This window comes from Lonchura striata, chromosome 23 (assembly GCF_050655825.1).
Source record: "Lonchura striata isolate lonStrDom1 chromosome 23, ASM5065582v1, whole genome shotgun sequence".
NCBI classification, from domain to species: domain Eukaryota; kingdom Metazoa; phylum Chordata; class Aves; order Passeriformes; family Estrildidae; genus Lonchura; species Lonchura striata.
This window is the reverse complement of record NC_140725.1, coordinates 6,556,332-6,697,406: the sequence shown is the minus strand read 5'-3', so window position 1 is coordinate 6,697,406 and position 141,075 is coordinate 6,556,332. Positions and strand designations below refer to the sequence as shown.

At 51.4% G+C, this 141,075-nt stretch overlaps 2 protein-coding genes across 7 annotated transcripts; one reads left to right on the top strand and one right to left on the bottom strand.

The window, feature by feature from the left end:
• Positions 1-46,660: 46,660 nt before the first annotated feature.
• Positions 46,661-107,388, top strand: SCMH1 (Scm polycomb group protein homolog 1). Of its 6 annotated transcripts, XM_021554875.4 has the most exons (16): positions 46,661-46,731; positions 61,704-61,810; positions 65,639-65,723; positions 68,341-68,409; positions 72,554-72,624; positions 73,854-74,088; positions 76,499-76,587; positions 77,139-77,382; positions 88,058-88,290; positions 88,848-88,974; positions 89,987-90,187; positions 90,805-90,990; positions 96,750-96,881; positions 102,400-102,603; positions 103,608-103,750; positions 105,727-107,388. In XM_021554875.4, exons 3-16 carry the CDS (start codon positions 65,699-65,701, stop codon positions 105,850-105,852), a joined length of 2,085 nt encoding a protein of 694 aa, XP_021410550.1. In that variant the 5' UTR covers positions 46,661-46,731; positions 61,704-61,810; positions 65,639-65,698; the 3' UTR covers positions 105,853-107,388. The 6 variants fall into 6 exon arrangements, with proteins under 6 accessions (XP_021410550.1, XP_085415995.1, XP_085415996.1 ...); XM_085559869.1 differs by lacking the exon at positions 61,704-61,810; XM_085559870.1 differs by lacking the exon at positions 96,750-96,881.
• A 584-nt stretch (positions 107,389-107,972) lies between these two features.
• CTPS1 (CTP synthase 1) lies at positions 107,973-125,132 on the bottom strand. Its single transcript, XM_021554801.4, has 19 exons — positions 125,002-125,132; positions 124,303-124,479; positions 123,810-123,980; positions 123,083-123,183; positions 121,769-121,885; positions 121,042-121,125; positions 120,719-120,799; positions 118,914-119,065; positions 117,313-117,445; positions 115,799-115,887; positions 115,052-115,146; positions 114,470-114,532; positions 113,649-113,692; positions 112,829-112,925; positions 112,535-112,590; positions 112,354-112,450; positions 111,934-112,078; positions 110,822-110,912; positions 107,973-109,560 (listed from the first exon to the last, which is right to left on the bottom strand). Exons 2-18 carry the CDS (start codon positions 124,466-124,468, stop codon positions 110,828-110,830), a joined length of 1,776 nt encoding a protein of 591 aa, XP_021410476.1. The 5' UTR covers positions 124,469-124,479; positions 125,002-125,132; the 3' UTR covers positions 107,973-109,560; positions 110,822-110,827.
• Positions 125,133-141,075: the final 15,943 nt, after the last annotated feature.

Below are 141,075 nucleotides of genomic sequence, written 5' to 3'. Positions count from 1 at the left end.
GCTGGGCAGGGCAGCAGAACATGTTAGAGATCAACAGAATAAACAACCTGGAAACCAGCACAGACAAATTATGGCTTCTGCTTTGGCAGTGGGGCTGACAGACAGAGACTTTCTACAATCCTGGAATCATCAATACCTCAGATTCTGACACCAGCCTACGGGCAGCAGAGCCCTGAGCCTCTGTGAGGCCCTGTCCTTGCTTTATGGCCATCACTGTGCCCCAGATTGTCCCTGGGGGTCACAGCCTGCCCAGCTCAATGGTGGAACACCATCAAGGAAGGCCAGCACAGGTTTCTCACCCCTGAGGGCTCTCCTGAGGGCACACCTCTATTTTGTGTGATGTCTGGGAGGGAAAAGGCTGGGAAACCTGAATTGCTGGGGTCAGGAGAGCTGCAAGAACATGTGGAGGGAAAGAAAACATCCGTGCCAGTGGAACAGCAGTGCTCCAAGAGGAGCTCCCAGGCTGTGGCTCCCAGGCTCATCCAGAGTCTTCCTTCACAGACTGAGATCAAAGCCCCTCCGAACGGTCACAAAGTGAGGCCGTGAGAGAAAGCTCAGTGCACTGAGGGTCCCAGCACTGTCACAGGGGTGACACCGAGGGGACATTACAGGCACCATGAAGAGTTTGGGCTCAATGTGTTACAGATTGCTGGGAACCTGAGATGGCCAATTTCTGGAGGGTCTGGGGATCGTGGTGTGGGGTGCTGCCACACCAAGGCCACTCCAACCCTTTGGACCCTGTTTGCCAGCAGTGTGCCCTGGTGGCCAAAAGGCCAGAGGTTCCTGGCCTGGACCAGGAATAAAAGCCAGGGTCCTTATTAAATCGGAAGAGCTGGACAGGGCAGAGCGCACATCCAACCAATATCATTAGTGCAACGTTCTCCGTTTATTCCAAAGATGGCAGTTTATATACACTTCTATGTAGTTTACAGTTTACAAAGGCACTCTGATTGGCAGCTAACATTGCTTATCTTTGTCTTAAGGTGGCCTAAACCTCACACTATAAACCTGTACTACTTCACACCCAGGCAGCCCAGTTCTTCCCATCACACCTTAATACAATTTCTAATTTTTTTCTGCGCCACAAACTCTAAATTTCTAACTGCGTCAGAGGCTGGAAAGCCTCGCAAGGCCCAAATCTGAGGCCTAGACTGGAGTAGCTCAAATCTCATTCCAAACATAAATCATGACCTCTGTCTCTCAGAAATGCTGCAACAAGGAGTGGTGTGGCCAGCAGGAGCAGGGAGCTCATTCTGCCCCCGTGCTGGGCACTGGTGAGGGCACACCTCGAGCTCTGTGTTCAGTTCTGACCCCTCAGTTTGGGAAGGACCTTGAGATGCTCGAGCACATCCAGAGGGGACAACGAGGCTGGAGAGGGGCTGGGAACACAAACCCTGTGAGGAACCCCTGAGGGAGCTGGGGGTGCTCAGCCTGGAGAAAAGGAGACTCAGGGCTGACCTCAGCGCTCTCTGCAGCTCCTGAAAGGTGCCTGTGCCCAGCTGGGCTGGGCTCTTTCTCCAGGAGCTGACAGAACCAGAGGACACAGCCTCAGCTGCCCCAGGGAAATCCAGGCTGGGTGTCAGGAGAAAGTTTTTCATGGCAAGAGTGACAAAGTTCTGGAATGGCTGCCCGGGGAGGTGGTGCAGTCACCATCCCTGGGTGTGTTTGAAACAAGCCTGGATGTGGCACTGGGTGCCAAGGTTGAGTTGAGGGGCTGGGGCTGGGCTGGACTCGATGGTCTGGAAGGTCTCTGCCAACCTTGTGATTCTGTGGTTCTGTGATTCTGTGAGTTCTGTGAATTCTGTGATTCTGTGAATTCTGTGATTCTGTGGTTCTGTGATTCTGTGGTTCTGTGAATTCTGTGGTTCTGTGGTTCTGTGATTGTGGCAGCACAGACACGCTGGTCCCAGGTGGTGTCTCAGGATGGTGTCTGTGCCCCAGGTCAGCCTGGCGCTGTGGGAAAAGCCCTCATCCCCCACCCTGCTGCCCCACAAAGGCACGTGTTGGTCCAGGTAAGGGGCTCAACAGCCAGGTGGCTGCTGGGTTGCTGGGAATACCATGGAAAAAATGCTGGGAATGAGGGGATGGGCACAGCAAGCCTCCATCCCACCCACCCCACACCACCCCACCCTCCCTGCGCAGCCCAGGGTGGTGCCCAGGGGCCGGAGAAGTGGAGCAGCAGAAGTGGGGCAGTGTGCTGGTGTGGGGCAGGGACAGGGCTGGGTGCCCAGAAACCCTGACACAGCTGGGCTTCCAGCCAGGGCACGGTGTCCTGCCTCGCCCTGCTCAGCCCCAGGCACACCAGGGCAGGAACTCTCTGGGGTGTCCTGGTCATCTTCAGGTCCAGAGGGATTGTTCCAGCCCCAGGGTTTGAAAAGCCTCCAGGGAACTGAACAGGCACAATTAAAAATGTGTCACTGAGAGCCAGAGAACACCACAAGCAGCTGGGCAGGGTCACAAACCCAGTCCAGTGACCCCGTGGCGTTGCACCTCCCTGCCCGGTGCAGTAGGGTCACTGGGGGTGACACGTGGGTGTCTGTGCATGCATGTCCCCTCTGCCATGTCGAGGTGAGGGACATCTGAGGATATCACTGTGCTGCAGCACGGAGCTCTGTGGGCTAACTGAAAACAGATGTATAAAAATAAACAGAAATACTAGAGATGTGATTACCAAGGAAACGCATTTCCATACAGGAAAACGTCCAAAACGACTGTCATTTACTTCCTTTATTTATTTGCATTTATAGAATGCTCCCACCCAAGGATCTGGGCTCACTCCTGCCCAAATCACAGCAAATGGAGCCTGCTGGGCCCTTGCCCCATCACCCACATGGTGCCCCTCCCACGAAGGAAAGCTGCCCCTCTCCAGTGGGGCTCTGGAAGCTGCTTCCCTTCATTTCCCATCTCTGGGCACAGAGATTCCCCATCAGCTTCCCAGGGACCCCCCCAGGGAAGGATTTTCTGGGCTCAGTATGGGGCAGCTTCCCCTGCAGCCAGCTCTGGGCAGCCACAGGGGCAGCTGGGCACTGAGAGCTGAGGGGATGGAGCCAAGGGATGATGCTGGGGCAGGGATGTGGGGAGTGCTCAGTCCAGATGCCAACAGAGCACATGAAGTGGGGAGATACAGGCTGAGGAAAATCAAAAGAGAAGCATTTTAACTTGCAAGAAATGGAAATGAGAGGAGTGAATTTGGGTCAAGTCAAGGCATTCGTTCTACAGGAAATGAAATGTTTTACAAGCCTTTCCTTTTCTCCCTTTATTTTTCCCTTTCCCCCCACCTCCTTTGGGGAATTTACAACAATTTTTAAAGAAAGTTTTATTTATAAAATGCACAAAGAAAATATTTGAGCTGTCCCTTTCCCCTGCAGCTCTCACACAGCCCTCACAGCCAGGTTCAATCCAATCAAAATGGCATTGGGGGCTCATTTACCAGCCACCAGCAACAGAACAACTGCACTCTTTGCCTGGAATTCTCTCAGATTATCATCTTGCCACCAAAACCTTTCCTGACAGCCTCCAGGCCGGGCACTGAGCAGGGATGTGAGGGTCTGGCATCAGGACCAGACCCACTGAGGGGACGAGCAGTTGTACCATGGCACGAAATAACTCACACATGTGTGTTAAGATTAAAAGAGTGAAAGGAAGTAAAAGGAAGGAACTTTATTTCTGATTTTGCAATATATAGAATTCTAAAAGTGGTAGCGGATTGGAGGATGAAATTGCTACTTTTTTAACTGCACTGGTTAAATTAACAGTTTATTAATTCTCTCTTCTTATAAAGAATGTAAAACAATCATTATTTACATGATTATGTGTGAGAAACTCTAGCAGAAATATGCAAACATTAGAAGGTATAGAAAACTTTTAGAAGAACTTTAAAACTTTTAAAAGAACAGGGCGACAACGAGCCAGCTCCTCCCTGGGCCCAGGCAGATGGAGATGTGGGGTGCAGCAGGCTGGGCAAACCCCGCGGCCCTGGAGTTCTGGGGGTGCTGCAGAGGAGGCTGGCTTGGAGAGAGGATTTGTCTGGGTCTGCTCACGGTGCAGCTTGGCCTCACAGGGCTGGAGGGGCCTAAAGCTCACCCAGCTCCCTCAGCCTGGAGGTGCTCCAGCCCTCAGAGCTGCTCCTGTGGATGCAGGGACATGCACAATGCCCCTCTGGAGCTGCCCTGCTCAGGGTGGGACACACACAGTGCCCCTCTGGAGCTGCCCTGCTCAGGGTGGGACACACACAGTGCCAGCTCTGGAGCTGCCCTGCTCAGGGTGGAATATGCACAGTGCCAGCTCTGGAGCTGCCCTGCTCAGGGTGGGACACACACAGTGCCCCTCTGGAGCTGCCCTGCTCAGGGTGGGACACACACAGTGCCCCTCTGGAGCTGCCCTGCTCAGGGTGGGACACACACAGTGCCAGCTCTGGAGCTGCCCTGCTCAGGGTGTGACACACACAGTGCCCCTCTGGAGCTGCCCTGCTCAGGGTGGGACACACACAGTGCCCCTCTGGAGCTGCCCTGCTCAGGGTGTGACACACACAGTGCCCCTCTGGAGCTGCCCTGCTCAGGGTGGGACACACACAGTGCCCCTCTGGAGCTGCCCTGCTCAGGGTGGGACACACACAATGTCCTGGAGCTGCCCTGCTCAGGGTGGGACACACACAGTGCCCCTCTGGAGCTGCCCTGCTCTTGGGGCAGCAGGAGGGTGCAGCTCTGGCAGGATGAGGAGCCTGTGACCTGCAGAACATGCTCAGTGCCCACAGCAGGAAGGGACACAGGGGCCATTGCTGGAGGGGATATTTGGCACTGTGAACCTTTTGTTCCTGAGCTCCATCAGCTCTCCCATGGCAGTGTGGGCATCCCCCAGGACTGAGGGATGGTGCTGTGCCCCAGCAGCTGCAGGGGCTGGGCCAGCAGTGCCCACGCTCTGCAAAGAGCAGCTGCAGGGCGGGTGACACAGTTTGCTGCTCTGCTCCTGCGCTGCCTCTGCCGGGTAATTAGAGTTGACAGGGTGTGTGCAGAGGCACTGGGTAATTGCCCACACACCTAAGGTGTGGTGGAAGTCGGGAGGTGAACCAAAACCTTCCACCTGACCTACATGCAGAGGTGCTGCCCAGCAGCAGCGGGACGAGGAGGTGGAGAGGAGGAAGCAGATGATGAAACGCTTCTGCAGGCACAGCACAAAGCTGGCCATGCCTTGGCTGCTCTCAGGAACTGAGGTAACCCCAGGTTGGGTTGGAAGGGAGGGCAAGGCGTGGAGCCTGGTGAGAGCATCCCTGCCCCGCCGGCCCCGCAGCACCGCCAGCACTGCTGGGTGAGCAGTGTAGGTGAGGCAGGTCACGCTCTGCTGGCTGTGCCCACATGTCCCACATGTTCAGCTGATCGGGTTAAGTGGCTCATTTGCCTGGGAGCAGGGAGCCAAGCACTAATGGCTTTGGACGTGCAGCCTGTGCTCTCCAGCCCTTCTGGGGCTGCCGCAGGTGCTGCTGAGCTGGCCCGGCTCAGGCAGAGGGGCTGGGGTACAGCTCCTGGGAAACGTGCCAGGAAACATGCCAGGAAACATGCCAGGAAACATGCCAGCTTCTGCAGCCATGGCCTCAGCAGAGTGGCGCAGCCCTGGAGGTGCAGCAGGGCTGGCCTTGTTACACAGCCTGAGGGAGCAGGGGGGCTGCTGAGTCAGAACCACGGAATCATCATTAAGGTTGGAAAAAACCTCTGAGATTGTTGCGTCTAACTGATCACCCAGCACCACTGCATCCACCACTAACCCGTGTCCCCAAGTACCACATCCACATTTTGAATATTTCCAGGGATGATGAGTCCATTACTTACTTAGGCCGCCTGTTCCAATACCTAATCATCTTTTCAGTGAAGAAATTTTTCCTAGTATCTAATCTAAACCTCCCCTGGTGCAACTTGAGGCCATTTCCTCTCATCCTTTCCAGTTCACAACCTTGGCAAGCAGCTGGAGAGCAGAGATGAGAGCCAGGTTATCTCTTTCCTTCATCCCCTCGTCTCCTAGAGCTCACCTCTAATACATACAGAAAGTCTGGGGGCTACAGCAGAGCAGAGGGACCAGGAGGGGGGAAGCAAAGCCCAAGTGTCTGTCACATCTTAACCTTGAACCTGCACTGAGCATGAGTGGCCACTTCCAGGCTTGGCAATCTCCCTGTGCAGCAGGACTAAATATTCCTGGTGCCACCCAGCAGCTCCTGCCTGAGTCTCTCTCTGGCCCACAGAAACCAGAGATCTCCTGCATCTAGGTTTGCCTTTCATCAACCCATCCTGCTTGTGTCCCACCTTTCCTCCCCTCCCAGCCTTGCCCTTTCCTGCCAGCTGTGCCCGTCCATGGAGGAGACCTGCAGCCCTTTCATCCCGCAGGGATGTGGCCCCAGGCAGCGCTCACTACGTGTCTCCACTCACTCTCTCAGCTCCCCTGACATTATCTGCTCTGCCTTGGCTCTCAAAGCCTGCAGGCCAACACCCAAGCCTTGGGTAGAGCCCAATTCGTGTCCACCCCAGCCCATTTCACAGAAACCAAACCAGGTCATGGCCGTTCAGGCTCAGGTTGCCATCAGCACCAAATTCTCTTCTCCAGCTCTTCAGTGAGACAAACTCTGAACTCACCTCCCCTGTCCCTGTCTGGTAGAACAATCTGACTGTGATCACGAATATCTGTAACACTTGTTCTCTCATCTATGCTCTGGAAGATAAGTTCTCCCATATCCACAGTTCCCAGGATTACTCATTCCTCCTGGATGAGGCCTTCTAATTCTTCCATTTAATTGCTCATGTTCCTGGCATCGGTACAGAAATACTTGAACTGTTTCTGCCTGGTCTTATCTGCGCTCTCAGCCGAGGAGGTGCCGTCCCCTTGCTGGCTGGAAGGGCTGCCTGACGTCGGTTTTTGGCAAGGTAGGAGCGCTCCCATTCCTCACTGCTCTCTGCTCTTCCTTTCTTGGTCGCCTGCTCCTGCTGACATGGTCACCCTCCCGCTGGATGTGGATTCCAGGCCGGGTGCAACCAAGGCCAAGAAAGGAAACGCTCGGAGACAGCCCTGAGACCCATCCACAGGGAACATCACTGCTTATCTGCCTTCCTCCTGATAACCTCCTTTTAATATTATCCACTGCAGACTCACCCTTCACAAGTTCTTTATCCACTTTAATTCTGTGATCCCATCTTCTCTGGGTTAGCTAATAATTTCCCATGGGTGCTTTATCCGATCGGTGCTGGAATCCAGACAGACACAACGCCACGCAGAAAACCCATGGATTGCTCAGTCCCTGACAAGCTGCCTTTGGAGAACCCATGCTGCATTTTATTTCTCCATACATCTCGCTGGCTTCAGCTGTTGTCCAATATGATATAAGCTAAAAAAACTCATGTATTACTCAGGCCAGACTATTTATCCTGCATTTATAGGGTGGTGTGCCATGCCCTGGACTGACTTCTTTCTTTAGTTCTGCTCCTTCGCAAGAACTGCCTCCAGCCTTGTGGCTGTCCTACTTCTGTAAGTGCAGAGGAGGCAGCTGCACTGACCCCAGGGCTGGAGCCCCTCTGGAGCCAGGCTGGAGAGCTGGGGGTGCTCCCTGGAGAGGAGAAGCTCCAGGGAGAGCTCAGAGCCCCTGCAGGGCCTGGAGGGGCTCCAGGAGAGCTGCAGAGGGACTGGGGACAAGGATGGAGGGACAGGACACAGGGAATGGTTCCCACTGCCAGAGGGCAGGGCTGGGTGGGAGATTGGGAATTGGGAATTGTTCCCTGGCAGGGTGGGCAGGGGCTGGGCTGGAATTCCCAGAGCAGCTGTGGCTGCCCCTGGATCCCTGGCAGTGCCCAAGGCCAGGCTGGACACTGGGGCTGGAGCTCCTGGGACAGTGGGAGGGGTCCCTGCCATGGCAGGAGTGCAACAAGATGAGTTTTAAGGTCTCTTCTAACCAAAACCATTCCATGATTCTGGGATTCATGAACCAATTCTTGCAGGACTCTGAGGCAGAGGGGAGCTGGTTCCTCCCAGTCTCAGTGCATTGAATCCTTGGGTCTTTCTGCTCACTCAGCCAGGGTCACTTTCATTTCCACACTGTCACTCCCCCATTCCCGAAGTGTCTCCTCACCAATGGCAGCACCAAGGGCTTGGGCAGTGCCCTCCATCCCCCCACATCACCCCAGACTCCTCCTGTCATAAAGACCCTTGCCAGTTGTGCAACCTTCAGCCCCAGAAGACTCATTCCTGAAGTTCACAAGGGGAACCACACATTTAAGAACAACCCTTTGTATACTAATCCTTTCCAGTGACTTCCTCTTCCTACACTCATATCATGTCCCCACCTCCATGGTGCTCACTCCTTGCCCTTCACCAAAAATGACAGAATTCCTCTGAAGGCCACCCAAGTCTCTCTTCTCTCTGCTCATTTCCCCACCCTGTTCTAGACACACTTGGTGTGGACAGCAGGGACCTGCCCAGCACTTGTCGTGTCCCTCCTCGCCTGCTCTGTCCAGCTCTGCCTGTCCCCTTTTACCTCCACCCCTGGTTCCTGGTTAATGTTTTTGTCTCTGTCTTTCTTCCTTCAGAACCAGTGTATCTGCTCTTTTACAGCCAACCCTCTGTTTCTCCTCCCAGGGCTTTGGGACACCAAACCAAGGTCTCTGCTCCATTTCCTGTCCCTCTGCCTTCCTCCTCCTTTGCCCCTGAGTGTCTATGGAGATTTCTGAGGGTGTCAATCCTTGTTCAGATCCTTTTACAGAGCAGTTCTTTGGCTTCTTTATGGTCCCTCCTTTCTCCTTTCCAATACTGTTCCATATTTCCCACCCCACCACACTGCCCAGCTGTTTCTCTATCTTTGAGTCCGTTCTCGTGCTCTCTGGCACAGCCCCACCTCACCTGCAGCACCGGCAGGACGAGGTGGGATCAGAATAGAGAATGCTTTCCTAGCTTCTCTCAGCCTCATCTTTGTTTGTCCTTTCCTGGTGGCTGTGAGGGAGAGGGGAACAAGCCCGTGTGGCAGCGTGGCAGAGGCTGCACCACCCTGACCCTTACCATGAGCATCCCACTTACGAGAAAAAGGAACTGCTGGATGTGCTCAGCCACGCAACAGCTGGGATGTGGAGTGTGAGATATCCATTCCATTAAAAAGCTCAGAGATAAAATCCTCCTCTAGTGGCATTGTTATTTCCAGGAACACCTTAAAGATGCTTTGATTTTCCTTTTCTTATGTGCTTGTTATACAACAGCAGCAAGAGCAGCTCTGCTCACAAGCACCATTAGCTACTTAACACAGCAGTCAGAAGGAACAAAACCTGGGTTTGTGGCTGTTCCTTGGGCCCAGTCCATTCACCAAAATTCCAGTGATATTCCAGCCCTGTAACCAAAAAGGCTTTGGGGTGACCCAGGTGCGACCTTCTAGCACTTGAAGAGGTGGATAAGAAAAATGGGAAGAGAGTTTTTGTGAGGGTATGTAACTGACAGGAGAACGAGGAATGGCTTCCCACTGCTGAGGGCAGGGCTAGATGGGATATTAGGAAAGAATTGTTCCCTGTGAGGGTGGGCAGGCCCTGGCACAGGTGCCCAGAGCAGCTGTGGCTGCCCTGGGATCCCTGGCAGTGCCCAAGGCCAGGCTGGACACTGGGGCTTGGGGGTGGTGGAAGGTGTCCCTGCCATGGCAGGGGTGGCACTGGATGGTCTTTAAGTCTCCTCCAACCTAAACCATTCTGGGATTCTGTGATTCTATCTCCACAGAAGCCACCATCGTGAGATGGTTTTGTCAGTCAGGACAATCACACTCACTTGTGGATTTCATCTGATTTCGTTTGTCTCTGGAGCAAAACAGAACACCTGAAGTGCAGGCTCCAAGCTCATTACAGACAGGGCTCAGCAAAGCTGCCCCCCTGAGCCACCCAGTCACACAGGAGAGTCATTTATTCTGGGAGATAACCACAAAGAACCCCATCCACAAGCCAGATTCCATCAGATGCAGGATTTGTTCCCCTATAGGCAAAGCAATATCTCAAACTCAGCATCAGCGAGACCCAGACATCAATCCCAAAGGTGCAGCACAAACCTTTCAGTGTGTCCCAGCAGTCGCTCACTGCCATTTTCCTGCCTCTTGCCTCCTGGCCCCTGGGCTGCTTCGTAAAGAAGTTCCGCAGTAAAACCCGCCAAAGTTGAGAATTTCCAAGAGATATGAAAATAGCAGAATGCAAATTTTGTGGAGGCTTGAAATTTCAAGTGATTTACCGGTGTCAAACCCGTAAAATCAATTTGGCAGGTGTTCACCGGTTAAAATTAGTTTTAACTGAGAGCTGGAGGCATTATTGTGGGAGTCTTTGAGCATTGTTGTGGATGCACAAGGCACGGGCAGGACTGCACACGGTGCGTGTCTTGTGGGGTGTAATCCTGCTGGAGCATCTTGTAATGCTCAGGAGCTCTGGGGCTGGGGCAGTGGGGCTGGCACCACAAACCAGCACTTGCAGAGGTTCTCTGGTGTTTCCTGGGGCTCTGGGGTGGTCAGTGTGTGGGGGTCCCACCCCAGCCCAGTGTTGGTGCCTTATCCCAGGATAAACCCAGCCAGAGCAGCTGAATTCCAGTGAGGGGCAGTGAGGGGGAGAGACACCTGGTGAGCTCACAGAATCACAGAATTCTTTAGGTTGGAAAAGACTGACATTTCCCCCCCACCTCAGCCCCTAAATTATCAGGATAGTCCAGAAATCCGAGGCTGTGAGGGGAGGAACATCAGGAGAATGGGCAAAGATTGCTTAAGGGGCTCCTACCCAGATATACATTGGTTCAGCTCTCTTTATTCTGTGATGTCCAAGGGAAGAGCGGGGCAAAGAGCACAAACAGGGAATGTCAGGGGTTTATCCAGGCTCTGGACAGGGAGGGCTCCCTGGCTCTCCACCAACCCTGCAGGGCAGGAAGGAGGGGTCCAGGGTTATCTGATCAGAGCCACAGGGGTCCCTGGAATGGGGAAGAGGCACGTCCTGAGTGCAGTGTAACAAAAGACCTTTAAGATCCTCATGTCCAACCACTGTGCTCATCACAAGCAGGGGCTTCCACACGACTCATCCTCCCAGGACACTCCAGACAAACCCAGCAGCAGCCGTGTACAGCCCCCTGTGCATTCCAGCCTCCCAGTCTGCCCCACCAGTGCCATGGTGGGACGCCAGGATGCCCCCACACCCTGCTGCCCTGTGGGGTCCCAGTGCCCTGTGAGCTGTGCAAGATCCTGCTCTAACACCACAGGCACCAGTGCCAGCAGTTCCCTCTGCCACTCCCTCCTGTTCCCATCCCTCCCCCAAAGCTGGCAGTCCTGGGGCTGACATCACGCCCAAAGTCAGGGATTTTGGGAGCTGATGCTGGCAGTCAGGGTGGCCTCCCCTCTGTCACGGCGCTGGGTTGAGGTGACAGCCCTGAGGTGCAGAGGAAGAGCCCTCAGAAAGCAGGTGTTGAGTCCTTCAGCACATTGTGGAAGGAAATATTGTGAGCTCCATTATCCCATCAAACCCTCCTGCTATGTTCATGTCTGACCTCCTCCCTGTCCCCTCAGCTTTGGCTGGAAAGAAAATCCTTCCCACCTCTCCTGCTGCTGCTGTGCAGCAGGGCTGGAGCCGTGGGATGCCCTGGCAGTGCCTCTGTCCCCAGACAGGCCAACACCTGGGACTCCTTTTGGGGGTTTCACTCGAGTAGACCACCCTGGGGCTCCTCTCCAGCACGAGGCATCACCCAGTTCCTCAGCCAGGACCCATTCCCAAAAGCTTTCGGGGATCAGAAGCTGCTCCAGGACCCCAGTCCCAAGGGAGAGGGGTCTGTGGAGCCAGATGTGCCCAGGTCCAGAGCTCTGGGCTGGCTCTTCAACAAGCAGCAGCAGGGCTGGGCCAGCAGCACTCCTGTCCTTCACTCCGGGGTCAGCTTGAGTCCAGAGGGCAGGGCAGGGAGCCCTTCATCTTCCCTTTGGAAATTAAACAAGAAGCAGAAAGGGTTTGGTTTTCATTAATATTTTTCTTCAAAAGTTTTCTGGCTCCCCTTCCCCATCTTCTGCCAATATTTCTTCGAGGGGGCGGGCAGCGAGGAGCAGGGAACGTCTGGCAGCTTTTTGTTTTCAATTTGCACAAACCCATTCTGTGTGTGTGTTTTTTCTCTTTCTGGAAATTCTCTGCAGACAGGCACTTCCTGCAGAAATCATAATTTGCAAGGGAAAAATATCTAACAAACATGTTTTTTCCCTTTTGGTTTGTCCCGGGTCTGCAAAGCCCCGGGTTGGGTTTTGTGCTGCTGACCCTGTCAGGCACCAGTAACACCCAGTACAGTGCTCCCACACCAGCCCTGCCTGTCCCAGTCCCTCTGCCAGCCCAGCACAGCATCTCCCTGGGCTGCCCCATGGCTCCCGTGGATTTGTCAGAGTCCTGAAGGCAGCTCCAAGTCCCGGGGTGTTCATGACTTTGGGGTTCTGCCAAGAGCGGGGTCATGCTGCTTCAGCTCCACCAACGTGTCCTGCCCTGGTGGGGCAGTGACGTCCTGCCTTGGCAGAAGGCCGCTCCAGATGTTTTACCAGCTGTTCACATCTGGTTTTCTCCCTGCTCTCAGAGCTTTGGAGGACAGGCAGGCAGTGATGGCCACAGCTGGGCAGGGGCACATGGGAGGAGAGGGGGCACCTGCAGCTCTCAGAGCCTCTGGGGCTTTGGTCTCTGCCCAGCTGGGTCCCCTGTGATCCCTGAGCACCGCCAGCCTCACACTGGGCTTCCCTAGAGAAGGTTCCCTGTCCTGGAGTCTGGGCAGGCACGGGGGTAGCCAGGAGTGTGAGGTTAAATAATTCATTCCACATAAATCTTTCCTAGAAACAATTTTTTTTCTTCCCATGGAGACACATTACCACCTCACACACACAAACCTGACCAGGAATTATAAGAGTGCGTTTCTGCCGCAGCGAATGGGGCAGGGAGAAGGCAGAGGAGGGAAGGAATAAAATATAGATTCTTGAACTCAGACCTGGGAAGCGGCAAAGCATCAATCTTGTTAAAGGACTAGTGTGGACTCTCCAGCCAGCCCACTTCATCCTGACTCCTGACAGGCCCCGATGATTTGTGCCTGCTCAGCAGAGGAGAAGTCCCATAACTCACCCACCGAGACGGCGTGGGATGGAAGCAGGAATGACTCACCACACCCGCATCCTGCCGTGCCACCGGAGCTCCTCTCGTGCCCACCGCCCCCACGGACCCGCGGCAGCCTCGGGGGCCATCCCCACCCCGCACCCCAGCGTGGCACAGAAGCCTTGGAGAGTGGCGGATTTACTCAAAAATGTATAGGGCTCATGGTGGTTTTAGCCATTGCACAATCTGGATTATAACAGGGGGGTGAAATTCCTGGATTGTCCCAATTTGCTGTGCTGCTTGCCTGGAAAACAGGCGCAGCAGCTGTCCCCTGTCTTGCCAGCCAGAAGGATTTGCTTTTCCACCCGAGGCTCGCGGAGGAATCCTGCCACTGCTCCTGCCGGCGGCAGGTCGAGCCCGCAGGGCTCCGCGGGGATGTGCTGAGCATGGAGATCATCTCCGCGATGGACGGTACCTCTGCTCCCAGCCCTGCCCGCAGGCGCCGGAACTGAATGCTTGATTAGTGCAGAATCCCGAGCAAGGAGAGGAAATTCTCCCTGGAGCCCTGCCAGGCCAAGCCCGCATCCAAAAATACATTCTGCCGTCCTGCTCGGAGCCCAAAGGTTTTTGGAAGGGAGAGCGCAGCTGCTTCGCAGGCAAAAAATAACAGCAGCCCTGAGAGCCCCTCGTCCTCGTGAGTAGGGCTGGAGTCACTTTCAAATCACAGCACTTATTCCAAAAGAGAGATGGGGAGAAGAGAAAGAAAAAGACGCACATGCACCACCACGGATCTGGCAGGCAAACACAGCTCCAGGGCTTCTGTTTGCCCATCACAGGAAGATTTACTAGGGGGGGAAAAAAATATAGGCTGATTAATTATGCAGCCGGTTTGGTCCATTATATCATAAAACCCAGCTGTGTAGGACAACCTTGGAGATGCTCCTCTCCAGCATTATCTCAGCCTGGAACCAGGCGCCTGGAGCCAGGAGAAGCTGTCTCGGCGCTGAGCGCTCGCCGCCGCGCCGAGCGATAGCGTCTTCCCAAAGCCACCTTTTCCATTGGAGATTAGGAGAGCAGTGAACTTTGATATGGTACCAGTGCTAATTTCAATCGGCAGGCCCCTCGCTGGTGTCACCGGAGGCCTTGGGTTCATTCGGAGAGCTGCGGCAGCGCGAGGGGAGGAGGGAAAACAGCCAAAGACTCCCCTTGAATATTAATGAAGCATCAAAGCTTTTAGCTGCATGGCCGTGTCTGAGCGCGACTGCTCTCCAGGGCTCTGCTATGTTTGGCACAATAAAGCCTTGGTAATTATTTCCAATAACTAATTTAGATTATCATTAGCCCCACATTGGAGGCACAGAGAATGCTGCCCTTTCAAACACTTGAACCACTGAGCCTCAAAAATAAAACGTTCGCTCTCTGCAAAGAGATCTTTGCCAGCTCTAATAAATTAGAATATATTTGTGTGTGTTAGCGCCTGTGGTGGCTCCGGATAATGAGAGCAGGTTGTGTCTGGGAATGGAGGAGAAGGCGGCACCTCCCCTGCCCCCCGCCTCCTCCCGCTCCTCCAGCACACATTCCTTCGGGCCCCAATTTGTCCCCATTATCCTCCCGGACCCCCCCAACCCCAAATCACCCAGGCCTGGCAGCTGACCCTGTCACAACCAGTAATAAGCCATACATCATTCCACATCTTCAAAGAAAATTTCTGCATGGCGCTAACAGGCTCCTTGTGCCCCAGCCCTGGCTGCCAGCCCTGTGCCCAGCTGGGCTCTGCATCCCAGGGTGATGCTCTGCCCCAGCCCTGCTGCCATTGCAGCCAGGGGGGCTCCAGCAGCTCTGCCCACAGCTCTGCAGTGCCCAGGAAAAGCTCCCCAGCTCCTCGGCTGTCTGTGCTGTCGTCGTGGCCAGCCCTGGGCACAGCCAGCAGGGTCCCAGCACTGTGACCCCAACACTGTGGGGCTCCTCCGGCCCATGGAGCAGCCCACACTGCCCTGCCTGCACTGCTGCCCTGCCTGCACTGTCTGCACTGCCCTGCCTGCACTGTCTGCACTGCCCTGCCTGCCCTGCCTGCACTGCTGCCCTGCCTGCACTGCTGCCCTGCCTGCACTGCCTGCACTGCTGCCCTGCCTGCACTGCTGCCCTGCCTGCACTGCCTGCACTGCTGCCCTGCCTGCACTGCTGCACTGTCTGCACTGCCCTGCCTGCACTGTCTGCACTGCCCTGCCTGCACTGCTGCCCTGCCTGCACTGCTGCCCTGCCCTGCCTGCACTGCTGCACTGCCTGCACTGCTGCCCTGCCCTGCCTGCACTGCTGCACTGTCTGCACTGCCCTGCCTGCACTGCTGCACTGCCCTGCCTGCACTGTCTGCACTGCCCTGCCTGCACTGCTGCCCTGCCTGCACTGCCCTGCCTGCACTGCTGCACCGCCTGCCCTGCCTGCACTGCTGCACCGCCCTGCCTGCACTGCTGCCCTGCCTGCACTGCTGCACTGTCTGCACTGCCCTGCCTGCACTGCTGCCCTGCCTGCACTGCTGCACCGCCTGCACTGCCCTGCCTGCACTGCTGCACTGTCTGCACTGCCCTGCCTGCACTGCTGCCCTGCCTGCACTGCTGCACCGCCTGCACTGCCTGCACTGCTGCACTGCCCTGCCTGCACTGCTGCACTGCCTGCACTGCTGCCCTGCCTGCACTGCCTGCACTGCTGCCCTGCCTGCACTGCCTGCACTGCTGCACTGCCCTGCCTGCACTGTCTGCACTGCCCTGCCTGCACTGCTGCCCTGCCTGCACTGCCCTGCCTGCACTGCTGCACCGCCTGCCCTGCCTGCACTGCTGCACTGCCCTGCCTGCACTGCTGCACTGCCTGCACTGCTGCCCTGCCTGCACTGCTGCACTGCCCTGCCCTGCACTGCTGCACTGTCTGCACTGCCTGCACTGCTGCACTGCTGCCCTGCCTGCACTGCCCTGCCTGCACTGCTGCACCGCCTGCCCTGCCTGCACTGCTGCACTGCCCTGCCTGCACTGCTGCACTGCCCTGCCTGCACTGCTGCACTGCCTGCACTGCTGCCCTGCCTGCACTGCTGCACTGCCCTGCCCTGCACTGTCTGCACTGTCTGCACTGCCTGCACTGCTGCACTGCCTGCACTGCCCTGCCTGCACTGCTGCACCGCCTGCCCTGCCTGCACTGCTGCACCGCCTGCCCTGCCTGCCTGCACTGCTGCACTGCTGCCCTGCCTGCCCTGCTGCACTGCCTGCACTGCCCTGCCTGCACTGCTGCACTGTCTGCACTGCCCTGCCTGCACTGCTGCCCTGCCTGCACTGCTGCACTGCCTGCACTGCACTGCTGGACTGTTGCACTGCCTGCCCTGCTGCACTGCTGCACTGTCCTGCCTGCACTGCTGCACTGCCTGCACTGCTGCCCTGCTGCACTGCTGCACTGCCCTGCCTGCACTGCCTGCACTGCCTGCACTGCCCTGCCTGCACTGCTGCACTGTCTGCACTGCCCTGCCTGCAATGCTGCACTGTCTGCACTGCCCTGCCTGCACTGCCTGCACTGCCGCACTGCCCTGCCTGCACTGCCTGCACTGCCTGCACTGACTGCACTGCTGCACTGCTTCCCTGCTTCACTGCTGCACCACCTGCCCTGCCTGCACTGCTGCCATGCCTGCCCTGCTGCACTGCCTGCACTGCCTGCAGCCCCTCCTGCACTGCGCTGCAGCAATCCCAGCCAGCAGGGATGTCCCGGGAATGTGGAGCACACACAACATCCAACTGACCTCCATCTGCCCCAAGACGAGGCAAAGCTCCCCATGCCCACCCTGAGCCCAGAGCCTGCCCTGCACCCTTGCCACCTGTAACTCCTGGCTCTGCCACCGCAGGGGCCTGGGGACCTTGGGTGGATCACTCCAGCTTTCATAGTCTCCGTTTCATCAACCATGTCATTAGGCTAATGATAATTAATGCCTGCAAAGGGCTTTATGCTCTTCAGCTGGAAGGTGATAGTGAAGGGTAAATTATTGTTATTACCATAAACACAGGGTACCTGCCACTTACCGGGGTGGGACTTGCTTTCTGACTTGCCTCAGCTCTTCTTGGACTGGGACCAGGGTCAGGGCTTATCTTCCTCTGTAGTTTCCAACTGAACCTGTGTTTGAGCCAGGCAGGACTCAAGACTGAGAATTTTTCATGCAAAGCCTCAAAAATAAGGGTTCAGTCCATTCCATGGAAGTGTGCATGTTGGGCACTGCTGGGGTAGGATGGGAGAGGTTCCTTCACTGTCTCCATGCCTTGATGGGCCAGGTCTGTGATGTTCAACAGGTTGATGTGCCAGGTTCTGAGTCTGGGCCACAAGAGCCCCAGACACTGCTCTGAACTGGGGGCAGAGAGGCTGGAGAGCTGCTCAGGGGGAAAAGACCTGCAGGTGGTGGTTGGGTGGGTGAACACGAGCCCAGGTGGGCCCCGGTGGCAAGAAGGCAAATAGCCCCTGGCCTGTGCTAGCCATGGGGTGACAGCAGGAGCAGGGCAGTGACCATCCCCCTGTGCTGGCACTGCTGGGGCACCCCCAGTGCCAAAGTCAGGTTTGGATCTGTCAGGACAAGAAGGATCTGGAGGGGCTGGAGTGAGTCCAAGGAAGGGAACGGAGCTGGGAAGGGGCTGGAGCCCCAGGAGGGGCTGAGGGAGCTGGGAAGGGGCTGGGGAATCTCTGAGGGAGCTGGGAAGGGGCTCAGCCTGGAGAAAAGGAGGCTCAGGGGGACCTTGTGGCTCTGCACGGCTCCTGACAGGAGGGGACAGCCGGGGGGTCGGGCTCTGCTCCAGGAACAGGGACAGGAGGAGAGGGAACGGCCTCAGGCTGGGCCAGGGCAGGCTCAGGGTGGATTTTGGGAAAATTTCTTCACTGAAAGGGTGACCAGGCTTGGAACAGGATGCCCATGGATATGGTGGAATCAGCTGGGAGTGTTTAAAAGCCCTATGGATGTGGCACTTGGGGACATGGGTTAATGCTGACCTGGGCAGTGCTGGAGGAACTGTTGGACTCAAAGATCTTAGAGATTTCTCCAACCCTAACAATTTCATTACTCTATCCCTGTTATCCAAGGGGATGGTGGCCTCCACTCACTGGCTGTGCCGATGGTGGTGAAACCAGCTGAGCTGCACCTCCTCTCCAGTGCATGTGGACCTGCAGGGCTGTGGCACCAGGAGCGTGTGGCTGATGGGACACTCCCTGTGCATCCCAGCAGGGTGTGCAGGCATCCCCCAGTGCTGCCCTGCAGTCACTGTGACCCAGCACTGCCCTGTCCCTGGAGCTGTGCCCCACAGTGTCCCCCAGTGCCACACGGGGCAGATGGTGATGGGATCTGAGCTTCCCTTCAGCCCCAGGGGGGCATCCCCATCCCACAGTGCAACCACAAACCTGCTGACCACAGCTTATCCATGCCTCTCTCCTGTGGGAACCCAGAGCTTCCCTCTGGCTGCCCTGGCAGGTCTGGGACCCTGGCAGGGCTCAGGAACCCCCCTGGACAGAGCCCCCACAGACACTGGCTGTGATCTCTGTCCATGGAAAAGAGTTTTCAATCTTACAGGATGAATTACAAGCTCTGAGTGTTTGATATCAGTAATAATTAAGTGTGGCATGGGTGCAAAAATAAAATTTTAGGATTCTAGATGAGGGGTCCAAAGGGGACAAGATGGAGGAAATTGGGTGTGCCTTGTCCTTTTTCTCCTCCTTCATGCCCTCCATGTTTCACTGTGGTGTTGGCATTTTTCTGTTGGTTCAGGCTGGGGACACACTGTCCAACGTAGGTGACAGATATTGGCACGTTCTTGTAAATGCAGCCCAGGGAGTTTCTGGTATTTAATGTTTGTAACATCCCACTGAGGGCAGAGCCCCACACGCTGCCCTGCAGGACAGAGCTGGGCAGGGCAGCAGAACATGTTAGAGATCAACAGAATAAACAACCTGGAAACCAGCACAGACCAATTATGGCTTCTGCTTTGGCAGCGGGGCTGAAAGACAGAGACTTTCTACAATCTCGGGATCATTTAAATACCACAGATTCTGACACTCTCCATCATGGCCATGGATCCCAACACCCTTCCCATCACTCTCACACTTCTTCCCTCTGTTTTATTAAACTTGTTTGTGGCTCATATTTGGTTGGACGGTTGATTGACTTCATTGTTTACTTTTTTAAGCTCCTATTCCCTACGGAGGGTTTCAGTTTTCATTAAAAGTCTTTCATCAGAAGGAGCCAAAATTGTTGAAGGCTGTTCCTTGGTTTTGATTAAAAGCTGAAATCTGCAGTGAAAAAAAAAAAGTATTTCCCTCTATCCTTTCCCATCCTTCCTCTCCATTTTTATTGAAATCTTCTGTACAGAAAAATCCTTTGCTATTCTGAGGAGTTGCCTCACATGGGATGGAGCAGGGGCTCATCTACCCCGAGCCAGAGAGAGCAGGAGCATCACTGAGCCGTGCTGAAGGCTCACAGCAGGTTCAGACCAGGGATGTGGTGCTTGCCTGGCTGTTGTGCCCAAGCTGGGATATCAGCACATGGCATTAAAATCACGGCATTTTCCAGAATCTGAACACTCCCCACCACTCACAGGTGGACCAGGAGCGCTCCCCACAGCTGGCTGCTCCAGGGCACCTCCCTGCACCCTCCTGCCAGGGCTCACATTTTGTTCACTCCATTTCCATTGTTATCTATGAAATGTAACTACCTCTCCTCCTTCCCTCTCCTGCCCCAGTTCCTCTTTCTCAACCCCAAAGTGGTTTCTTCCAGCTCTTGTTTCTGCTCCTGGAGGAAATTAGTTATCTTTCCTATCTTTCCATATGTGCAAAATCGCAGCTCCTACCCCCCGGCTTGTCACTGCATATTAATGGGGAGGAGGCTGAGATTTAAATGTATCAAAATGCAAGAACTCAGCTTTCCTTTTACATCCTCCAAAGCCTTATTTTGCTTTTTGGGCCAAACATATTGTGCATTTTCTGTAACAATGAACTTATCACACTTATTACGATAAACTGAGAAGTCACTTCCCACAGTAGACAAAAATCCTGCAGATTGACTTCAACTCTCAATTATTTTTGGATACACTTACATTTTTCCATGGCTTTTCCAATAAGGGGAATATCATGACTGCAGCCAGTCCTCGTGTGAGCACAGCTGAGCTCCAGGCAATGGATCTCCTGCTGCTCTTCCTTAGGAGGGAGCAGCTGGCACCATGTCCTTGTTCCCTGGGAAGTGCCAGGGCATTACTTCCCCTGCCTTGGACTCATCTGGACAAACTAGAACATATTTATTTTGCCACTCCACAGAAGTCCATCCCAACACTGTGGCCACCCAAGGCACAGGGACTTACAGGACGTCCCACCCAACCTGTGCTGCCACCCACTGAAGAGCAGTGCAGAAGTCATCCCCCTCTCGAGCACTGTCCCTGGGATCCCAACAGCAGGAGGCAGGGAGAGCCTCTGGAAAATAAACCAGGCGTGTATCCCTGTGGCTTTGCTCTCTTGCCAAGCAAGATGAGGCGAGAAGTCCTGTTCACCCACTGCTCCAGCACTGCAAAATCCCGAGCTAAGCAAACATCTGGAGTATTACCCTGTGGGACAATCCATGGGGACAGCAAACACTCCCCCCTTTTGACCTCCCCCCTCACCTTTGCAGACACCTGGTTACGCGTTTCTCCTGACACCAGAGATCCACCACCCCTGCACCCATCACACCCCCACCCAGCAGTGTCCAAACACCCATCTCCAGGGGCCACGGACAGAAATAAGCTCACAAACACACCAGACAGGGAATGAAAGTGTTTTCCTCTTCACACAGATTGGCCAAACCTGGGAGGATGCTGCGTGGGGACAAATCCTGAGGACGCAGCAGCCCACTGCCAGCTGGCCAGCCTGTCCCTTGAAGCACATTTGGTGGCACGGGGAAATCACCAGTGTGTCAAAGTCTCTGGAGCTAATTCCTGGGAAAGGACAGTGCTGTGCCACAATGAGCCCAGTGGCACAGAGCTCACCCCATAAGTGGCCCTGGACAGCCCCTGGCCTCCAGGATCTGGGGCAGTGGGCAGCTGTGTTCTGGCACATCACCTCCATCCTTCACCTTCAGAAATGAAGCGTGCAGAAAATGAGAACAGAAATGCCTTCACTGACAGGTTGGAATTAAGAGATTCCAGTTTTTTATAAACAGTCTTTGGATTTCCTGAAAGTTACGGCGCCGGGCATCATTTGTATGCAGGATGTGTTGCAGCTCAAAGGTACCAGAACTAATGCTGTCCTGTTAATGAACTGAGTGAGTAATAGCCATGGGTATAGAAAGCTTATGTCTGAAACTAATCCTAGTTAATGAATCTATTGTTACAGGTATTAAATGGTGACAGGGGGTTTCATCCATCAGCCCTCCATTAATCACAGTGTCCCCGCCTATGCTTATTATTTAGAAGCCAGCAAAGGGATCTTAATGATATTAGTAATAGAGCGGTTGTGGTACGTGACCTGGGACAAGCCGGGGATTGGAGGTGATAAGTGTCTGATGGCATAAGGCATTTTAGAGGTGATCCAAGCAGCTCTGCTCCCCATGGCATGTTATCTTGTCTCTGCCAGCCTGCTCTGCTCAGGCAGCGCTGCTCGGAGAGCACCGAGCCGAGGTGGCCACGCCGGAGCCTCCCCTCGCCTGCTGCTGCCTGCAGGAGATCCCTTGGCTCGGGGGGCTCCAGAAACCCTCCCTGTGGACACCACCAGCTGCCCCAGTGTGCAGGGCACAGCTCAGGGTCTGCCCAGAGGGCTCTCGTGGGCACGGGAGGGATCTGTCTGCACAAGTAGCCAGGTGCAAGCCCACGTGCACGAGCACAAATACCCACCCACCCACACAGCCTCAGAGCAAATGACTCAAAGGTTTCTCTGGAAAGACGTGAGGAGCATCTGATATTCTACGCTAATTCTCCATCTGGACATTCTCAGCGCGTGCCTTGGGATGGGATTCATCTCGTTGTGGTGTCCTAAAACCAGAGATATTTCAGCCCAGTGGAGGGGCACCACTGTCCCCAGGGCAAGGCAGGGTCTCTGAGAGGGCCAGGACAGTGTCTAAGATGAAAGAGGCCCCTGGAACTTCAGGGATGCCTTTTGCCCTCCACGAGGTTGGCTCCCCCTGCATGCCCACGTTGGATGCTGATGGGGAATGAACCCCAGTTTGGCTCTGAGCAGGAGAGGCTGCATTGCACGAGGGCTCTTAGGGGGGCAAGGATGAGGAGGTTTGGAGCAGGTCTTGCTCTGAGGGCTCAGTAGATCCCTCCATTGTTCCCCTGAAGACTGCTGTGCCCTGAAGATGTTTGAAGAGGTGGAGGACACCCAGTGCATCAACGCTCACTGGCTCCCATGGCAGCAGCTGGGCCAGCAGCTCATCCTGGTGGGTGGGCAGGGATGCTGTGTGAGCCAGGGCCATCCCTCAGGATGTGAGTGCAAAATCCCAGATATAAAAACCTACAGCATGTGAACAACCCCGAGGTCCCTGCACAGCTTTCACGTTCAGCCCCCTCTGCAGTTCGTGGTCTGCTGAGTTTCCAGCTGACAGAGCAAGCTCCCCAGTTGGTGCCACAACTGCAGTGATCCTGGTGATGTGTGAGAGCTGATGGGAGCACAGGGTGCCACACCACAGCCGTGGTGCTGGAGGAGCAGCGGTCCCTGAGCTCAGTGCCCAGGTACCCTCTGCCCCCACAGAGCTCACAGCACCTGGGCAGCTTCTCCCCACCAGGCCAAGGCTGCCAGGGACAAGGTGTGCTGGTTTAATCACCAAATGCAATGCAGAGTCACTGAGGCCAGCACTTACTCCTCTTCAAGTCTCGTTGTCCTCCATAAAACTCCTCCCTAGATAAGGGAGGCCAGTGGCATCTGTCCTGCAGCAGCCACGATGTGACAGCAGGAGCAGGGCAGGGACTGTCCCCTGTGCTGGCACTGCTGGGGCACTGATGATCCTGGATCCGTTCTGGGCCCCTCATGACAAGAGGGACCTGGAGGGGCTGGAGTGTGTCCAGGGCAGGGAAGGGAGCTGGGAAGGGGCTGGAGCCCCAGGAGAGGCTGAGGGAGCTGGGAAGGGGCTGGAGAATCCCTGAGGGAGCTGGGAAGGGGCTGGAGAATCCCTGAGGGAGCTGGGAAGGGGCTCAGCCTGGAGAAAAGGAGGCTCAGGGGGACCTTGTGGCTCTGCACAGCTCCTGACAGGAGGGGACAGCCGGGGGGTCGGGCTCTGCTCCAGGAACAGGGACAGGAGGAGAGGGAACGGCCTCGAGTTACACCAGGAGAGGTTTAGGTTGAATGTGAGGGAAAATCCCTGTCCACGGCAGGGGAAGCTGCTCTGGCAGCTGTTGTGGGAGCCCCATGACACCCACCCTGCATGTCCTGCTCTGGGGGCAGAGCTGAGCTGTGCTCGGTGCTGTGTCCACACAAGGACTGGGCACCCTCAGGTGTGGCAGCACATCTCTCTCCCTCTCAGGATTTTCATAGAGGTGCACAGAGAGAAATGAAAGAGAAAACAATTTCTATTTCTGCTCCTTGTTTTTCCTATGTGGAATGTGTTTGGAGAACTGTACCTGGAGTGAGTGCTTGGTTGGATTCTGGTGAGGATTGTTTGAGCCTGATGGCCAATCCAACCCACCTGGGGCTGGGCTCTCAGAGAGGGTCATGAGTTATGTGAGAGTGAGACATAGAGTCAGAGAAAGTAGTATGTAGTTTTAGTATCCTCCTTTTATATAGTATATTAATGTATTTTAGCATAGTTATAATAAAGAAATCATTCAGCCTTCTGAATTGAGTCAGACATCCTCATTTCTTCCCACTGGGTTCACCTGCATTTACAATACTCAGGGTGTCTCTCCTCACTGCCCATCCCATGGGGTCATTCCATGGTGCACTGGCACCAATGAGCTGCGCATGAGGCAGCTCTGGCACCCTGCAGGGGGGATCAGCCCTTTTCTATTCTCTGCAAGGACTCCAAGCCCTGCAGTTCTGTGCAAAACCAAAGCAGGTGATCTGCCACTTGGTTATATTTTTAGGTTAATAACAGATGTGTAAATATATATATGTCTCATCTTCACAGGTGCTCGGAGCCAGGAGCTCACCATTTGCCAATGTTTAAAACAAGCCCAGAGCTAATTTGGTAAACTGACTGTAAATCCAGCTCTAACCCGACCCCAGCTCCCAGGCTGAGGCTGCAGAGCTTCCCCCTCAGCTGACACCAAAATCTGCCCACAAGAAAAGGGTGATTGTGGGAATCCAGAGCTTCCCTCTGGCTGCCCTGGCAGGTCTGGGTCCCTGGCAGGGGTCAGGAACCCCCCTGGACAGAGCCCCCAGAGACACTGGCTGTGATCTCTGCCCATGGAAAAGAGTTTTCAGTCTTACAGGATGAATTACAAGCTCTGAGTGTTTGATAGAAGTAATAATTAAGTGTGGCACGGGTGCAAAAGTAAAATTTTAGGATTCTAGATGAGGGGTCCAAAGGGGACAAGATGGAGGAAATTGGGTGTGCCTTGTCCTTTTTCTCCTTCTTCATGCCCTCCATGTGTCACTGTGGTGTTGGCATTTTTCTGTTGGTTCAGGCTGGGGACACACTGTCCAACGTAGGTGACAGATATTGGCACGTTCTTGTAAATGCAGCCCAGGGAGTTTCTGGTATTTAATGTTTGTCACATCCCACTGAGGGCAGAGCCCCACACGCTGTCCTGCAGGACAGAGCTGGGCAGGGCAGCAGAACATGTGAGAGATAAACAGAATAAACAACCTGGAAACCAGCACAGACCAATTATGGCTTCTGCTTTGGCAGGGGGCTGACAGACAGAGACTTTCTACAATCTTGGGATCATCAATAGCACAGATTCCGACAGGTGATACCTCCAGCTGAGTGCTCATCCCAAGCCCTCCTGCCACAAGAACAATGTGGTTTGAGGGTTGCGTTTTCTTGCAATGTCAAGAAACCATCCTCACTTTCCTGCCTGCTCCAGAGGGAGAAGATCAGTGAGGGCTCCAAGGGGGTGCAGGAACCCAAAACCCAGGAGACCGCCCAGAAATCTCTTTGTAAAAGGGTAATGAACCTCAGTTCTTTGCCTTGTCAGTCTGTACTCACAGGAAACTGCTTTTATCCAGCAAGGAGAACCAAGATCCTCCCATCACCTGTGCCAAGGGCTGGGGTTTTGAACAAAATCCCCAGGGATGCAGGGTCTGGCAAGCAAGGCTCAGCCCTGGGTAGATCTGGCCAGCAAAAGCAGCAGAGCTCGGTGTGCCCATGCCACACAAGCCCTGGCACGGAGCACGTGGGTACCTGGTCTCCAGTAGTGCCACGCTGCACTAGGACAGCAGCCAGCAGAAGAGGAAAAGGGAAGAGGAGAGATAATTATTAGTGATTGAAACTGATTGCATGAAAGAAGGACAGATGTTTCTAGTTGTGCTTGTGTGCCTGAGGCTACGGAGCCATGCAAGAGACCGGGGAAAACTCCTTCTCAGCCTGGGAATGCTGTGGCACTGAGCTGCATTCAAATGAGGGCTGGAATCCACACACACTTTCCTTCTGACTCTTTCAAACCCACCCAGGATCTGGTTAAATCACCAATCTCCTCACTGCCCCCATGCAGGCAGGTGATGCCCACACAGGTCCCCTTTAGCCAAAGGCCACCAAGTGCTGCAGAGACCCCCCAGCTTCTCTCCACAGCCCAGTGGTGCAGCCATCCCAGTAAGGCCCAGCCTCTGGGAGATGATGGGACTGGAGAAGTGCAGCCAGGCCATGCAAAGCAGCTGGGGAGTTGAAATTTTGAGCAGAGCATCTATAAAGGCACAGGACTGAAAGCTTCTGGTCACCCTGCTTCCAGAGCAAAACAGCCTTTCTCTGAGAGCAGGAGACTTTACCAGTCACCATCCTCCCTTGGAGCACCTGGGATGGGGGATCCTGATGATGTTTTCCTTGAGAAAGGATAGTCACCCATGGGAAGAGCCAGCTGTGTCCTCACCAGGCTGAGGAGAGGCTGTTGAGGGGACACAAAGGCCCTGTGGTGTGTTCTGTGGGCTGCAGTGCATGTTTAATGCTATAAAATATGCAAATAGAGGCTTGTCTTAGCGATGTTACTGATGGTGGTGATGTGCTCCTGGCACCGGTTCAGCTGGCTCCGGTGCCGAGGCAGGATGGAGCCAGAGATGCGTTCAGGGAACTGAGCAGGGGTCTTGTCCCACCATGGGAGGAATCAGCCCCCCAGAATGGCCTGGCTCCCTCGGGATGGCCTGAGCTGCTCCTGCGCAGCCCTTGGAGGCACCGTCCTGTTTGTGACCGTCGGGACCAGGAGCCCCCGGCAGCTCCAGGCTCGGGGCCGAGGGGCTGCAAAGCTGCCTGGCACAAAAGGATCTGGGAGTGCTGCTGCTGGCAGTGGCTGAACGTGAGCCCAGGTGGACAAGAAGGCAAATAGCCCCTGGCCTGTGCTAGCCATGGGGTGACAGCAGGAGCAGGGCAGTGACCATCCCCCTGTGCTGGCCCTGCTGGGGCACCCCCAGTGCTGGGGTCAGTTTTGGGTGCCCCATGACCTTGAGGGGCTGGAACATGTCCAGGGCAGGGAACAGAGCTGGGAAGGGGCTGAGCCTGGAGAAAAGGAGGCTCAGGGGGGACCTTGTGGCTCTGCACAGCTCCTGCCAGGAGGGGACAGCCGGGGAGTCGGGCTCTGCTCCAGGGAACAGGGACAGGAGGAGAGGGAACAACCTCAAGTTCTGTTGGGTGAGGATGAGACTGAATATTGCAAAAATTTCTTCACTGAAAGGATGATCAAGCCCTGGCACAGCTGCCCAGGGCAGTGGTGGAGTCCCCATGCCTGGAGGATTGAAGAAGTCCAGCTGTGGCACCTACCCTGGGTTACTGATGGGACATGGCAGTGCTGGAGTACAGCTGCTCTCAATCTTAAAGCTCTCTCCCAACCCAAAAAATTCTATGGCTGTGTCCAGACTCCACTTGAAAGAACAGTTTGATAACCTTGGTTACAGGGAGGTTCCAGGGAAGGTCCAGGGAGGAAGTGGGGCTCAGACCAGTGCGGGTCTCACTCCGGGAGGAGCCCAAGGGAGATCCAAGGAGCCGATGGCACAGAGGGTGGGCGAAGTGGGCACCAGCAACACTGCCACCGGAGGTTGGTCACCCCCAGGAGCTCTGCACCTGCTGGGGTGGCCGGGGGGGATGGCTCTGGGTGCCCCGAGGATGAGCAGGGACAGCTCCCCACCCATGCAGGGCACAGGGCCGGGTCACTCCGTGCTGGGTTGAACTCGGGGTCCATGCAGGACTGGCTGTAGGGCCGGTGGTCCTGTCCGGAATGGCTGTGGGGCTGCTGCCTCTGTCCCGGGCTGACTGCAGGGACATCTCCTGTCCCGGGCTGACTGCAGGGACATGTCCTGTCCCGGTCTCCCTGTCCCGGTCTCCTGGCCCGGTCCCCCTGTCCCGGTCCCCCTGTCCCAGGCTGGCCGCAGTGACACTCCTCATCCCAGTGCTCTGTCCCAGTGCCCCTGTCCCTGTCCCAGTACCCCTGTCCCTGTCCCCTGTCCCCTGTGGCTGTCTCCTGTGCCCTGTCCCTGTCCCAGTCCCCCTGTCCCTGTCCCAGTGCCATGACCCTGTCCCCAGTCCCTGTCCCAATGCCATGTTCCTGTCCCCTGTCCCTGTCCCAGTCTCAGTCCCCTGTCCCCATCCCAGTCCCTGTCCCTGTCCCCATCCCTGTCCCTGTTCCAGTCCCCTGTCCCCATCCCTGTCCCTGTTCCAGTCCCCTGTCCCCATCCCAGTCGCTGTCCCCATCCCCATCCCTCTCCCCATCCCCGTCCCCATTCCCATCCCCATCCACATTCCCATCCCCATCCCCATCCCCATTCCCATCCCCATCCCTGTTCCCATCCCCGTCCCCTGTCTCCATCCCCATCCCTGTTCCCTGTCCCCATTCCCATCCCCATCCCCATCCCTGTTCCCTGTTCCCATCCCCGTCCCCTGTCCCCATCCCCATCCCTGTTCCCTGTCCCCATTCCCATCCCCATCCCCATCCCTGTTCCCTGTTCCCATCCCCGTCCCCTGTCCCCATCCCCATCCCTGTTCCCTGTCCCCATTCCCATCCCCATCCCTGTTCCCTGTTCCCATCCCCGTCCCCTGTCCCCATCCCCATCCCCTTCCCCATTCCCATCCCCATCCCCATCCCCATCCCCATCCCCATCCCTGTTCCCTGTTCCCATCCCCATCCCTGTTCCCCGTCGCCATCCCCGTCCCCCATCCCCATCCTCATCCCTCTCCCCATCCCTGTTCCCTGTTCCCGTTCCCATCCCCGTCCCCATCCCTGTTCCCTGTTCCCGTTCCCATCCCCGTCCCCATCCCTGTTCCCATCCCCGTCCCCATCCCTGTTCCCATCCCCGTCCCCTGTCCCCATCCCCATCCCTGTCCCCATCCCCGTCCCCATCCCTGTTCCCTGTTCCCTGTTCCCTGTTCCCTGTTCCCTGTTCCCTGTTCCCTGTTCCCATCCCCATCCCCATCCCTGTTCCCTGTCCCCATCCCCATCCCTGTTCCCCATCCCTGTTCCCTGTTCCCTGTTCCCTGTTCCCTGTTCCCTGTTCCCTGTTCCCTGTTCCCTGTTCCCTGTTCCCTGTTCCCGTCCCGCCCCTCCCGCCCAGCCCGATCCGCGCGCGGGCAGCGCCCCCTGGCGGCCCCGCGGCCGCGGTTGCCATGGAAACGGGCGGTGGCAGCATGGCGCCGCCGAGCCCTGAGGGGACAGCGGGGGCCCGGCGGGGACAGCGGGGGCCCTGGGGGCACACCGAGGGCCGGGGGCACAGCGGGGTCCTCGGGGCGCGGCGAACGCCCGGCGGCCGGTGCGAGGCTGCTGCCGAGGCCGGAGGGCACGGCTGCCATCCCACCGTGAGCCCCCACTGCCACCGGGCACAGGGTCAGAAACCGGCCTGGCTCGGAAGGGACCTCAGAGCTCCTCCAGTGCCACCCCTGCCATGGCAGGGACACCTTCCACTGTCCCAGGCTGCTCCCAGCCCCGTCCAACTGGCCTTGGGCACTGCCAGGGATCCAGGACCAGCTGCTCTGGGCAAACTCTGGGCACTCTTGCCTCTTCAGTTTGGGGAAAAGGCCCTGATCCGCAGCACATCAGTCCTCCTCAGCTGTTCCTGCTTGTTTTGGGAACACCCATGCATGTACAGCCTTTGGCTGGTCTTGGTGGCAGCCAGGGACCAGCCCCAGGGCTCCTCCAGTTGCTGCTGCCAAGGCAGTGCCGTGTTTTTCCTGCTGCCAAAAATCACCTTCCTCCAGCAGCAAGGGGCACTGGGCTAAGCCTTGTCCTTCCCATTCCCTGGATATCCCATGCCATGCTCCCTGGCTGGGCTGCTGCTTCCATGCACCAGGGTACAAGGCAGTGACATCTCCATGGCCAGCCTGTTCCCTGCCCATGGAGCAGATCCTCCAGCATTGTCCCAACACCTCCACCACTGTCCTGGTCTTCACTGAGACCAGCAGCTGGAACAGCAGCTCCTCCTGTGCTCCCTGCCTGGGCAGGACGGCTGGTCCTGTCCCTCTGATGGGATTCAACCCCAGCCTGCAATGAAGGAACAACCCATGGGCTTAAATAAGAACAGGTTAATAACTGAAATGAAGTAAAATATAATAACAATAGTCATAATAATAGTAACAGTAATGAAAATGAAAAGGGGAGAGATAATAAGAGGAGAGAGAGGAATAAAACCTGAGAGAAACAAGTGATGCTCAATACAACTGCTCACTACCCACTGCCCACCTGCCCCCCAGCTTCCATCAACAGCCCCCAGGTGACACCCCCCAGTTTCTGTAGTGTGGAATATTTCTGTGCTGTGGAATATCCTCTGGCCAGTTTGGGCCAGCTCACCTGGCCATCACTGACAGAGAATGGGGTTTTGGAAAGTCCTTGCTTTAGAGGAAGCACTCAGCAGCAGCTAAAACATCACTTCATCACCATTATTCTCATTCCAAAACCCAGAACTGTACCAGGTACTGGGAAGAAAATTAGCTCTACCCCAGACAAAACCAGGACACCCTCTGCCATGTGAGGCTGGCACCAAAGCAGACGAGGGCAGGGGCGGTGCAAGTCCCACCCCTGAGGCTCTGATGGAGACACTAATCCAACCTCTGCTTTGCCAGCCTGCACTGGCTGCCCTGACCATGCTCCAGCAGTCCCATGGCACGGGGCACCCCCTCCTGCTGCTCCCCAGGCAGTGCCTGAGCACAGCTCTCCTGCCACGCTCCCAGTGACTGCCCAGCCCCTAAACCAACAATTACCCTGCAGCTCCTGCTGCAGCCTTGGCCAGACTCCTCTGTGTTTTCCCAGGACCAGAAATCACACCCTGGACCAAAGGGAAGCACCTAAAAATGGTTTAATCACAACCAAGTCCTTTCTGCAGGAAGTTTGGGGTTTGGGAAATGCCTGCTCAGTTTTTGTCCTGGTGTATCTTGGTGTTCTTGACTCATCTCAAAAAGCCTCTTGTTCTTTCATCACTTCTCCCCTCACACTGGAGAATAATATTTTCACTGACACGCTGAAATTAAATCCCGATGTTTCTGCCAGCAAAGCTTTCAATAACTCGCTTATGTTCCTGGATGGAATTGCCTGGCAGGCTGTGCTTGGGGTGAGGGGGAGTGTGGAGAAATGTCCCAGAGCAGCCCCAGGCCACGCTGGTACCAGCAGAGCCACAGGAGGGAGGGCACAGAGCAAGCACAGGCAGGGTGACCCCTCAGCAGGGCACCGAGGGGATCCTCCATGAGCCCTGGAGGAACCAGCACTCCCTGCTCAGCACCTCGCACATATCCATAAAGCCCAGATCCTTCCAGGAGACCCGAGCTGCCTCCCAGTCTGACAGTGGGTGAGGGGACACCGGTGTCCCTGCCCCTCTGGCACGCTGGGAGGTGCAGCAGCAGACCCCAACGTGCTGTGGTGCCAGATTTAGTTTTGAGTTCCTCGAGCTCACAGCTTTCCTGCTGCACCACAGCAGGCCAGGCAGCACCTGCAAGTCCTGATGATTACAGGTGCCAAGCACACTCCCAGGTTGCCACAGCGCCAGGCAAGGGCCCGGGGGAGCAGGCCAGCCTGGGGATGCTGAGAGCCAGCACGGAGCCAGCACGGAGCCAGCACGGAGCAGGGGATCCCTGCCAGCCCCGTGGTCCATCTGGCACACTGTGGAGCGGGCTGGCAATCCCCACTCTGCAGCAACCTGCCTGGCAAGCTGCTGGGGACTCAGCGAGCCTGGAAGCCACGGGTGCCCATCTGCCAGCCTGGCAAGTGCCGGGCAGTGGAGGAGCCCCAGCTCCCAGCACCAGCAGGGTGGAGCTGGGAGGCAGGAGAGCATCCTGCAGGCCACTGCCAGGAGCCTCAGCAAGCTTGGCAGGGGCTGGAGAGCTCCCACCACTCTTAGTCACTCTCATATTTCAGGAGATCACTGTAGGGAGAAAGCTCCCTTGCACATCACAATTCTCCAGGCTGTAATTCCAAAGTTTTCCTGGAAGCACCTCTCCAGCCAGGTCACCTCAGCCCTGCTTTACAGCATCTCCTGAGGCTCCAGGAGCTGCTGCTGCACTGCTGGCACTGCCCACACCTTCCACACCCCCTGGACACTGGTCACCCCTGTCCCAAGGCTCAAGGCTACCACTTCAGTTCTCCTGTCAGCACATCTTTGATGGAGACTCAGCATCTCCTGTGGGTTCTTACATCTGCAGAGCTGGACTTTCTGAAGGCACAAGTTGTTGTTAATAAACAATGGGGAAATAATACCTGTTTCCTCATATCCTCAGGAGTGTCACGGTCATTTTCCTTTGGTTTTTCCAAAACAGCACAGACAGCATGTGAGGATCTCTGGGTGTTTCAGATAGCTATGACCATCTACCAAAAAGGCTCTAAGTAGTCTCTGCATTAAATGTAGCTGAGTCTTAAACTTCTGATGGCTCACAAATCTTCAGCAGGATGGTACCAGTCAAGCCCAGATCCTGCAGACATAGCATACATGACTAACCTGAGGCTGTGGTGTGCTCCTTTGGGAGCAGAGGCTCTGAGGGTGCACAGGTTCCTCTGGGCAGTTCCTGCAGGTGAAGGTGGAGCCTGAGCCAGCAGGTCTGGCAGTGCTGGTGTCAGCACTGACCTCCCTGCCCAGCAGGTCACTTCTTCTCTTAGGTTCAAACCAGCCCTGGTTCTGCTGCTCTCCTTCAGAGGAGCCTTTCAGAAACACCACAGGAGATTGGCAGGACTGGGGCTGAAAATTTGTTGTTCAAGCCCTCTCAGCTGCCATAACTCAGCTGGCCTGGACAGTCCCTGTCCCCGGTTTGTTCAAAAACCCCACCCTTCAGTGAGCAGTGTCCCAGGACACCAGGCAGGAGACCTGTGTGCACTGAGGAGAGCTGAGCCCTGCTCCTCAGAGGGATGTCAGCCTTTCTCCAGCCCTGTCCCTCTGCTCCAGAGACAATGCTGCTTGGCCTGAACACCCCTGGGAGGTGAAACCCCCTCAGACCTTGGGGCCAAATGATCAAATTTAAGGTCTTCAGCACAAGGCCATGCTGAGCAGTGAAGGACAACACTGGCATGGTGCATAACTATCCCTTTGCTTCCAGCTGGGTTTTGAAACAACACACAGTGTAAACTATTTTTTTGAGCTTTTTTTCTGATCAATTCTTGGGAACTGTGTCTCTTTCCACCTCCAACAGCCTGAATCCCTGCCCATGCTTCTGGTGGCTTCAGCTGCTGTAAGGATTCCTGTAATGAGGAGAGAAGAGACCATCTGAGCCACGCCTGAGCCACGCTTCCCAACAGCAGTTGCTGATAATTCGTGCCACGATCAGCTGTGCAATTTGGAGATATTTCACCTCGTGAATGCACTGTCAGGGGGACAGGATTGGGCAGCCAGAGCTCAGCTCTCCCCTTTACACCAGGCAGGAGTCTCCTGGAGAAGGTCTGTCAGGATTTACGGCCTCTGTGAAGGGGCAGGAGTTGGATGTTTGCTGTTATTATGGGCTGTATTTCTCTCCCTCAGCAGCCTGCAGCTTTTACCCCCTGTGGCAGCTTGCTGCTTCCATTTCTTGCTGGAGCCTCGTGGGATGGGAAGAGCTGGGTTTGGGCTCACACAGCCTCACCCCTCCTCTCAGGGAATGCACAGCACCATGGGGAACATGAGCTGACCAGGTGGGACCACACGGCCAAAGCCCCCTGGGGAACCTGAGTCCTTCTGTTCCAGCCTGCCCATCCACCTGGAAGGTACACAGCACCTCACAGGGGGCCACGAGCTCAAGGCTGGGAAGAGTAGCAGTAGCACAACCCAGTCCTGGACCTCTTCTCTGAATTCCAGGTGAAGAATTGCAATCAATGAACCACTCGTGTTAAAAGTGACACCACCCACCCCACACCTGTGAGTATTGTAGGGCCAAAACAGACAGCTCAGTCACAGAGTAAGAACTGAAGGCTTTGTCTCAGGTCTGTCTGTTCTGGATGTCCCCAAAAGGCTTTTCTGCAATAAAAGGCACATCAGGAAGAAAATGACAGGACCACGCAGAGCCTGGAGTGCATAAGGAGAGCCTGGTTCAGTTGCTGCCTCAGTTTCCTCCCTCGGACACTAAAAATAGTCCAGCCCCAAAGACTCAAACAAACTATTTCCTAATAAGCATCTGTACCCCATCCCAGACCAAGCTCTCCAACCCTTCTTCTTTTCCTTTTCTCCAATATGGTCAGGTCCAAGGCTTTTCAAGAATCAGCTTCAGCTTCACCCACCCCTCCTTCTGGCACCCCAGAAGGGAAAAGAGCACTTCATTTTAAAATCCTGATATCACAATTCCATCAGTTCCATCAAATAAGCTTTTTCCTACCCTAGGTTGGAATTTTTGTTTCCCTTTTCTAAGTGTTTTCTCCCCCTTTCACCATCCTGTGCAACACTTTACCCTGGAAAGGATGAAAGCAAGACCCCAAAACCGCCTTTTCTTCACTGCCAATTTGGTCCCATTGGAAATGCAAAAGAGAAGCTTCTCCAGGCATTTTCCCCCTCATTTCACTGAAGGCCCTGTGGCAGGGGAACATCCCTCTGAGCAGCTGTGCTTCCAGGCTGCTCAGAGTGTGTCCTACCTGCAGGAGCAGATGGAGGCCCATGGCACCTGTGAGGCGTTCATCTCCTATCTGTTGTTCTCTCTCTTTTTCATGAGCATCATGTGTTTATTCCCCCTTTCACACTCACAAGTCCCACTGGATTTGCCCCCTGTTTTGCCTTACTATGGCTCTCCCATTTTCCCCATATTTTGATTGAACTTACACATCAGCAGATCGTTCTGTCTAGGATTTTTTTTATGGGCTTGTTGCTACTCCCTTACTGAAATTCCCCCAGGTTTTTAGCTGCTCACAGTGCTTCTCTTCCCGTGCTTAAGCTGCCACAGCTGCTCCCAGACAGTCCCTTGGAAAGTGTCTGATCTCTGAGCCCCTCCTGGAGCTCATCCCATCCTGCCCTTCCTGCACAGACACATCACATTCTTCTGGATTATCAGTGGGAAATCACTGCTGGACACACTCCACGATGCCACGAGCAGACACAAGCTCAGCTCACCACTATTTTGCCCCTAAAATAAGAGCTGCTCCTTAGGAGGAGACAGAGCTCTTTAAAAAAAAATAGCAATTTTTTTATTTTCAGCCACTGCATGAACACTACTCCAGTGTCTTCTCCACCACAAAATTTGGGTCATACAGGACCAGGGGACGACCAGGGGAGGACCAGGGGAGTTTTTGCTTCTTTCACATCAGTAGCACCACCCACCTCCTGTTCATCTAGCTTATTTCCCTAATTTTTGGCAAGCAGGAGCAGGAACTCAAGGCACTGGCAGTGCCCATTCTCCTGCCTCCCATAGGCCAGCACAGGCTCCAAGGCTCCATGTTCAGCATCCTGCAGATCTCGTGTCTCTGGCACAGCTGGTGACACTGTAATAAACACTGAAACTAATAGCAGGTATTTGTGAGCCATGTTTTGTTCTCTGCAAAATGTTAATAGAGAAAAATCTGCAGCACTGTGCCAGGAAATCTTTTTATATCTTATTTCCAGACTACCCTAATATCAATTTATATCTGCAATTCAATTAATGTTCTAGGAGAGGCAAATTAGCATCCCCAGGTCCCTCCTGTCTCAGAAAAGCAAGTTCCCATGGAGAGAGAAGTCTGGCACAGCCTCTCTCATGGGCTCAAAATTGATCAGGGCAAGACCCCAAACACACAGAGATCCCCTAAATAACCAGGGGATGGCTTCAGACATGCCTTGAAATACTTCTTGTATCATAAAGCAGCACTTAACCCCTCCTGAAATTGGTAGAGGGGTGCATGACACTTCACTTGTAAATCTGCCTGCTAATAAGTGCATCAAGCTTGAGCTCTATAGATTTTAAAACATGAATCAGATCAGATGATGTCACTCAGCTGTGCATGCATCCAATGGATTTTATGCTCATGGAAGCAGCAGAATGCTGCAATTTTAATTTAGGTGGAACAAGGGAGCTGGTCTTAAAAAATAATCAGGGCCCGTTTTGAGCCTTCTGAGGACACTGCCTCAAGTTGTGCTAGGGGAGGTTTAAACTGGATAATAGAAAAAAGAGTGAAAGGGTGCTTGGGCATTAGAAAAGACTGCCCAGGGCACTGGTGGAGTCACCATCCCTGGATGTGTTCAAAAAATGTGTGGATGTGGCACCTGGGGCCGTGTTTTAGGAGCAGCCTTGTAGGGAATAGGACAACCCCACTTCCCTTCAAAATTCCTGCACAGCACAACTCACCGCAGGCAGGGGTTTGGGCAGAGGCAAAGCCCTGGAAATTAAAAAAACTCCTCATTTAAATCTCCTCAGCATGCTGGCAGCGTCCCGAGGAGAGCAGAGACGTTCCTTAGGAAAAGTGCTTTTGAAAGCAAATAGCTCCACTTCCATACTGAACAGGCAGCTCTGAGTTCCTGACCTGAAATAGCCCCGGGAGCCATTTCCCAGCAGGATTGCACAGGAACCTCCCCTTTCTCCAACACAGGCTCTGTTTTTATCTGTATTGATGGGCAATGAATAACCCAGTGCACATCTGCAGGAAAACACAGGATGCCCTGGAAAATGCTCCAAGCCCAGGATCTGCCCATGGCCCCCGGTGCCTTTGTGTGTGTGGGAGCTGTGTCCCACAGAGCCTGGCCACCCGTGAATATCCTAATGAACAACTCATCAATTAAGTCACCAAAATGATTTTCCAACTGGCTTTGAGCCGAGCACGCAGTCAAGGACGTGCTGCAAGTAGTGATGAGGAAAAGGTAAAGACAAGGTGGAAATGGTTGCCAGCTGTTGATCCAGGGAGTGAAAAGCTTGGTGGGAACAAGGAGCCTGCAGGGGGATCCAAGCACTTCCAGCCCCACAGGAATGACCAAGGGCTGGCCCTGCTTTCCCACCATCACTGGGTGTAGGATTTACCACCTCAGGGAAAATTACTGATGTCTCTTGACCTGGGAGAGGCTCATCACATGCAAATGGGAAATAATTCTATTTAATTTGAGCGATATGAATGGGCTGTATGGCTATATATATAAAAAAGAACCAAACAACAACAGAAGGACTGCAAAATTAAAGGCAAAAGTAACTATTAGAGACCACCTACTACAAATTTTATGAGTTACAAGTCTCACCCAAATGCTCTCTACTGAGCCCAAAGACTGCAGGGAAGCTGAATATTTCAATCCTGTAAAACTCAGCTGCCAGAAGAAAGGGACCAGCAGGGCCACTGGAAGGGGTGGGATCCACCATGATCCCCCCAAAATGAACATCTTTGAGTGAGATGGAAACCCTCAGGTCTCTGCCAGTCTGAGGTGCAGGTTCCTCCCAAGGTTCATGCTCCATTAAAAGATATAATAGACAATTCAGGCCCAGTGGAGAGGTGAAAACATGGTCCACTGTGCTCTACCTCCAGTGGAACAGGCCTGAAATCATTTGGAGAAAGGAAAACCCAGAAATGCAGGGCAAGTGTTTCTGCAGATCCAAACAGAAGCTCAGTATGTGCTATTTAAATGCAATCCCTGCTCTAGGGCAGGAATTCCTCATTTAGACAGGATCATTGTGAAGGGGTAGAGCCCCAGAGTGAGATGCTCAGTTTCCCTGGCCGTGTCCAGGCCACCCCTGGCACTGACATCTCTCCTCTCTCTGCATCGCCCCCATTTTCATTCCCAGCCCCTCCATCTCATTGCATCTTGCAGCTACTTCCACACCAGCAGGGCACACATCCATGGCAAAGATCCTTCAGCTTCCTGTGCCAAGCATGAAGAGCTCCTTGACCTCAAGTCAAGGAGGTTTTCTAGCCCCCAGAAGACTTTTGTAGCTTTTCTTCCAGCCCTCTTTGTGCATCTACAAGCCCTGTCAGAAGCTGACAGCAGAGCTGCTGTGCTGTTCCTGGAATAGCTTTTCCAACGCCGTGTGAAGGATCTAGGTCACTCCTGACTCTTTGCTATTCCCCTTTTTATAAACCCAGTGTCAGGCAGAGACACAGAATGACTCTGAAGCTGCCCTGAATGATGCTTTGTGAGACAGACTCTCATCTTGGAGTATGCATTTTCCAGGCTCCCAGGGTGGGTTTGTGGATGGCTCTTTAAATACAGCAGCTGGACTGGGGCTATTTAATGGCCCTGAGGGTCTGGCAGCCATAACCTGCCCTGCTCAGGATTTTTGTCACCTGCAAGCGTTAATGTCGATTTTATGATTGTTATCATCTTTACTAAAATTACTTCACAGCTCAGTCTTTCTAATTTCCAGTCCCAGTAGGAGCAGCACCTCTCCTTCATCTCAGGGTGCTGGCATTGGTCAGAGGCTCTGTCACAAAGCCAGGTGCAGCTGACATTTAACATGCCCAGTTTACAGCATTAATAATGTCCTTGCTGGTTCTGAGTCCTCAGGGATTTGTATCCAGCCTCCCGACCCCGCAGTGCTGCCAGGGTGCTACTTAGAACTGCTGGGACATGGCCTGAATGTGTCCATGGGATGTTTTCACCAGCCCCAGTCTCACGAGTCTGTCCAGCCAGAGCCACTTTCTGTACCAAAAGCCATGAATTTTGCCAGTGTTTAGCTGCAGGAAATCAATTATCCCTCCTACCATCTGATTGTGGTTCATGGCTTCCTTTCTCAAACCATTATAATTTTGTAAATCCACAGATCCTTGGGATTTTCCAAGTTTTCAAGGCTTGCTAAATCTCTTGGTTCACAACTCAAACTTCTCAGCTGACACCTTTGGGTATCCCAGGTTTAGACTTTCCACGGCATCAGCATGAAAAGGTTGGATGTCACTGGGCTTGCCCCTCTTTAGTGCAACATGACAGATTTTCCAAGGAAAACCAGCTGAGCTGTGGCAGTATTTCACAGAATCACAGAACCACAGATTGGCTGGGTTAGAAGAGACCTTAAACACCCTCTGGTTCCACCCCTGCCATGGCAGGGACCCCTCCCACTGTCCCAGGAGCTCCAGCCCCAGTGTCCAGCCTGGCCTTGGGCACTGCCAGGGATCCAGGGGCAGCCACAGCTGCTCTGGGAATTCCAGCCCAGCCCCTGCCCACCCTGCCAGGGAACAATTCCCAATTCCCAGTGTCCCATCCAGCCCTGCCCTCTGGCAGTGGGAATCCATTCTCCCTTCTCCTGTCACAGCAAGACACATCCAACCTTCGGTCACAGGTGGACTCTACATCCTGGTTTGTTGGTTATGTATTCCTTCAATAAGCTAAAATAATTAATATTATTTTTCATCCTAAAGGGATATTCTGTTCTGGAGGGACTATAAACTGCAGGAGGATGAGCCCAGCCAGCAGTTGATGAAGGAACTGCAAACTATTTGCTGTATTTTTTAGGGAGAAAAATGTAGTCAGAAAAATTGAATGGAGATGGAGACATCCCAGTAAAACTTTGTTTTCAGATACTCACATCATTGAAAGGAGAGGAACAGCTGGAATCCATCCTATTTCACTGGAATAAGAGGAGAAGAAACAGTAAATTGATGATCCTAAATTGATATGTATGTGTCAAAGAGCAGTAAGGGCAAACAAATAGCAACATAAATAATAACATTTTATATTGATCAGTGACTACAAGATGACCCTGAATCTAAGTAATGCCAGAAATTCAATGGGAGGTTTGAGAAAAGATGACTCAAATTGAATCAATACCTTGAGCTGCTTCCTTTGTCCAACAGTTTATTATGATTCTGAAAAATCTCTCGCTTGAAATTTTTTACAGTAATTCGAGAAGTTGAGCAGGTGCTGTGTTGGATAAAATAGAAAAAGGAAAGAAGGGAGAAAGTGCATGAGGGGGACTGAACGTGAGAACTCCTAAATTAAATTAAATCAAATTAAATTAAATTAAATTAAATACCTCAAACATTTTCAAAGTTTAGGTGGGAGTGGAAAGGTCAAAAATTGATGAAAATTTTCACCCAGCTCAGCCTCGCCAGGTGTCAAAGGACGGGATTTGGGGAGGTGATTTGTCACTACAGGACACGTGAAGGCACAACCTGAGCCGCTGCTATTGCAAAGATGAAAAAGAGAGAGTTTATTTTTTGACTCCAGCATTTATACTTTTCCAAAGGTGACAGTGGGTTGGAGGGTGAAGGTGCCACCTCTCCAACGACACTGGACAAACTACTAGTACATCATGTTTCTCCACCTCTATGAAGGAATGCAAAACAATAGGTTGTTTACAGAAAGTTGTGTCAGAAAGTTCTCAAGCAGAATGTAAACTCAGAAGGCTTTAGAAAATCTTAAGAATCAGGGCGACAGTGATTTACACTCTGCCACATCCCTTGGGAGGTTCCCTCTGCTCTCCTGGCAGCAGCAAGGCACAGACACCGGGCACAGAGCAGTGACTCACAATTATTGAAGCAAATCAATCATACTGTATCTCAGGATTTGCCAGCCCAATATCCCAGGTGTCTACAGTAAGGTCTGAGGCACTTGGAAGAAAGGTTTTCTTCAGGAATGCTTCCAACAGCTCAGCAGCCCAATGCTCCTTAAAGTAATAATCAATATAATCAAAACAACTTTTGCATTTAAATAGATGATAATAAATTGGTTCTTTAAAAGACAGCACCATCCATGCCATGAGTTGCTGTTAAGTCAAATTCTTAACACATTTCACACTTCTAGTTCAGAAACTGTTACGTTGTATGGTCACACGGTTTTTTTCCTTCACCCACCAACCTGAGTGCCCCATGCCCTGCTGCTCTGTCCTGTGCCCCTGCCCCTTCCCCGCAGCCCAGCGCTGCTGCCTGGGAGCCCACCAGCAGCCCCCGTGCTAATGACCCATCAGAGCAGCATGTGCTGCCCTGGGAACGTTTTTTCTTTCCGATATGTGGATCAAAGAGGGCTCTGGAGCCGTGAATCCCTGCGGGAGGAGGAGAGGTCGGCTGGGATTAAGACGCACAGTAATTTGTGAAGGGTATGAACAGAAGAAACGAGCTATTAGGGGAAGGATTCGTGGCTGGCGGGATCAAAGAGCAGCAGTGGGAAATGTTTAGAAGGCGCTGGGAACAAAGGGAATTCAAATCCATATGAGTCTATTAATAGACACAGGAAATTTATTAACAGCGGCAACAAATCAAGTGTTCAATAACTTCCTAAATTCTGCTTTTGCAGAGAAAACAGATCTCTTTTCATAAAGCTGATGAAGGACTTGCAAGACTGCTATTAGCCAAGAAATTTAAACAACGTACCTAAAAATAAATCGATATTTTATACCTACACCCAGATAAGCCAAACACTATCATCCTTGAAGTGTTGACAGAGGTGTATAGCAGGCTTTGGAAATACCAGACAACAGCTGAGTTAGGACTGAGCCATTGTGACAGCCTGAAATCAGATAATTATGGGTTGTATATTGATCTTAAGTAATAATTAGATAATAATTTCATATTAGAATAATGGAAGGATGATGAATACACACACCCAAGCTTGGTGAAGTGCCAAGCAGCAAAGGTGGGGTAGGATCAAGAAAGCAGGAACTCTGGGAAGAAATTCAGGGTGAGCAAAGCAGGGAATTGCAAGGAGTGCCTCTGTAACAGAGGGGTTTTAGCTTAAATTTGGGTGTATATACTGACAGGAATGGGTACATTTAACCAGGACAGGGGTGCAAGCCCTGGACATGGCACAGTGGCACCCCGGCACTTTGGATCCAGCTTGGCATCCACCTGGCATGTGGAAAAGATAGATATAGTTGCAAAGAGCCATGAGAAACAGGAGAAATAGTGTTATGATGAGAAAATGTGTTCTTTTGCCTCAGGAGGATATTGGGGGTTCACAGGGGTTTTCACAGGGCAGACTTTCTCAGAGGGTCTCTGACAATTGGACAGGGAAAGACAGAGCTGCCTGCAAATGTCTGGGACATGAGGCCAGGAGATTTCCCACTACTAAGAGAGCATTCTGATATTCACAAAGGTGAATTTCCAGGCCACAAAGTCTTCAGAACAAAAATGGACTCTTTTGGGCAGACAGACCCTGGCAAATTCAACAGCTGGTCTCAATATGAGATTGCTTTGGGAAAGGAAACTTACGGCAGGCTCTGCAAAGTGATCTGCTGATTGTTGGGGCTTTAATCTCTGTAAATAACCTTTTCCTCTGCCTTTTTAAGGCATGGGGAGAAGATTCCCATCTCCCCTCTCCTATAAAGATGTCAGGTCAAAGAACATATCTATGAGAGAAGCAGGAATACTGGGTGCACATGTTCCTTTAGATCTTCCTCTTCTACATCCATCCCTGTGCCCTCTTATTCACCTTTTTATGAAGTATCAGATTCAGGATTAAAAAGGTCATGGACAAGGGGACATTAGGCTTTTTCTTTCAAGCAGAACATGCTTTATATTTTCATCCATGCCAGACAGAGGATCAATTTGTGGCAGAAAACAAAGTTCATTAATGGGAACACTGCAAATAGTGGGAGCCAGCCTAGGAGGACATTCGATGCCAGATCACTGCAAGGCACTAATGAAGGAGGAAGAGGGAGGGGAGAAGGGAAGACAGCAGGAGGTTTTCTTCCCAGTCACGCTGCCTTATATCCCACTCCACCTCTCCTCCTGCAGGTCCTGCTCCAGAGTGTCCAACACCCTGTGCATCAGGGCACCTGTGCTCCTCTGAGGGGTTATCAGCCATTCATCCCCGGGAGCTGGCTCAAACCAGGCTGTAAATGTGCTGAGCTTTTCTGGCAATGCTTCAGAATAAATGGAAAACCCTTTCTGCAGCTTGTTTCCATTGTAGTATTAATCAAACTGAATTCCTGTGGTGCTCATATGGATGTCACATGTAAATCTCACTGCTCATTCCAAATTAAAGCCAACAGAGAAATTTTGTCCTGTCTTCATCCTGCAGCTCTGAGCTCTTCTGCACTTACTCCATTCATGAAATCCTGATTACTGTGGACATGAGGGAATATCAGAGTTGATGACATCCATGAGAAGCGTTAGTAATGCTCATGAATTTATAGAGAAGGTGCTCAGGTGCAAGGCTGAAGCAAACATACTTCCATGTCCTACCTCAACCAAGTACTCCACATCTTAAAACAGAAGCCCTCAGCAGCATTTCAAACTGTCCATCCCTCAGTGTAAGTATTTCAGAACAAGAGGTTTTCCAGGCCAGTGCTGGCCGTCAGCAGCACTGAGGAGGTTTCTCATGCTGGAACAGTTTCAAAGAGTTTTCTCCCCCACTATTAGAAATCCCACCCTGTTTCTCCCCCACTATTTGAAAATATATATGTCTTTATTTATATATATATTTTTTGTGGTGAGAGACAGTCAAATACAGGTTTATTTTGCTCTGAGAGTACTGATCCCTCTTTTCTCCCCTTGAGAAGGTGGTCAGAGAGCTGTGGACAAATTGCTGGATCCCAGAAGTTAGCTGATCAGGCAGAAGCTCCTTTGGCCTTGGGTAGGACTTTCAGCCTTGCACATGCTGAACCAAATCCAGCATCTGAACTAGGACAGCATGAGCACCTACAGGGTGTCCCTTGCCTTCAGCCCAGCCGTCAGTTCTGGTCCCTTGGGAGCACTGCAGCCTTCAGCCCATCAGAGTGATGCCATTCCCTTCCCCAGAGGAAAAGGGAGGAACACAGGAAGGGGCTGAGGTGGTTCCAGCCCTTCCTGCAAGGCTGGGTACTGGTGGGAAGATCCCACCCCGGAGCCCTTGCCCGCCCTGTGCCTCCCTGGCTGGCACCAGCCTTGGCAGTGGGCAGTGTCCAGTTCTGGCCCCATCGTGTCCAGTTCTGGCCCCATCGTGTCCAGTTCTGGCCCCATCGTGTCCAGTTCTGGGCCCCTCTGTTCAGGAAGGACATTGAGATGCTTGAGCACGTCCAGAGGAGGCAACGAGGCTGGTGAGGGGCTTGGCACACAAGGAACATTTGAGGGAGTTGGGGCTGTTCAGCCTGGAGAAGAGGAGGCTCAGAGGTGACCTCATTGCTCTCTACAGCTCCTGAAGGGAGGTTGTACAGGTGGGGTTGATCTCTTCCACCGGGCAGCACCAGCAGAACAAGAGGACACAGCCTCAAGCTATGTCAGGGAAGGTTTAGGTTGGATATTAAGAAAAAAAATTCACTGAAAGAATAATAAAATACTGGAATTGTCTTCCCAGGGAGTCGGTGGAATCCCCATCTCTGGATAGGTTTAAAAAAAGACTAGACTTGGCACTTGGTGCTATAGTCTAGTTGTGGTGTTAGGGCACAGGTTGGACTTGATGATCTTAGAGGTCTCTTCCAACCTCATTATTCTGTGATTCTGTGATTCAGTGAGCAGATGAATCATGGGTTGGCTTTCTCTCCGTCACAGATAACAAAGCCACTCACTGCAGGAAGCCACAGATATCTCAGAGCTTTCCAGGAACAACCTTTCCAGACTCCACCAAGCCCTCTCCACACCATGAGTGTTTCCTTCAGATCTTCTTTTGACCTAAACCACTCAAGCCTCCATGTAATCTCCCAGAAAAAGAAATAATTCAGGGGGAGACTCCTACATTAGCCGTGTACACTACACGTACTTTGGAAATTGTTCAGATGCTTTCTCCCTGAGAAGACATGTCACACATGTCTGTGTCACTCCAAAGGTACGTAGGAAAACATACAGGAAACTATATTAGGAAAAAACTCTTCCCTGTGAGGGTGGTGAAGCCCTGACACAGGTTGCCCAGAGAGGGCAACTCCCTGGAAGTGTCCAAGGCCAGGCTGGAGAGGGTTTGGAGCAATCTGGGACAGTGGAAGGTGTCCCTGCTAATGGCAAAGAGGTAGCACTGGGACATCTTTTCCTCTTCCAACCCAAACCATTCCATGATTCTATGGTGTATCCACTGCCCCACTGAAATACCTGAGTCATGAAACCCAGGTCTACCCCCAGAGGTCCTTTAGACTCACTGACCACTCACTTGAGGATCTTAAAGGATGTGAACTGAATCTCCAGACCACAAGAATCACTGATTGCTTGGGTTGGAAAAGCCCTCTAAGACCAAATCCAATCAGGTACCCTGGCACTGCCAAGGCCACCACTCACCCGTGTCCCCAGGTCTCACATCAATGTGTCTTAAATTCTCCCAGCAACTCCGCCACTGCCTTAGGCAGCCTGTGCCAGGCTTTTCATGGAGAAATTTTTCTCGCTATCCAATCTAAACCTCCCCTGGCACAACTTGAGGCTGTTTCCTCTTGTACTGCCACTTTGTTACCTGGGGGTTCTCAAGATAAGGGGTGACAGAGCAGGGTTTTGGGGTACCATGTGTAGGCTCTGGTTGTTCTGCAGGACAGAGAAGGTCCCCAGTGAGGCCCATCTCTGGTCAGGACACAGCTCCAAGGATGCTCTTGGGGTCAGCTTGCACAGGGTTCTCTCCAGATGGAACATGGAGATGGTACGTGAAGGTCATGAGGTACAACAGTGGCACAAGGGATCCTTTTATCTTTAGGATTCCTTTAGGGAGTCACAGGAGTCTTAGTCTGGGGGGATTTTGGGGACACTGAGTCCCCAAATACATCTGTACATCTGTGGTGTCTCTGGCTGGGATGGCAGTGCAGGGAGAGCTCCTGCCCAGGCTGGGAGGAAAGGGAATATCTGGGGATTGCCTGTCCCCAGCATTTGGCTGTGCTGCATGAAGTCCATGCCAGTCCTGGCTGTCCTGTGGGGGAGGCAGACAAGGATGGACATCACTCTGCAGTGCCTAGGGGGTCTCTGGTGGGAACAGGGGTCTAGCAGGTCACAGTGGGGCTTTGCTATGCCCAAAGGGTCCTGGCTGGGCATGGGGCACCCACTCACAGGTGTGGAGACCATGGGAAGGGTCAGCCCTGTGCCCATGTGGGTGGGCATGGGAGGGCTATGCCAAGGCTGAGGCTCACAGGAGGAGCAAGTTTGTCCTGTCCCAAGGGTCCAGGGATGGCACAGGAGAGTCTGTCCCCAGGCTGGGGCTCGCAGTGGGGCTCTGTCCCCATCCCCAAAGTTCCAGGGATGGCACAGGAGAGTCTGTCCCCAGGCTGGGGCTCACAGTGGGGTCTGTCCCCATCCCCAAAGTTCCAGGGATGGCACAGGGAGTCTGTCCCCAGGCTGGGGCTCACAGTGGGGGTCTGCCCCTGTCCCCAAAGGGTCCAGGGATGGCACACGGGAGTCTGTCCCCAGGCTGGGGCTCACAGTGGGGGTCTGCCCTGTCCCCAAAGGGTCCAGGGATGGCACAGGGGAGTCTGTCCCCAGGCTGGGGCCTGCAGTGGGGGTCTGCCCTGTCCCCAAAGGGTCCAGGGATGGCACAGGGGAGTCTGTCCCCAGGCAGGGGCTCACAGTGGGGTCTGTCCCCATCCCCAAAGTTCCAGGGATGGCACAGGGAGTCTGTCCCCAGGCTGGGGCTCACAGTGGGGGTCTGCCCTGTCCCCAAAGGGTCCAGGGATGGCACAGGGGAGTCTGTCCCCAGGCTGGGGCTCACAGTGGAGGTCTGCCCTGTCCCCAAAGGGTCCTGGGGAGGGCTGGAGAGACTGTCCCCAGGCTGAAGACCATGGGTGGGATCTGTCCCGTGCCTGGGGGGTCCCTTGAGGGCACAGGGGGTCCTCCCCAGGCACGGTGAGGACACCGCGGGTCTGCCCCGTGCCCACAGTGCGGGTGGGGACAGGGGTCTGTCCCTGCGTGAGCACGGTCCCGAGCGGGGCACAGCGACGGTGGGCAGTTCGTGAGGGCCGGGCGAGCGGAGCCGAACCGAACCGGGCCGAGCCGAGTCGACTGGAGCCGAAACGAGCCGGGACGGGCCGAGCCGAGCCGACTGGAGCCGAGCTGACTTGGAGCCGACTGGAGCCGAGCCGGGACGGGCCGAAGCAGAGAGGAGCCGTGCCGAGACACGCCGAGCCGAGCCGAACGCGGCCGAACCCAACCGAGCCGAGCCGAGCCGAGAGGAGCCGCACCGACCCCGCCGAGCCTGTCCGAGCCTCGGCCGCCCAGCCGCCGAAGCCCCGGCGCTGGCCGGAGCCGTCCCGGCGGCGGGGGCGGCGCGGGGCCGCGCCGGGCCGGGCCGCCGGTCCCTCCTCCCCGATCCCCCGCCGCTCCCCCTTCGCTCCTTCCCGTTCCCTCCCGTTCCCTCCCCGCCTCCCTGCGCAGCGCGAACATGGCGGCGGCGGCGGCGGCGAGGGACTGAGCAGCGCCAGCGCTCGGCGGCCGCGCAGGTGAGGGGCGGCCCGGGGCGGGCGGCTCGGCCGGGCTCGGCCCGGTCCGGCCCGGCCGGGGAGGCGCGGCGGGGGTCGGGCCCGCAGCCCGGCCCGGATCTCATCCCTCCTGTCAGCGCAGCGCGGCCCGGCCCCGCACGGTGCCCGGGCCGGGGGCGGCTGTCAGCGCCCGCACCTGCCGGTGCCCGTCCGGGACCGGCGCTCCCGGCGCTCGGCAGCGCCCCGCGGCTCCCCGGCCCCGCGGCTGCCCGGCCGGGCTGTGCCTCCCGGGGAAGCCTCTTGCGGGGCTTTGTTGTTCTGCCGGGTGTCCCCGGGCAGGGCCTCGGGGAGCCGCGGTACCGCCTCGCCCCCAGGCCGCGGAGCGGTTCGGGGGCCGGCCGGAGCTGCCCCGCTCCCCGGCGCGGTTCGGTGTCAGCCGGACGCTCCCGGCAGGAAAGGGGCAGCGGGACCGAGCTGCCGGAGCATTGCAGGAGGTGGCCCCGGCTGCGGGCTGTGCCCGCGGGGGTTTGTGCCCTTCCTCCCCCACGAGCCCTGCGGGGCTCGGTGACACGCTCCTGTCACCCCAGTGCGTGTGTGGAGCTGGTGCCCGGTGCTCCCAGCGGGTCCCCTGGGATCCTGCTGCTGGGGATAGCGGCGGTGACCCCGGGCAGCAGCCGGAGAAATCCCATCACCACCGCCGTGCCTGGGGAAAAGCTGCACCTCCTTCGGAGAGATAGAGCTGGGAGCGAGACAAGATCTGAGGGTTTCGTGCACAGGGAGATGTTTAAAAATAACCCCGCTGACGGCTGGCTCCTGCCGCGCAGGTTTAATCCACAAGCTCTTTGAAGCTCCCGTGTAAAACTGTTGCAGCACTTTGGAGTCTGGATGACGGAAGGTAGAGCTGGCAAATCCGAGCAGGCAGCCTGAGTTTGGGATGCACTGAGCAGCTTGGCTCCCTTGGGCCTCGGATGGTTTAAGTTCAGCAGCTGAACATGAAACTATTTCCACGGGGAACGTCGGGATGTGCAGACTCAGCTCTGGGGTCCCCGGCTTTGATTTTTTGGCTGAGTTTCTGTTTACTGTTGTTGTTTATAGTAAACAGCGTGCACTGAGTGGCTGGGAAGAGCCATGTGGTCGCTGCGGTTCGCAGCCAGTAATATTGGGGAAAATGTTTTCCCCACCTCGGTTCAACGCCTGAGCGCCGCTTCGGGCTGGGCCTCCTCCTGTCGCCTTCCTCTCTTACTCTCAGCTTCTGCTGGCCAGACTGTGCTGTCCATATGTGTTTGCTAGGAATATTGGGAGCATGTGATAGTGCTTTCATTTCTTTTGCTTCATCTCAGGCACCGACGTGTGGCTTGGTGTTAATATAGGGAACAAAACTCAGGTCATGGGGGTCTCAGCTTGGGACAAGCTGCCGTGGTATGCAGCCCTGCATGTGCTGGTGGGTAGTTCAGGATCTGCCCAGTAGATGGTATGAAAATGCAGATGGAAATCAGGGAGTGCCTTACAGTGGGCACGAGGGAAATGCAGGTATTTCTGTGCTATTGAAAGTGTTTATTTAATTCAAAGTTTTGAGTGTGTTCTGTTTGTGAGAGATATACTGACTCTTGGTCCTCCTGGTTTGGTATTTACATCTTAGCAAGTGACAATTCTGCATCTTGATAATCTGCTTTTCTTGGGGCACTTCTGTGGAAACCTGATCGATTTTGCAGAATAATATGGTGTCTATAAGTAAAAGATGCTGTTAGGTTATTAAATTATCTGATTCATCAGGTAGCTGTGCTTCAGTCTAGACAGGAATGCTGCGGGAGCTGTGTCCCTGCCCTGTGTCTAATTTAAAGGAATGTCTGAAACTTTGTTTCATAGTTTCAGACGTCAGGGACCTCCAGAGATGTCCTGGTTGTTTCCCAATCCTGGGCAAGGTCAGGAAGACTTCTAAACCCTTCCTGAGTAATAGTTCTTCTTTTCAGGTCTTCATGCTGGCAATTCCATATCCTGTGCAGGTGATGTATGCCAACACTTAGGCCTCCTCATCATTAGAGAGATTTTCTGGGGTGTTTAATCTAAATCTGTGTCTTGCACTTTAAACCTGTTATTTTTTTGATGTCCAGAGCTCATGGAGAACACCCTACTCCATACATCACTTCTTACATGTCTGCAGCTCAGTTAGAAGCATTTGAAGACTTTTTTTCCCTCTCCCTAAGCTGAGCAAGATCAGTTTCTTCTCCGTTCTTCTCAGGTGGGCACGCCAGCCTGGCTGATCTCTGTCTCTGACTTGGGTTCTGCTTCCATTCACACTTCACCTAAAGTGCCATGGTCAGTCAGGGTCAGACTGTGTCAGTGGGGCTTTTGCAGGGCAGTTGTAATAAGCTGGGCCCAAATGACCCCGTTTTGGATATGTCTCAGTGCTGTTATGTGACGAGGAATGCAGATCACGTTTGCCTATTTGTGCTTTTAACTGTGTGTTTGTGACAGAGGACCTGGCGTGCTCGGTGAGCTCCTATTTGCAAATCTGGAGTAGCGTGCTAGCAACGTGAGCTCAGAACTGTGTTTGGGGCTTTTGTTTGAGCTGTAATGTTTGCATCTTCCACCCTGTCTTTTCTCCTTTTCCTTGCCTGCTACTGGAATTCAGTTTTTGCTATGAGACAAAGAGATTTTGAGTCGTTTATGCATCCATTTATGTTTGAGAAGTTTCCTGACAAGGAAGGGTTTCTGAGAAGTGAGGGAAGATGCACTGAGGACAGAGCAGCAACTCTGGCTGCCAGCTTCTCTTGTGAGTAGTTAATCTCCTGCATAAATGTAATTAAGAGATGTGCCAAGGTAAAAATCGTCTCCACAACTGAACTCTCAGTGTAGCAGAACTGTAACTCTGACCCCTCCTTCACCCCAGCACTACATCCGGGTGTAGCACCTGCACTCCAAGATGGGACATGAATGCTCCATCCCACTTTATTTGCAGGATAGCACAGCTTAATCCTAAAGTCAATGCTTTTTCTGGGTTTAATACACTTGTAAAAAAATCCTTTCTTACCCAGCTTAAATATCTACCAGTGGAAGCTGTTATAAAACATTTGCACTATGTTTAACCTGATAGTGCAAGTCTGAGAGCAGCAGAAAGCACAATAAATCTTCCCTGTGTATCACCAGGTCTCACTGGGCTTGGAGTGAACAAATAAAGTGACTTGAACTAGTGGTGTCAGAATGGTGTCTGGTGGGGACACCTGAGCACTGGAGGTCAGCACCTCTTTGCAAAGCTGTGCTCTGTCTTGGGTGGCAATCTCCCTTAGCAGGACATTTCAGAGGTGGTTTCAATTGTGAGCTGAAGGAGAGATCAGTACAGGAACATCACTGCAGCCTGGCTGGTGCTGAAAATGCTTAATTCCCAGAGATCTCTATTTTCATTCAATTCCCTTAAAAACAGAGTAATCCTTAGCTCTTTTACTGAGGTTTCTTACAAACACCACCTCTAGCAGATTTAGACACTGTGATACACAGTTTGCAATCTGCACGGTTCACTCAGGCACCTACCAAGTGTTTCTGCCTCTCTAGCAGGGATTTAAGCAGAGTCTGTGTACCTCTGCTCTTACTGGGCTGAATCTCACACTTTTATGCAGCCTCATCCTGAGCAAAAAATCAAGAATTTGGCTGAGAACTGAGGGAAAAGATGAATGTGTGTTTTGCTGCCTCTGCTGTTTGCGTGGCAGCCTCGTCCAACAGGCCGGATGGACAGGTGATGTCTGACTCTGCAGAGGAGTCTAAAGCACTTGGCTCCCTGAGAGCTGGCTTGATCAGCAGAGGGAAGTGACCCCTGCAGCTCCACAGCCTGCTTGGTAATACGTCACTGGAGATGAGGAAACAGAGCAGAGCCGATGTGGTCACTGCCAGCACAAGGGAGCTGACGTGGGAATTCAGGAAGGACTGCTTTTCCCTGGCCCGAGCTTGTGCTTCTGATGCTCTCCATGTCTTGCTCAGAAGTTTTTCTGTTTGTGTTATAAATTGAATGGTGTTATCACCAGTCAGAAAAGAAACTCCTGCTGGAGGTGTCTCCTCCCAGCCAATGTGCTCGGAGTTACCCAGCTTCAATTAGCTTGTACATTTTACAGACTGCCACAGTGGGAACTGCCCAGAAACCGCCCTGTGGCTCGGGTTTGTTTTCAACAACGGAAACTGGAGGAGTAGATGCCAGTGGAAATTTGCGAAGTTCAATCTTTGCCCATTGAATTTCCTGCAATTCCTCCCCTCTCCTGGCCCTTGCAGGTTGCACTGGACACTGGTTCAGGTCCTTCTCCTAGATATTGTGGCAAGGGAGCAAGTTTGGTTTACCCATTTCTGGAGTGACATCTGCTGCAGTTTGCTTGGGGCTGGAGGGAAGTAGGTACACCCTTCTGATTCCTGAAGGTGCTGCTGATGTTTGACTCTAGGAAAAATGGATTTTGTGCCTGAGGGGAGCTGGGGGACACTTAAAGTGTTTGAGTTCAGTGTTGGCAGGGGCTGCACAGGGTGAAGCTCATCTGTCCTCCACTGAGTGAGCCACGGTCCCATCGGCTGCTGCTTGCAGTCACCTCCTGTTGCCTGCCTGGACAAGGCAGTGCTGGAGCACCTGCTGCCAGTGCCTGACCAGCTTCCATCCTCTCTGTCCTCCCCTGTGCCACTGCTGCAGGGTGTCCCTGCTCCTGGGCCTCCCTCCATTCCCTTTGGAGCAGCCCCTGCCTGCTCCCCCCACGCTGAGCCCTCAGCAGTGGGATGCACATCCAGCTGTGTCTGCGGTGAGCGGGAGGACAGCCTGTGTTCCCTGTTCCCCTCGCTCCCTCCTGGCTGTGGGAGCCTCCCTGGGCTGCTGCCAGGGCCTGCCTGCCCTCCCTGTGTCCCTGCAGCTGTGGGGAGGCCAGGCCAGGCTGTATTGTAAATGCAGGCAAACCTAATAGGAAGAAATGACAATGTCTGACTCAATTCGGAAGGCTGAATGATTTCTTTATTATAACTATGCTAAAATACATTAATATACTATATAAAAGGAGGATACTAAAACTACATACTACTTTCTCTGACTCTAACTCCAACACAACTCGTGACCCTCTTTTGAGAGTCTAGACATGGATTGGATTTGCCATCAGGCTCAAACAATCTTCACCAGAATCTAATCAAGCACTCACTCCAGGTAAACAATTCTCTAAATTCATTTTACATAGGAGAAATAAGGAGCAGAAATAGAAATTGTTTTCTCTTTCATTTCTCTTTGTGTATCTCTATGAAAAATCCTAAAAGTGAGAGAAATGTGCTTGCCACCAGGCTGGGCCGCACACACTGTGGGGGACACAGAGGAGCACCACTTTGGGGCCGGGCTTGGCTCTGGCTCTGGGTGGCACAAAACGTCCCCACAGTGCAGCTGAATGTCCCTGAAACCAGCTCTGTCTGCAGAGGTGGCAGCTCAGGGTGAGGGTGGCTACCTGAGCTCAGGCTGAATGTGCTGGGGAACTCTACAGGGTGCTGGGCATCTCCCAGCAGCGCTCCCTCCCTGCACTCACTGCTGCAGGGCCCCTCGCTCCCCACTTTTGCCTTTCCTGCCCAGCTGCAGCACATAAGGTAGGAGAAATTCCTGCTCTGTACTCTTATTTAAGTGAAGGAGTAGAGAGCAGGCAGAAGAGCTGATGGAGTCTGATGTGGACCAAGGAGGAAGTTGTACCAATTCTGCTTTCTAAAAATAAGTTAAGTGGCTGTTCACGCAGCCCAGAGACTGCTGCTCTCTGTACACTGACTGTGGTTGCTTTTTATTTTTTTTTTGTCTTGTTACAGCAAATCTTTAATGCTGCAGTCCATTAAAATTATACAGTTGCTGTGTAATCAGGGAGGTACCTATGGAGAAAGTCTTGTGGTTTCAGTGTTTCTAGAAGTGACCTTGAAGAATCACCCATGCATAATGTTTCCTAGAGCTTTCTCTAGAGTATTCTAATATTTCCAGTGATCGTGATTCCTACTTTCCTCAGCAGTTCACTCCAATGCCTGACTATTCTGAGATTAAGGAGCTTTGCTTGATTTCAGCTGTACTTTAACACCATCATTGTGACATTTCACCTTCTCTTCTGGCAAGCTACCAAGAGAAGAAAAATGCTGTCCTGCTTGTTACGTACAGTTGACATTATCCAGAGGATATTGGCCATTGATGGGCAGCAGGTATCAGTTCCACCACCTTCCTGCTCACCTTAACTCTTACCACAGGCAGAGTAAACCGTGACAGCTGGCTGACCTCCTGGCCTGTCACATGAATCCAGAGGTCATTTGTCATTGCCACAGCCCCACACTGGAGGGTTTTACATGGCTGTACAATGCCACATCTCCTCAGCATGGCAGGAGGTAGCAACTCACTTGATGGTGAATTGCTGTGCCTGGAGAGGGCAGGAGGAATTTGTTTCCCTCAGGTATTATCCAAGCCCTGCACTGTAGATCTGGGCAGTCCCACTGTTGTTCCAGCATTATGGTGGAGTTGAGGGATGGCTTTTGACTCTTGGCTCCTTTTCCATCACCATGAGCTTTGGTCACGTCTTGCACAGAGTCTCCAGTTTTGTGTGTCTGTGTGTGTGTGGTAGTATCTGTTCAATGTTACCTTGTGCCTGACCAGAGGACTCAGTATGTTCTGGGGCTGCTTGGTTATTTCATATTGTTGTCAGCTGGAAAATCTGTAAATGCCCTGTGATATTTTACAGCTTTATAAGCTGTACAAAATGTCCAGCAGGTACTTGAATGTCGAGCAGATACAGTCTGTAAGAGTGCCTTGTTTTCATTAGCTCCTTGGCAGACACTGAACATACTTGCAGAGCTGCAGGGTGGACTTTTGGTTGCTTGTGGTCATGATTTGGGTTTTTTTATTGGCATTACCATGTGCTGCACAGAAAACAGTGAAGGGCCTCACAGTATATTTTTTAGTTGTCCAAACTCTTGGCCCTTCAGGAATGTAAAGCAGCCTAACAACTTTTTCTTACATAATTAACAGGAATCTGTTCAGGGTTTCCTGCAGGAACTGGCTAGTGATTTTTACTCTCTGGGAGTAATTCTCCTGAGCTAATATTTCTGTTTACATCTAGATTGTTCTTTTGTTTGTTTGTTTGTTTTGTTATTAAAATTGAATATAATTTTGATGGGCATTTTGTACGTTTTCTGTATCCAGACTTTGTACTCAGTAGAGGCTATTTCTATTTGAGTAGATACATGGTTTTGAATACTGGGATTTTATCTTCTTAAGTCACAGATGAGACCACAGTTATACACAGGGTAAAAATAGCAAGCAGTAATTAGTACCCATCCTCAGTGAGCCTGGCTTGCTTTTCTGGTTTCTCTTGACATGTTGCACTGCAGCAATTTCCTTTCTTTTTCCTAAGAAATAGATTAATTAATATCTCTGTACATGAGTGAGAAAATAAAGCAAATATGATTGTTTCCTGCCCTGGCACACCATTCCCATGGGGTACAATGAGTTTGTGGGAGCTCTTCTCTTGGGCTGCCCTTTGCCTTGATTGGGCTGGAGCAGACCAGGCAGCAGAAGGAATGGCATTCTTCATTCTCCCAGACATCCTTCTTTCCCTCTGTCCAGGCTGGATTATCTCTGTCTCAGTGCTCCAAGCAGCAGAGAGGACTCCTCTTCCGCTCCAGCAAGGGTAAATCCAGGTTTTGTAGCTCTGCTCCATACCCTGAGGGTTTGGAGATTTTATCGTTCTCATTTCTTTAGCAGATGGGGGCAGATCAGTAGGAACTATTTCTCATCTGTCCTTTGTTTGCATAAGAAGAATCAGCTGCTGGAAGGGTTGGAGGGGAGTCTGGCTGTGCTTCCTGCCAGGGAGACCCTGAGTTTTGTCACTCTAAGGGTAGATTTTTATATACACACATGCACGTTAAAGGGATCGTTTTACCTTGCCTTCTCTGAGGGAGCAGGTTCAGGAGGGCAGAGGGAGTTGCATTTGGAAGGTTGGGAAGGTTGGCTATATGGATGTTGAGTCAGGGACAGGGATTTGTATGTGAATCTGTGAAGGATTCAGCCTTGACTGTGACTGGAGTCGTGCCCCAGTCCTTCCCTTTGTCATTAGAGACTTGTCTGTGCTGGTGCTGGACCTCAGGAAGGTAAGAAATGCTTAACTCCATGGAAGGTCATTCCTTGTGCTGGATGAGGAAAGCAAGCACTTAAGGCTCTCCAGTAACATGCTCAGCGATGGCTTTGATGCCATGTGAGGCTTGAGGATGAGTTTTCATCCCTCTGTTTTCCCAAGGGATATTGTTAAGCATTCCATTTAATTGTTAGGGCTGGTTATAGAAGGAAAGCAGAAGGAAAATGCAATTTTAGGTGTATGTAACCATCATCATCCCCCATGTCTCAGTATTTAGCTCATTAGAGTGGTGATTTTGTCGCTCACCTTTCCTTCAGGGCTGGTTTGTTCTCCTGTGCTCCCTGAGCTCTCATCTCCCTCCCTGCCATTTCAGTGGAAACCCTTGCTCCGTGTGTCTCTCCCTGAGGATCACCCTCCTCCCTTGTGCTTGTGAGATACCGGGTTCTTTAAGGGATTGGGTCATCTCCTTCCCCTCTCTTTGCAAGGTTTTCCTCATTTACATTTCTGTTGTGTCCCCTAATTACCATCCCTTTGGTTTTTTATTCCCCCTCAAGCTGCCTTTCCCTGCTTATGGTCTCCTGAGGAGCTCTGCTGAAACTTTATCAAACTTACATTACTAGAAATAGTTAATGCATAATTTTCTTTGAGGAATTCTCACATCCTGCTTGCAGCATCACTGCACAGTCTGTTGTGACATTTCCAATAGAGACACAACTGGAAGTCAATCCTTTCCTTGTGGATTGCCTCCTGTTTCCCCTTCCATAGGGACATAAGAATACATTGTCCTCCTATATCTTCCATCCCATAAAGAGTTTATTTTTTTATAGAGTCCAGTAGAGAATTAAGGATAAGGTTGATTAAACGTTATACATACATATATCTACTGGGTGTCAAGCAGAGACCCGTGAAGAGTTTACACACTGGAGCCCATTCTGAGGCCACATCCATCACCCATGTAACTGCTGCCTGGGAAAGCAGCCACAGCTGACTGTGCAAGGGGGGCTGTACTAGCCTGTCTGGGGGTGATATGGAAACCATGCACTGGTTTTTAATGTACTCCTGTTTAAATTCTTATTTAAAGACTTTGAAGCATCCTATTGTGTGCTTTTGTGAGGGGTGACTTTGTAAGTGCCCTGGGCAGAATCCCATTTCAAGGTCTCCTGTAAGCCATCTGCTTTCAGTAATAGCTCTTAGCTTTGGCATGTGGCTCAGTGCAGGCTGAAATAGCCACATTGCTGCAAAACTTTCTTTACTGCCTGCATCAGTTTGGGCTTCCCACTATGCCTGCACAGGCTGGTGCACCTTTGCAATGCCCTGCATCACCCTGTCCTTGAGGTTCACCCTCCAGCTTGTCCCCAGGCAAGGGGGGGCATGACCCAGCACAGGAGTGTGGGGTGCACCATATCCTGCACCTCTCCATGTTCTGGGAATGCCATGAAAGGAAACTCAGATACCTGCAAACCTGGCCTCTGGTTTGGTTCCAGTCACCAGGGTGTCAGGGTATGGTCGGAATATGCCAGGATCAGGCTAGAGCCCAATGTGTGATAAATCTTCTCTACTTCCAGTTGTCATCAGTGGATTGGGTACACTGCTGGGCCAACCTATAACCCAGGCCATTCCTCTTCTAAGGTCAGGAGACTTTAACTTTTAGCTATGGGAGTCCTCCTGACTCAAAATAGCTGTCACACAGATGGTTCAGTGTTAGAAACAGCAGCCTTGGGCACAAAGATTTAATTCCTTGCTTTGGCATGTTCTTCCCACATGGCACTGAAGTCCATCAGTCCTTTGCTTTTCTATATGTAACAGCACCTTACCTGCCCAAAAAGCAGGTCTCTGTGGTTTTTTGTTACAGTGCTTTTGGGAGAGCTCCGTGGAGGTACAGGTCAGAAATGTCTCCACTTAATACCCAGAAACAGAGATATGCATCATTTCTCAGATCTCCTTCACAACAGTCATGGAGAACAATGGTGTTGGTGGCATCTTTCACACTGGGATGTGGGACATGGGCATTGCTCAGCTCAGAGGGAGAACCTCAAAGTGACTTCCACAGTAGGACCAGCCATGAAGGATTTGCTGAAATTATTCTGGAACACAGTGAAGCTTCTTTACCCCCAGCTATTCTCACAGGGGATTTGTATGATTAGCTAAAGTGTGCACCACATCAGCACGAGTTCAAGGTGGGCCACTCACTGTCCATGGCAATGGGAGGCAGCCCAGGTCCTGGCTCCAAGCCTTGGACATGGTCCTGTCTGGGGAGGAGCAGCACAGGATCCTCTGCATGCTGTGAATCCCTGCCCATGTGTCCTGGTTTGGAAAGCAAAACCAGTGAGAGGCTCCAAGTCAGAAATACAGTTTATTAGGAAAAAGGGAACAAAGAACCAAATACATACACACACACAAAAGAAGAACCACTGACAGAGTCAGAGATACAGCCTGACACTCACTGGCTGGGGCGGTGGTGGCAGATATGGTTCTGTCCCAGCAGTGCTTCTGCAGACTGATGTGGTTTCCCTCTGGAGGTCCAGTGCAGAGAAGGTCTCAGCTGTTCCTCTTGGAAAATGGGATTTACTTGTTGTTTGTACAACCCCGTTATATCCTTGATGGCATCGTTTGGCTCCTCCCTCTGGGCGGAACATCTCACAAGAGAACTGTGATTTTATCAGCCATGTGGCTGAAAGAACAGCTTCTCCTGGAGGGACTTATCTCTGAGTTATGAGATAAGGGAGGAAAAAAAAAAAAGGGATTGCAGCTCGAGGTGGTAATGGAATACACCCCAATATTATAACCTAGGACACCATGTCAAGGGGCTTGGAACAAGAGGATCTTTGACCCAAATTATTCCATGAGTCCATGTTCCCTGCATGGGGAGGCTTTAGGTTTTTATTTTCTTTCTATTTGAGTGGGTGTGAAACCAATACCAGTCTTAGAAGCAGCTCTGATTTTTCAACAATGTGTGAACTTCTCACAGCAGTCAAGCCCCATCTTTCCAAGGAGGATTTGCAGGGCTGGAGTGCTCATCCCCCTCACTACAGAAATGGCAGCCACAGAGCTGTAACTCCCAGCTCATCAGTAAACGTGTCTGTACTGAGAAAACTCATCCTGTTAAGGGGCTTCCTTTAGCAGCCTCAAGTCAGATTATCTTATTTGTCTTTTATTTGAAGCCCTTTTATCTCTCCATTTCTTTCAGCCTGGGTATCCTGTTCCTGGGGTGTGCCAAATATGTTGTCTTTATTGCAGCCTCTTCAGTCTTTGTGGAGAGCAGGGTCTGCTCACAGTGATACATGTCAGGATGTTTTTAGTTTGATCCAAGGCTCATGCTGGTTTTGTTGGGGTTTTTTTGTTTGGGTTGTTTCTTTGGGGTTATTTTTGGATAGGGAAGGAAGTCCTTATTGAAATCCTGCAAGGTTTTATTTAATTTCTTCCACAATCACGAACAGTGGTCGCTGTTCTTGCTTTGCTCACAGTGATGGTTCCTCTCACTGATCCCTGGTTTTTGTACTCACCTTGAGGGTGATCTCTTGAGGTTGACTCAGTAGTGTTTGGTGGTCCAGCTGCCATTTCCTGGGAGGCTGAGTTATCTCCACTCCCCACCAACCTGAAGGTGTTCAAAAGGAAGTCATAAAATCAATATTTTCATTGTAGAAACCTTGTCTATCCAAGTTTTTCATGTGTTTTTGTCTTTTAAAATATGTACTCCTGTGAGACTTGGCCCAGGGGCTGAGGAAGTGTGTTACTTGTGATCACATCTTCAAGACACCTCGGTGTGTTAACACAAGAATGTGTTTGTGAGGAGCCTGTCATGATGTCTGGAGTTCATCAGTCCACTTCTTACATGACAGAAGGATAAAATTAATTCCAGAGAATGAGAGATGTTGGAAATGACAGAAAATCCTTCTGATAGAAAGAGGAGTAATGGTTTACAGCCATCAGGTATTTCAGATCACACCAGGGGATCAGTACTGCAGATGGAAATACCAGCATTCATTGTACAGTGTTACTTAGAAATATTTCCTGGCATGAATGTAAGGCCTCTCCTGACCTGATGAAGGGAGATGCTTCCAAAGGTGCTGTACCTTCATCAACCTTTGTTTGGAGCTGCCAAAAACATAACTTTGCACAGACAAGGACAAATAAAACTCCAGTCTTGGTCAGGAGGATGGTAACAGGGAAGGTGGAAGGAATTAAAATCATTGTTTCAGATAAATTCTGACTCACCTTTTCACTTGGAAGCTGATCACTCCTGAGAGTTTAGTCCAGGTCCCACATAAGCATTCATTTGGCATTTTGGTTTAGGACTCCTTGCCTGCATGTCTGGCTCTGAGACAGCTGGTGCTCCATCCTGGGAGCTGGTCTTTGGCTTCTGCCCAGGAAAGGGATCAGTCAGCTGGCTCATCAAAGTGTGCCTTGAGAGCAAAAACTGAGGTTTAGACCAGCAAAAGTTCTGGTGTCCACAGGTCAGGCAGAAATCTGAGGAGCCAAGTCTAGTGTGAAAACTAAAAGAGGAGTCAGAGCATGCTCTGATTTCTCAGTAGGCTAAAAGTGCTTTTCTTTCTGCACCATAGAAATTAAAAATGGCAAAAATAGCTGTTAAATGAGCAAGCAGGCTGAGTTTGGAGAAGGTTCTTCCCCTAGAGGGTTATGGGACTTCCAGCGAATGGTCATGGTTCCAAGGCTGCCAAGCTCAAGGAACATCAGCAAAATGCTCTCAGGGACATGGTGGGTTTGGTTTGTTGGGGTGTCCTGTGTGTGGTCCAGAGTTGGAATTGATGATCCTTATAGATCCCTCCCAGCTCAGGATATTCTGTAATTCACATGATCTGCTCATCACGTGCCTGATTTTCTGTTTGGGTTGGGATGCCTCTGGAGGTGCCTGTGTGTAACCCATGGTCACACAGGGGCTTCCAGAATGGAGCTGAAACATCCCAGCAGGGCGGCTGGAATGGCAGTGCTGCCAACACTCATGACAAGCTGGAGCTTACAGTGCTGCCCTCACATTTCCTGGGGGCATTTGTAAGGGACAGCTCTTTACTGCTGGAACCATTGATGGTGTTTGATGGAAACATCACTGTGAAGAAACCTCAGCTGAAGCAAAGGTTACACGGAAGGGATTTTTAGTGGCTGCAGTGATCGTGGTGCTCCAGACCTGTGCTTTTGTGGGGAACAAATCAATGACTGCAGGCACTTTTCATCATGAGAAACTGTCAGGATTCTCTTGTGGCAGCCCCATGGGATTTCCAAGAAGCGTCATTCTCACAGTCCTCTGTCAATATGCAGAGTTTCCTTTTTTTTCCTCCCAATCCTAATCTGTGGAGTATGTATCCAGCCTAATAAAACCATTTTCCAGCTTCGCTGTTGGTGTTTTCTTCCTCTTGTCTCTGAAAGCCTCTGGCCTGCTGGCAGCACCATTGTCCAGCGAGGTTTGAAGCTTGGCACGCTGTCAACAAAGCTTCAGGTTCCCTTTCAATCAAACATGGTACTGCTGACATCTGACTTGGATTCCATCCCAAGGTTCACCATAATCATCCTTGTACAATAGGAAGTCCAAACAACCCCAGGAAATAATTCAGATGCGACTGGTGCCTTGAGTGGAATAAAGAAGTGCCTAGAAGAGACATTAAGAGCCTCAGCTCTAACTCTTTTCATAATTATGCGCTCTGAAGGAGCGGAGGCTTTGGAGATAAAGGGATTACATGCATCTCATGAGGGCTGGAAAGATAGGACAGCATCTTCCATCCACATTTTCTCATTTTTGTTTTACTGATATTGCAGTTGCCACATTTTGTGGAAGAATATTGCAGAGTAGGCTCCCCTGTAACCCTGCAGTTGCCTTCCAATCTGGCGCAGGTAAATTGAATCTGACTGCCCTTAGGGATGAGCTTTTGGAAGAGCCTGTTGGCAAGAGCAGTGGGGGAAGAAGTTAATTAGATTAAGATGCATTTCCACAGTGCTGCTGCGGGCTGTGCGGTGCTGGAGAGAGCAGCGCTCGGAGCTGGGGATGCCCTGGGATGCTCTTCCAGCCCTGCCTGCCTCTCTGCTGCCTGAGAAAAAGGAAAATGCATCAGAGGTGTGAATCTCAGTGTAACCCAGCATAGGGCTCACCAGCGTGTGAACAAACCATGTCCTGAGCTGGTGTCCTGCCCCTGGCTGTGAGCCAGAGTCAGCAGCCTGGCAGGAGGGCAAGGGCTCAGCTTTCCTTTGCCACAGCACAGCAGCTGAGGCAGTGTTGTGGTGGGCAGGGTTTGGCTGGGCACCCAGCATTCATTCAGGGCCTTCTGGCCCATGGGTCTCATACTTTGATATCCTTACTAATACTGGTGGCTTTTCAATGTCTGTGTCATTTCTAAGGTTACTCCTTTACTTCTCTTGATAACTTCCTCCATAAAGAAGTTGCATGTCTATTAATTTCCAATGAACTGTTCCTTCTCCCTGGTATATATACTTGGGAGTTTTTTACTTTTGTAGGTTTGCTCTGCTGCACTGGGAAGGGATAATTTGGAGTCCCCAGTTCTCTCTCTTCATGCTACTCATTATTTTATATACCTCTCCTGTGGTCTCTCTCCTTTTCATTACTAATCAGGTCTAGTCTTTTCAATCCTCCTTTGTGTGATAGTTTCATTTTACAAAAGCTGAACTAGTTTCTATCAGCTCAGTTGATGTGATCTTACTCATATCAAAGGTGTTTAACAGCCGCAGTCCCGTGTACTCCCTGCAAGCTGAACTTAAATTGTGTCAAGTTCTGTGCTGCTTTGCGAGTGCAAGTGGGAATGTTTGTTACAGCTGTCTTTAAATTTAAATTTGGATGTTTTAAATGAATTAAATATGAACATGAATAATGCAGCTGGTAACTTAGCCTTTCTGCAATTAAATGCAAACTTTTTCATTTTGTCTCTCTGCTTTCAGGTTTTGCTATGCCGCAGTGTTTGTACTGACTCTGCTGTCTTGTAGGAGTGATGGGGAACTAGAGCCCATGACAGTTCAGTGGAGCCCTTGGCACTTTTGATATCTTGGTGAGTGAAAGTTGTTTGAAACTCTGGGAGAGGCACTTCATCTGCTACTAAAGGCAGCAAATTAGTTGGTCTTTTTACTTTTTTAAGGTAGCATCCTGCTGAAATGAATTTGCACATTGATCTGTCCTTTCAGGTTATAAATTCTGGAAACCAGCACTCTGTAATGCTGTAGTTCATGCCTGGGAGATTATCTTAATCTCCACAAGCAGGAGAAACACAGCTTTTGAAAGCAAGGGGCGTTTTAACTTTAGAGTGCAGTTCTGTGCAAGTGTCAGACTCTGGAGATGGAACATTGCAGGGTGTGCTGGGCTGTGGAAATCTCAAAGGCTTTATTTGATGCAACAGTAAGACTGTGTCCTATGTGCCATGGATCCAGCCAACAGGTCCTCATCAGGGGCATGTTTGTGCCTGAGGTGATTCTGGAAGATGTGTCTCTGTGGGTAGCCTAGTTTTGCCCCTTGGATACCAGTCTGTACCTTCTGCTATTTATTACTTTCCCATTTTTTCAATCATCAGTCCCTGAATAGAGTAAGGGTCACATCCATTGGTACCATGGTGCTTCTGTCCACAGGTGCCTGTGGGCTTGTCTGTTCTGCCTTTGACTTTCTTTTCTCTACACTGAATTCTCCTCACTGGGGCATTTCAGCCTTGTCAAAACCTGTAGAGTGATTCCTCTTGCCATGCAATCCGTTGTCAGTGAGATAAAGTCCCTGGGTGCCTTGGAAGGAGCTTTTGGGGGTTGTCTGGTCCAATGCTGTATGCAGAGATGGGCTGACTTTGAAGTCAGAGTCAGCTACAAGGTTAGATTAGGCTGGCAAGGGAGGGAGCTGGTGATGTTTGAAGTATCTCAAAGGGTGGAGATTTTACAGCTCCTCTGGGCAGCTATAAATTACAGTCAGTGGAAATCATCAGTTCACAAGCCCTGTGTTAGTAAAGCCCAAGGGCAGCAGAGGGGCAGCTCCTGTCTGTGCTCCCTGTGACCAGGGCCAGGACCCAAGGGAGTGGCTGGAGCTGTGTCAGGGAAGGGTCAGGCTGGATATGAGGAAAAGGTTCTTGCCCCAGGAAATGGTCATGACCCTAAGCCTGCCAGAACTCCAGGAGCATGTGGATAACACTCTCAGACACCCCCAGGGTGGGACTGTTGGGGCTTCTGTGACAGGCCAGGAGCTGGATTAGGTGATCCTTGTGGATCTCTTCCAGTTGTGATTGCACCAGTTTCAGGAGGGCTGAGGTACACAGCGCCTGTCTCCATGGCTGAAGAAGGGCATCCCTGCATCCTGGGGCAGGAACTGTCCCTGTCCCTGGGATGCAGTAAGGCTGGTGGCTCCCATCTGGCTGTGTATGTCCAGCTGCTCCTGGGGCAGGCAGGCTGAAGCTGTGCATCATGGAGTTTGACTCTGCCTCTTCTCTCGGCATTGCATGACTCTGAGCACACAAATTATTTTGATTATTTTTCCCTTGAGGTAGGATTTTGCAGGATTAACCCAATTGTTGCATGGGATGTACGGGTGATCTGGGTGGTGCAGAGCTGTGTCAGAGGCTCATGAAGGCTGGCAGGAGTCAGGCTGGGGCTGTCACATTTGGGCAGTTTCTTGGAAGCATATTTTAGAGTGCAGTGTCCTTGCGCTGGCACTCATGTGGCTCTCAGCAAAGTGGGACTCTCTTTGTAGCTTAAGTCTCTTACTTTGAGGAAGAGTCACCGTTTGTTTATTTATTTATTTAAATTGGACATTTACAACATCTGATTCTCTTCCATGACATGAGCTCTTGCTGAGAGCCTGCTGCAGTGTTGGCTGAGGGATGCCAGCAGTTCTGTGCTTTATCAATATCACAGAATTATACAATCTTTAAGGTTGGAAAATACCTCCAGGATCATCAAGACTGAACACCACCATGTCCACTACACCAGAGCATTAGTGCCACATCCAGTCATTTATTTGTTGTGTGCTCTTTATGAGTTCAGGCTGCTACATTTCTTCAGTCCACCACCACCTCCCTGGGCTGCCCATTCCCATGCTTGACAACCCTTTCCATTAAGAGATTCTTCCTGATGTCCAACCTGAATTTCTTCTGGCACATCTTGAGGCCCTTTCCTCTTGAACATCCCTTGTTCCCTCAAAGAAGAGACTGACCCCCACCTGCCCCATCCTCAGGGGGTTGTGGAGGGTGAGAAGGTCCCCCTGAGCCTCATTAGGGTTATTGGGCCATAACTTTTCACAAACCCTGTCTGAGCAGCTCAAACACAGTCACAATTCTGTTTTCTTCCAATACTTCTGAAGGGAGGGGGTCACCCATCCCTGCCAGCAGGGCTCTGAGGTGCTCAGGCTGAAGCAGCTTTTCAGAAGCCCTCAGAGGGGCACAGGAACTCCTGTGCCAAACACATGAGATTTATGTGTGTGGGTACTTGAGAAATTTCATCCCACAGACAGCAGAGGGGCAGAGCCCGAGGTGGCGAAGGCTTGTCTGGTGCCTTTATATATAAACACCTTTCAGCCTGGGTTTTTATGTCTAGGGGACTTTTCCTGCCAGGACTGCTGGTCTTTAATAAAAATGACTGAAGAAAATTATGAAAAGCAGCTTTAGAAGTTGTAAATAACCTTTCACATGTAGGTTACCTTCTGCTATTGAAAGGGAAATGAACCTTACTCCTTTCACAAGTGTGTACAGACACACACACTATTTAGGAGTGAGGCAATAAGTGACTACTGTGCACCTTTTGATTTAGATTTAAAAAAAAAACAGGATTTTTTTTCCTTTAATATTCCTTCAGTGTTTTTCTTCTCAGAGTATTGCTCACTGTTGCATGTAAAGAGGCTGTAGTTTGTGGAGCTGTTACAGAAAATTAAACTCTATTTCTCTTACATTTAGAAAAAGCCTGGTTTTCAAAACCCCAAATTCTTGCCAAGTTGGATCTGTAAATAACTCTTTAAGCAGCTACTCAGTGCTGCGTCCTGAGACAGCTTCCTCCTTCTGACTGCCCCACTGTGAACAAAATGGAATTATATTGATACAATTAATCTTTCATTAGTTAGTGGAGTGTCAAAACAGGCTATTCGTGGCTTTCCCAAGGGCTTGGTTGTGGCTCAGCCATTCATTTGGATGTTTTCTGGCAGGGCTTTTTGGGTGTGGCAGGGCCTGCCCTGTGAGAGTGGTTGTGCTGGAGTGCTGGGTCCCTGTACATGTGCTTCCTGTACACCACACATCCCCCAAGACCTCTGAATTTTCAGGAATATTTCTTTGTACCAACAATGCAAATGCCTTTGCTTGTTGAGCACAGTCCAGCCAGTTTTCCTCCAACCAGGAAAAAAATAATTAAAAAAAAGCAACACAACTTGGACACTTGTGGCAATACTAACAGCAAAAGTATTTCCTGGGTCATTGTCCAATTTCTCATCCTTATTCCCCAGAACTGCTGCGAGCAATTTGAATTGTAAGTGGCAAGCTGGGGATTGCTGTGCTGCTTTGCCAGAGTTAATGTTATGTTTCCATGTGTTTTCTTTCATAAATTCCAGCTCTGCCTCCCTTTGTTAGTGAGTGGGAGCAGCCCCTCCTTCCACACACACGCTCTGGACCCAACTGTAGGGTTAGCACAGAGACAGGCATGTGCTCCTTGTGCTTTTTTATGCTGCTCCTGCTGCCATGAATTTAGTCTTGTCCACAAATTGGAGAAAGTCTTGTAGTTTCAGGGGCTGAAATGAGCTGTGTGTGTTCTGTCCTACCCCAGGTGACAGAGCATGGTTTTCCCCCCACTGTGTGATGAGTTAATGCTGCAGATGACTGTGTGCTCCAGAATGGGGAATTTTCTCATCTTTATTTCTTCTGTCCTAGACATCTTCAGTTCTGTAAGAGCAGCCCAGTCCCAGGATAAGGACAGCAGCAGGTGGTAGAATGCGGAAACCAGGTCCTCAGAAAGGTGAGCAGTGATGCTTGGCACAGCCAAGGGCCCTGCAGTGAGCTGGTGTGGCCTGGAGTGCCTCAGTGGGCTGGGAGCTGGGGGGATGTGGTTGGAAGCCCAAAACAGAGTTGTGTGTGTCTCAATCAATGTGCAGAGAGCAGTTCATCAGTCCACCCCTGTGACAGGAAGAGGAGAGTCCTTTTTTGGGCCATCCCTGCAGCTCGTGGGGCACAGTGTCAGCAGCGAGGGTGCCCTGCAGAACCCAGGGCACCATCTGGCAGAGCTCCCAGCATGAGGCAAACTGCCTGTGCTGGCACAGCCTCCCCCCTCTAATGAGGCATGAAACCAGAAACCAGCCTACCTTGTGGAGAGGAAATCTGTCAGGAGGTTACCCTGCCATGAGTCCCTTGGCCCCTCACGCAGCACGTGCTTCCTGGGTCCTGCATCCCCAACAAAAAGGGTGAAGCCAAGCAGGCTGCCTGCAGCTGAGCTGCTCTGGCTTCTTGTGCTTAACAAAAATATTGATTTCCTTTAGTGCTGTGCCATGCTTGTGCGTCTGACTGGAGTGATCTCATCAGGGAGGAGGGGGGAAGGGAGAAGCAAGAGGATGGAGCATCCTCCACAGCTCTTTGTTCACATCTGCTCCACACTCCCAAGGTTTATTGCAGGAGATTTCTATGCTCGATTTCTCTCCTCCCTTTATTTTTTTTAAATGTCTCCTTTGCCTCTGTCGTGGTTCATCTTACAGCGGCATTATCCTCTTCCTAACACTGCTTGTCCTTTAATGAAGTGAAAATAAATGAAGGAAAGCAGGGAATGGGGAGACCCTGCTGTGAGGCAGCTGGAGGGCTTGGCAATAAAGGAGGCTGGTTGATTAGTCAGCAGCGTGGCCGAGGCCGGGCTGGCTGCATTCAGCCTCACTCACAGCTTGTTCTCTGTGCTCCTGGAGCCTCCAGCCAGCCTGCCTCTGTGACCTGGGCTCACAATGCCAGGCTGTAGGCTGCAGAGGCAACACCTGCACCGTGCACATGTGGGTTTCTGTCCTACTTACCTGCTTTTTTAATAATGCATTGAACCTGCACTGTTTCTTTATTTGTCTGCAGAAATTCTTGTTTCACTCTCTTTCTGCTGCTTTTGTATCCTGCTTAATGAGGATTTTTGCATGTTAAAGGTTAAGAACAAAATGTACCTTGACCTGCAGAGTGTGGTGAGGAGCTCCTTTGAGTGCATGGATGCTGTTAGAGCTGTTCTGCACCACTGAGGGGAGCCTTACCCACCCAGGGGGCTCTTTTGCTTCTGACTTACATACTTTATGTCTTTATTCTTGCTTTCTTAGGGACATGGCACAATACTGTGCCTCGTGGTAATGCATTTATTAGGAAGGGTGTCCTTCAATCCTTTTCATTCATTTATGTCTCTCCAAGGAGCCTCTTTGTCTGGCCCGTGTCTAGCGACGCTGTGGCCACACTCCATATGTCCCTGGTGTTCATTTAAGGGATGATGATCTGGCATCCCTCTATTGGGCTGGAGGCTGTTGGAGGCAGGGTGGGCATCCCCCACATCCTGCTCTATCACTTTCCAGAGCAATAAAACCTACATGCTGTCCTGTCCACTGTGCTGAAAAGAACATATCAAGAAGAGAAGATTGTAAAAATAATTGTCCCAAAGCAGCTCCAGACACATCAAGACATCGCAGACCACCTTAGAAGCTGCTCTTAGCCTGCCTCTTCCAGTTATTTCTCAGGAGATTTCAAAACCTTTCCTTTCACAAGGAACTGTTTTTCATGGGGGTGAGGTACATTTCATAGGGCACTACCAAGCTGCTGTCTATAATAGCCCTAAAAATGGTCTGTAAAATAAAAGAGCTGGAGTGCAGCAGCACTCCCAGGGTGCCCAGCCTGGCAGCAGCAGGTTGAGGAGCTGGCTCAGGGTGAAGTCTGCCATGGCACAGGGTTGGAGGCCAGGACTAGCATTCCCCACTTCTTGCTCTACCACTTTTCAGAGCTGTCTTGAGAACTTCAATTTTTTTGAAGAGCTGTGAGACCCAGAGCTGTGATGAGCAAGCACAGCTCAGGAGAGCTGCTCTGCAGAGCTGATGCTGTTTTGCTGTGCTCTCTTCTGAGCTGCAAGGGACACAAGGAAACCTGGTGTTGTGTGTGGAGAGGGCACTTGTGCAGATTTTTAGAGAAGTCCTCTCCCTGTCATTACAAAGGGTTGAGGTTGCTTCTGTGGAATAACCTGGAGTAGATACACAAGGAGCCATTCTGCACCAAAGATTCACATGAGCCATTTTTAGTGGCTGTTATGTTTGTTCCTCTCAAGCCCTTCTTCTCATAGCTAAAATGATGAAGCTCCAGCAGTTTGCTGTTCTTTGTTATTGCTTGTCACTGAAGAACAGTGGCTGGTGGGAACTAAACAGGGACTGAGGGGCAGATTAAATAGCTCCTGTCAGGTACCTGCACGAGCTGTGGAGAGCAAGGGAGCACACCCCAGAGACAGAGGCAAATCATCCACGTTACTGGGGTCATGGCAGGGAGGGCACTGCTCCCTCTGAAGTGCCTGGAACGCAGATAGTGTAGAAGGGTGCATTATCTGGCTCCTGTGCCTGACACAAATGCTCTGTTTCTTGTCTCAGCCATAGACTGGAAAGATGGTAAAAAGCACAAGTACAGCCGCCCGTCAGAGTCTCCCTCCCAGTACCAAGGTAAGACAGCTCCCTTCTTCCTCCCTGCTTTTTTTTTGTCCTCCCTTCTCCCTTCTGTGATTTCTAAAGATTTTTTTTTTTTGACAAGGGCATGGTGCAGCAGTGGATATTGCTGATCACCTGCAAGAAAATGAGCAGCTCATCACTGCCGAAAACTTGGGAACATCTTTGTAGGGTTTGGGCCTGGAGAAGGGAGAGGTCTGGGGAGACCATAGAGCTCCTTCCCGTGCCTCAGGGGTCTCCAGGAGAGCTGAAGAGGGACTTTGGACAAGGGTCTTAAGTGACAGGAACAATGGGAATGGCATCATACTGTCAGAGAGCAGGATTAGATGGGTTATTGAGAAGAAATTCTTGTTAGGCTGGGATGACCCTGGCACAGGGTGCCCAGAGAAACTGTGGCTGTCCCATCCCTAGAAGTGTCCAAGGCCAGGTTAGATAGGGTTTGAAGCAACCTGGGACAGTGGAAGGTGGAGAGGAATGGGCTTTAAGGTCCCTTCCACCCCAAACCATTCTGTAATTCTGCACAGTGAGGGGGTAATTCTGCAGCATCTTTCTGGCACAGAGCACCCTGTAATCCAGGCTAGAAGAATTTAGGGTCAAAGCTGCATTGGGAAACCTCTGAGGAGAGCAGGACAGAGCAGACAGCACCCTGGTGTCTGAGAGCTGTTAGTTTTTACTCACACATTTTAGTGAGCAGGACAGAGCAGTGGGGCTCATGTTACTGATGGAGCACATGCAGCTGGGTTGATGGCTGAGCAAAGTGCCTGGGGTGGGGTGGGGTGGGACAGGCAGGAGCTGTGCCTGTGGGAGAGCTGACCCCTCGGGAGGGCATGCTCAGACACCAGGGCCAGCCCTGTCACCAGAGATCTGCCAGCCCAGACGATGCTCTGCTCATTTTCATACCGAGCTGCCTCAAGCTGTGCTGCTTTCATGTGCTGCCTTGGTGCTCCTTAGCAGCCACACATATGGGCTGCAGACTCTAATGGGATGCCTTGATCTGGGTAGGGCACATTCTCTTTCACAGATGTGACCTGAAACACACATGTATTGTTTCAGTTGGATTGATGACCCCTCGGGAGCCAAAATGCTAATGGAGCCCAAACCAGACTTCAGTTCAAGATATAAACAGAAACTCCATCTTCATTTAAATTCTGGGCAAAAGATAAATGTTAAATGCAACACGAAGAGAATCAAAACATGACGGTGCAGAGCTGCACTGTTCACAACTACTGCAGTTTGACCCCTTGGGTTTGTGGAGTGTTCTGTTTGGAGTAAATATTTTTGGAGGTTAAGACATCAGAGCCCAAATCTGACTCTCTGCCTGGAAGAGAGCTCTGCCTTTGGCATGAGCACACGACAAGGATCTTTCCCAAGGCAAGCACAAGTGACAGACAGTCACCCCAGTGGCATTTCCACAGCCAAGTCACAGGGAGTCCCATGGATTCCCAATCCTTGGCTTTTGTTTGGCTCACAGATGGAGTTGCAAAAACAGGGTGTTTCTCATTTAAGTGTCTTTCTCTCGTTTCTTCCTGTGAAGAAGATCCAATGTGCTGCAGAGAGGCAGAAAGGGACTTAGGATAAGGTCCTGAAGTGCAGGATTTCCTCTCATGCTAAGGGTGTGGTGGCAGCTTCCAACTGCAGTCTGCAGTTTTATCTTGGTTTGAGGGTAATCTTGAAGAAGAAGTGCAGGTTGTACCTGTGCTTGCCCTGCCACCTGTGTGTAAGGGGATGGCTGGTAGTGAACACTGCTGTATCAGCTCTGTCTTTTCTTAGAAGTCTTTCTGCAGCTCCTGCTTTTCTTTGCAAAATAAATCTCCAGAATCATTAGTCATAGGAATAAGAGAATCACCAAATATCCTGAGCTGGAAGGGACCCCAAAGATCAGTCAGTCCAGCCCCAGGCCCTGCCCAGACTCCTCAGCAATCTCACCCTGTGCATCCCTGCAGTGCTGTCCAAACACTCCTGGAGCTCTGGCAGCCTCGGGGCCGTGCCCATTCCCTGGGCAGCCTGGGCAGTGCCAGCACCTCTGGGGGAAGAACCTTTCCCTGAGCTCCAGCCTGCCCTGCCCTGGCCCAGCTTCATGTTGTTCCCTCAGGTCCTAGAGAAGCTGCAGTTCTAGTGCTGTGTGTGTCTTCATACAGTGGTTGAATCCCAGCAGGCTTTAGAATTAATCTCAAATAAGTTCCATGTCCAAACACTATTTTTAGAGGCCTGCAGCTGTGTCAGAAATTCTCTGCTCCCACTGGGGCTGTGCAGCATGGATCTCAGCAGTGGGGTGAGCTGCTGCAGGGAGCAGGATGGCCTGGCTTGGTGTGGAGGGAGTGAAAAGTGGAAAGATTAAAACCATGACAACTTTTAATAGTGGTGGATTGAAACCAGCTGAAGGGAGTTTGTGTTTTTTTTAAATAAAATCGTCAGGCACAGCTTATCCTGTTCAGGCTGCTGGCTCAGGGCCGGGGCTAAGGCTGACACATCCCAGTACTGTCACCTGGGATCCTCTGTACTCTGGGGACAACAGCCTCTAAGGGCCACCCCAGTCTGGGATGAGCCCAGATCAGCCACCAGCGTTAAGGGGTGGGATGCATAAAGCATTTCCAGGCCAGGAGTGCCCAGTTTTGCTTTGCCTGGGTGTTTACTCCACATTATTCATACAAAGAGTTTCATTGACAGAACCAAGTATAAAATCCTATCTTCAATTAAAGCAAAAGAATTTGGGTTTTGTGAGAGCATCATTGCAGTAACTCACTGAATTTCTTCATTCACCCAGTGTGAGACTGTGGCTGAAAGGAAAATATGTGTCAGTGGATGGAGCTGAGTATTCTGGGGCATGGAGAGTGCTGTCAGTCTGGAAACAGCAATATACAGCCTGTGTGGCAATGAAACTGTATTTTTTCTGTTCATTTTCCCCATTTTAAACAGTGTACTAGTCATCTGCATGTGAGGTGGTGAGAAAGCAGCATTCCTTGTACTTAATTTGAAACTTGTAGATTATGAAGGCTCCTCTGTGCACGAGGCAGCACTGAAGCAATGTGTGCTGACCTTACTGCCCCAATTTTCAGAGGTGTGGTGTGTGCTGCAGTAGCTAAAATGGCTCTTAATGTAGCTTTTGTTTTGAAAATAGGCTGATTAAGAACTTGCCTGACTCGGGGAAGCAGTGGCTGACTTTAATTGTGCTGCCACCAATGCTCTTGAAATGCCTTGAAAACAGTGGTCTCCGGGGAGCTGTTTGGATGAATACAAGCGAATGTCATGCTGGAAGGTTCCTCTCCCAGCTGCTCAGTTTAAATGGCAAAAGTCATGCTTTGCTCAGATCACAGGAGCTTTTAATTCCTCATTTAATAATAGGTTTCACTGGGTGGCATTCCTGCTGTACATGAGGAAGGTGCAGGAAGGATGAAATGCACTTCCCCTGGCAGCAGCACTCAGTGGAAGGGGGCTTGAGGTGTGTGAGGTACTGAGCTCAGGAAATCCCTGTTTGGAGGATCCCTGCTCCCATCCTGCCCATCCTGTAGACTTCGTAGCACTTCAGGAAGTTAATTTTCTGACCTGTCCACTTACTGCTGGGGTTGGGCTGATCCCTGGCCCATGAGGTTGGGCTGTGTCTGTGCTGGACCAGGGGGACCATCCAGTCACCATAAAGCAGATTCCTCTTCTAAATCCATGATTTATAATCATGGGATCACAAAATGGTTTGGGTTGGAAATGACCTTAAAGATAATCTCATTCCAGCCCCCAAGCTGTGCTGCTTGTAGCCCACGGTGACTGTTTGCAGTCCCCAGACTGAGTGATGTGTTTAATGAATGGTTTTTAAGGGACAGTTGTCTGGAGGACTCAGCAGATTCCCATCTGTGCTGGGTGTTTTCCATTAAGTTGTAGGTTGTTATCCTGACTCCGTGCAGCCCCTTCTCAGCAGCACCGAGGCAGGAGGATGCCGAAGGCAGCGCTGTGCTTTGTTCTGCCTGTCACTTGCAGTTGTAAATCTTCTGTGCTCACAAACATCAGAGGTTCTTGGTGAAAACATGTTGCCTGTGAGCACCTCCTCTGTGAGAAGTGCAGAACTGCTGGCTTAGGAGTCTGGCCAGTCCTTTTGCTGAGAATTTTGCTCATCCGTTCCTATTTGAATCATTTTGTTTTTAATTCTCAGGTCACTTCACCTGGGAGAAGTACCTGAAAGAGACATGTGCCATCCCAGCTCCTGCCCATTGTTTCAAGCAGGTAAGAGGGTGAAAACAAGAAAGGTCAAGGGCTGTGATCCACTGGGGGCCCAGAGTTCTGTGCCTGGGATAGACCCCTGGTTTGGCAAGGAAGATACTTAAGGATATTGGAGACTTAACAGAAATCCAAGTGCTGAAGCAAAGATTAAAAACATTTAGAGTAGCACAGATTTTCCTCTCAGATGTGCATGTTGGGAGCACAAGTGTGCTTTTAACTGTATCAAGCACGGGCCCTTGGAGAAAGTGTCCCAAATAGGCTGGGATCCAGCTTTTGGTGGATCCTGCTCAATCAGGAGATTTTCAGCAGAATTCACCCAGTTGTTGTGACAGAATAGCAGCCCCTGGGCAGCAGGTATTGAGCCCAGAGGTGGTTGTGCTGAGTACAGGGGTGCAGGAGTGAATCAATGTGGGACACCTGGGTCTGGGCAGATGGGAGCATCAGTGTCTGTGTGGGTCTGGGGTTGGCTGTGTGAGTCTTCCCAGGAGAGGTTTAATCCCCTATACTGGGCACTGGTGGGGCCTCAGATCCTGGGATCAGTTTTGGGCCCCTAACAACAAGGGGGTTGGAGCATGTCCAGAGAAGGGGAAGGGGCTGGAACCCCTGGAGTGGCTGAGGGAGCTTGGAAAGGGGCTCAGCCTGGAGAAAAGGAAGCTTGGGGGGACCTTGTGGTTCTGCACAAGTTCCTGACAAAAGGATGGAGTCAGGTGGGGTCAGGCTCTGCTCCCAGGGAACAGGGACAGGATAAGAGGAAACAGCTTCAACTTGTGCCAGGGGAGGGTCAGGTTGTATATCAGGAAAATTTCTTCACTGAAAGGGTGATCAGGCCAAGCAAATGTGTGTCCAGGGCACTGGTGGAGTCCCCACCCCTGGAAGTGTTCAAAAAACATGTAGTTGTGGTGCTTAGGGCTAATGGGTTAGTGTTGGGCTTAGCAGTACTGTAGGAACAGCTGAAGCTGATGATCTTAGAGGCGTTTTGCAGCATAATGATTCTGTGATTCCAAGAGAACAGGCTTTAATTGCCTAGATGATGCAGGATGGAAGGATGGGGGTCTGTTACAGACGTGCCAGGGCTTGCTGAGTTCTCTGTGGTGCCTCTGTGCTGTGCTGGAGGGGCTGTCAGCCTTCAGCAGACTCCATTTCAGTACTCCTAGTGCCGAAAGCTTCGTGCCTGAGCTGGTGCACGTATTGGCAATCCTGGCTCTGACTGGCCCCTGTTCCACTCTTTTCAGTCCTACACTCCACCTGCAAACGAGTTCAAGATCAGTATGAAGCTGGAGGCCCAGGACCCCCGGAACACCACGTCCACGTGCATCGCCACCGTGGTGGGGCTGACGGGCGCCCGCCTGCGCCTGCGCCTCGACGGCAGCGACAACAAGAACGACTTCTGGAGGCTGGTGGACTCTGCTGAGATCCAGCCCATTGGGAACTGTGAGAAGAATGGAGGGATGCTGCAGCCTCCACTGGGTGAGCTGGAGTTCAGCTGTCCAGCGAGGGTCAAATTGATGGTGGGGAAAGCTTGGGGGTTTTTATAGATCTGCGCTTGGGACAGAGGCCCACGGCCTGCCTCTGCCTGCTCTGGGATACACACAAGGTCAGTAAAGCACACCACGTTATTTCCACATAGCACATGGACAGGGAGATCCTTTAGAGTGTAGACAAAAGAGGTCTCTGCACCAAGGTGAGCTGCTTGCCCCGGTTGCAACTCAAGCTCTGGGATTGTTGTCCAGAGCAGCTGTGGCTGCCCCATCCCTGGAAGTGTCCAAGGCCAGGTTGGATGGGGCTTGGAGCCACCTGGGATAGTGGAAGGTGTCCTGGCCCATGGCAGAAGGATTAAACTGGTTGATCTTTAGGGTCCCTTCCAACCCAACCTGCCGTGTGATTCTAGAATTCAATACCAGGTTACCTGGACAGGAAACATAATGTCTGAAAAGGGTCACAGTCACTAAAGTCCTGTCTCATGTGAAGGCACACTTGCAATTGTTCATACTTATATTTATTTAATTTTGCTTGGCTACAACATTATAAATAGCCTGGACAGTCTAAGACTTCTTCCAGTCTTCCATTAAACACACAACACGTTCCTTTTTCTTTGACCCTAGCTCAGTGAAAGCTGATTTGCTGATTCTTTCCTGCAAAATTAACCTGCTTTTACATTCTGCTGCCCAACAATTTTAGTGTCTTCATAAATCTTTCTCTCGATTAGCATATCCCCAAATAATATTTTAAAAGCCAGGCTGAGCAGGACTTGGAACAACCTGGTCTAGTTGCAGATGTCTGCCCATGTCAGGGGGTGGGTGAAATGAGCTTTAAGGTCCCTTCCAACCCAAGCCATTCCGTGGCTCTGCTGCCCATCTCTCGCAGAGCCCGTCCCGGGGCGGTGCCGGTGGGTCCCTCGGTCCCTCCGGCCGGCAGAGGGCAGGAAGCGCCGGGAAGACAGCCCCGGGAGTGCTGCCCGTGTGCCCGGCTCTGCTCGGGGTCACCTCCTGAGCCTTGTGCAGAGGAGAGGGCATGGTGACGTGGGATATTAGGAAAAAATTCTTCCCTGTGAGGCCCTGGCACATTGGGATCCCCTGTCCATAGCCGGGGAGTGGAACTGGATGATTTTGCACCCAGCATGAAGACAGGTAACTGAGCTAGTGCTGCAGTTGTCCTTCCTGCCTGCAGAGTTCAAGGGCCTAGAAAACCCAGTGAGGGTTTTCTCTTTCCTGTGGTATTTTCCATGTGCACACATCTGCTGCTGCTCTTTCTTTACACAGATAATTCCAGGGACAGCAGCCAGGGAACGGCTGGAGCTGGGCCAGGGCAGGGCAGGCTGGAGCTCAGGGAAAGGTTCTTCCCCCAGAGGTGCTGGCACTGCCCAGGCTGCCCAGGGAATGGGCACGGCCCCGAGGCTGCCAGAGCCCCAGGGATGCCCAGGGTGGGGCTGGTGGGGGGTCTGGGCAGGGCAGGGGCTGGGCTGGCTCATCCTGTGAGTCCCCTCCAGCCCAAGATATTCTGTGATTCACATCAATTGTTTTCTTTGCTGCTGTGAGAGCTGAGCTCTCCCATCCCCTGTGGCTGTGACTACTTGGGTTGGTTTCCAAGCTGATCTGACAGAGCTCAGGGCTGACAGGGTGAACTGTGCTGAGCACTGCAACCTTGGCAAAGTTTTGCCATGTTCTTGGTGCGGGTCGGGTGCCAGGATTACCTTCAAAACCCCTCAAACCACAGACCAAATACAGCTGAGCAGCAGAAATTGCCTGTGAAGGAAGATGCACATTTAGCAAAGATATTCTGTAAAATCCAGAGCCTGCTGTTGGTTGTATAGTCATAGTCAGTGCCACATACTTCAGAGCATGTGAAATTGCTTTTTGCCTCCCATAAGCCCCCTCTTGCTATTTCTCCACTTTTTTCACAGCAGGTGTGGAGCCAAAACCTGAAATCCTTCCCTATAATGTTTTCTAGCCAAGTCACAGCCTCTATTTCTTCAGATTAGCTTCCTGCAGCTCACACTAGAGGTGGAAGAGGCCACCCAGAAGCTGTGATTCCCTGTTGAGGAAGAAATTCCATAGCCTGAGTGTGCACTTGCTGATTCATGTCTCCCCTGCAGCAGGATCACTGGAGCTGGCAGCACTGATGCTGCACAAAGTGCTCTGTCTGGATGGTCAATGGGATTGTTGTGATAAGTGAATATTGCAGTCAGCCAGCTGTTTCTTTTCAATAACACAAATGCTTTGCATTCAGAATATCTGGATAAAGTCCCACCTGACTCTAGCATGGGAGGAGGGTGGTATGGGATCACAGCTGTGAGAGTTCCCATCAGAGCAGGCATGTGCTGCTGGATCCATCAACCCCCACAGTCTGAAAGTCTCCATCTCCACTTCCCTCCCCTCAGGCTTCCGGCTGAATGCCTCCTCCTGGCCCATGTTCCTTCTGAAGACTCTGAATGGAGCAGAGATGGCTCCTGTCCGGATTTTTCACAAGGTATTTCACTGTTTGTGCAGATCCTTCTGGCAATGGCCCCTTCGCTGCAGAGCCCCAGACTCAGAGCTGGTGTCTCATGAGAGATATGCTGGTCCCGTAGGAGGTGACATTGCACAGCTCTGCCTTGGGGCTGCTCTAGGACAGACCTGTGTCCTGTCCAGCTCTGCCATAGCAATGTCAGGATGTAGCCAGAGCTCTGCCAAGGGAGTGCCTTGGGCTTCAGGGCTCGGGCTTGAGGCAGGAGCTGGTTTTTCACTGGAGCTGCAGGTGGTGCTCAAAGTGGGAATGCAAGGTGGGAACATCAGCACCTCTCTGGACTGTCCCACTCCCTGGGCTCAGTCCAGCAGCAAGTAGTGAACTTTGCTGCCTCTTGATTAAAGGGCAGTGGCTGTGTAGCCTGGCCAGTGTGTGCACAACTATTGGGGCTCAAATCCAGCTCACTAACTCCCTTCAGCTGCTTGTGAGGGGGAGTTTGCTGGCAAGGGCGCAGCCCTGGTGTGGGGAAGCACTGCCATATCCCCTTTGAGCATATATTCCCCTTCTTCTTGTAGGAACCACCATCTCCTTCCCAAAACTTCTTCAAGACAGGTATGAAGCTGGAGGCAGTGGACAGGAAGAACCCTCACTTCATCTGCCCGGCCACCATTGGGGAGGTGAGAGGTTCTGAGGTCCTCATAACATTTGATGGCTGGAGAGGTGCCTTCGATTACTGGTGCCGATATGATTCCCGGGACATCTTTCCCGTAGGCTGGTGTTCGCTGACTGGAGATAATCTGCAGCCCCCTGGTACAAAAGGTAAGGCCCACGTTGTTTTTTAGCTGTCTTGCTCCTCCACTCAGCTCTCAAAGAGCAGCCAAGCAGGCAGAGACTGGCAGCAAGGACACCTGGGTGCCCTGTCTGGTTTTTGTGCTGCTTCATGTGTGGTGAAGGTACAGGTGGTCAGACCTATAGCACTGAAACAGCCTGGCACCAAGTGCTGAGGAGTGGCTGTCCATAAAGATGGGCAGGATGGTGGCTCTGGGGAGGGATGGTGCTGTACAACGTTGCTGAGGTTTGCTCCTCTCCAGGAATTTCCTTGAAGTTTTTCCTGCGCCTTTGAACCACATTTTCCTGGGCAGTTTTTCTCAGGGGGCCTGGAATAATGAGAACTGTGAAGCTGCAGGACTGCGCCTCTTTGTACTTTGGACAGTTTTCTTGGTCTGCCTTTGCTGTGAACGTGGACAAAGCAGATGTGGAGCAGGTTGTACCTGCCTTGTTCCTAGGGCTGGGATTGTTGGGTAGGAGCAGTGCTGGGGAACTTGCTGCCTTGCAAAGGCCTGAACAATGGCTGGTTTGATTCTCAAGACATGTCTCAAGCTTTCTCACATCACAGTTGTGTTTGTGCTTGTCCCCAAGCACATCCCTCTGGCATTTGCTGGCTGGCAAGCCCTGCACATGGCTTGTCAATGAAATGAGGGGCAGGAGAACAACCTCTCTGCCAGAGCTGAGGGATTGCTTAAGAAAAACATTTCTCTGACAAGACTGTTCCTCTTGGAAGTCCTGGGTTAGCTCAGGCTGCCCTGTCAGGCTGGTGCTGCCCTGTGTCCCTGGCATGGGCCAGGTCTGAGCTCGGGGCTGCAGGGCTGGTCTTGGTGGATTGCCTGAGGTGATCTCTCATGACCTGTGTGCAAGCCAAGCTGCGAGCTCCCCTTGGCTGAAGATGATTGCTCTTTATCTTGGATTTCTACATTTTGCCTTGATGTTCCCAGCCTCTCTCTCTCCTCTTGCTGGTTGTTTGTGTCCCTCCTGCTGCTGCCCTGCAGGCTGTGCAGAGCACTGGGGCCCTCTCAAGCAGTGGCTGACTCCTCCGGTGGTGCCCTGGAGTCAGGGGCTCTCACCAGGCATCTCCAGGGTGCCTCTCAGGTACTGCACAAGTGGCTCGAGACATGTTTGTGTTTGGTGGGAGCTCTCCTGGCAGTAGCCTGGGGTGGAAGGTTTCAGGAGCACAGTGGAAGCTGCCTTCTCAGGAGAAGTGGGAGCCTGTCTGACTCTGAGCCCCAGCACAGGCAGCTCTGTTCCTCCCCAGCCTCCTCTTGCCAGGGGCTGAAGCTGTGAGTGAGCAGAGCCCAGTGAGTTATCCAGAAAGAAGATCCCATTGTGCCGTCCAGGGAAGCTTGTGCTTCTCCCTTGGCAGGTGGCTCTGGTGGCTTCTCCCTTTCCCATGGGCTCCACGTGCAGTCACTCTGTACTTCCTGCTCATGTACAAAAATAGTGACCCCTGAGAAGTCACATCTCCCCACTCACAGGCAGAGGCAGCCCTACTCTCTGGCAGATTTCTGCTCTCTTTGTCCTTTTTTTTCAGCTCCTGGGACAAGAGCAGGGGTTGGCAGGGGTTGCATGAGCCATGAAAAAATGACAGGGAGTTGAGATCAGCTTTGTCTTTGTGCTTTTACTTCTCCCTCTGTGACTGTCTGCTCCCTCTCCTGACCAAGAATTTCTGACTTGCACTTTGTGGGATTAAACCAAAAGAACAGAGTATTGGGAACTTTCTCTAATGAGATTCCTTCTGTGTTTCCTCAGCCCTGCTGTGGTGGAGGGTTGAGCACAGTCCTCCCAGACCTGAGAGTGCTGCTCTTGGCAGGGTGGGAGGACGCATCACCACAGAGGAATTGCCCTTTCCTTGAGCTGCAGTAAACATTCTCCATGTGCCAGCCTGCAGGACCATGTGGTGGAGTTAGACAGTTTCCCTTTCCTGGTGGGAATTCCTCTTAAAGAGAACTGGAGAGACATGCAGACAGTCAAATGCTGCTGTGGTAAACTGGTCTGTGCTCATATGCTGGACTGACTGTGTGAGGCCTTTGTGGAAGTTGGGGAATCCTGTGAAGAGTTAACTCCATGGAGAATGAGTAATCCTGTGGCTTCCTGGGGCTGAGCAAAAAGAGGCCTGGTGGAATTAGCTCATGTTCAAGGGAAGCAGAACTTCAAAGAGGGCAAGCATGTTTATTTAATGATGGTAACTCCAATCAGCTCTAATCTGTCTCTGCTGCTGGCTGCCAGCAGAGTTGGAGGAGTGCAGGGCTTCTCCCAGGCATGGTCTTTCTCCATCTCCAGGGCCTCCCACTCCCAGCAGTGTTTGCTTAGCTGGAGTGGCTGGGCAGGGAGCTGGTGGAGCAGCCAGCCACTCCATGGAGCTTTCATTAGGCCACGTGTGTGTTAAAGAAGGAAAGGAAGGTCAGACAGCAAGGAGGAGCAGCCTGCATGCCTGCTTGGTAATTCCACTGCTGCGTGCTGGCTGTGCAGCAGCTGCTGGGAGACCTCTGCAGCCAGTGGCTGTGGGCTCCTGGGCATCTCCTGGTGCTCCTGTCTGCATGCTGCACACCTTGGAGCTGGGGTTCCAAACCAGCACAGCACATGGGGGACTCGTTGCTCTGGGAGTGCCTGTGGTGGGTCCTGGTCCTCTCTCCACGTTGGCCACGGGGATGGATGTTGGCTCTGCTGGGTCACAGAGCAAGGTGGAATGTTGAGGAGTTCATCCTGTGCACCCGCAGCTTCTCCACCTGGAGTTCATCCTGTGCACCCAACAGCTTCTTCACCCCAACCTGGCAGCTGTTGGGGGAGTCAGGTCCTAGTGGCTGTCCCAAAGGAGGGGGAGCTCTGTGTGTGTGCAGCAAACTTCCCTCAGCATCCCACCACACCAGTGGCGTGCTCCCAGGAATGTCCATTGGCCAGGAATCCCTACTCCACTCCTCATACGTGGTGTACAGCACCTTACATGTCTTTTCATGCCTCTTATACATGTACTTTTTCACCTTTAAATACGTATCTGGGCTTTAGGAATATAAAGTGAAGTGGACTTTCTGTTTAGTTGAGTGCTGGCTGGGGGCCTGGAGCTCTGCTCAGAGGGTGTAGAGTCAGAGAGCATCCTGGGCTGGAAGGGATCCACAAGGATCATCAGTTCCAACTCCTGCCCCAGCAGCACAGGACAACCACAATCAAAGCAGCCTGTGACAGGACCTTGCCCACACACATGCAGACACCAGTGTCCCTTAAGTCTGCTCCTGTGTTTCATGTGTTACTGCTGGAGGGCAGGGAAATGCTGTCACCCTGAACACAGGGAAGCAGGGACACATCTGCCCAGGGACACAGGTAAAGCCCTCAATGTCTGTATCTCAGAACGTGCCTGTGCTGTTCCTCCATTTGGGCTGTGCCCTGGCTGGTGCCAGGTTGCTCTGGAGTTCCTGATGGGTTTGCTATCCCCTCTTGCACCCTTCTGGATGCTCTGTGACAGAGAGAGGAGTGATGACTCTGCTGTGGGAGAGAGGCAGTGGTGAAAGCGTTAAGGTTGGGCGGGCAGAGCTGGAAGCTGCTCCAGCTCTGGAATCTGGAGGACTGGAATTGCTGCCTTGGCAGCAGCCCAGCTGGCAGAGAGCCCCAAGCCCAGGCAGGGCAGAGCTAACACAGAGCTCGTCCTCTGCCAGTGTGCCAGGGCTGGTGGGAGCTGGGTGAGGGCACTGGGGACGCTGCTCAGTGCCTGCAAGGTCTGGGTGTGCTCCCAGCCCCTGCTCCCTCTGCCCAGGCTTGGCTGCTGCTTCCTCTGCTTGCAGAGCAAGCAAATGTGGATAGTTTAGGTAGTTACCATGGGGATAGGCTAAAGGGGAGCTCCATCCCCCCTGGGCTCACAGCTCTGTGTGTACCCTGGAACCAGAGCTGCCTGGCTTGGCTGCTGCAGTGACTCCAGGGGGTTACAAGATGCTGACCCTGGACAGAAAGTTCATGAAGTTCTTTGTTTCTCACCACCATTGCTGCCATGTGATTTGTTGTTTAACTGCTTTGTCTCCTCAAAGGAAGATGATCAGCTGCTAGGTTTCCTGCCCAGGGGCAAAGGTAATGTGTATTTTATTATTTTATTTTGGATATTGCCTGGCTTCTCTTCCTTCTTCAGGGTGAGAACATAGTGGTGGGAAGAGGAGCCTGATCAGGAATAGCTGGCAGGGTAGCAGCTCAGGTGAGCTCCCATGCATTCCTGCTTGGAGGAGATGGGAAAATATTAATTACTCTCTTCAGGACTGAGCTGGGCTTTGGAGCTCAGACATTAAGCTGGGTGACATTGCTTTGCACTGGCATGGCTGGTTTGGGGACTGCACAGGTAGAGCTTACACACCAACAGCAGGAGGAAGGAGGGGGCACAGAGGAGTTCAGGCTTTATCCATGAGTGTAACACACAAGCAGCCCTGGAACCCGGGTGGTGCTGCCTCTGAGGCTGCTGCTGGAGGATCCCAAGAAAAATCTCTTGAGCGATTTGGAGTGCACAGCCAAGGCTCTTAGCAGTGACCCTGGCTCAGCTTGGATGTGTGTCCTGGAATACACCTGGGGTTTGGAGGTTGGCTTGGGTAAGGGAGCCCAGTGCTGCAAGAGGCTGTGGGGTGCTGACAGTGCCTGCAGCTCAGCAAGCACCAAGTCTGTGGCTCAGTGGGAACCATGGCATGTCAGAGACCTGAGGTTACTGAGTGGTGGCTTGAGGCTGGCAGGAGCCTCTGAGAAGCAGAATTGACCTGGGAAAAGCAATTTCCTCTGGTCTCCAGCCTGTCCTTACTCTCTGTCAAGACCTTCCTCTCAACTTGACTTTTCCTTATGTTTTATTTTGAAATATTTAATATCCCAGAGAATCTGGATTTTGCTTAGGGTATTTCCTTCCCTTTTCCACCATGCTTCCTGGCCCAAAACAGAGTTTCAGCATCTCAGGGTGTTACTGAGTCTTGGCAGGAGGTTTCAGCAGGATTGTGCTGTTGGAACTTCCCTCTCTTTGGCTGAACAGCACTGCGGTCATCACTTTGTTTCTGCAGGATCTCTGACCAGTAACAACACTCCTGTTCACTGGGACATGGTGCAGGGTGTGCCTGTGCAGGCTGGAAGCACTTTCAGGATGGAATTGGGCAACCTCAAGGAAGAAGAGTGTTCCAGCACTGTTATTTATAGGGGTCTAAAAGTGCCTGACTGAGCTGCTGATTGCAGGCAGGGCTGGTGGCTCTGCCCAACCATCCTCTGCTGTGAGGTTTGGAAGCAGAGTTAAGTCAGCCTAAAGTGTACCCAGGGTGACAGTTTGTGTAGGACAACCACAGGGAGAGCAGAATTTCCCATCAGGATGAAAGGGTCTAAACACAGTTTTACAAAACACTTCAAGGATTTCACACTGCACACCTTGTTTCTGCTTGTCACTGTATTCCAGCCTTGGTGACAGAAGCTTGGTCACCCTTTAAATTCCAGGATTTAGAGTCTTGTTCTTAATCCCTGTCTTTGCAATGAGCCTATGTCTTCCACCTGTGCTCCAGCCCTTTGTCCTGTGTTGTGTCTGCCATGTCTGCTGAGAGCTCAGGACAATCCAAGTCTGGAGCCTTCCCAGGACCTGTATTTCTGTCCCAGTCGTGCTCATGGTGGCCACTGATGAAGGTCTCTGCTTTGGGAAGAATCACAGGGCTTTGAAGCTTTCACATTTTACTCTGGGACAGGCAATGAGCTCTGGTTCCTGTCCAACTCCAACCTTCAAGATGCTGAGGATTGAAATGCCTCATGCAGGGAAGGAGTCAGCCAGATCTCAACAAGATTTCTGCTCTCTGGGAAATTTGCTTATCTTAAATGGGTCTGTTTAAGCCACCTCTTTGAGTGCTGCTTCTGCCTGGGAAGTGCTGAAGATGCACAAGGAGCAGTGAGCACTGAAGGACACTGGAGGGGTGCACTGCAGGACATCTGTCAGAAGGGCTTTGGAGTGGGCATGAGTGGTGTGCTCAGAAATCTCCCCCTGCACTTCAGGACATTGCAGAGATCTCCAGGCAGAAGCACATGAACTACAGCTGCATCTGAGACTACGGAGCCCTTGGCACAGGAAATGGGAGTTTGGGATTTGTGCTCCTGCAATTCTCGGTAAATTAACCTTGTAAATAGGAGAGAAAGGCAGGAAACCTTTCTGCAACTTCAAACTTCTCTGCTCCATATTTTTCTATATGTTTTGACTTTGTAATTCTTGTCCCAAGGACATAATTTTGTCTCCTTCAAGCTGTGACAAGTCTCAGATAAGCTGATGGGTGACAAATGCTGTTTCCTAGCACTGACTAACCCTCAGAGTGTGGATGGTAACTGTGCAGCAAGAGTTTGAGTCTCAGTGTGGTGGGCAGCTGCAGGTGCTGTGTGTCAGCTGACAGGATATTTTGCCATTAGGAAGTAGAGCCTGAAATCAGGAATTCTCTGTCAAGTCTGTTTCTGCAGAAAGCTCAAAACTCTTGTTTAAACTAATCCTTCATTGATGAATAACATCATCGGTGGTGCCCAACTTCTCTTTGGCTCTGAGCTCAGCCATATTTGAGCTGCATCTTCAGGGTGATGTTTCTCACTGTGCCAAATGGATCCAATCCCAGGCAGCCCAGCAAGGAGCCAGACTCCTCCTCCTCCTCTTCCATGTCTGCCATTGTCTTGTATGCCTGTGTGACCCAAAACAAGACAGTTCAGCCAGCAGAAAATTTCCTATTATTAGTTTTCTGTCCTCTTAATGAGCTGAAAGAACCATGAGTTCAGATTCGGGTCAGAAGGGATCTCAGGGTTGCATGGCTCAACTCCTCCAAAGCAAGGCCAGCTTTGGATGATTAGATTGCTCAGAGCTCAGGTGAGCAAAAAGCTGTGACACAGAGATGCTGCTTTACTGAGGAACAGAAAACTGTTGATTTTTTAAGAGAGGCCCCACTTGATTTTCTGAAAACATGGCTCCTCTTAGTGGTTTGTGTAAGGAAAAAGAAAGGATGTCTCTGGTAGCTGCTCACTGTTGGGCTGGCTCTGTCACCAGCTAAACCACAGAATATCCTGAGTTGGAAGAGACCCACAAGGATCATCCAGCCCAGCCCCTGCCCTGCCCAGACCCCCACCAGCCCCACCCTGGGCATCCCTGGGGCTCTGGCAGCCTCGGGGCCGTGCCCATTCCCTGGGCAGCCTGGGCAGTGCCAGCACCTCTGGGGGAAGAACCTTTCCCTGAGCTCCAGCCTGCCCTGCCCTGGCCCAGCTCCAGCCGTGCCCTGGTGCTGTCCCTGGCCCAGGGCAGGGATGGGAGCTGCCCCTCGGGAGGAGCTGCAGGTCCCTGAGCTCTGCCCTCGGTGTGCCCTGCTCCAGCTGCACACACCAAGAGCCCTCAGCTGCTCCTTGTGTGCTTCTGGCCATTCAGCATCTTTGGACACTCTTTGATAGCTTTAGATCCTTACTAATTAAGATGTAATAATAATAAGAATAAGATGCAGTAAATTGAAGCTTTTGGCAGTTAAAGGAGACTTGTGCAGTGCTTGGAGCTGTGAGATAATCCTGTTTGCTGGGCACAGCTGCTTCCACCTCTGGAGCTCTGTGGGTGCTGGGGTGGGTGCAGGCAGGGCTGAGTGCTGGGCACTGCTCCCTGCATAGCAATCCCGTGTTTCTGGACAACTTCTGCATGACAGCAGGGCCCGAAATCCTGCAGGAAAATAACAGGCACCTGAAAAGAAACTACAGGCTCCTTTAGGAAGCATCCAGTCACTGGAAGTGGTGCCTTGGGGATGAGGCAGAGCATGCCCAGCTGTGTTTTGGGGGCTACACCATTGATGTGCAGGTACAGCTGGTGGGAGGACTCTGCTCTGGAGCTCTTGGTGTCTCCTCACACAGCTCAGTGTATCTGGTAGGGCAAGAGAAATGTATTAGTACAGGCTGGTGTTTGCTCAGATTCTGGTTCAAATCCAACAAAAAGCCAGGCAAGCCTGCTGGATCGTGGGAGGATAAAACCTCATTTCATTAAATCACTGCGGGTCAGAAAAATGTCTGTGCATTGCATCAGTCTGATGGAATCAGCCCCAGGGAAAACATCAGTGTCTGCCCAGGGCTGTGCTCAGGGCTGTGCTCAGCAGCACTGCTGGACACACAGCACCAATCTAGGTCACAGCCTGTGTCTCTCTGGCCTGAGCTGGCTGCACATTTAGATGTAATTTCGCCGGTTTTGGTGAGCAGCCTCCCTTGCTGTGGCAGCTCCTCCATCCCTGCAGGAGCTGTGGCTGTAGCAAGGACCAGGGATGTGCTGCCAGGGGCACAGGCACAGTGGGAACTCCTCTGGGTGGCTGAATGACATGATGTGTCCCATCATGGGATCTGCATGCACCCAGTTATGGGATTTTATTGCCCGAATCCCTAAACCAATTCTTCGAGCCTGGCAAAGTACTATTACATGTACTGTCTTTACAGCTGAAGTGGGCAACAGATTTTTCTTGCATTTATTCACCAAAAGATGAAATCACTTATTAACATAAGATTACATAGTGAAAGTTTGCACCAGGACTTCATCTGACAGCAGCCTTTTCCTGGCACTGAGTTCCCAGCCTGACAGCAAAGGGTGCAGTCCAGCTGCTCTGCCTACTGCATGCCAACTTCCCAAATGCACCATTTCTCTGGGTTTGTTACTAGCAAAACTGAGAACGTGGGTTTGCCTCACAGCTTATTTGTAGAATTCTCAATTTTTTTCTCCACATTAGAGAAACTTCATTGTGGCACAGCTTGGTTTAGACACTGAGCGTTGTGCAGATCTCAAATGAAATGCTCCCTGCCCTGGCTTCCACATCCCTTTGATATTTAACAGTTTCTTTTAGAATCATGGAATCATGGATTGGTGTAGGCTGGACTGGACCATAAATCCCATCCTATTCCACCCCTGCCATGGCAGGGACCCCTCCCACTGTCCCAGGTGCTCCAAGCCCCATCCAGCCTGGCCAGGGATCCAGGGGCAGCCACAGTTGCTCTGGGCACCCTGTTCCATTTGATCTGTGTTCATCCTTTTTCTGTCAACTTGTGGGAGTCTAATAAATAATTTGATACAAACATTCCTCACTGAGATCAGTCATTGCACACCTGAAGCCAGAGGCCCCACGATTCCATGATCAGCACCTGCCTTACCTGTGCCATTCCTCCCTGCAGCTCAGTGCCAGATGTCACCTGGAGCAGGTGACACTTCTGGAGTACCATCAGCTGTAAGAAGCACCTGAACTATCACATTCATTTTCTTAACAGCAAAATAGCCTTGCTTTAACACTAACAGCTCAGACAAAAGTAGCAAAACCCTGTTTCTGCCATATTGCCTGTGTCTGCCTGACACAAAAAAGTCTTTATTCAGGAAGTCAGATAGATCCTGAAGACTGTGTGCTTCTTCCCAGCTACTGATACAGATTGCTAATGCACAAAAGCAAGGGAATAAAATTAAAACTAAACATACCCACATGGCAAGCAGAATGGAGCTGGATCCTGCATGCACTGTATGATTTGGGTTGGAAGGGACCTTAAAACTCATCTCGTTCCAACCCCCTGCCATGGCAGGGACACCTTCCACTATCCCAGGGTGCTCCAAGCCCCATCCAGCCTGGCCTTGGACACTTCCAGGGATCCAGAGGCAGCCACAACTTCGTTGTGCTATGGGAATAAATCCTTGCTCACAGTAACTGCTCCCAAAACCTCATTACAGAAACCTTAAAAATCTCTGTATATGCCTGCAGTTGTGCCATCTTGGTATCAATCTTTTATTGTCTCTGTTTCCCTAGCTAAGACTTTTTTCCTTAACTACAAAGCCCCTGATTTCAAAAGTGTTTGCCTGTGTTTTTTCCTAATTCCTTGCCCCGATGTTGAGGTTTCCAGATGTAAGAAACAAGACATCCTAAAGATCAGTCTGCAGTTTTCAAAATGCAGCAGAATTTTGTTTTGTTTCTTTTTAGCAGAAATTTAAAACAGAAGGAAATACAGGTCTGCTAGGCTGGGCCAGCATATCTCTGACCTTTAGCAGGTTTGGGGAAAATTACTGAATAAATTCAGGGGATGTGTGGGCAAGTATAGCAGAAACCTGTTTTTGTGGTGGAAAGGGCAAGAAGATGAGAAGGAACACACCTGCCTCTGGTAGTATGTGGAAGAGCAGGGCAGCTGTTCCAGCAGAGATGAGCTGTTGCTCAGGGCCAGGAGCAGTAATCCTTGCAGGCAGCAAGGATGGAGCTGGTCCCTTCCACTGCAGTTTGCTGGAAATTAGGGACAGAACAGATGTCAGCCTTGAGAGAGGGGATTTCCAGTGTTTGCAGCACTGGCTCTGTGGCTGTCAGACAGGCCTTGGCTGATCCCTCCCTAGGAATGCTCTCAGAGCCTTTTCCGTGGCCACTGGCAGGTCACCACTCACAGAAGGAAGAGCTGTAGGTGCCAGTTATTTTCAGGAAGGAAGGTATGGCTGCAAGCATGATCCTTCTGGAGTTCAGCCTATCCAAGTTAAGCCCCAGTGTCCCCAACTCGAGTTCTGAGCTGGGGATCCATGTGTTTGGTTTTTACTCTGGCATGGAGAGCAGCCCCCCAGCCGGGGGTCTGGGAGTTCTCCAGGATTTTCCATGTGACACAGTATAAAGATGGAGGCTGCTCTTGTTTTGATTCTCACCTGATTTAATTACATTTGCTTTTTCTCTTTTTATTTCAGTTGTGATTCCAAAGAGCCCTTTACCTGCCTCCGAAGTAAACTCGGAGAAACCTAGCATGCACAGTAGCACAAAGACTGTTTTGGGGCATCAACAAGGGCAAAGGCGTCGCAAAACAGGGAAGAAGCGTGGTCGAACGACCAAAGCGCTAATCCACCACCCCATGCCTACACCCTCCAAGTCAGTGGAGCCTTTGAAATTCCCCAGAAAGAGAGGCCCCAAGCCTGGCAGTAAGGTAAAAGCTGATGCTGATGCAGGCGGGTGAACAGCAGGTGCTGCAGGTCCTGCCACGGGTTGGTGCATGCGTGTGTTTGTGCACGTTTGTCTCAGCCTCTGGCTGTGTGACTGCAGCAAGTAGGAGACCAGAGGGGTATGTGGGCTGGGAGTATCCTCAGAGCCCAGCCCCAGAGCTGTAGAGAATGTCTGTGTCCCAGAGATCATTTCCATCAAGAGTCCGTGTCTTTGGAAGTGCATTGGCTGTGGAGTAGCATGGCAGATGCTGGGAGCATGACAGGATGGCCAAAGGGTAGAATAAGCTCTCCTGTCTTTTGTGTGTGGCTAGTCTGAGTCAAACAGAGGTGGCAGATCCCAGGCTTGTTATTCTTCAGGGTTGTGGTTTGTAAAATAAACAGGTATTGATTACTAGGTTCTTGAGACACCCCGTCATCACCATCAGAAATGTGACATGTTCCACAGTGCCTTGTCTGTTGGATGCAGAGGAGAGAGTGTAGTGATCATGGGTGGTAAAGGAGAGCAGGGATAAAAGGAGAAATATCTCCTCTTTTTCTGCAGAGGAAACCTAGGACATTGCTGAACCCAGCACCCACCTCTCCAACAACCAGTACCCCAGAGCCAGACACAAGCACTGTGCCCCAGGACGCTGCTACAATCCCCAGCTCTGCCATGCAGGCTCCCACAGGTAAGGAGGGTCTTGGACCACATTCTTGACAGGATTGCACAGTTAGGAACTGCAGCAGGCAGGCAGCAACACCCTGAGAGAATCCCATTCCTTCCTAAGTCTATAAGCCAGCAGTCCTTACCACTCCAGAAAGGCTGGCCTGAGAGAGGCATGTGAGTCCAGAGCAGCTGTTCATTTATCTTTTTGTTGGAAATAATGAAGTAGGAAGGTTGCAAGCCCACCTGTTGAGTGCAAGGACCCCTTTCCCTTGCATGCTGGTGACTCCACAGCTCTCCAGATGCATTTGTGGTCCGTTGTGCCCCGGGGCAGTCAGGTGTGCAGCACCTCTTGTGAGCCCTGAGCTTGAGCTCTCCCACACCATGCAGGGCACAGCTGCTGGAACTGCACAAGGGCAGAGGAGGTGCTGAAGGACTGTGATCTGCCCAACTCCAGCCAGGATGTCAAGGCACACAGGGACAGGAGGGAATAGGGGAGGAGGAGCAGCAGCAGTGAAGAGTGTATGCACTGCTACAGCTGAGGATGAATCTGGCCAGGAAAGTCTAATGCAAGTCTGCTTCTGACATGTTGAGTCAAGCACTGGATATGGGCTGAGCCCTCTGTTCCCCCAGAATGTAATTGGCCAGTTTTCAGAGGAACCTAAAGAAGCCAGTTTCCCTAAAAAGGAAACACTGTGGGAACCCCTAGAAAGTGGGGGCTGCATTCTTTCTTCCCCTCTGAACATCACAGCCACCTTACCTGGCTGGCATGGAAACCACTTTACAGGCTGACTGCAGGGCAGAGCGTGGGAGAAACAGCAGCAATTTGGAAGGTGAGGATGAGGCAGGAAGATTGGAGGCGATTCCCCTCTAGAAGTGGCTCCACTGTGAGGATGCAGTCAGGCAGTCGTGGTGGATTCTACTTTGTGAGTGATTGGACAGTCTTAAAATCTCAGCATCTCTCAGGTTGGATTTTAGGCATCTGTTTCTTGCTTTCTTGAGTGGGTTAACAGCAAACACGTTTCTCATCTTGGCAGTTTGCATTTACTTGAACAAGAACGGCAGCACTGGGCCCCACCTAGACAAGAAGAAAGTTCAGCAGCTGCCAGACCATTTTGGACCAGCTCGAGCTTCTGTTGTCCTGCAGCAAGCAGTACAGGCCTGCATTGATTGTGCTTATCATCAGAAAACAGTCTTCTCCTTCTTAAAACAAGGCCACGGGGGAGAGGTCATCTCAGGTGAGAACGGGCCCGCAGCACTTTGCCTCCAGAGAGGCATTCAAGAATTCTCTCATTGGAAGATGTCTGTCCTGAAGCTCACTGCAGCCACAGGCCAGGGGCAGACAGAAGAGTTCTGTCTTCTCTTCCTTGCCACACATGTGTGTCAGTGAAGCAGCAGCTGGCAGCTGACTCAGAGCGGAGCAGTTCCCATGGCCCGCGGGCACAGCTGCTGGAGCAGGCAGTGCTCAGTCCTGGCATCAGCCTGGGCAGCAATCCTGCCCCAGCCCTGGGAAGAGCCACAGCAGGGGGGATTCCACAGCTCCTCGCGGAAAGACAAGAAACACCCCGTGTTTTATCTCTCCTTTAAGCCCGTGCCTAGCTGGATCTGTGAGCGCAGGGCCCTGCTGGAATCTTTTCCGTTGCCTCGGACGCGGCTCCCGGGCGCTGCCGCCCCGGCCCCGTGCTGGGTGCAGCAGGCTGGTCCTGGCCTGCCCCGGCAGCGGGAGGCAGTGGCTTTGTTGGCTCTCGACAGCCCAGCGATGCTGAGATCCAGGAGCTGGCTGTGCGGCCCTGGGCGTAGCCTCCCGCCTTGGCGGGGGGTTCACGTGTTGGGCTCTGTTTGTTTCTGTCTCCAGCTGTGTTTGATCGGGAACAGCACACTCTGAACCTGCCAGCAGTAAACAGTATCACCTACGTCCTCCGCTTCCTGGAGAAGCTGTGCCACAATCTGCGCAGTGACAACCTCTTTGGGAACCAGCCTTTCACTCAGAACAGCCACATGCAGCGCTCACACGAGTACGACCACGACAGGTATCTACCAGGTAGGAGCTGGGGCGGGGGCGGCACTGTAGGGACCCAGGTGCTCCGTGTCTTACCCCAGATTTGATCTCTATCTCTGAAGTCAGGCTCCTGTTCCAGAGCCCTCTCACAGGGTTCATTGCATCACACCCAGTGTCGTGCACATGCCCGCAGGGCTCTTGTTGTGTAGGATTCCAGTTGCATTTTCTGCCTGTCAGTTTGGTTCCCATCTCCGCTGTAGGTTTCCGCTCATCCGTGCTGTCTCCTTGTCTTCCCTCCTCCCCTCGTCCCCAGTCCTTCCCGCTTCCTGTGATCTGATTATGGTGACTTCATACAGTTAGGAATTCAGGTGAAAGACTGCTTGAGAAGGGAGAGTGATAACATGCAGCAGATAAACTGTAATTAGAAATTAATTAAAGCAGAGCAGTTTCCACGCTGGCCGTGGATCTGCTGGCAGCAGCCAGAGCATCCAGCCCTGGCCAGCAGCGTGGCCTGTTCAGGGCTGATGCTCATGCAGCAATCCAAGGCAGAGGTGGTATGTTTTCCTTAGCATGGCATTGAAGCAGCTCACCCCAGCAAAACAGCTCATGCCACAGTGCAGATTATCAGGCTGCAAAACTGCTCTGAAGTAGAAGAAGTGGAAAACAAGCCCAGTAGTTCCCCCACAGTGCTGGGCAGTGACAGTAGGCCTGGGGTGATGGCTGCCCCTCAGGCTGTCTGGGCCTTCTTGGGGAGCTCCTGCTCCAGTTGTGGAGAGGATCAAAGCTGTCTGCACCCTCTTAGGTGGTTGACAAGTCCTGATCTCCTCTCCTGTCTTGCTTTCTTCCCACTCTAGTCAGCAAATAGCTGTTGTGTTGTTTGAGGTCTTTCCAAAGTTAATCCTTTGCATAATTATGGTTCTGGCAAGAAAAGTAAAAGTTGTATCAATGTGAAAGGATGGGCACTTAGGAAGAACTGTTTAAGGAGAAGTTGCTAAACATGAGGTGTAGGAGCATCAGCCAAATGCCACAGTGCTTCCATTCATTGCACCTCACAAAGCACCTTAGGCAGAGTCTAGAGAGCAAGAGGATCTTCCCATCCTCTGCTTCCTCCTGGCTGGGGCCAGCAGGGCCAGGAACAGAGGAGATGTAGGATGTGCAAGGACAGGAATAGCATGACTAGTTACTGGGACTGGAGGCTTTCCCCTGAGGAACCCTCAAAGAGAAGAAATCCCCACGTTTCAGTACCCTGTCATCATGACAGAGAGCAAAACCTGAGTAGGAGAGAAAGCACCCAGCTCTGGGCATGGATGAGCTCACACACAGAATTTCCTGACTCCATGAGAGGTCAGTGGTGGCTGTGCCAAGAGTTGGGCTGCTGAGCAGAGTGGAAAAGTAAATCAGAATTCAGAGAAACTCAAGCAGAGCACCAGATCAGACACAGTGCTGAGCCCTGCCCATCCTGAGCTCTGATTCAGAGTGTTTGCAGCACTTAAAGAAAAATTAACCACAGTCAGAGGTGTGACAGCACCTAGTCCTGCAGTTCATCCTGTTGTCTGAGCTTGTTGGGCATCTGCTCATGTAACACCTTTCTCAGGCACCTGAAAGAAGGTGTAATCTACACATTACAGTGGCTTCTGGTGAGGGCAGGGAAACAGTGCTGGTGATTTTGGGACGTTTGAGCTGGTCATGGAGGAATGAGGGTGGAGTTGTACATCCTTAAATCACACCAGATGTCAAGGCTGCTGTGGTCTCACCTTCAGCTCTGCATGTCCTGCCTTGTTTCCTCTGCACTACAAGAATGTATTGTATGGGGCTGGTTCTTCCAGTAAACGGCCACTGGTTAGGACTGGGAGCTGCTCTGAGTTCCCAGAACAAAGTGGCTTTGCAGGAGCACCCCTGTGGGTGCCATGGAGAACTGGGGTGTGTGCTTGGGGCAGAGGGAAGCTCTGCAGTGTCAGTGTCCTGCCATTCTGCCCTACTGAGTACATGGAAATAAGGAGAAGCAGACTGAGCTGTGCATCAGGAGCAGCCCTTTGCAGGGGCCTGGGCAGCTGCTTGCTGTTCATAGCAGCATCAACATGGTGTGACTTGGAGCTGTCTGAAAACACAGGACTGGAGGGACCCTCTGGGCCACAGAGCCCTGGCTCCTGCTACAGCACCACAGCACATGGAGTTTCTTGGATTAGCTCTGGAGTTGTGGATTTTGCTTTTCTACTGGAGACTGCTCCAGGATTTTATGCTGAGATTTTATAAACTATGTTGTAATTTCTAGCACTAATTTATTCTTGGGCAACTTGGTGTCTGTGTCTCCTGGTCTGTATATTGTCTTTTAGCGTAATTTGGTTCTCTTTCTTCTGGAAGTAGTTGCAGAGCACTTGTAGCCCTCAGAGGAGTTGAACTTTTGACTGCTTTTCAGTCTCCTCAGACAGTGTTGGTTTGACTTAAACTTCATGGGGTGGCCAGAGTGCCACCCAGCACACTCTGGGGAGGATCTCATGGGGACCTGGTGCCACAGCACTGGCACCACCATGGTCACTGCAGTCACTTTGAGTCACTGTGTCCTTGTAGCAGGTGATGATCAGCCTGTCCTGGTCAATACACTGTTCTTCTCTTCACCTGCAGGTCACCAGATCATGGCACAGTGCTGCAAGGGCACATCTGGGTTTAGCTGCTGGATTTTCCTCCTTGCTGTTCTTGGTTATATATCTATATATATATCCTCCTTGCCTGATTTTAAATGCTGCTTTGTCTGGCCTGACATGGGAAAGCATCAGCAGGATTCATTGATAAATCTCTAAAATTTCTGCCAAAGTTATTACAGTGATTGAATGACCCTGGGCTCAAGGATGATCCTCAGGCAGATTCACTGGCGGCTGCTCCCAGTCTCATGTTCCTTCTCAGTGTGCTGCCAACAGCTTTACCTCTCAAATCAGATTTCTGTGCATAGAGCAAGGCTCCTGGTAATTCATGTTCTGTCTCAACTGGCTCTCTGTGTGTAACATCTTGCTGAATTCCAGATACATGAGGTTGATGTCCCTTCCCTCATGTGATCAATCAGGATTTCCCATTGCAGGGAGGCTGTTGGGTTGGCCTTCTCTGATGAACACCTGCCATAGAATGTGCCATGTGTACTTCCTGCCCTTACCTTCAGAGCCTGCCACAAGCCTTGTGCTGCTGCTGAGGATGGACATAGGCATTTTATTGTAAAAATCATTTTTTCCACCTTTTTTTTTTTCAAATATTGACACCACATTTCAAGTGGCTCTCAGTAACACAGTGCTGAGTTCTGTTAAAATTTACTAACAGAATTTACTAACAGCAGAGTTTCAGGTTCACTGTCATTCTTGGCTTCCTCTGCACCCTTAAGTCTCCACTTTGAGGACATTCAGTTGTCTGACTTAGTCAATGATGGATATTTTGGTTCCTGTCCTGTTTCTTTTATCGTTAGAGCCTTACCCTCAGTGCTCAGCATGGCTGCAGCTGGAAGTGAATCCCAGAATGGTTTGGGTTGGAAGAGATCTTAAAGCTCATCTTGTTTCACCCCCTGCCATGGGTTGGGACACCTTCTGCTATCCCAGGTGGCTCCAGGCCCCATCCATCCTGATCTTGGACACTTCCAGGGATCCCAGGGCAGCCACAACTTCTCTGGACAACTTTCCCACCCTCAGGGAAGACTTTTCTTCCATAAATCCAGTCTAAATCTACCATCCCTCAGCATACAAGTGCACCGAGTGCAGGTGGATGTCACAGATGCACCAGGACCTGAGCCAGGTGTGCAGGTGTGCTCTGCAGCCAGGGAGGAGGTGCCAGTGCAGTCAGTGCAAGGTGCATTGTCCTAAATTAGAAGCCCTGAGTGGGCTGAAAGATGAGGTGAGTGACTGTCACTGCTCATAGAGGTGTCCATGCTGATGGCCTTGGGATGGCCCACAGCACCATCCAGGCACAGCAGGAGCTGCTCTTCCCCCCACCAGCCTCCCAAGGCAGGGGAGGTGAAATGTCCCTCCCAGTTCTCCTGTAATTTGGAGGCCAGGACAACCCTCTTTCCTTTTCTCCCAATCCTCACCTTTCTGCACAGTGTCCCCTCACTCTGTTCCTTCTGTACCTGAAACACATCTTTGCCTTTGCACTGTCTCAAAACACAGAATTAAAAACCTCCCTTCATCCCTGAACTCTCCATCCTGAGGGGCACAGCTCCGTGCTGAGCAGGTCCTTGGATAAACAAGGAAATCATCTGCATGGTCTCAGCATCCTTCTCAAAGTGAGCATTTATCCACTGAGGTTGGGGGTCCTTCCCTCTCAGATTATTTCCTCTTTGATGATACACATTCATGAGGTTTATGTCATTTTTGAACTGAAGACGTTTTCCTTTTATTCCTGATAATCTGAGTACAGTTTTGTCTGTTACTCCCTTTCTTTATTTTCTTAAAATTTATCCTTTAAAACCAGAATTCTGTTTTTGGCTTATCCTCTCATTAATTTACACCAACCTCACTTCTGATTCCTAGAATTAACTTCTATAACTTGACTCACTGTGTTTTTAACATCAACCACTTAAAAAAAAAAAAGCCCAAACCAAAACCTGATGACACCTTTATAAAGCATCACCTTGTGTTGTGGTTCTGTGGCTGTTGGGTAAAGAAGGTTGTGCAGTTTGACACAGGGACATTACCAAGAGCATGTGTTCCCCCTCTGGGCAGTGAGGTTTTTACAGGGATTTGTCCTGAGGTTTGAATTTGTTTTTCTGGCAATGTCACAATGAATTTTGGTGATACTCCTATGTAGTCCCAGGGCCCCAGTGCAAGCAGCTCTTTCATTTCCCTGAAGGATATTGATGGAACAGGTACCTTCTCTACCTTTGTGTTTTCCTTAATCAACTCAGTTGTGCCCGTCTGGTGCTCCCCCCACCCGTACCTCCGTTTGTTGGGCATTCTGCATCTCCCTTGGTGTCAGTCCCGTCGCTCCCCGCCGTACCTGTTCCCCTCCTGCAGCTGTTCCTGCCCTGTGCCAGCTGTTAGAGCTGCTCTGGGCTGCTGGTGCCTTCTGGCATTTGTGCAGGAGCATTTCACCCCTCTGTGCCCACCCCAGGAACACTGCCAGCTCTCAAGTGTCACCCATGCTCAGGGTGGCTGCAAGGGCCCAGCTGGCATCTGCTGACTGTGTGGGCAGGGGGCAGGAGGGTCTCCTCAGCTGGGACAGGTCTGCCACCCCTGTGTCACTTACCTGGCTGCTGTCCCCATCAGTGTCAGTGCTTCATTCCTTGTCCATCCACCCGTGACACCGTGTGTGCAGAGATGTCCCAGCCCATCCCCATGTCCCCTCTGCTGCCCAGCGTGTGGAGAGTCCCATCCTGGGGATGAGTTTGGAGAGGAGCAGCAGTGACAGCACCTGGGGGAGATTAAAAACTGGAGTAGGGTTTAATCCAGCTCTGGGTATGGCACAGAGTGGTTGCAAATCATCCAAGGCTTGTTTGCCAGTTATCCAAAGGTTGTGTGTATCTGAAAGGTGACTGTGGGATGGGCAGGAATTGTGTTGGATAAGGCATGAGGTGAAGTGGAATTAAGTCAATGCTATTTGGGTGAAATATAGCAAAACATGGCTAAGATTCTTTGTTAGTTTTCTCACCACCCTTTTTCTCTGATAAAACATGCAAACTCTGCTCTGTTGAGCCCTGCCAGATGTGCTGGATTGAACAGTTGGTGGGTGCCCAGGCTGGCGATGCACGCAAGGCTCAGGGGACTCTGTTGAGACTGCATTTCCCAGGATGTCTGCACTCCTAAAGAGGCCTTGTTCTCTTTTCCTAGACAGAAGCAGTTCGTTAGACGGCTCTCTGCAGGGACCAGGCCGGGGTACAAAGCGCTTTTCCCAAGACCCCCCTCCATACAGTGCTCCTCTCTCCCCCAAGTTACCAAAGAATGACCGTCACCCTTTGGAAGGTGAGCACAGCGTGTCTCTTCCCAAAGAGCCTGGCTGCAGCAGGCTCAGAGCTGCCGTGGCTTCAGGGAGCTGCTTTGCTTGGCCCTGCCATGGGTTGTGCTTGGTATTCCAGAGGGGAGTGGATGAGCTGCTCTGTGGTGAGACAGATTCTCCACAGAGATGTGTCAGGCATGTGGAATGCAGCAGAATTCCTTCTAACCCTGGCAGTCATCATCTCACACCGTATAGTCTGGTTTAGCTTCCCTCTGGTTTAGCTGTGCATGGGATTAACAGTGCTCAAACTGCCCAGCTGCCTCAGTCAATCTGCCCCTGGATTTTTGGATTTTTTCCCTGAGGGTTTGCTGCAGCCTGTTGTACAGATGCTGATGTGCAGCTGTACAGCCAGGAACTTGCTGCCCTTTCCCAGGATCTCATCTTGTTCCTCACAGGCCTCCCTAAAACAGCTGGGGCTGTCCCTGGCTCCACCAGCTCAGCCACACCACTCCCCTCCCACACTGCTGCTCCTTCCCAGAGTACCTCAGGATACCACTGGTGCAGAAGCAGGAATTACCACTTTAATTCCTTGCTAAGCACAGGGACATTTAAAACCCTTCACAGATGGGATGCAAGTCAGCAGCAGAATTCGTCTTCCCAGGAAAAGGCAAAGTTTGCCAGTTCACTTTGTCATGAACGCAATTATTTTAGCTATGGGATCCATAGGTGACCCTTGCATGCACAGGTGGGAGAGTTCCAGAAGATCCAGGTAGCTGGAGGACTCCCTGAACCGAGTAGTCCTCAATAAATGCATTCCCACTTTTGTTCTGAACTGCAAACCCTTCATAATGAAGAGTGAAGATTTAATCTTACTGGGGCTTTTAATTAATGGCTGGTGAAATCTGCCAGCATGTTAGTCACAATTCTTTGTGACTGAAATCCCTGGAAAATTGCTGGAGGCTGCTCACAGTTCAGTGGCTTCATGCTCTGTTGCTGTCCCTTTAGCATCCCCATTTCCCTGGTTTTGCTGGGGCTGCTGATCCCAGGTGTGAGTGCCCAGCCTGGCACCGCTGTGGGTGATTTTGGTCTGTGCCCATCACTGTGTGCTGTGCTCTGCAGAATCACTGATTCAAGCACAGCTGCTCTGAACTTGGCCAGAGAGCTGTGGCTGCCCCATCTCTGGAAGTTTCCAGGGCCAGGTGGACGGGGCTTGGAGCAACCTGGGATAGTGAAGGTGTTCCTGCCTTTGGCATGGGGTGGAACTGGATGGGCTTTGAGGTCCTTCCCAACCCACACCATTCCATGATTCTCTGGTGGACAGTTTCTAATGGCCTCGTTTTCTGCAGTGATTAAAAGTGTACCTTTGTCACAGGGCTGGTGTGTGGCAGTGCCTCATCTATTCCAGCATATTGACAAGTCAAGAACTGTTCCCAGAGGCCCCTTCTGTTTCTCACCTTTAAATGGGTGCTGGTCTCCTTGATTCCCCTCTGATGCATCAGCCACTGCATTTGGGTAACTGTTGGCACAGCCCAGCCCCTCCTCCTCCCCCAGCAGGTGGGACATGCAGTGTTCAGCCTATTCTTGAAGAACTGGATTGCTCCAAAGGTTCAGATGCCTTGGTTGGGTGGTGAATATGGTCCACTCTGTATTGTCAATGAAGAGAGAAGGCTTCCATAATGGGTAATTCCAAGGAGGAGTCTCCATTAGGTTTCTACAAAATTGATTCTTAGTCTGCTTCAAAGTCTATTCAGTTATCCCTTGGCCTTGGAATGGGTTGTGCCATCTGGATGCCAGAATTCTCCAGCCTCTTCCAGAAAAACACAGACAAGAGGGCAGGAAGTGTGTCTGCATGTGAGGGGTGATCCTTCCTGCAACATCTTGCTCTGGATCTGTTCTTCATCCAAGCAGGGAGCAATGAGGTGCAGTTTCAGATTCCATCTAGAAATTCATTCTTACCCACAGCTGAAAGCTGTAATGAATGCATCCTCCACCATGAAATTGAGGTTCAGGAATATTTGCATTTCAGAGGATATATTTTAAGAATATGCACCTAAAATACTCAGATATTGAGTATTTCTTGAGCAAGGTACATCTTCTCATGGGAATGAACTCTCTCAGACAGCAGCTCCTGAACACATCCCAGTTTGCTATATGGAAGGCTGTGAGCAGCAGTGGGACATCTCTGTTCACTCTGCATTTGGCAAGAAGCAGAGACATGAGGAAAGGATCTCACATATTACATTGTTTTTTCCTCTTGCATCCAGTGGTGTTTGTGTGGCTTTTAGCTGAAACACTGCAGTCCCAGCACAGTGGGGACCTGCCTTCACAGCCCATCACTTGCTAGAAGCAGTGGGTGTTCAGGAGTAGTGCAAATCACATTTGTGCTTGTGGCCAAACTCCTGTGTTTTAGCAGTAAAATGACACTGTTGAGTCTATCGCACTATTTGTTTAATTAAACTTTAATTATCTGCTCCCTGCCTCTCCGCCACTAATTGTGGCATGTTTCCCTACAATGTGCCAACTGCCAGCCTTTAGTTAAATCTAACAGTTTGTGAAAGGAAATCTGCCTAAGGATCAGCCACCTCCTCCTCCCACTCTGGTTATCAAGGATGAAGGACCCTGGATCTTGCCTGAGTGCAGCTGTGCCCTGCCACTTGCAGGAGTATCTCACCTACAGATGGTTCCCAGGGGCCGTAGCCATTCCCCTCTTGCTTCATGAATACCCTGAGGTATTCATCAGGTATCATTCACTGAGCAGCTCCCTGTGTACTTGTATTTTTAGGAAAACCCTCACTGCCTCTTGCACTGACCCTGCTACAAAGCCCTGAGCTCTGCTGCAGTGTTACAGCCCAGCCAGGCACTCACCTGTGCAGGGGTGGGGAACCTGGGGATCACTGTGTGCCTTCAGTTTTACCTCCTGGGCAAAAACACATCATGCCCCCAGGGCTTCACCTGTGGCCATGTGAGAACAGGATGCATCACAGCATATTCCTGTCATGGCACTGTGTTAATGGTTGAGTGAAGTCCTTTCTGAGGGTGAGTTTTGGATCCTGAGCCTTGCACTGACAGGAACCTGTGCATGTGCTCTCCCAGCCTCCCAGATTCCTTCTGCTGACACCAATCCCTGCTGTGAGAGCTCTGGGGTTTTTGGGAGCACTCAGACACGTGTGTTTGTGTGACCCAGCACATCTGGGAGAGTGTCCCCAGACTTCCTGGCAAGCTGAAGCTCTCTGTTACCTCAGAAGGTGCTGGGATTCTTTGGAGGGCTGGGATGTACAGCTTGGACCTGTTCCCATGCCCACAGCCGCTGTCCTGTGACAGCTCTGAGGGCTGTGCCCACTGACCCCTCTCCTGCCTCTCTCCTTCCTGGCAGTGAGCACCCTTCCCCAGAGTGTTTTGGGGTTTAAACAGAACTGTCCTGTTGAACAGCAGACCAAATGTAGTTGCTTGGAAGCAGCTACAGTGGAAACCCACTGGTGTAAGCGACAGCCACCAGTGGGTCTGGCTGGGCAGGGGATCCCCACCCAGGCCAGGGCAGGGTGGCCAGCTCTGCTTTGCATCCAGTCTGGGGCTGAAGTGCAGTGGTGGGAGTGCAGGAGGGGTTTGAAGCTATTCAGGAATAGCCATGAGGGGTTTGAAGTTACTCAGGAATAGCCATTAGTCAGCAAACCATTTTTTATGCATCCAGAGCAGGTGAGAACACACTTATCCATGCAGGAAACGAGTGACAAGTGGGCCAGCACAGCACAGGTCACCAGGGGTAACAATCTTCACACCAGCAGTTTGTACATGAGATTTTAAAGCTGTGCTACTGTTTCTGGGCCCATCCCAGAGACCTAAAAGCAAACAAAGGCAGCAGTGCCTCAAGTGCAGAGTGGCAAAGCCCTGGGTGGGAATTACCCAGTGATAACCCCACACCAGGCTGGCCAGCAGCCAGACAGGGGTGTTCCCATTTCGTATCTTTACAGTGTGAAACCCAGGAAGGTCAGGGCTGGACCAGCTGAACTGGCCTCTGGATCTCTGCTCAAACACAGGCAGCAGGACACGGGACCAGAAGATCCCAGCTCTCACAATAGTGACACAGTTCCCAGAAACCAGAGCAAATAAAAAGTAGCCAGCCAGGAGAGGCTGCCCCAGTCGATGGTACCCAATGTCTGCAGCACTTGGGAACCACTTCAGGCTCTGGCAAGCTGCACTTGCCTTCACTGGAGCATGGCAGCATCAGCTCAGCAGGGAATTTGGGAAAATCTCAGCAGCTTCTGAGTCTCACAGGCTGCAGATCCTGCACTCTCACCATAATCCCAGCTCAGCACAGCAGTGCTGTGCTGGCTTTCACCTGCTGCTCCTGGAGTCTGGGAAGTGCCAGGAAGAAACCCAGGGCCAGTGCTCAGGCTTCTTCAGCCTTGTCAGCTGCCGAGGTGTTGGATGGCAGCAGCTCAGGGCTGTGAGCTGCCCTCGGGGCCCCTGAGACTCTGGTGGAGGAGCTGCAGCTCCCAGCCATGTGTGCTGGCAGTGCACAGGCAGCGCCCCTCGCTGTGCAGCTGCTTCCCTCCTTGGCAGGTGTTTCATCAGAGGGAACACAGGTGTTTGAGGGTGACCCATGAGGCACAGGGACCACCTGGGCTGAGCCTCAGTTGTGCCATGTAAGACCTGCAAAGGTGGCCCTGCAATGGAGCTGTCCCAGTGTAACAGCAGAGGCAGATCTTGCTGCCTCAGCCCATGCAGCTGTAACCCTGGACAGCCTCCTCAGCCCCTCCATCCCAGTAGTGCCACAGACAGCTGCAAATTCAGGGCATTTCTGGAGAAGGTGAGGAAGCCACCATTGCTCTGATACCCTTCCTGGGGAGGGTATTGGAGGCCCAGGCCCTCCTGTGCATGTTCCATACGGGGAGTTGTCCTCTGATGTTGTCAGGCTGGAAAAGAGCCCAGCAGGAGGCCAGGAGGGATGAGCAGCTCATCACCATGTTCCTTTGGGGCCAGAGGAGCAGCACGGTGTGGGAGCATTGCCTGGCCCTGATGGCACAGCTCCCTCCTGCTCTGCACGTGCCTGCCACCCCAGTGCCAGAAGCTCCTGCTGAGGATGGGCAGTGTGTGACCCCGTGGGGAGCATCTCCTCCCCTTCCTGTTGATGCCTGTCTGTGAGTCCTGTGTCCATTGGCATCCAGAGGGGACAGCCCTGCCCAGCCCACGGTGCCCCTTGGCCACAGAGGGGCCCAGGGCAGCCAGGCCTCAGGGCTGCTGGTGGCTTGAAGAGAGTAGCTGAAAAAAGGAGCTGCTGCTCCAGTCTGGGAGCATTGTCACTACACTGGCTGGACTGGCACTGGCAGGTGGTGACACCATTTGCAGATTGGCAGCTGGTGAATCCCAGGGCAGTGCCTGGTTTGATCCCTGTGCTGGGGAGAGACCAGCCAGGGGTCAGAGCCAGCGAGTGCTGCTGCTGCTGCTGCTGCTGCTGCTGCTGCTGCTGCTGCTGCGGCTCTGCCCCGCACGGATGCGTGGGGCCGTGGCGTTCGGGTGCACTAACTGCAGCTTGGTGCATTCCAGGTGAAACCTTTGTCCTGGGAGATGGCCTCCCAGGGCCCTTAGAGCCTCGCCTGGACCCCATGGACTCTGCCTTGAACTCTGTCAATTCATCCAGCCACAGCAGGAGCTCCAGAGACTTTCGCCTGCCAGGATACAGGCACCTGCAGCAGCCCTCTAGCCTCAGCCAGGGCAGCACCTCTGCCCTGCGCAGGCCTAGCTCTGGGGGTAAGAGCCCTGCAGCTGTAAATTGGGCAATAAAGGGCTATTCTAACTCCAGTCACACCTTCCTAACTTCAGCAAGTACCCGAGGCTGGGCTCTGCACAGCCAGCCAAGTCTGTTAGGTGTGGTGGCACCTGGCAGGTGGCAGTGTGGACAGGTGACATTTCTCCTTTGGCTGGTGACTGGGTGGACCTGGAAGTCAGTGGAGAGAAAGGAACAGGCAGGAGCTGAACCGTGTCCAAGTGATAAATGGGTGTCTGAGTCCACAAGGATGGACTGGAATGGCTGGGGAGTCGAACGTTGCCTGGTGGGGCTGGGAGGATGGTCAGATGCATGAGTGGCACTTGTCTGTATGGGGGAAGAGGGGCAGGAGAGCTGAACTGCTCATTGCAGCACGTGGGGTTGCAAATAATGTCATTTTAGGTGCATGGCATCAGTAAAAGCCTCTGAAAAGCTCAGGCTGCTGGTGCCTCCCCCAGATGTTTTCAGGCAGAGCTGAGACAAGGGGCTGTCCTCGCTGGGAGCAGGACTTGTGCCAGCTCAGGCTGTGCTTTTGGACAGTGGGAGGTCACCTGTGGGTTCAGTCCATCAGAAGAGGCAGCCAGTGAAAACAAACCAGCTTTGCCGTGTTAAATGTGCTGAAAGTGTTTGGAGGGGAGGAAGAACCGTGCATGGGGAGAGACGTGGGAATGGCAGGGGGTGTTCTGCTGAGGTGGGAACTGTCTGCCCATGGACACGGAGGAGTGGCAGCTGGGCCAAAAAGGGGAGTGGGGCTTGAGAGAGGTGACAAGGGCTCAGTATAGAAGGCTGCCCTGAAAAGCCAGGCCTAAGGAGAGGGAATAAGGCTGGGGTGCCAGAGCTGCACCACAGGAATCTGGGGCATGCCGGGGCCGTGCCCCTTGCTGTGTCTCTGCCCTGCTGTGGGAGAGGAGCTGAGTGGGGGACTGAGGGGGAGGGACCGTGGGGCGGTGCCAGGGACCCCCATAACGGAGCTGTGTGCCATCCCCAGGGTCGGACAGGTACCCCAGCTCCAGGGACACCTCCCGGCTCAGCAGCCGGGACCCCTCATCCTGGACGGTGGAGGAGGTGATGCAGTTCATCCGTGAGTCAGACCCACAGCTGGGCCCCCACGCTGACCTCTTCCGAAAACACGTGAGTGCCAGCTTCCTGTACAGTGGGGGTGTGTTTGGGGGGTGTTACATCTGGGAGGGGGCAAATCACACAACAAAATTCACGAGAGTCAGAACACAGCAGCACTTCAGACCAGATGGAGTTTTGTGCTCAATGAAAAGATCCTCATAAATCCTGCTCGTGTCCTGTCCAGGCTTGGATCCTCATCAGAGCCCATGGGGGCAGCCTGGGTGCATGCAGAGCCTCTGCAGTGAGTCCCAGTGCTGAAAACACAAACTCTGCTCATCCTGGAGTCTAATACTCAGCTCGTGGCAAATTTCTTCTGGCAAGAAACACATTCCAAGTGGGATTCACAGAGTGCATTGCTGCTCAGCTCCTGTAACAGGAGTCTCAAAAGGCTCTGGTCCCTGTGCACATCTGTAAGTGTAAAACAGCTGCAGACACAGCCTGGAGTTTGTAGCATTCCAGCTACAAGAGAGGTTTGGCAGTGTCCTGAGCCCTGCGAGAGCTGTGTTCCCTCTGCCTTATGATAAAGTCCATGTTCTGGACTCAGCACTGTGTCCTGCTCAGGGCTGGCTCTGACCCAACACTTCTTTTTTTAATTTGTTCTATTTTAGAAATACCAGTAATTGAGAAATGTTTAATTATGAAAAGCTGCCAAGGGACCAAAGTGCCCTGGATTGTCAGTCCTGAGGAGAACCTTGAATTCATCTCTGGAAGGGAAAAACAGATCAAACCTGGTACTGGAGATCCCTGGAGATCTCACCAACCTGAAAGCAACTGAGCTTTGACATAGGACAGGATTTTCTGTTGTTTGAGGTTGTGACTTTTATTTTTCACTTACAAGCCAGTTAACATTTTCTTCTTGGAAAACTGTCCAGTGCAAAGCTCTGGACCCAGCCTGGACTGGGTCATGGACAGGAGTGCAGCAAGGGACTGGGAGACTTCCACTTGCAAATGCCAATAACAAAGCTGTTTTCTGGTTATTCTGAGCTTCATGATCCATCCCCTCCTTAGTCTCAGGAGGGACACATCTGGCTCTGCTGTAAAGCATCAGATGCTTCGAAAGCTGCTGTGTTGGAATCAGCCCCACTGGGGATGAGGAGCTCCACCACTCTCTGCCAGTGGCTGGGAATGTGCTGGGAAGCTCCAGAAATAGAACCACAGAATCACTCAGGTTGGAAAAGCCCTCTGAGGTCATACAGTCCAACATTCCCTCAGCCCTGCCAAGGCCACTACTAAACCATTTTCCCAAGTGCCACATCTACATGTTATTTTGAACACTTCAGGGATGGTGATTTCAGCCCATGCCAGTGCCTAACCACCCTTTCAGGGAAGAAATTTTCCTAATATCCAGTCTCAGAGCACAGGCTCTTCAGGTTTCAGGATCTGTTCCCTCACCTCCATCTTCAGCTGTGACTTCAGGGCTGTGTGTGTCACAGCAGGGCTGTCGCCATCAATGCATCCTCTGCCAGATTTCTGCTGTGCTGGGATGGCAATGCCCTGGAGTGAGCCATTGCTCCCCTGCACTGCCACTGCCTCTGTCATTCCCCTGTCAGGGAAACCTCCCTCTCCTTCCTCCCCACCTCCCTTCAGGGGATGTGCTGGCCCTCTGGATGTTCACCCTGCAGAACTCCCATCACACACACGGGTCCGGGTGTGATGTGGGGTGGATGTGGGGCTACCTGTGCTGTCCATACTGGGGTCTCCATGCTGGAATGTCCCTGCAGGGTTGTCCATACTGTTCTCTCCCTGCTGGGATGTCCCTACTGGGCTCTTCATGCTGGGATGTCCATACTGAGGTGACCATACTAGGATGTCCCTGCTGGGATGTCCATACTGGGATGTCCCTACTGGGGTCTCCATGCTGCCATGTCCCTGCTGGGATGCTGCTGAGCAGGGCTCTCTCACCCAGCCCTGCTGTTGCATTTCGGGCCCAGCCTGGCTCGGGCAGGGCTCCCAGGTGCCACCACAAGCGCTGTCCTTGATCCTTGCAGGAGATCGACGGGAAAGCGCTGCTCTTGCTGCGGAGCGACATGATGATGAAGTACATGGGGCTGAAGCTGGGGCCTGCCCTGAAGCTCACTTACCACATCGACAAGCTAAAGCAAGGCAAGTTCTGAGAGGACTCCTGGCAGGATGGATCCTGGAAGCTCCGCTCCGGCCGCCCCAGCCGCGCTCACCTGCCGACAGGTTCGCATGCACACGCCCCCTCCGCCGCAGCAGAGACACTCCCGGCCCCGGCAGCGCTCGGGAGGAGCCTTCGCAGCAGACTCGAGCTGTGGGCCTTGGGAGCCGAGAGTTTCTTCCCTGCTGCCAGCCAGCACGTCTCTTCCCTGGGACGGAGCAGCTCCAGGCAGTGCCCCGGGTGTTCGCCTCGCTCCTCCCGCTCTCGCTGTGGCTCAGCGCTGCTGCTGGGGCAGCCTGGGCACCGAGCCTGCCCAGCCTGACGGGGCTCGGTGCCCCCAGCCTGCCCTCAGCCCCGTGACCAGCCAGCCCTGTCTCCAGACTGGGGGAGCCCATCCACCCCGCTCTGCCTGCCCCCAGCTCCTGACCTGCCTCCAGCTGGGCACACCGGGCCGGGGCTGGAAGCCTTCATATTTATTCCAGACTGGGGAGGCTGTGTGGGAGCATGGAGAGAGCTGGGGGAGCTGAGGAGTGGAGCTGGGCCTGGCGTGCCCCTGGCACAGATGGGCCTGGGCTGGTGTTGGAGGCTGCCTGGATGCTGCAGGACTCAGCTGATCCTTCTCGCCTTCTTTTATTTTTTTCATTTGGAATTTTTTTTTTACTAAGGAGTTTCAAACTATGAGATGATTTTTCTACCTGTGTTGAACTCGCAACTCTTGGTGATTTTTAGCCAGAGTTCCTAAGGTTTGTCTTCCCAGGGGCACTCATGCTCCTCTAGAGTTTGTCCCAGCTCAGCGTGTGAGGGTTTTGGGTCTGGCCAGAGCGTCCAGGGTGGTGATCTGTCCTGGCATCGCTCTTCCTGTGAGGGCTTTGCCCTTCCCGAGGCACCTGTTGGTCTCAGGCAATTTAATGTATTTATTTTTGATGGCACTTGAGTGCTTCCCATGGTCCTAGATACGTTTCTGCAGCTGCACGAGGCGTGTCGGAGTGGAGCCACCAGCTGTGTCACCGCCGTGTCCCCTGGACAGCAGCTGCCAGCTCGGGGCTGCCCAGACCCCGGAGCATCACTGTCACCAGCCTGGCCTGAGCTGGGGCAGGGCTGACAGTCCCCAGCGTGTGCCCACAGCTCAGCAGGCTCCCCCTGCAGTGGCCGAAGGCTGGGACGGAATCTCCACTCCGAGCTCTTCTCCTGTGCTCAGCTCACCCTCTGCAGCCGGAGCTCCCAGCTCAGCCTCCCCAGCCTCGAGGGCCTGGCCGGCAGCAGGACCGACCCTCCAGGCTCTTGCACTGAGTCAGGTTTACCCCTAAGGGGAAAAGTTGCAAAAAAAAAAAAAAAAAAAAAAGAAAAAAGAAAAATACCCCAACCCTCAAAGTAATAAAAAGGCAAAATGGCTTTTTGTCCTGTAGCTCAGCCTGTGCCAGCCCAGGGCTGGGGCCTCTCGGTGTGAGCCGGCCCCGGCGGGGTCAGCCAGTGCTTTCCTCTGCACTTATTTTACCTTGATTTGTTTATAAATAAAAGGATGCCAAGTTCCTCCCCGCGGTTTGTGCACTGATGGCAGCGCAGGGCTGAGCCCTGGCCGCAGGGGGAGCACAGGGAGGGCAGTGGGTGCTGCCCCGGGACTGAGCCCGGTGGGGATGGAAAGCACATCGTGTCCTCCCCGAGGCACCCCCAGAAGCACAGGGGGCCCTTGGGTGAGGGTGCTCCTTGTCCCTGAACCCAGAGCCAGGGCTGAGGCTGCTCTGGGGGGAGCCGTGGTGGCACTGACAGCCCCACATCCCCCCATGGCCCAGGGACACAGCTCTGACCATGGGCCTGGTCCTGCACATCCTGCACCGGGCAAGAAACATCCCAGCTGTGCAGGAGGGGGGTGGGACAAACCCTCCCAGGGCAGCCCAGAGCCACTGGAAAGCCTTTTCTGCCCTGCAAAGCCTGCAGGCTCAGCCCAGGCTCCCCAGGTTTCTCCAAGGCTGGAAGGAAGCTCAGAACTTCAGATTTTGGAGCTCCAATAAAGTCTAAATCCACTGTGAATGCTAGCTTAGAGGGGATTAATTCAAGATTGGGCATTTTTGTACTTCAGTCCTTCCCTCCCTCGAAGCAGGCAGGAACAGAGCAGGCTCAGGGGCCCTTACTCAGTTTATTACAAATGAGCATTTAATGACCGAGTCAGTTGCACAGTTTTGGCCAAAACAAACATTTCAGGAGGAAAAAAACAGTTGTGCTGCAGCTGAGAGAGGATCTCACGTTGCCCCAGGACAGCCAGGCCAGGGCAGGACTGGGCAGCAGCAGAGCACTGCAACTGGAGAATTCCTGCACAACAGCTGGAACTGGCACATCAGGAATGCTCGAAGCTCTCCGGGCTCACAGCAGCTTTACAGGGAATATTTCAAACAACTGAGGACTAAAGCAAGGGGGGCTTGGGAGGAGATGGCTGGGGAGGGACAGGGTTTGGTTTTGTGGCTCAGCCAGGTGTGACCATGCAGCTCTCCCAAAATCCACAGAGCTGCTGAAGTCTGAGCGTGCAACATCAGACACGGGAGACGCTTTCCTTCCTTCCTTCCTTCCTTCCCCCTCCAAGGCCACACAGGGGTTGTTCCATGGCTGCAGCAGGCAGGGAACCGAGACAGCTCAGCCCCTCGGCAGCACCCAGCTGGACAGCAGCAGCCACCACCCCAGGCAGCAACGCCGAGGGGAGCTGAGCCCTCGCTCAGAACAGCCCTTGGAGGAGGAAGGCTCCCACTGCAGGAGCCCAGGACACGGCTCCAACGTGGACAAAAAGGCAACAAAAGGCTCCGCTTCAAATCCACGACAAAGCACCAGGAGCTGTTGTGTCCCAGGCCAGGGACACAGGTCAAGGCAGCAGTGGAAGTGGTTCAGTGGTTCACTCTGTTCTCACCTCCCCCTTGATGCAAGGGGTCGGAGTTTCCCAGCCCCGGGAGCAGCTCCAGGAGCACAGGGAGGGCTCACACGGACCCCTGGGGTCAGGGCTGCCCTGGCAGCTTTGTTCTCCTGCCACCCCACCTGATCCCAGTTAATCACATCCCTGCAGTGACATGTCAGCCAGAGCTGAGCATGTTCCAGGGTAACACTATTCCAGGAAGATCTTCCTGGTTACAAATTCATAGTGACAATGAATGCACCCAAGAGCACCAATGCCAAAGGTTTGCAAATGCTACTGAAAAAAAACCAGAAACAAACCAAAAATCATCCCCTTCCCTTTTCCCTGAAAAAAAAAAAAAAAAACACCAAAAAGGCTGCATGAAGCTGCCCAGAGCCCTCTCTGCAGCACAGACACTAAGCCAGCCCCCAAAATCTTGTGCCATCCATAATTTCATCAGTAAGTAAAGCTTGAGGAGGGAACAGGAAGACTGGAGAAAGCAACTCCACTGTCCAAGGCACCCTGCACTGGGAAGGACATGTGCCATGGGATTCCCCTGAACACAGCAAATCCCACACTCCAGTTTGCTTCGACCTCCAAGCTGGTGCAACTGAAGGAAGTCGGGAGGGGCCTCTGTGAACTCTCCTCCACAAATAACCAAGATCTATAGAGAAAATAAAGGAAGAGCTGAGGAAATAAGGGACAGGATCTCAGAACAAAAATTATAAACCCATAAGTTAGGAAAGCTCAAAGCTGAGGGTGTTGAAGCTACTGCTGTAAGAACACCTGGAAAACCTCATGGAGACTCCTCTCGCAGCAAGGACACACCTGGAGAGGGAGAGAGAAAAGGAGCAGGAATTACTGACAGGCTGGAACTGCACAGCACTGGAGGCAGAGTGACACGTGGGCCCTGGCCAGAGCCCTGTGCCCAGCTCGGGTGTCTGCCACCTTCACAGGGGCACTGTGGCACCTCCCAGGGGACTGGACTGCTCCCCTGGACACAGGCTCCTTCCACACAGAGCACAGGACCGAACCCCTGCCCATGGCCAGCACAAAGCAACATGTTCACTGTGCTGCAGCCCTCAGAGAGCTGGGCTGAGACAAGTCCCAGGGACACTGCCACCCTCCCCACAGCTTCCTCCAAGCCACCAGACCTGCCCCATTAGGGAATACTGTCAGGGAGACCAAGGTGCAGAGCACCTTTAGGATCAAAATTTACAGGGAGAATTCTTCAGCTCTTGGTGTTGTGGAACAGCCCAACACCCAGCAATCGCATCTGGCCCCAGTGCTGCGCCCAGGGATGGGGAGCACTCCTGTGACAGACTGGGGCTGACCCTGCTTTCCCTCTGCAGCCACTCTGCAAGTGTCAGTAACACAAAGGAAGGGGCAGGAGGGAAGGGCTGGACCTCTTCAGTGCCCTGGCACTCAGCAGTGGAGCCCTGCTGTCACCCCACAGGTGTGTGCAGATGCTGCCCAACTCCTGCAAAACCCCCACACAAACCAGCCAGAGCAGGGGCAGGTGTCACAGCCATGATCACCCACTGCACAGAGGGAGAATGCAAATTTCAAGTCTGCCTGTTTTGCTGGTGCAGTCTGAGTGCCAGGTTTTAGTGTCTTCTCCTTCCCAGGACTGTGTACATCCAGTTTTCACACCCCTGTAACAGCTGCAGCCCTTACAGAGCCCTAGGTCTGACAGAACTGCTGTCCCAGGAGATGGACACAATGGATACTTCCAAGATATTATTTTACTATGGTGAGGGACTGCAAAATACTGAATTTCCTAAACCCAGCAACCCCCTGTGCAGCTCTGCCCTCATTTTCAGGTGTGCTCCGCTAATGCTTTTATCCCAATCTAACCCCAAATTCCTCTGTTTGTATTTCTATTTTATTGTGTGTCACTTTGCTCAGGGGACACCCATCCCCAGCTGTTGCACACCCAGCCCTCAGCATGGCTGGAACACATGTGAGCACCAGCACATCTCATGGTGCCCCAGCTTTCTACCACAAAACTCTTTGCTCCGTTGCCAGGAGCAAAGACTGGCCAAGAAATATTTTCCAAAAGGAAGAGGCTGAGGTCATTAAACATTACCAGGAATCAGTCATGATTTGCTGAAGGGAACTTCAGCTCTGTTATCTCCAGGTCAGGAGAGCTGCTGCCACTCCGGTCACTGTAGGTGTCCCTGCAGGAGTAAAAGATTTGGGGTTAAGGGAGCACAAGGGCTTTAAAGGACAGAAAATCCATGGGGATTCTGCAGCACAGGGAAAACTTCAGCTCCTCTGCTGCTAGGAGCCATTTCAAACTCAAATATGCAAAAACAGAGAATTAAAATATCCCTCCACCCCTGGAGGCACTGAAATGAGAGTGCCTCACACATGAAACTCTTCTGGACCACACCTGACCACTCTGATGTTGGCACCAACACAGGAATCCCATGGTGCAGCTGCACAGCAGCTCAGCCCACAAAGCAACCACCTTCCTTTTGGCATTGTATTTGCCTGGGTTTGACACAGGCACTGCTAATTCTCCTCTGCCTTTGGTCTGGTTTTTGTTTAGTGCCTGTCAGCACTCAGCAACCCCTCGATGCCCTCTGTGAGGAGAACAGACCAGTACCAAGTGTTTGCTGCACAGTCCTGAGTGCCAAAGGGAATTGCAGGCACTGGGGAACAGCAGCACCAAGTAACTGTGCCACTAAATCCACCCAAAACACCACTTGCTTTGCAAACTGAAACAAAGAAAGCTGAAGTCAGGGAAAAAAAAAAAAAAAAAAAAAAAAAAAAAAAGAGGTTGCAACCACCAGGGTCTGTTCTTTAAACCAGCAACAGGAACAAGTTTCTTATGGACTAAGCTGGTATGTGGGACTTGAGTGAGGAATGTAGGGAAAAGGCCACGAGGTTTCCAGTCATGTAAAAGAGCAGGCCCAACCTCAGTTTCCCCAAAGACCCCAACTGACACAGCAAAAGGCTGCAGATCTCCTCTCCCTGGAGCCAGGGCCTCTGTGCAGGACAGCGCTGTGGGCCCACAGTCAGCCTCAACACAGAGAGGGGAAAGAGGGGTGGAAAGCAGAAGGGGTGGAATGTAGAAGGGGTGTAACAATACCAAGATATCCCCAGGAGCTCTGTGCCAAAAGGAAGCTCTGGGTTATCCTGCAGGAAGCAACACTGTCCTGTGACAGCTCTGACTGGGATCTGTCTTAAACCCACCTGGGGGAGAGCCTGCAGCCCTTCTGCAGGTAGTGGGTGAGTCTCCCTGCAGATGCCAGGAGGAGCCCAAAGTATGGGGGTGATGGCTTGATGGGCCTGGAGAGGAACTCGGGGTGATACTGAACACCAACGAAGAAAGGATGCTCTGAGAGGAACAAACAAAACAGTCAAGTCTCTCAAGCTTGTGGCTGAGCTGCAGGTAAAATCCTGGTAATGTTGAAGCCCTGATGATTGGGAAGTATCATTTCCATTTTTGTCCATAAATGGACAGCAACATGGGATTTTATTTTATTTTTACCATCATTTTATGGATGGAACTGAGACAGTGTGAACGGTTCCCCCATGAAAACCTGCTCCATTACACTCCAACACTTTCCCTTGTCCATCCCACACCCACAAACCAACTGCTTCAGGACTCACCTTCCAGCTCAACCACTTCCATCCGCTCTCCCTCCTCATCCTGCCCCACAAACTTCAGACCTTGCTCTTCAAAACACTTTTTCAGTTCTGGATTGACCTAAAACACCAAAAGCAAGACAAGCCAGGATCTCTTGTGTCTGGATTACACAGGAAAGCTCAATACCAATATGAGCATTTTTACCTCAAATCTGTGTCTGTGTCTCTCTTCCAAGAAATCATGATCTCCATACAGCTTCCCTGCAGCAGAAGGAAGATGTCCTCAGAGCAGTGATCACAGCTTTTAGCACATTCACTTGTCAGCATCCTTCAGAATCTGCTACTTCTGGAGGGGATCAAATTCCCAGATCCCCATTCCTCACCAGAACAGTCTCTGAACACCTGCCATTCAAGGATGCTTCAACATGCCCAGGTCTCACTTCCCCATCCCACACACATGCAAACCATTCCCAGGAAACATTTCCAGAAGAGGCCTTACTCATGATTGAATTCTTAGTCTGGAAAAGTGTCCTCCTCTTGCCAAGCCTCATTGTCCCACCCATTTGCCCAGGATTATGTTCTGGCATGTCTATGACCTGTGGAAAGAATTCAGAGGGAGGTGAGAATCAGGGAGGAATAACAGTAACAGGCAGACTCTGACACATAAAAAGAAATCCCACCAACATTCATGCAAAAAACCAAGAAAACTGCCCCAGGAACACTGTCTTGACAAGGCAGACCAAGAGAACTAGGTTAGCTGGCTGAGTTGTTCAGTACAGGCTGCACAGGACATGTATGGGAGGTTTGAGGATATTCAGGGACCTGTCACAGAACTCAGAGTTTACACAGATTGCACACACCAATACTGTGCTGTTTACTGAACTGCAGTGTTAAACAAACAAGCAAATTTATGGAAAAACCCAAATCAGAATTGCTCACTCTTTAATAAATAACGTCATAAATTGTTTTCTGATAATTTCCTCACTTTGAGTAGCATTTTAAATTACAGGAGAAGCCAATCATTATGGCAGACCCTTGACCAGAAACACAGAGCCTTTCACAAATGCTCCCAGGAATTCAGGTCTGTCTGGAGCTATCATACAACAGTTGGAGTTGGAAGGGACCTTAAAGCTCATCCAGTGCCAGCCCTGCCATGCAGGGACACCTTCCACTGTCCCAGGCTGCTCCAAGTCCTGTCCAGCTTGGCCTTGGGCACTCTGAGGGATCCAGGAGCAGCCACAGCTTCCCCTGGCAATCATGCCCAGGGATGTGCAGGGAAGTCAAGTAAGGATATCACAAGTAAATCACCATAAACTCACCACTGGATGAGAAGTTTTGGGGTCAAACTCTGTTGAGTTTGCATCTGCAAGGTAACATTCAGCAGTGAGGACACAGAGAGGCTCACACCATGGCATCCCCTCCAGGACTGCCCCAGGGCCAGCTGCTCCTCATCCCCAGCTGTGCTGAGCCCCCTCAGGCACAGAACACCCCAGGCAGCAGAACAGGGCTGTCAGCACTGTTCAGTGTCCATTTCAAAGGCAGAAGTTGTAGGATAACCCACCCTCATTCAGGAAAAACACACGTTCAACACCTTCAAATACAGAAATAAAGGCAGGGAGGGGGAAAGGAGCAGAATGGTGGAGAAACTCCTTTTTCCCCACCCTCATTATTGGATAGAATCAAACAGTCAGGCTGAGAACTCAATTTAGCACTCTCTGAAGGGAGTTCTGTTAACAGGGACCTGCTCAATCCAAGCAGTGAGGCTCAGAAGGTAACTCCACTCACTGAAGGAGCTGCAGCTGCTGGCTGGCTGAATTGTTTTTTGGGTTTTTTCCCACTGGCTGCAGTGGGAATTTAGCTGCCAAGGTGTTTCATTCAGGAGCTAACAATCTCATGTTGAGCAATAGGAAGCTTTCCGTCATTATAAGCATGACTAACTCCATTGATTTTTATTTAAATAGGGTAAGGAAATTGCTCTTTTTACTTTGAATTAGCAAAAGAGATAGGCATTTTTGCAGGTCTAGGTAAAAAATTAAACCTACCTATGAAAAACTTAAAAAACACAGTATCTAAAAAAAATCACAGGTATTACTCAAGCAACCCAAGAAACGACCAAAGGTAGGAAGTTTTGTGCCATTACCTTGCCAACCAAGGACACTGCGAGCAAACTCCACCACTGCCAACTGCATTCCCAAACAGACTCCTGTGGAGGAAAGGCAGGACATGGATCAGGTCAGGACAGGAACTCTGAGCCCACACACCCTCACAGAGTATCCCGAGTCACAGAAAACCTGCACGAGGCAGATCTTGGACTGGGACTCAGGGGTCTGTAGTCCTGACAAGCTTTACTCCCCACTTTCCCATCCCCTCTGCTCATACACCAGTTGAGCCTCTCACCACAGACACTTCACTGAAATGCAGTCTCAGATTTCTTGGTGCCAAGATCACCACAGCCTGATCTGAAACATGCCCAGAACTGCCATCCCCTCATTACAGACTCCTTCTCAGCACATCCCAGCCAATTCTGACCACTTCAGAGCTAACCAGGGCTGAGGCTGCATTCCCTGCTCAGCACAGATCACTGCCTTCCTCAGACAGCTGCCTGCAGAACTGCTCATCCCAGACACCAGTGAAAATCGGGGAGCTCCTGTTGCACACCAGTTTGGCTGTTGTTCAATTTCCTTTCTTTTATTTCTTCTTAGGGATGAAACATGTTTCTCACCTAAAAAGGGTTTTTTCTGTTTCCTTGCCCAGGAAATAGCTTGAATTTTGCCTTCTGTCCCTCGAACACCAAATCCACCAGGAACCAGAATTCCACTGCATGAGGATGAAAAGATGCCATTCAGCATGGCTGCCCCAAACCACACACCCACAAATCACCTCCCTCCCATGAAATCTTGGCCTTGCAAGTCCTCTCTCCTGAAAAGGGCTCTGAAGTAGCCACATGGCAAGGCCTGGCTGCAGCAGTTTCCACATGACTTCACATGAGCTGTCATCACATAAAGAGGGGGAAATATTTCATAAATGCCAATTTTACCTTCCCAAAGAGAGATCCCAAATCTATCACAGGTTACCATGCTGAAATGGTTCATGCTGTGGGACTCACACACCCTGCATCAAAGATGTTTGCAAACACATCACCCAGCCAGGCCCATGCTGAGGAAACCCCTGGCTAAATGTCAGGTTCTCCTAACACCAAACTCTGCAGGAGGTTCTTCTGCTCTCACACAAATCCTGCTGCCCTGAGGGGTAACAAGCCCCACTTGTTCTTGTTTTTGTGCTAATGCTTGGCACTCCTCTGCATACTAATGCTTTTCCCCCCATGTCCCCCACCTCCCTCACTGATTTAACAATTCTCCATTTAACATCTTATCCTAAACACCCCTGACAGGTGTTTGGGGCCTCGCCAGAGTGTGCTGAAAACAGTTTATCAGACATTCTCCAAGGAAAGGGCCACAGCAGAACTTACTCAGCACCACAGAGCTTCTGCCACGCCTCATGGTACCTGACAGGCTCCTCCTGCAGAGTGTCTGGCTCCAAGTCAGCAGAGTCAATGTACTGGGAAGAAATCCAAAAAAATGGATGATGAGAGATTACCACAAGAGTGTACAGGACCTCCTGAATCCTCACTAAATTAAGACACCATCATTCCTCCTGGACAGCTCTGGATTTGTTTCCTAATGGATAGTTTTTTCTGGGTTGATTTCCCATCTGTTAGCCAACAAAACTCCTTTCCTCACCATCCTGCTCTTGGTGCACAGACAGAACCCATTTCTCCGTCCTCCCCTCTCTGCAGCTCTGCTGTGACTTACACCAAGTCCCTGAGCCCCAGCCTGTAATGTTCAATGTGAGGTGTTAATGCAAGGTGGGAACAGGGGGCTGTGCAGACTCAAACCACCACAGCGAGGGGGGAAAAAACTATCCCTCTCTCATCAAATAAACATCTCCTTCAAGAGGCACTGCAGAAGAAATAGGCTATGGTGAAACACAGGCTGCTGTAATTAAAGGGTGTTATGACAATAGAAAAAAAACCTGCACTTTTTCCATTTTCTCATCTCCAGCATTCCAGTACCTCTGAACTTTTGGATGTTCTGGCAGGCTGCGAACCCTTTTAAGGAACCATTTTGTCCTTTTTTTGGTTGTTTTTTAGGAATTGCAAAACTACCAACCAGTTCTTTAACTAACCACAGCTATTCAGTTCTTCAGCACGAGATCTCCCTGCACAAGGCTCACAGAGCTCACTTCACTTCTGAGCCACTCAGACACAGCTGTGCCAGGGAATACCAACACATGCACGTACAGGGTCTGTACTTTACCTGTCTTTCTTGTTTTGCTTATTTGCACCTCTGCTGATTTTGGAAGCTGAAAGGAAAGCCTGACCTAGATCAGTACTGTTAAAAAGCAACCACATATTTCCATGACTCACTGACATCATGCAACTGCTGGACATTTACAAGTCTATTGAAATGAAAATAAAATTTCTAGTAACAGGTACATATTTCACCTCTTCAGAGCATTCAGCTATGATCAAGACCCCTGCATCTGTGCATCCAAACCAGCATGAAAACCTTAATAAAGCCTGAGGCAGGAGCATCATAAAACCAGAGTTCCACAAGGTTAACAGCAACAACCCCCAAAACAAATCACTTGCAACAAGTGTCAGAGAAATGAAAGCAGAGTGTCCCCCTCCAGTCCATCCATCACTGTCACAGCTCAGCACACAACAAGTGAGCACTGAGGAGATTCCATCCTCTTGAGCTCACAGGAGGAGAGGCTGGTTTGCTCTGAAGCTGGTTGAGGCCTGATAACAGCTCTTTTAATCAAAACACCTCTTTTGATGCAAGGATAATTTGGATGTTCAGTGGCTGAATCACTTCTCCCTTTCTGTCTATGGGTTTGTGAAAATCTGAATTAGGACAGGCAGCACTGCAGGTGGAAGTAGGATGGGTGGAGATTTTTCCCCACACTCAGACCCATCCCTACCTTAATGTCAAGTTTGTGGTTGATGGCCAGGGCAGAGTGCTCCAGGGCTTTGATGACAGATGCATAGGAGTCAGAAAACTTGGTGTATTTGCCCACCAGTGCAATGGAACATGTTTCAAGCAGACGGTCGTACCTGCAGAACACACAGGTTATTGCAGCAGTAACAGGGAGGGAAGGAAGTCACTTCCATTCTGTTCAGCTTTCCAAGGAACAAACAGCTGTGTTCTCCTAAGTGTGTCCAACAGAGCTGACGTCTTTGGAAGAGTGACCTTTTATAATAATTATGATTTAGAAACATCAAAGCAAGATCAAAACCAGAACAATGACTGAGGAGAACAGTTGCAGAAAGCCATACATAAATTAACTCATCTCTCTTGATGATGAAAAGCCATTCTGAGCAGATCCAAGCTGCCTTTTCAGGAAGCTGTATTAGATTCAAAGGCCACAGTGAACTCCTAGGAGAGGATCAAAGCACAGCCTGGTGTATGTTTTACTGCACAGCATCTTCCCACACTGCTGCTGAGCTCATATCAGCAGCTACAAACACAGAGCATTTCTGCAGTCCTGAGGCTGTGCTGCCTCCACTTTCAATCCCCAGCACCTGGCAGCATAGAACTCACACAGCATTCCTGGCCACAGCCAAGAGTTTGTTTAAAGTTTCTCTCAGAATTGCTAAATACCTTCAGCCCAGCTGGTGACAAGAGCATTCCCCATGAAAGGAAATGCTACTGACAGGGCTGGCTTACGTCAGGCACAAAAATCAAGGAAAGCATCCAGATCTTGAAAATTAATTTCTTATAAGAACAAACATATTTAAGGCTTCTGCTGACATTCAAACCCTTTCTGAAAATACTCTATTTCCCCATGAACATTGAGTCTATTTCTCACAAGAAAAAAACCCAGTGTCCAAGGGGTCTCAGAACAGGTACCAAACACTCGTCTCACTTGCCTGAAAGCACACTCAAAGATGTTCTTTGACACTCCTGACATGTCCACATAGCTACAAAAGGATTTCAACACTTTACAATGTTACCAAGAGGTTGTTTTTTTTTATAAAAAGGGAGGGCAGAGCTGTCCAGCTTTTCATTACTTGAAGCTGAGTTTGACTCAGACAGTACACTTCCACCATAAGATAAGGATCTCACTAAGTTTATCTCACAGGAATTTATGGAGGAAGTCTGAAGGAATTGGGGTGATTCAGCTTGAAAAAGAAAAAGCTCCAGGGAGACTTTATGGCAGCCTTCCAGTAAGAGGATTTATGAGAAACATGAGGACAGACTTTTTAGGAGGGTCTGTTGTGCCCGGACAAGTGGTGATGGTTTTAATCTAAAACAGAAGAGATTTAGGCTAGATAGAAGGATGAAATTTTGTGCAATGAGAGTGATGAGGCACTGGCACAGGTCATCTACAGCAGCCGTGGATTTCCCACCTTGGAAACATTAAAGGTTTGGATGGGGCTCCGAGGAAAAGGAAAAAAACAATGTGAACATGTAAGAACACTTGAGGAATAGGGAATAACACTCATCATCTCAAAAAAGCAACAGCCAAGAACAGAAACCAATCCTGAAGTGTGCTGCAGTGTGCCCAGCAGTGCAGCTCACCTGTCAGCCATCTCCTTCCACTTCATGAGCATCCTCCTGGGCTGCCTCTCGATGGGAAGGTCCAGCCTGTGCCTGAAGTAATCCACAACTCCCTGCTCCTCCAACAGCAGAGGAACCCGGTAGATGGAGGAGACATCATGAACACAAATGACCTGTTCATAAAATAAGGGTATCATTACAACACAGCCATCCAGTGCCTGTACAATCATTTTTACTCAGATATTCAGAGTTCCTGTCTCTAGCAGAAAACTGTATGACCACCTAGACTTCCAGGCAATAATGTGTTGAATAACATATCAATTCCTTATGCTTGAAAAAGCCATTCTTCAGCACTTCCAAGGCATTGCTGCTCCCTGGAGCCCCTTGGGAAGGGCTATAACACAGTAACACACAGCAGGAGTCAGCTGCCCAGCACATTACGTGAGCAGCACTCAGAAAAGTTCAAAGAACACTCCAAGAGACTCCTGTGATACAGAATCCCAAGTGAAGCTACAGTCAAACTGCCACAGGCACAGCTTCCCCCTCCCCACCACTGTCCTTCCTAACCAGGGCTCCCAGTCTGAGTGAAACCCAGGGAAATCTGTCACCCCCATACAGCAAAAAAAAAAAAAAAAAACTTTACAGGGTGTCCCTAATCAAATTTGGGATTACACAATTATGAGCAAAGAACTCTTAGGTCAATGAGGAAGATCTACATCAAAAGTTCTAGTTCACTGAAATGGGAAAAGATGGCTCAGGACAACTGCCACCTGTCCATTAATAATGAACCTGTACTTCAAGGATCCAAAACACACTGGCAAAACTTTTTGAAATCCTTATTTCAACTGACTCAAATGAAAACAGAATTCAGTACTGAAATCTGTACCAGTCAAACTTCCTTAACTGCAAATCTTCCTCTTTTACCCTCAGTGCTGTTCACTTCTCAATCCAAGTGCAACAGCAGCCAGAGCAACAACTACATAGAACTGCATTAAACTTCCTGGAAAGGGACAAGAGCCAACTTATTTTGAATTCCTAGCTAACAAGAAGTAGATATTTTACTGATGACACATCAACATTATTGCCAGCAGTGCAGTGCTCGAAATTGCAGGAGTCAAGTTTGGTCTTGCTGTAGAACAGATTAATAAAAATTACTTGACAGGAACCTGGGATTGCAAAGTTATACTCAGTCTTTCACAAAAAGACAACATTTTTCCAGCTCCAGCTGGATTGGAAAGTGCTAAAACTCAGTCTACATACTTTTGACTATTTTCCAAGGTCCACCTTGTATTACAAGTCTCAGTATAGAAAGAATCGTGCAAAAGTGGAATTTGTGCATATCACAACCTTCAAGTGAAGCAATGCTTCTCCCAAGCACCATTTCAACCTCCCTGTGAAATCTCTCCTCAAAAATTCTTGGGCAAAGAATAATATTGTGAAAAGAGCAGTGTATGAAGTATAGTCATATATCCTTTTACCTCTACTGGAAAATCTCATTCTTCTACGTTCACAGGAGGAACGTGGAACTTTGTTCACAATGTGTAATTAATTACACAATGTGTAATTAAGGTCAAAACAGTGATTCAGAAATCACCTTGGATACCACAGAATCCTCTAAGCTTGCACCAATCACCTTACAAGAAAACCTGGGTGCTGACACAAAAAGAATTGGTCCATGTGTCAGGAAGGGAGGCAAGACAAAGCAGCAAATGAATTATGCAGCTACCAGAACAGAGCTACAACTGCTGCAGTAGACAAAACTCCCCTCAGCATCTGACAAACAGCTCCAGTATCTACTGCAAGGAAGCACAGACAGCAATCCTTACCTGTTCTGGTTCAACATGACAGAACATGGAAATCTTTTCTTTTACTGAGGTATCCAGTGGAGTGGAGCACCTGCAAACAATCTAACAGAGCAGCAACATCAGGACTGTGACACCAAACAGAAACACTCAGGCATTCATAAAACAAACCTCTAAAAAGAGCTTTGTGCAGTCTCTGCGATTTGAGAAAAAAAAAACACAAGTCTATTTCTTTTCCTTATTTATCACCACTATACAAGAGCTCTCAAATTAAGCATTACTTAGACAAGACTGCTGTTGCAACATGCCAGATTTTTACATTCAAAGCCATGCAACACAAACCTTACCAAATCTGGAGAGAGCCCGAGACCTCTGAGCTCACGAACACTGTTCTGGGTGGGTTTGGTCTTCTGCTCCCCTGTCGAGCTTGGCTGGTCAGAGAAGAGCAGTTGGTGCATCAGATTGTGATAAGCAGCAATGATTCAGCAGGTTAATCAGGACTCTCAGACATTTCATAAAAACTTTGACTCAGTTCTTGGACAATTCACATGAACCTCATGTAGCCCATTTTAATCCCCAGGACTGAAAGCAACAGCAGGAACCCAAGTTCCAATCTGCCCACTGAAGTGCAGGAAGAAGAGGGACAGAGAGCCTAAGGTTTATCCACTGCTCCCTCCAAATACCTAATGTTCTGTATTTCTTATTTTTCTCTATAAATCACCTGGCCTGGACAGAATGGGAAAAAGGGAAAAGAGAACAAAGATTGATCTGCACTCCATAATTATCCATTTCCTCTGTCAAATCCAGTTCAGTATGACACAAGAAATGCTCATGCTGCATTTCTGCAACTCCGAAGCCTTTATTACATGTTTATACCCTTTGAAGGGTTCCTGTTCAATTCCTATAAGACTTTTTTAAATACACAAGCATATAATCTCTGCATTTCTGCCAGAAGTTTACATATACACAGAAATACAAAAGTAACAGCACTTAGAGATACAGCGTTTCAGAAACACCTATGTAGGAAATTTTGGACTGAGGAAGCCTCTAACCAGCAATGTTTCAGGTCCTTACCTGGGGAACCAGACTGACATGAATGTTACAGAAATTCTCTCTTTTGGCTTTGAACTGGAACTGGCGGAAGGCCTCGATGAAAGGCATGCTCTCGATGTCACCCACGGTGCCCCCGAGCTGGCAACACACAGACACTGGAACTACAGTTACTGCCAAAACAGCACCTGAGGTGTACACTAGAGACATGAAAATATACCTAACAATCTACTCCAGGTACTATTCTACCTTCATCATTTCCCCACAAATCAAAAAACCACAAGAAAAACAGCTTCCCCTATGGGCAGCACCTCTCCAGAAACATCAGCTTGACTTCTATTTTCTCTTCAGAGAAAAGACTTGGATGTGAAAATTATGATTTATGAACATTAGGTGGCAGTGAGAAGCAAAATTTCTGTTAAGTTTTAGGAACTATATAGAGTGGACACATGCAGGAACAGATGCAAGACTACACTTGGAGCCTCCCAGGCCCTGTCAGACAGTGCCTCCTTGGTACTTGAGATCTGGGCTTGTGGTCCTGGCACAGAAATTGGCACCCAAACTGCAGGCAGAGTCCAAGTCACCATGACCTGGGCTCTGTGACAGGCTCCCTCTCCTGTGTTAGCATATCCCAGCAGCCAGCTCAGCAGTGTCAGAGCCTTCGTCTTGCTCCATCTCCTTCTGGCAGCAGAATGTTCCATAAACTCACTGAGAAATGCCACCACTAACTGGTGCCATTCCCTGTCGCAGGTCTGTGCTAGAACTGGTCACTTGGAGGAGGAAAGACAACTGCTTCTAGAGAGGGAGTTACCTCCCCTCCCTCTACACACCAAGGAAGAAGAGGGCACAGCACAATTAATTCAGACTGGCACAAGAGCTCAAAAATTCATTCTGTAGGTTAATTCATGGAATATCCTGAGCTGGAAGGGATCCACTGAGTGCAGCCCCTGGGCCTGCCCAGACACCCCAACAATCCCACCCTGGGCATCCCTGGGCAACGTTCCTGGGGCTCTGGCAGCCTCGGGGCTGTGCCCATTCCCTGGGCAGCCTGGGCAGTGCCAGCACCTCTGGGGGAAGAACCTTTCCCTGAATTCCAGCCCAGATCTCCCCTGACACAGCTCCAGCTGTTCCCTGTGGTCCTGTGGGGCTGCCCCTCATGAGGCAGCTGCAGGCTGCAATTCAAAAGATTAGAGTAAGTAAAGTTAACAAGGGGAATTTTTAACCCATTCAATAACACACAAAGTTGAACATTTCTGTGAAGAAAAATGCAAAATATGCATATAGATCAGTTTACTGCATACAAGAAACAAAACTATCTACTTTTTAGAAGTTACAAACCTCAATCACACAAACTTGGGGTTCAATGCCATCTTCATCCACAGGAATCCGTGCCTGCCTCATTACCCATTCCTGTATGGCATCTGTGATGTGGGGAACAACTGGAAAAGAAACCCAGGCAGGGGTTAAAGCCCCCATATGTTTCTCCCTCTTAACTCATTAGAGAGCAAATTACTGACAATCACTAGCCATTGCTTCCCACAGGGCTTGAGCAGGAATTTTTGTCTTTAAAGAACTATGGATTTTTGAAGTGATTATTCTTGGCTGTGATTTTCAAGTGCCTTGGCAGGAAATTGAACCCTGCCTTAACTTAAACACACGTAAGCAACATTTCCTTTAAGCTGAAAAATTCAAGCACAAACTGTTCTTTGCTCTAAGCAGAGAAAGTTACTGTGTTTTAAGCTGTTTGTAAAAGTCCTAATGTCAACCAGCTGTGGAAAGTGGTTAAAAATGGAAAGGACTGATCTGATACAAATCCTTTGGGTTTTCTAATAACATGAATTAATAAAAGCATTTACCACTTTAACCAACAACCCCAAAGTGTATTGGTCTGAAGTCTGTTCACATTTATCCTTGGGTACATTAGACAGCTGGAGCCAAGCCCAGCACAGTCCAAACACAAGCAGGATGGTGCAGAGCCTCAAGCAAAGATGAAAGGCAAAAGCATCCAGCCAGGACTGAAATACAGAAGGCACTCCTAAGCACCAGAAAAAAAGTTTTGCATCACCTTGGACCGTTTTGCCAAGATAATCTCCCTTCCTCTCCTTGTTAATGACATACTGGTAGATCTTCCCCGTGGTCAGGTTGTTGTCTTTGGTGAGTCGGATATCGAGGAAGCGCTCGTAGTTCCCGAGGTCCAGGTCCACCTCCCCTCCATCATCCAGCACAAACACCTCTCCTGCAGGCACAGAAACACACACAGGCACACGTGTCAGGCATGTGGAAGAATTCAACATAAGAAAACTCCTTCCCTGATTGCCACAGCAAGTTTAGGAGCGGCAAACAGAGCTAAAAGCCTCCAATAACCGAGAGGAGCAGCACACAGGGAGGGACTGAAGCCCTTGAGGCAGCAGCAAGGCCAGCCCAGAGCACATCCGTGCTGTGGGCACAGCAGCCCCAGCAGCCGGCCGCAGGCTCAGCACCGGCACAAAGGCTCGTACAGAGGAGACCACTCACGGCAAGCCGGGACAGCCCCGGCACCGAGCACGCGGGGCACTCACCGTGCTCGTACGGCGAGAAGGTGCCGGCGTCGATGTTGATGTAGGGGTCGATCTTGATGGAGGTGACATGCAGCCCGCAGGACTTGAGGATGGTGCCGATGCTGCTGGCGATGATCCCCTTGCCGATGCCCGAGATCACGCCGCCCGTGACCAGGATGTACTTCATCTGCCCCGCGCCTGGCCGCGACACACACCGGCACCGCCTCAGCGCGGGCTCCGCCACGGGGGCGCTGACAGCGCTGACAGCGACCCCCGCGCCGCTCCCGCCGCGGACAGCGACCCCCGCGCCGCTCCCGTCCCTGCCGGCGGCCCCCGCGCCGCTCCCGTCCCTGACAGCGACCCCCGCGCCGCTCCCGCCGCGGACAGCGATCCCCGCGCCGCTCCCGTCCCTGCCGGCGGCCCCCGCGCCGCTCCCGTCCCTGACAGCGACCCCCGCGCCGCTCCCGCCGCTGACAGCGACCCCCGCGCCGCTCCCGCCGCGGACAGCGATCCCCGCGCCGCTCCCGTCCCTGCCGGCGGCCCCCGCGCCGCTCCCGCCGCCGCTGAGGGCCGGCGCCCCGCCCGCTCCGCCCGCCGCCAGTTCCCGCCAGCGCCGCGCGCCGCCCGCGCGGCCCCGCCGCCAGGCCCGCGGGGTCCGCGTGCTCCCGCTCCCCCCCACCCCCGCACCGCCGCGCGGGTGGTCCCGCCCGCCGCTCTCACCTGCGGCCGCCGGGCGCGCGGACAGCGCGCACGGGGGGGCGGGGGGAGCGGGCGGGAGGTGCGGAGCGCGCGGCGCCGCTGCTACTCCCCGCCGGCTCGGCTGGGAGCCGCATGTGAGGCCCAGCTGCGGCTCTGCGCCTGCGCGGGGCGGGGCCGGAGCCCGCGGTAGCCCCGCCCCCCGCCCGCCCTCAGCGCCTCACGGAGAGCGGGAGCGCTCCCGGCATCGGGGGGTGCGCTCCGGTGGGAGCGGCCTTTAACATCGCCTAGTACAAACTACAGCTGACACCTCCTCATCATGTCCCCAGGTGCTAAACTTACGAGCTAACACCTCCTCATCATGTCCCCAAGTGCCGCATCCACACCTTTCTTGTACACTTCCAGGGATGGGGGTCTCAGATTCAAAGAGAGAAACTGAGTTTCTAACCAGGCAGAAGCCTGGGAATGTGTTGGAAAATAATGTAAATAAGGTTCTTTATCTCTCTTGTTGTTCATATTGTTTATAGCCAAGTTCTACCACTGTGCATCATGCACTGTACACCAATGGTGTGTTTTGTTTTTATTTTAGGACCAATGGAATTGGCCTGGACGAAGCTCTGTATAAAGAGCGATGCATTTTGAAATAAATCAGTTTTACTCTCGCCTTCTGACTCAGTCTCCTCATTCCCATCCTGCCTCAACAGCGTCATGGGGGCTCCACCGCTGCCCTGAGCAGTCTAGGACAGGACAACCTTTCAGTGAAGAAATTCCCAAAATCCCCCCTGAGCCTGCCCTGGCCCAGCCTGAGGCCGTTCCCTCTCCTCCTGTCCCTGTTCCTGGAGCAGAGCCCGACCCCCCGGCTGTCCCCTCCTGTCAGGAGCTGTGCAGAGCCACAAGGTCCCCCTGAGCCTCCTTTTCTCCAGGCTGAGCCCCTTCCCAGCTCCCTCAGGAATTCTCCAGCCCCTTCCCAGCTCCCTCAGCCCCTCCTGGGGCTCCAGCCCCTTCCCAGCTCCCTCAGCTGCACCAGAGCTGGATTCTCTCGTGTTGGTCTCATTTTGTGGTGTCTGTGTGTCCTGCCAGCACATTCCCCCATAGACACAGCCCCTGAGTGTTGATAGCTCTGTGGGCAGAGATGTCTCTTTGCCTTCCCTGGGCTGAAGCTGTCCCCTCGCTGCTGGCACAGGGTGACCCTGCTGCCCTCTTGGAGGAACATCTGCTTTCAGGATTACCTGGCCATGCTGACATGTTTCTCCATGAATGACTGTTCTTATTTTCTGCTGTCCTATGAGTAGCTCCTAAGTGGGAAATATTAAAAAATCATTTCCAGCACCTTTTCTGCAGAATGGTGGCCGTGGGTCTGGCGGCGGTGAGATGGGTGACAGCAGGCAAGGGCTGTGTGTGCTCGGGCTGTCACTGTCACTGCCTGGTGGCACATCCTGATGAGGCACAGGGAGGCTGAGCTCTCCCAGGACTGCCTTTAGACATCCCAGCTTTTCCCATTTCATGAGTGGGGCACAAGACACGTGTCTTGTAGCTGAAGGGAAGTCCATTCTTGTGGAGATGTGTGTAACCTCGATGTGAGCATTAACTTCAGCACACACAAATCCTTTTCTCAGTGCCTCATTAAAGGCCTCAGGGGTTGGACATCCCGTGGTGCTCAGGAGAGAACTGCACTCAGTGGGAGCTATTGTGAGCATTAAATGGTGTGGAATAACACTGACCCAGAAAAGTCAGATCACAAATATCTCAAGTTATGTAAAATTACATCTGCTTTTTGCAGAAGAGGGTGAAGGTGTGTGTGGGTACGTGTGTTTCACCCTTAATTTTGCCCTCAGTCAGTTTTGCCCTTGCAGTGCCTTGTTCTCAGCTCTCAGTAAAATACAGACTGAATATCTCCCTTTCAGAAATGTGAAATGAGATGAAATGGATCTGCTCTGTTTATTTAACAGGATTTGATTCACAACAAAACAATTTAACTGGAAAACATTGCTAGGAAAACTGGTATAGCTTTGGGGAATGTTAATGTGTTACTGGGATTATACAAGGAATGAACAGACTGGAATCCTCAAACACTCACTTGAACTTCCTTGCAGTTTAGGGGTCTGCTTGTACAGGGAAAGGCTTATTGTGATGTTACATGTATGTAATATTAATGGCAGTGATAACAAATTATATCTTATGCATGATACATATATGCAGTTATTCCAGTCAGGACATTCACAGCCTCCTCTTACATAGTCCCTCCTGAAGGTGACAGGATGACCTGTTGCAACAAGATTTTGGGACTGAGATACCATTTCCAGGCAGTGATTCTTTTCTCTGTGAAAGAAGTAGCTAAAGATGGCCCTGCACTGGAGTGTTCCTTACAGAATATCCAGGAGGTTGCAGCCCCCCTGGGCTCTGCAGGGTGGGCTGGCTGCCACCCCACCACTGGGCAGCACTGAGGAGAAAACACTTTATTGTCTTTATTGTTATTGTGCTGCTCATCACCACAGGTGTCTGATATGTTCACTTAGCACCTGTCTCACTCACATCATGTTGGGTGGGTGTCAGCTCATGCTCTTCTGACTGATCCCTACTCCAAATGCCCTGCACATGCCCCAGGTGGCAGCAGTGTGGGTGAGGACATCCCTGCCACCATCCCCATCCACCCTGATCCCTTGTTAGCAGCAGAAGGCTTTGCAGAAGTTGGGTAGCACCAAGGACAGACAGGACTTGGAGTCACAGAATCCCAGAATGGTTTGGGTGGGAAGAAGCCCTAAAGATCCTCTTGTTCCACTCCCTCCCATGGGCAGGGACACCTTCCACTATCCCATGTTGATCCAAGCTCTGTCCAGCCTCATCTTGAACGCCTCCAGGCAGATCATCTCATGTGCTGGTGAAGTGCACTCTGAGTACCTGTGAAAAGCTGCAAAATCTTGGCTGATTTTTAAGTATAGAATATTGTAGACAGCTAAAAATCAAGGCATGAGGGTGATTGTCAGCTGCCCTAGTCTAGATTCACCCTCAGTTCCTACTCTGTGACTGATGAAGTGGTGATGAAATAGTTCCTGCTATGATCCAAATGTCTTTTGAAAGGATTCTTCAGTGGTTTGGGGTGGAATTTCTTCCTTAGTAATGCAGGTGTGTACTATGTGAGGTAGGATACTGGACTTCCTTCTATAGAGGTGACTGTAAAAATCCCCATTTGTAGGTTCTCCTAACCAATTCCCATCAGCATGTGGTTCAAAGCCAGGATCCAGTGCCAGTCAGGCCTTGGAAAACACCGGGGAAGCTGTTGTGTGTTTGGTTCCCCCTGTGTGCTGATCACTGGGTTTCACCTCGTGATTGATCTAAACTTCACAGGGGGGGATGTGGAGTCACTGGCGTGTCAAGCACTGTCCAGTCCCACTTCCACACAGCAGGATGCTCCCTGTGAGCCTTCTGTATGGCTCCTTGAGGTTTGTATTTACAGGGTTAATCAGGGTTTGTGTAAAATGTTTAAACCCTTTTACTAGTCTACACTTGTGCTCTGAACTTGATCAAGTTTTCATTTAAGTGCAAAGTAAACACATCTGTCGCCCTGAGCAACCAAAGGATCTGGGCAGAACTTGAATAAGATACAAAATTATGTAGGAACAAGAGCTGTTCCTACATGTACAGTGCTCTGGAGCACAAATATGATGAGAAGCAACCGGGGGGATGAGTGACAGAACAAAGGGAGATGGCCTCAAGTTGTGCCAGAGGAGGTTCAGGTTGGATATTAGGGGAAAATTCTTACTGAAAGAGTGGGCAGGCATTGGTGCAGGATGCTCAGGGCAGTAGTGGAGACACAGTCCCTTGGAAGTGTTCAAAAAATGAGTAACCATGCCACTTCATGATACATTTTGTGAACACGGTCGCATTCAGGCAGAAGTTGCACTTGATGATCTTGCAGGTCGTTTCCATTTTTAGTTGTCCTATGGTTTTGTGTCTTGTGGCAGCTCCTGCCCTCTCACCTCGCTGCGCTCTGTCCTCTCAGAGATCTCCACTAGATGGTGGAATGGACCCGTGAAAAGTTTGTGCGGTGACAAAGGCACACGATCAGGCTGTGGTGACACCCGTGGGGATCTCGGAGCTGCTCTCAGGACCAGATCCTGGAGCACCACACATGCCCTGCGTGTTAGGGGGCATTTGGCAGCACCCCTCTGCATCAGTCTCTGCGGTGCCATCCCAAACCCGCTGGGACTGAAGAATTGTGATCCTTCCACAGGTCTTGATTCTTTCAGACAGGGGGGGTTTCACCTTCAGGCCTCTTCCTCTCTACTTCCTTTTCTCCATGGAGAAGAGCTGCCTTTTTCCTAGGGGGCAAGTAGTGAACCCACTGATGTGCTGCAGAGCTCATCCATGCTAGGAAGGGAATGTTTTGGCTGGAGGACTGTGAATGAGAATGGGACAGTATGTCACCAAAGAAATGTGAGTGGGGAGAAAAAGCTCTGCAGGTGCACAAGACGTGTGTGATGGGGATGATGGAGCCAGTGCTAGCCTTGGACAGAGTGCTGACCTGAAACTAACTCTCAGTCCTCAGCCCTGAAAGGTCACATCACAGTTCTGTGTCTCAGTCTCTCCTGTGTAAGATGTAGTAAAGGAATCTGACCTTTTGGGGACAGTCTTTTGTTATCTACAACGAATTGGCCATCAGAACTCTCTGTTTTCATTACTGACTCTGCTGGTGGCTTGTGGGATTGTGTCCTCTGTACCTGGAGTCAGGGGGAGGTGAGGCTTTAGCTCCACTCGTGACACTGTCCAGAGCAGGAGGCTGAGCCTGCCCTGTCCTGGTTCCCTCCTTTGAGTTAGAGCTGCAAGTCCTGCACGCAGCAAAGGGAGATCTGCCAGAGCCAGCGGCTGCTGAAGGGGTGAGGGTGCTGCTTCAGCTGCTGGCACTGTTTGGCCAGCCTGGTGAAGGTGTAGGCTGCAGGCCTTCATCTCTGCAGAAAGACTCGTGCAGATTTGATGAATGAAGCTGTAGAAACAGAATGAGATGTTTTCCTTTAACAAATGATGATTCCTTTCCTAAGGGGACTGTGCTGGTGGTGGTGGTTTTGCCAGGAGATAACCTGGTTTAGGGGGAAGTATCCCTGCCCAGAAGGCTTGGAACAAGGTGTCCTTTAAAGTTTGTTCCAACCCAAACCATCCTGTGGTTCTGTGATTCTGTGATTCCATGACACCTTTTTTCTGAGGACAGAAACCACACAGAGCATCTGAAGCCTAAGGAGTGTCCTCAGCTCCCCCAGTGCTCTGCAGGAGTGCATTTCCAGCTCGTGCATTCTGGAGAGGCCAAGCCAGCTGCCACAGAATGTGTTACAAAGACATGCAAGGACAAGAGGCAGGATTATCAAGAGCTGCTTCTCTCTATCTGCATGACTGAGCAAAATTTAATTACCTCTGCTCTCAGGAGAGCTGCCTGGCCCTTGTACATGAACCATGAGATTTAGGTTTCTAACGATTTGCAGTGCTGCCACAGGTCTGTGAGCCCTGCAGCCTGTAAGGTGCCTCTGGTAGAGACCAGGGAAAGCTGGGACAGGGACACTGTAGTGAGTCATCCAATAAAAAGAATAGTGTAGGGAAAGGAGACCTGCTACCCACAGGAAGCATGCTGGTTGGCTTTTCCATTCAATCATCTGCCTTTAAAGTTTTTAGCCTGTCATATTTCCATAGGTCCATTTTCACCTGCCTCTTTGGTGCTGTGAGCTTGACTGTCTGCAGGTTTCTCTGGTGCCCAAATCTTCATTTTGTATTTTCAAGTCTTGTGTTTGTATTTTCAAGTCTTAAGTTTGTATTTTTAAGTCTTAAGTTTTATATGCTGTCAAGTAACACCTTCTGTTCTTATTGTCCAAGGAGACTACTTGTTTCCCTTCTGTCTAGCAGCAGCAAGGAGCCACCATAAAATTATCTCACAGAGCTGCTCTTCAGTCGTGGCTTTGGTAATGAACCAAGTGTTTAAGAAAAGGATTGGTCCAGAGAGCTGAAAGGACCAGGTGAGAGATCTGCAGGAACATTTGTTGAGATGACTTCACCCTGGGATGTCAGGGTGTGCCTGTAGGTTCTACACAGAAACCCAAGCCATCCCTGCTAGTTGTAACCTTGTCAGTCATACGTGTTTTGCTGTTGTGATAAAGTGCAGGACAGGTTGCCTGTTCTGAGCATTTGGTAAATGGACAGAATTGCTGTGGTGGGACCTGCATGGGGGCAGGAATGTCACTGCCAGGCACAGAACAGGGTCTCAGTGCTTAGAAAAATAACACAGTCATCCAGGGAGAGTCAGGTTCCGCAAACCTGAAGAGCTCTGCAGGGCAGGAACACTCAGCAAAGCACTGAGGTGCCAAGAGGCAAAACAGGTTTTGGCCTCACTATTTGCCACGTACCATACATAAACAGAGTGTGGCCAAGGTTTGCATTAATGCCAGCCAGGTGTGCCAGGCCCAGGGCAGGAGGTGAGGCACTGCACAGACACACAGGGGAAAAGATAAATGTGATTCTCTATAGCATTTTTCCTTGAATTAAAATACACACCAGGGCCACTGTTCCCCCAGCACCTTTTTGGCTCTCAGCACATCTTAACCTTGATCCACAAGGGACATTTGGAGGTACCATATGACAAAGTCCAGGACAGAGCTGAGCCCTCTCCAAACACAGGGACTGTGAACCATCTGGTCAAGTCCAGGTTATCACACACAGAGGCCGCCATGGCTAGAAAATCAGGTAGGACCATCACAGAAGATCTGTGTTTCACAGCAAACTACATGAGGGAGTACCATAATCCCAGAGGAGCTTTGGGGATGTGAAATTATACCTGTCCCTAACCCAGGATGCTTTTGTGGATGTGTCAAAGACTGGAATTTTTGGAAATACTGTTTCTCTGCCACTACTGTGAGTGTCCCATCAGCTCACCGACCACACAAAACAGCCCAGCTAGAGTTCATTTAAAGCTCTGCTCAAATGCTTCATTTTTCTGTCTTTAAACCTGTACTGACAATATTTGCATTGTAATGATTGAACTCTGCTTTCACCTCAACATTTGCCTGGTAGCAAAGATGAATTCTGCATAACCGGAGATCATCTGAGTCTTCCCATTCTTCTGGGAATAGTCTGACCTCAGTGTAGGACTCAGCTCTATTCAAGGCATAAGGGAGCTGCTTTTTCCCAATACTACACAGGAAGCTTTGGAGCTGCAAAGGGTACCAGGGTGCAAGAAGTAGATTTAGGGACTAGGATCAGCCAGGAAGTTCTCAGAAAATGTTAGGTTCTCCCAAAAGTTTGTAGATGACTCTGAAAAAAAGAGAGAGGACGTTTTTTTTATACAGGCACATAGTGACAGGAAAAGGGGAAATGGTTTTAAGTTGATAGAGGGAAGGGTTAGATGAGGTATCAGGAATAAATTCAGGAATAAATTGCTCAACCTATGAGGGTGGTAAGGCCCTGGCACATGGTACCCAGAGAAGTTGTTGATGCCCCATCTCTGGAAGTGCCCAAGGCCAGGTTGGATGGGACTTGGAGCAGCCTGAGACAGGGGAAGGTGTCCCTGCAAGATGAGCTTTCAGGTCCCTTTCTATCCAAATTATTCCATGGCTCTGTAATTCTGTGATCTAGGGAAGAAGGCACTCAGTGTTTTGCTGGGGATCCCATAGGATTTCTGGCAGAGTTAAGGGGTGAGAACAGATCTCCATGTTTCACTCTGCAACACAAATCTGACAAGATCACTCTCATGCAAGAACAGCTGACACAGATCCCAGCTCACACCCAATGTTCCTTTCCCTCATTTTTGGTTGTTTTTGTTTGTTTGTTTGTTTGTTTGTTTGCTTTTGTCTGTAAAAAAGGTGGAATCCATTTTAGGAGCACAGCATATATGATCACCAGCAGGAGAGAGTGTGCCACCAGCACAGGGATGTGTGGGAGCTGTGGGACCTGGCCTGAGAGCAGCAAAGCACAGCTCAGCACAGCCAGAAGGGGCTCCACTGCCAAAGTGCTTAGCAAACAGAGGAACTGGTGTGAGGAAAGCAGCATGAGCAGAGGGTTGGAGAAGTATGGGGCAAATATGCAGGCAGAAAAGTTTCCAGGGCAGCGTTGCTGGCTGAGAAAGATGAGGTCCCACACTGTCACTCCTGGAAAGCTGGGTGAGAGAAGGAAAGACACAAAGGCTCCAGAGAGAGGATGAAGGAAATGCAGCTTGACACAAAGCCCTGAGAGAGGAGGAATGCCCTGGGGAGTTCCTGGATGGACTCCTACAGAGGTGAAGCTAAGCTGGCAAGGAAACCTCACAGGGCAGCTGAGCTCATGCTCTGCCCCAGCCACGTGCAGATCTGCTGTGCCACAGGGGAGATGGCAGTTCCACGGGCACACCACGGGGCCAGCATCCAGTGGGGGGTTTTGTCAGTGTCCCCAGTCAAACAAATCCAACAAAAAGTTTTGCCTCTAACAAGCAGCCTCTGGCTGCAGCAGGTAACAGGAACAGGGTATCAGCAGAACTCAGGTAGTTGTCTCAGGAGCTGGATGGGCTTTGAGCCACCACATCAAACACATAAAACCCTGTGTAAAACACCTGCACTGCAGGTGTAGCATAGCACATGGTTTGAGTGAGCAGCACAGCCCCTGAGAACAGCCTGTCACCCCCAGTGACATCCACCCCGAAGGGACACAACAGCTCCACAGTGCAGGGATGTGCACTGGGACTCACAACAGTCCAAAAGGTCTTTTACTCCCTTCCACTGATTTTCTGGGACTCCTACACTTTGAACCTGATTCTGCAGGTGGCCTCTTCCTCCTGCTGTGTCATTTAGTTTCTAACTTTGAAGGGGGGAACACTTGAGGGATTTCAACCCTTTCTTGAGTGCATACTTGCTTTGTTGGTTGGTAGTGAGAGTGTCACACAACTGATGTGAGATGGCTCAAAAGGCACTTCATGAAAAAGGACAAATCATTCATTGTTCATGCAGCCTTAAGGACACAAATCCCTGCTCTACGTGCTCTTTAAAATCTTTATGAAATGCGTGAGAAGTACGGTGACATTCAGTTAATTCAATTGCAGGATAATTTCAACTTTGATTTAATGAAAACAAAATTCCTGAAATAAAACCATTTGTATTCTTGACACAAACCCATTTGCACTCTACTTCTACTGGGTTGATGGAGATGTGATGAGTTTTTCACTCAGAGGCCACTTCACAGCTAATTTTTATACTGTTTTTGCTTAACTGAAAATAAAGAAATACACATTTGTGCTACAAATTCCTGCCTCAATTTATAACATTTCCTTGCACAAAGTGAGTCATTACAGAAGAAACCCTCAAGTACAGAAGAAACCCTCAAGTCAAAGGTGTTGAGAGCTCTCTCCTGCTGTGCTGCAGCCAAACTAAATCTTCCAGCTCCTTTTGTTGAACATTCCTGCGCTGCAGCCGGGACCTTGTGAGGTGTGAGCAGGTTGTAAACCCAAATCCTTGCCGAGAAGAGGCCAAGATTGTGAAAGGCATAAAAGCATGAAGAGCTCAAAGGGGCTGAAGGTGTGAAGAGAGAGGCAGTCCCTGCGTGCTGGGCTCCCACACCGGGCAGGGGCAGTGCAAGCTGCACAACCCTGACAGAGCAGAGTGGGGGCTTAACAGGATTTCTTTCTTTCAGTCAGGAGTGAGAGGAGTTAGGAGGAGTTAGGAAGAGAGGGAAGCTCTGCACAAGCACATCTGAGTTGTTTGCAGGTATAAGTGGGTGCCATCCATCGCCTGTGTTTGAGAGAGGGAGCAGTGAACAGCCCTGGGAGTGTAAACTCAGCAATACCCACCCCATGAAGAAGCACTTGCCATTTTTATTTTTCTCTCTCTCTTGATCTCTCTAGCATAAGGCTGAGCATGTCCTCAAGAGTCCAGCAGCGAGGAGGGGATGTGCCATGAGGGCAGTCAGGGAAGCTTTTGTCCCTGCCATCACCCTGGGGCTGTGGTCCTGCTGTGCTTGCACAGGGGCAACTGGATGGGCCAGAGGAATTTTAATCCTAAATGATTTCCACATTCCTTCCAGCCTGGCAAAGGATTCTGCTGAGGCATCAACTGCCTTGTCCAGCTCAGCCTATCCTGCATCTGATAAGTTAATTGAGGATTTAATTGAGGAATTAATTGAGGCATTCTGCTGGTTACCACAACATTATCAGTCAGCTTCCCAGAGCTGGAGCTTTCCAGTTCGTTTGGACTCAGCCCTGTAAATAACTAAATACCATTAACCTCCTCCAAAATCCCTGGAGTGGTGGCTGCTGGAAACTTGAGGGATCAGTATCCTTTTTGCCAGCCTTTCTTTGAGTACTGTTTTGCTCAGCTCAAGGAAGAAAGTTCACTTTGGAAGCAGAAGTGCTGAAAAGTATTTTTTCCTTCATGTCCTGGTTCTGCAGCTGCAGCTGGTTGTGCTGTTCATTAGTTCTGATTCTGGCATTTGTCTTGGTGGTCCAGGAAGATGTTCAGCTTTTGTTCTCAGAATCATACAATACCCAGAGAGATTTCCACCTCTGTTCAGAGCATTTGTGCACATTGGAGATGTAAGATATAATGCATCTGGAAGGTAATAACAGCACTTCTGTTAAATTTGAGTTCCTGAACTGTAACATTTCAAACCAAAAACTTGACGTGATTCACTCTAACCCTTTGGGGCCCATTCTGGTTTTATTCAAATTGGTGTGAATGGGAAAAACCAATGGGACAGTCATGGGGCAAGGAGGCAGAGGCAGCTCTGTTTGCATAGAATAACAGAACAGCTTGGGCTGAAAGGGACCTTAAAGCTTATCTCATTCCATGGACACCTTCCACTGTCCCAGGTGCTCTGAGCCTCATCCAGCCTGGTTTTGGACACTTGATGAGGCAGCCACAGCTTCTCTGAGAACCCTGTGCCAAGGCCTCATAACCCTCACAGGGAAAAATTCCTTCCCAGTATCCCATCTAACCCTGCCCTCTGGCAGTGTGAAGGCACTTCCCCTCGTCCTGTCCCTCCAGGCCCTTGTTCAAAGTCTCTCTCCACCCTTTTTGTAAGCCCAAATTTGCCCTTGGCAAACCCATTCCAGCTCTTTGTGATCACATCCCCATCCTGCACACATTTGGATAAGGACTCAAGAGGATGTGCTCCATGACCTATCTTTGCATAGACAGGTTGTGGGAGTCCAGGGCATCCCTCTGGCTGCCCTGGCAGGTCTGGGACCCTGGCAGGGGTCAGGAACCCCCCTGGACAGAGCCCCCAGAGACACTGGCTGTGATCTCTGTCCATGGAAAAGAGTTTTCAATCTGACAGGATGAATTACCAGCTCTGAGTGTTTGGTATAAGTAATAACTAGTGTGGCATGGGTGCAAAAGTAAAATTTTAGGATTCTAGATGAGGGGTCCAAAGGGGACAAGATGGAGGAAATTGGGTGTGCCTTGTCCTTTTTCTCCTTCTTCATGCCCTCCATGTCTCACTGTGGTGTTGGCATTTTTCTGTTGGTTCAGGCTGGGGACACACTGTCCAACGTAGGTGACAGATATTGGCACGTTCTTGTAAATCCAGCCCAGGGAGTTTCTGGTATTTAATGTTTGTAACATCCCACTGAGGGCAGAGCCCCACACGCTGCCCTGCAGGACAGAGCTGGGCAGGGCAGCAGAACATGTGAGAGATAAACAGAATAAACAACCTGGAAACCAGCACAGACCAATTATGGCTTCTGCTTTGGCAGGGGGCTGAAAGACAGAGACTTTCTACAATCTCGGGATCATCAATAACACAGATTCCAACAACAGGTGACTGGCCCAGAGTTCCCAGTCCTCTTCTTGCCCCAGCTGATGCAAATCCAGCAGGAATGTAAAACCCTGCCCAACATTATTCCTAAGTATTTTTACTGGTTTCAAATCATAAAGGAATGTCACTCTGATGAACACAGGCAGAGTATGGCCACAGAGCTCTTCTGGGTCAGAGGTACTTTTCACTCCTGTTGTTCTTCTGCCTCTTTCTCTTCAGCTGAGCAGCTGCTGCAGCTGTGCTTGTTCCAAATTGCAGCATGATGTTAATTTTCTCAGATCTGTCTATCGAGGAGGATTTCATTTCAGTTGGCAGAAGACAATGCACTGAAACAGCTACACCCAAGACAAAGACGGAAATTAGCATTTGTAAAGAAAGAAAGGGACAAAAGAAATGTTGGTGACAAGGAAGAAAGTGAAACAAACATGAAATCATTGTCATTGTCTGACTACAAAGGAGAAGGGGTCCAGAGATGAAGATTCCTGTCATGCCAGCCTGCTGCCTGGGACTCATTCCAGAGGGGGAAAGAGTTGTCCATGAACAGGACATGGCTGTGAGCCCATCACCCACCATCCCAGGAGAAGGGATTCAATGATCCATGGAACTCACTGTCAAAGCTGTGCATACCCCTCTGTTAGGCAGATTGTTTAAAAATGTCCCCCCCAGGAAAAGGGAAGATGCCCCAAATGACTGCCAGGTTGCTTTGCAAGCTTCTGAGTGATCCTTAACCTTCCCCCAGTCAGGAGCAGCCCTAACCCCTCAGCTGGGAAAGGTCACTCCTACCCTGCACTGCTGTCCTGGACTGGATGGATGGATGGTTGGATGGATGGATGGATGGATGGATGATGGATGGATGGATGATGGATGGATGGATGGATGGATGGATGGATGGATGGATGGATGGATGGATGGATGATGGATGGATGGATGATAGATGGATGGATGGATGGATGGATGATGGATGGATGGATGGATGGATGGATGGATGGATGGATGGATGATGGATGGATGGATGGATGGATGGATGATGGATGGATGGATGGATGGATGGATGGATGGATGGATGATGGATGGATGGATGGATGGATGGATGGATGGATGGATGGATGGATGGATGGACTGAGCCCTAAAACCAGGATCTGCAGTGTTCAGGGACCTGCCCACACCCACAGAGGCTCCAACAGTTCAGTTGGGGGCACATGGAGGAGGCTGTGCCTGTCCTGCTGTGGACAAGTCTCACAGATCCTGGCGAGGCTTCTCCCACTCAGAGCATGGTGACTGCTCCAGAAGAAGCCAGTTCTTAGTGGCCTGCCCATCCCAGCCTGTTCTGCTGCCCTGGGTGACAGGAACTCACCATATACACTGGAGCAGGTTCTTCTTCTGTTCCAGGAGAAATGGAAATTTTTTTGCAATCTGCAATAAAACCCATTTTTCTGGTCTGGGTTGGTTATCATCTGTCTATCTCAGGTGACAACAATCACTGCTCTAGTTCATCTAAAGGTGGTGCTTAAATTCCTCTTCCCAGAGACAGGACTGGGTTGTGCCTGGCACTGGTGCTGTTTTGGTTATGGAGAACAGCTGTGACCAGGATCCACACTGGACACGAGTGGACTGTTACGGGGTGATGGTGAGGTGCAATTGCACTCTTTATTTCTTATTCCCATCTCCTGTCTGGAGCTGACTCGAGGCTCTGCCCTGGAGCTGTTGCCCAGCGGGGAGCTCATTTCACAGCCCCAAAGTCAACAGAAACTTTGGGACCTCCAAAAAAAAAAAAAAAACAAAAAAAACCATAATTTTTTAAAGAAGATTAAACTCTTCTTCAAATGGCAGCTAGTACCTGTAACTCTGCGACAGTTTCCCCAGTAGCAGGCACAGGCGTGAACAGCGAAAGCTCAGCCAAAGGACAGATATGAGGGGTTTGTAAGGCTGGGAATCAGCTTTGTGGGAACCGCAGGGACTCATTTACAAGTAATGAATCATGAAACAGCAGGAAGCGAACGAGCCAAGAGAAAGTGTGAGCTCTGCAATTAACTCCGGAGTGCTGAGGTGAATAACAAAGCAACCAGATACCAGGGCAGAAAGCAGGTCTCCAAGCTGGGAGTGTTGCAAGACTAATTTCTATAAGCCACAGTTTTTCCAAGCAACTTTTAGTCAAAGAAATTGCTACTTTCTCTTGAACTGAAGCAAATCCCATGTGCATGTATTTATCAGGCAAAACAGCTGACAGCTTTTAACTCGAATTTAAATTTATGAGTGACCCAGATCAGCAAAAATCAGGAAACCATCTCCTTCAATAGTCCTGCTGGCAGGTGCTGTGCTGAGCCAAGGTGAGCAGCAGGTGTCAGATAAGCCCTTGGGGCAGGTGAAGGATGGGTTTCCACTGTAAGAGACACTGGTGGGTTATCAGTTTACAATGAAGATGAAGGAAAACATGTGTTATTCATTATCCCCTGGATATGAGGAGGGGTTGGAAGTTCAAGTGAGAAGGCAAAGGGCCCAGGGCAGCATAACGTGTGTGTGGCAGAGCCACCAGGGGCAGGACCTGGGGCTGGTGCACAGGACAGTGTGTGCTGTTCCCAGCCCTGTTATGGGCTCGTGTGCTTGCACACTGCCTGGGAAGGGAGAGTTCTCTTTGTATGGAGGCTGGAGATACACAAAACTCTTTCAGGACAACTATCTTTTATTAATGTCCCCCAGGTCCCAGTAATCCATCCTCTTTGAGGCACCATGCCAGGAGCAGCTGTGTCACAGCATCTGTCTCCCTCTGCAATTCCTGGTACGGTCATGTGGAAGTGAGGAAATTTCTCCAGCAAACATGAATTTCAGCTGATAAACCCACGTTTTGTGTTCCTTTCTCCCATTTGATGTAATCACAGAAATCCAGATGAGCATAAACCACACTGTCACCTCTCCTGGGTAGGTTAAAGTTCAGTGTTACCAAACTGTCTCTGGTGAGGCACCAGACACCATCACCGTCTGGACAAAGGGATAGAGCACAGCACCACAGCCTCACTGGATCCAACAAAGATCCAATGGATCCTGGAGAGCACATCCCTGCCATCAGGGCTTTACCTGCTGGTCCTTTCCTCCTGGTCTGTATCCACAGAGTTTGGGTGGCCCTGGCCCTTCACGTGCCCATTCACGCTGGCAAACATCAAGGAACTGCTCTCCTTCCTCCTGTGCCTCTCATGAGAAATAGCTGGAGCAGGCACAGGAGGAGCAGAGACTGTTTCTTTCTGTATCCCTGGTGCAGCATCCCCTCTGAGAGCTGTCAGTTCACATGTGCAGCTCTGTTTTTTGCCTGGGCTCTGTGAATAACCACAAATGCCACTTGGCTGGACCAATTGCTTCCAAGCATGCAAAGGATGGAAGTCACAGCCAGAGGCACGGCTGGAAACTTGTTGGAAGTAAGTGTTCAAGAGACCTGAGCAGAAACCCTGAGTGGAGTCAGCATTTATGGCCTCAGCCATGCAGGGATGGCAGGATTGTCACACAGAGTCCATCACACCAGCATCACACTGTCTCTCTGCCCCAGTGACCCCACCATGCTCACCCCTGATCTAGTAACTAGAGCTGCTGCAGGACAGCCACTGAGGGTGGGAAATGCCCAAAGCAGTGATGTTCCACACCTGGCATCTAGAGACCCTCATTCCTTTGTGTGAGTTTTCTCTCTCTGCTTCTTCTCTGACCTCTTTTTGTTTTCTTTGCAGCCCTTACTGGTTTCCCAGACCCATGAGGAGAGCAGATCAGACAGATGGGTGCTCTGGGCTTGTCTCCCAAGCGTTGGGAGAGCTGAGTTAGGCAGAGCAGGGAAGGTGGTGCCTGTCAGTGTGAGGCACCAAACCTCTGTGCAGATGCTGTCACTGAGCAGCAAAGCAGCACTCACTCCCTGTAGCTTAATCCCCTGACCCCAGACCTGCAGCACTGCAGCCACAGGAGTAATTCTTGGTGTTTCCATGGGTCAGCAGCCAGACAAGGACTTGGCTGGGATTTTCCCAGCAGGTCACAGGGCTGTTTGCTAATCAGCAGTAGCATAAACACTGCCAGGCTCCTCATGGGTCACTTGCTAGGGACAGGCTAAACAAACCATCACCAGAAGAAAAGCTGCATGGCTGAGTGGATGAGATTTGAAACAACTGTATTGGAGACCCGAGTCTGTGCCCTGGAGGGGTTTCAGGGCTTGTGAAATGGAGAGGTGGGAGGGCTGGGAGGCTTGGAGCTCAGCAGGGCAGGAAGGTGTACATGAGATGGGCCCCATGGGAGCACATGAGCTTGAACACCCCAGGGATGGGAAAGTGTTTCCCCCTCCCTCAGGCTCACTGTGCCAGGCAGTGCTCCAGGGTTGGT

Excerpts from the sequence above, each read along its gene's own strand:
- SCMH1 (XM_085559869.1), top strand. The coding sequence starts at position 65,699 with ATGCGGAAACCAGGTCCTCAGAAAG. Across the intron at positions 77,383-88,057 it reads GCAGCCCCCTGGTACAAAAG|TTGTGATTCCAAAGAGCCCT; the intron begins GTAAGGCCCACG and ends TTTTTATTTCAG. Across the intron at positions 90,188-90,804 it reads CGGGGGAGAGGTCATCTCAG|CTGTGTTTGATCGGGAACAG; the intron begins GTGAGAACGGGC and ends TTCTGTCTCCAG.
- CTPS1 (XM_021554801.4), bottom strand. The coding sequence starts at position 124,468 with ATGAAGTACATCCTGGTCACGGGCGGCGTGATCTCGGGCATCGGCAAG. Across the intron at positions 120,800-121,041 it reads TCGGGCTCTCTCCAGATTTG|ATTGTTTGCAGGTGCTCCAC; the intron begins GTAAGGTTTGTG and ends CTGCTCTGTTAG. Across the intron at positions 115,888-117,312 it reads ACCACAAACTTGACATTAAG|TACATTGACTCTGCTGACTT; the intron begins GTAGGGATGGGT and ends ATTTCTTCCCAG.